At 35.3% G+C, this 144179-nt stretch overlaps 3 protein-coding genes across 5 annotated transcripts; all 3 read left to right on the forward strand.

The window, feature by feature from the left end:
* Positions 1 to 53267: 53267 nt before the first annotated feature.
* LOC131874862 (replication protein A 70 kDa DNA-binding subunit A-like) lies at positions 53268 to 54689 on the forward strand. The gene has a single exon (XM_059218790.1). It carries the CDS (start codon positions 53268 to 53270, stop codon positions 54687 to 54689), a length of 1422 nt encoding a protein of 473 aa, XP_059074773.1.
* Positions 54690 to 96980: 42291 nt separating this feature from the next.
* LOC131079263 (disease resistance protein Roq1) lies at positions 96981 to 110576 on the forward strand. Of its 3 annotated transcripts, XM_058017166.2 has the most exons (5): positions 96982 to 97623; positions 106884 to 107967; positions 108065 to 108364; positions 108470 to 109765; positions 109841 to 110576. In XM_058017166.2, the coding sequence occupies exons 2-5, from the start codon at positions 107191 to 107193 to the stop codon at positions 110375 to 110377; spliced, it is 2910 nt and encodes a 969-aa protein (XP_057873149.2). In that variant the 5' UTR covers positions 96982 to 97623; positions 106884 to 107190; the 3' UTR covers positions 110378 to 110576. The 3 variants fall into 3 exon arrangements, with proteins under 3 accessions (XP_057873147.2, XP_059075521.1, XP_057873149.2); XM_058017164.2 differs by having other exon boundaries at positions 96981 to 97623; positions 108470 to 110576; XM_059219538.1 differs by having other exon boundaries at positions 96981 to 97619; positions 108470 to 110576.
* LOC131079249 (probable 2' cyclic ADP-D-ribose synthase BdTIR) lies at positions 97094 to 97681 on the forward strand. Its single transcript, XM_058017150.2, has one exon. The coding sequence runs from the start codon at positions 97094 to 97096 to the stop codon at positions 97679 to 97681; it is 588 nt and encodes a 195-aa protein (XP_057873133.2).
* Positions 110577 to 144179: the final 33603 nt, after the last annotated feature.

Genomic DNA, 144179 nt, shown 5'->3' on the forward strand with positions numbered 1-144179 from the left:
AATACCTATGAAGACTGAGACCCCTAAGGAAAATGCAAAGAAGAGGGTGGAAGAGGAGAAGGTTGAAGCTAAGGCACCTCTTTTGGAAGCAACAGACATTGCAGGAGTAGTGAAGGAGTTCTTGGAGAAATACTAGAAAGAAGCATTTGATTTGGAACTAGTCCAAGGGCCTATAAACTTAGCCTCTCTATCCCCCATTCAAAAATTGCAACTAGCATCATTTTCTCAGGTGCAAGCTAGGGAGGAGATGTTGAAGTCTCACATTGAGGATAATTAATTGCTCACTCTAGCATCTGGTGTGTTAGAGAAAATCATGCCTACACATACCAAAGACACATCCAATACTCCATCCGGCCAGCTGAATAATCTTATCAATTCGGTAAGTACTCATTTTGAGTCACTTGAGAAGTCAGTTGAGGTCAAAGTCAAGGAAGAATTTGATACATATAAACTCAGTAATGTGAAGGGTATGATTGCTAGTGATAGAGTTTTGTTGGGCACATGTATTAAAAGAATTCAAGATGCACTATTTGAAGGTGGAAGTGTATACAAAGTGTGTTTATCATTGTCTAAATTCACCAAGGACATAGGGAAGCAGATTGAGGAGCATGAGAAGAATTTAGCAGACATCTCAATCCTTTGATCCTTTGACTATCTCAATGAGTAGTCAAGAAGGTCAAGTCATTACTTTGATTAACAAGATTAAAAAATTGATACATGATAAGGATAGGATTATAAGGAGAGTTGGTGAGCTCGAAGGTCTAATTGGTCTGAAGATGGAGACAATTCTTAGTGCTTTGAATGAAGCACAAGTTGCTATTGGTACAAGCAATCCAACATGTCTTGTGACAACAGAGATGTAGGCCTATCTTTTTAGTGGAAATATTTATATTTTGGAGATTTTCAAGAAAGGTTGGGACAGTCATCTGAACTCCTTGAAGAACATTTTTGCAGACATTTTAAAGTTTATGTAAAATAGTAAGGTGTCTATAGAATTTTGTGTGAATTTTCGCACATGAAACCCCATCTTTTCCATTGATGTCAAAGGCGGAGTGTAGGGCAATTGAAAATATCATAATCATCTCAGGGGGAGCTTTAATCATCTCATGGGGATCTTTGATAATTTTACGATCTTGTATTTTTGGATTTTTGCAGTGTTATGTTCTTACTTGGTCTGACACTTAGCCATTTTTCACTAAGTGTTGCCATCAATGCCAAAGGGGGAGATTCTTGGCAAGAGACACTGCACTGGTGGTCAGATTTTTATTATGGATGGAAACATATGTTAGTTATCCTATCTGAAGTGTGTCATTTCATCCTACTGGAAGTCTAAATATAGATTGGTTAAGTATGGTGAGTTAGAACAGAGTGTAGACGTATAAAAATGACCACATTCCCAAATGAATATTTTATGTTCATTTTTCTATTTGATTAAATCCAATTTAATTAAATTATCCACATTCTTCTATTTTATTAAATAAATTACTCAATTTATTTAAATAAAATTCACTATATCCATTTAATGAATAAATCATTTTATTCAATTAAGTCCCCCCTATCCACTTTTAATTAAATCCAAATTTAAATAAGTTATCCCAAATTGAATAAATCTAATTTATTTAATTTCTCCAAATTGTAACCAAATTGAATGAAAATCATTTAATTCAATTAAATCCTATTATCCCTCCATCCACTTGCAAAATCCCAAACCCCTTCCTAATCCCTTCTAGAATCTTCTAATCGCTTCTAATTAACCTAACCCTCCTCTAAATTTTGTCACATCCCTAAGCAAAGGGAAGTCACTTCTCAAAAACCTTAAAGTCTTTGATAACCATTGAAGGTTTTCAACCTTCAACCACTAAAACCCTTAAAGTCTTTGAAAACTGTTAAAGGCTTCCAACCTTCAACCACTTAATCCCTAAAGTCTCCAATAACCATTAATGGTTAATTCAAACCTTCCCACATGGTTAAAACATTTGTTTTGACTCAACCTCTATCCAACCCAAGGGTCTCATCGGGCCTTTAATGCTTTGACCATGATTATCTCTTAATCATTTGCACAAAGGTTTATCCTTGGATTAACTCTTGATCTAGTGGGTAAACCTAACTTAGACTTGACCCTTAGCCTTTAGATAACCATGAGGTCTTCTCAGGCCTTTAATGCCTCCAACCTCTTTTCTCAACCTAATCCTATGTTGACACTTGTCACCATTTTATTGGTGCCAATTGTGCACATGGATCCCCAACTTTCAAACCTGGCCCTTGATTAAACCATTCAATCTTGACCATCCATTGCCCTGTTTGTGCTATAAATAGAGCCCTCATTCCTCCATTCTTATCAATCATCTTTCAAATTTGAAGCATTACACTTATGCTCAAATTCTTTCAAGCTTTCATTTCATATATGCTCATCATTTAGCCTCTTTTAGATCAGGAATTAGACTAATATGCATGTTTAGAATAATTTCTTTATCATTTTAGTTCAATCATAGACTAAATATAGTATGCTAGGATAGTTTGTTTACTAACCTTGTCATCTTATAGTTAGTTTATTGCATTTTAACATCATACATAGCTTACAACACATCTCATACTAAAATCAATCAAAAGCATCTCTCGTTCTCATATTTGCCATCCCTAAACCATTTTGCTCAGTGATCTGAGAGCAAAAACGTTGGTTTGAGGGACATTGTGAGATAGAGAACCATGGGACCCTCCTTGGGAAGCTGAGTAACACTACGTTACTCCATAGCTTGCATCAAGAAGTCCTGTGTGTGTGTGTGGACTAGTATTCTAATAAATTTTCACATATTTAGTTTTATTCGCCCACTTTTCCTGCATACATTTCTGGCGCCCACCGTGGGGCCCGACCCCAAATAACAAATCGGTTTTTGAAATTAACCTCTTTTGCAGACACGTGGGAAAATTGAAGTAGCGCTTTCAGGTCACTGTTTAGCGCATCCAATCAACAGAGTAGCGCATCCAACTCACTATTTAGCGCGTCGGCTCTATTATTTAGCGCGTGAAGACATTATCTTAGCGCATGACTCTTTCTAACATTTTCCTGTAGGTCTCGACGCGGGCAAATCATAGAATAGCTTAGCCAATCACCAGAATAGCGCATAAGATTCATAGTTCAACGCTTATAGTCTATCATCCAGCACTTGCGATTCAAACATTAGCGCATAAAATTCAAAAATTTTCTTGCAGGTCTTAGCAAAACCATAGAACAACGCTTAGAACTTACAGAATAGCGCATTTATTGAACAGTATAGCGCATCGGATAATAGTTGTAGCGCATCCAATTTCTATTGTAGCACATCAAAGCCATTCTGTAGCGCATAACAAACAGAGGGAAATTTTAACATTGTAACCGAAAAAGAAATTTTAGACTTGGAGAAGTCCACCAAATCAGCTAACAAATTTTTTGTTTGCTTGCAGGATTCTGATAATTTCTTGCAGGTGGAGCGGGGACGCTTTTCGTTTGTAAAATCGATTTCTTTTGTTGACCTCAAAATCGAACATTTGCTTTGTTGACCATTTCCCTTTCATAAATTAGAAAATCATTGATTTGCCCGGATAAAAATGAACATCATGTTTTGTGGAGCAACATCTCCACATAGATTTTAGCAAAATCACTGATTTGCAAGGATAAAATACAATTGATTGCTCTGTCTCGAAAGTGGTAGGAATATGCTCTCCCCTTAACTGGGTGATCAAAAATCCAAACCATTCTTACAGCTTTATTTCATTCAAGCAATAAATCCTTTAGCAGGCCTGCCTTCCCGAGGAGTTGCAATCAACTCTTAAAGTCATTTATGGTCGGTGTGAAGGGAACGACCTAAGTGGGGAACGACTTTGACGCCAAGAATTCCAACCCACTATAATCAAATGTGGAAAGTGATGAAAGTCCTTTTCAACGGTTGCGCGCAGTGATTAGCCTTCCCCCAGTATCCTCGAGATACGTAAAGCCTTTGTTCTAAAGGTTGGTAAGCCTCCTGAGGGAGTTTATCACTGACGGCCGAACGGGAAGCCTAATTACGAACCATAGAATTAGAAGCTTTGAACCGAGTCAGTAACCAAACATTTGTAACATCATAGTGCAAGGGTGGGCAAGAATCCGCCCCCAAGATTACTCACCATATATCTCCCAAGATAACTACTCAACTGTGAAGCGATTTATTTTGGGTTAACTTTTGGCAAAAGACAAAAAAACGAACGCCCCCTAGGGGGTGACACGGCTATTTGAGCTGACGGAGTATCGAGACTAGTGGGCTATGATGTTATTTATGACCCTTGAATAAAGAGTCTTTCTGAAGTGTATTACTTGTATCCAAACCTGTTAAAACATTGGGGATTTGAATACATCCTCACAGAACATACACTTTTTGTTAAATTAGGCAAAATGGTTGTCTTTTTTGTGCCGTGCTTGCATTTATTACTTCAGAAAATCATCCATCACACTTAAAAAATTGTCAACAAAAATCAAAAATCTCAAGAAAACACCCAAACCAAAAAATCAGAGCAGTCTAGCGCATCAGAACAGAATCTTAGCGCATAGAAGACTTTTGCTAGCGCATCCAAGCATCAAATTAGCGCGTGGAATTAAAACAAAAGAGTTTTATCACTAAGCAAACCAGTATACAATCCTTTAGCGCATACACAACACAGTCTAGCGTGTCTCAGTGACCTCCTAGCACGTAGGTATCAAAGATTAGCGCATAAAGAAAAATAGTTAGCGCTTCACAAGCCCAGTGTAGCGCGTAACTTTTCCGAAAAATTCAATAGCCATTTTCAACAATCCTACTTTTAGCGCGTGGCAGCCACATCCTAGCGCTTAGCATACATAAATTAGCGCATCTACTCAAAAAGCTAGCACGTATCAGGCCCAGTGTAGCGCGTAACTTTTTTAAAAAATTCAACAACAAATTTCAACAAGTCTAACTTTAGCGCGTGGAAGAAACAGCTTAGTGTGTAGAAACCATATTGTAGCGCATATACTCCAACAGTTAGCGCATTTGAAGCACAGTCTAGCGCATGGATTTTTCACCAGTTAAAACAAAATTTTTCCAAAATCCAAATTTTAGCATGTATCTTGTGGCAGATTAGCGCGTGTGATCATTCCTTTAGCGCATCAGGTAAATTTAGTAGTGCATGTAAACTCTGTTTTAGCACGTGACTAAGGCCGAAAAACAGAGAAGTCCAAAACTGAAAATTTTGAAAATTTCAAAAACATTTTAAAGACTTTTTTTTTTTCATCAAAAAATCATCTTTTATCAAACCAGAGAGACAAAAACAAACTATTAAAAACTTTTCTCAAGCTAAATTTGTGTTAAACAAAGTTGTCCGAATCCGAAACAAATCGAACAATAGAGGATGTCTCTCCTATCATAATCCGGAAAATTTTCATCATCAGTGTCATCAAAATCCTTTACTATCTTACGGATTTCTATCTCAAAACACTTGTTTAAAATTCTCAAATCGTCAAATCTAGTTTCCAGATCGGGAAGCTTTTATCCATATCATTTGACACACTTTATCGTGAAGGGGCAGCCTTCACTCTGATAAAGTAAGATTTGAAATTTCCAAAACAAGAATCAACTGAATCCAAACCAATCAAAGGAAATCATTGATCACTCTTGCATGAATAATCCCCTTATTCTGAGAAGAAAGAACCTCTATCGTAACATCACGTTGAAGAAACAACAACCTAGTTTTTTCAAATTCATCAAGCGAAATAAGTTTTTATACATCAATCGTCAACTCTTCAAATCTCATCGGGTATTCCTTCATCACGTCAAATGTTATATCCAAAACAAATCTAGCGAATTTGACAAGGAACCCTTGAAGACAAGAGCATACTGTCAAAAGTCTGCTTTTAATCAAACTATAAACCGCGGCGGAAAAATCAATCCAGCATTCTTGCCCGACGAGTGCATCACATATAACACATCTCAACCAGAACCACCAACACCCGCGCAACACGTTGAGGAGGCTTTTGTACCTTTCATCACTGAAAACTTCTATTAAAATGCCTGTTACTCGCTCTCAACGAGACAAACAAAGCGAGGCACACGCAGAATCAAGTATGAATCGCAGATTATCAAATCCTTTTGAAGTTCCGCCTGTAGAAGAACCTGAAATTACTGAAGCCCTTCTTCGAGAATGTCAAGTAAATCCCTCCTTCCAAAAACTTGTCGAAAAGCTCATGGAAAATGACAAGGAAAAATATCTGTTGATGCTCACAAGCAAGGGCGTTAAACTTCTTGAAGATTTCGACCCAAATCTTTTTCAAACCGGATCTCGGCAATATACATCTCAAGAACAAAATCGAGAAGAAGAAACTCACATACCTGAACAACATAACTTTGAACAACACATTCCAGAACAACGTATACCAGAAATATGTATACCTGAACTAGACACACCAGAGCAACATATACCATTTACCACTCCTTTTCAGCTGAGAACCAATACAAGGCAAGAACTTTTTCCTCGGCAAGATAATGCACCCTTAATTGCTCTTACTCAACAAATGCAAATGTTGCAAAGGCAATACAGGATATGCAACAAGGGACAACAGTGCGGTACTCTTTAAATGAAATATGTCCTTATCCATTTGACAGAAGCTTGAACATGGTGCGGTATGTTCCCAAATTTGATAAATATGATGGGAAAAGTGATCCCAGAGATCATGTCCAAGAATTTTGCACACTGAGCCTGGAATTTGCTCATGATGACACCTATTTGATGAGGTTATTCCCTAGAAGCTTGGGAGGGCAAACTATGGAATGGTTATCCAAAATTTCGCTGCCTGTTAGATCATTTGATGAATTGGTTAACAAATTCATTACCCACTATTCCTACAACATCCAACATGCCATAACCATGCTAGATGTTTGCAACACCAAACAAAAGAACAATGAAACATTTATGGCATTTCTTCAACGCTGGAGATGCATGGTCTCCAGATATCCTCGAGATATTCCTGAAAAGGAGAAAATGGAAATCTTCATTGATAACTTGAATGGCGAAATGAGTTATAGACTAAAACTTCAATGCATACCATCTTTCGCTAAATTGATTGAAAATGGCATTTAAGTGGAGGAAGCATGTGTCAAAAAGGGAACACTCAAATTCTACAAGGAAGGAACAAATTCATCAAACTACAATAACCAAAACAACACCAACTTTGACAAATCTCGATTTTGGACTCGAAACAAAAACGAAGGCAACAACGAACCACATGATCCTAAATCGAAACAACCAGTGCTTGCATTATCTGGAAATCCTCAGAACACGAAAAATGCTAAAAATGCTATTCCCAGTGCTAACACATATGCGCAAAACACTGATCAAGGACAATTCAACACAAACAACACCAACGATAATCAAGGCAAAAACATGAATCCAGGACCTAACAACAATCCACGCAACAACACGAACAATTTCCAAAAGCGTATCTTCACACCACTGGGACAATCACTAGAATCTGCATTCAGAGAACTTTTGGCAAACAAGGTTCTTTCTTTACCACCACTCAATAATTATGAACCCCCAATCAAACCACCTTGGTGGAATGATTCACACTATTGTGATTTCCATCGCAACAAGGGTCATAGAACAAACGAATGCATGAGATTGAAACATATAATACAGGACATGATTGATCGAGGTGACTTAACAGTCAATGGTCTCAAAACAAATGGTGATCATGGAGCCTTTAAAAATCCTCTCCCAAATTACAACAAAGATGGAGCATCTACTTCAGATGATACATGCGGAGCTCGTATTAATCACATCTACAATAACACTATCAATCATATATCAACTAAAGATCATCAAGTAAATGTCATCACCATCCGAGATCAACATGATCATGAATCTGTCAATGTAACAACCCGCACTCAGAAATACGTCTTGAAGGGACATACTGCACCTGCAACTACCACACCTAAAATCCAATATGACTTGGTTAACCAACTACGCAAGACTCCAACTCAGATATCTATCCTGGAATTATTAAAACTATCACCCAAGCACAAAGACATATTGGAGCAAGCATTATTGGAAACAAATGTACCTCAAAATCTGGATACAGATAGATTTCAAGCCATGGTCGCCCATATGACAGGACCTCATAACCTCACCTTCTCAGAGCATGACAATACCTCATTGAGTCATCCGCATAATACCCCTCTCCATATTAAAGTCATTGTTTGCAAACACCGAGTCAAGAGAGTCCTAATAGATGGAGGAGCCAGCCTTAATATCTGTACTTTAAAGCTTATCCGTGCATTAGGCTTCTCAGCAGAATCTATTGATCCTTGCAAAAAGATTACCATAAAAGCATATGATGATGAAGAGAGGTCCTCTAAAGGCACAGTAATATTACCTATTCAAGTAGGCCCAGTACAAAAGGATACTATTTGTCAAGTCTTAGATATTGATCTAACCTACAATATTTTGTTAGGACGACCCTGGATACATGAAATGCAAGCAGTCCCTTCTACATATCACCAGTGTGTCAAGTTTCCTTATGATGGACAAGAAATCTCCATATCTGCTGATCATAATCCATTTCAACATTGCAATGCAATGGGGGTAGCCCAGGACAGTTTGATTCCTCATAATAGAGAAAAGCAACAATCTTCAACATCAGATCCATATACAGCAAAATCCAACTCCTTATGGGGAGACTTCAAGCAGAAAATGCAAATCAAAGACCAAGGCATGGGAGAATACTCTTTGGAGCCTTTATGTTTGGCAAAATTGCCAACCTCACCTAGATCGCATGGTTTGCCTACTACATCAACACAACTGGCTACTAAGCCCATCACTAAATTTGATGGTACCTTCATCCAATTGGGTACTCTAGCACATGAATCAGAAGACAAAGATATTCTTAGCTGGTTATACAAAGATGAAGAAGAAAATCATAGAGCAGCTGCTCTGGACATTGTTCTACCAACACACATGTATGGAAAGGGCTACTTAATCATGAAGCAAATGGGATATGACGGTAAAGGACCCTTTGGCAAACACAAAGAAGGAGTCACTGAACCTATAAATCTTCCTTCACAACCTAGCAGAAACAAAGCAGGATTGGGTTCTAAACTCACATTCCTATTGAAGCGACCGCCTCACCTACCTATCAAACCTCAATGGAAAGTAAAGGCACCATACAAAGAAGAATCCTGGCAGGAAGCACTTTTTGAATCAGCAGAAACAAACCGCAAGGCACGAGAACGTCAAGATCAGAAGTTACATCAGGAAAAACTTCTAAGTCACAAAAGGGCCCTATCCGCAGCAGTAGCTCATATTCAAACACCAATATCTCAAGAACAAATCAGGACATCTTCAAATACCATTATTCCTCCCCGAAGAAGCACAGTCTATGAACAAATCCAGCAAGTAGAAGACGGATCTGATACAGAATCTACAAAAACCATCAAAATGGTATCTATCATCAAAGATTTGTTTTCACCGTACAACACACCTGTTTACAGCACATATAGAATCTGGGATGATGCCTATGAGACAGATTCCAATGAATATGAATGGGGTACCTACTCCAATGCTACTACTGATATCCTAGATGATACTAATTCTATATCCCTTTCTCAGGAAGAACATAACGCAGAGGATAGACCTCTTGAATTTGGACCGCAACATATCTATGACGCTCAGGAAAGTGAACAGAAACATTATGAACAAGTCTATGTGGAAGATGATACCATCGAGGACCTCGATGAAATCCTAAATTTCTTTAAACCCAAAACCCAGCACGATGAAAACTCTATCCTAACACTTATGGTAGCCGAACTTGATCCACCCAACGATTCCTTACCACTTGTCTTTCCTGACCTCATCGATTGGGACGAACCTGAAACAAATGATATACCAATTTTTTCAGATGATGCATCTATTGTCCATTACCTATGTACCGTAAATCCGAAAACAGACTCTACCAGTGAACGAAATAATGATATCTATCAATCAGGGAGTGCCAAGTCTCTCAGTCACAAAAATGCATCAAATAACGAATCTAATGCTGAAAACCAGTCAATGGCAGCTCTAGATCATAAAAAAGTAAAAATAAAGGATGCATCGGAGGGTGAAAACCTTTTTAAGGCACCTAACGATGGGAGACTTGACACTCTTCCTGACCACTTTCATGAGCGATCGCCCATATTGATTGAGCCTACTCAATCAATCAACATTGGTACCACAGAAGCAGCCAGAAATATACATCTCGCAGAATCTCTGACAGAGGAAGAAAGATCGGCATTCATCATCTTCTTTAAAGAGCAGCAAATCAACTTTGCTTGGTCATATGCTGATACGCCCGGAGTAGATCCACACTTAATCATGCATCACTTGTCCATCTCTACAAGAGTTAAGCCAGTCAAGCAAAAGCTACGAAAGCTGAATCCACAGGTGGCACTCATGGTCAAAACTGAACTAAAAAAATTATTAGACGTCGGATTCATCCGACCCATTGACTATGCAGAGTGGATATCCAATATCGTTCCAGTATCAAAACCGGATGGTAGTATCAGAATATGCACTGACTTCAGAGATGTCAACAAAGCTTGTCCCAAAGATGACTTTCCTCTGCCAAGTATCGACATAATTGTAGATCTCACAGCAGGCCATGCAATGCTCTCACTAATGGATGGTTTCTCAGGCTATAACCAAATCAAGATAGCTCCTGAAGATCAAGATAAAACAACATTCACTTGTCCTTGGGGGACATACTGTTGGAATGTCATGCCTTTTGGCTTAAAAAATGCAGGGGCCACTTATCAAAGAGCAATGGCCACAATATTCCATGACATGATGCACACATTTATGGAATTATGTAGATGACTTACTAGCTAAGTCCTTCACCAGAGCAAAACATCTTGGTATCCTAACAAAAATCTTTGATCGATTGGAGAAATTCCAAGTCAGACTTAACCCTAAGAAGTGTGTCTTCGGGGTTACATCAGGCAAGTTACTAGGCTACATAGTCTCAACTAAGGGTATTGAAGTTGATCCAGCAAAATTGCAAGCCATTATGGAAATGCCACCACCACGGAATATCAGTCAACTCAGATCTCTACAAGGACGACTCCAATCAATCCGGCGATTCATCACTCAACTAGTAGATAAAAGTCTACCATTTAACCATTTGCTACACAAAAATGTACCATTCAAATGGGAGGCTAAGTGTGCAGAATCTTTTTATCAAATCAAACAGTACCTGATGAATCCACCAGTTCTAGTACCACCAGTCGCCAAAAAGCCACTTATTCTATATATCTCAACAACAGATATTTCACTGCGGGCATTATTGGCACAAGAAGATCAACAAGGAAAGGAACGTGCCATATACTACATCAGTAGAACATTGAATGGCTATGAGCTCAACTATACATTCATTGAAAAAGATTTCCTAACAGTGGTCTTTGCATCTTAGAAGTTTCGATATTACATGTTAGCACACACCATCAAGCTAGTTGCAAAAATTGATCCTCTCAAATATCTACTCAGCAAAGCTGCTCTTACAGGCCGATTAGCTAAATGGGTCATGATTCTCAGTGAATTCGACATCCAATACATAGAAAGATGAGCCATCAAAGGACAAGCAATTGCAGATCAGTTGGCCGAAGCACCGCTATGAGGCAAACAAACCATGGAGGTTGAATTTCTAGATAGGGATGTACTCGCTCTTTCTACTAAACAATGGACCCTATACTTTGACGGATCCTATTCTCAACATGGTTCAGGTGCCAGAATTCTGTTCATCACTCCTGAAGGACACACTATGCCAAAATCATACAGACTTATGTTTCCATGCACAAATAATGTGGCTGAATATGAAGCACTGGTCATAGGCATCAAAATGGTCGTAGAATGGAAAATCACAGAGTTAAAAGTCTATGGCGACTCACAACTGGTCATTAATCAAATCAATAACAACTATTAGACAAAGGACGATAAGCTACTACCTTACAAACGAATGGTAGATGACTTCAAACAGTATTTTGTACACATCACCTTCGAACAAATACCAAGGTTGAACAACAAAGCAGCCGATGCAATGGCTACAATTGCTTCACTACTACAAATTCCTGAGCAACAGAGTCATTATGAGTTCCTGGTAGAGCAACTGTTCTCCCCCGCCTATGACCACTCTGAATCCCATGTTATCTATGCCTTGACTGGTTCAGATTCTCCGCTATATGGACCAATATACGACTACCTCAAGCATAATATTTTACCCATTGACCAATCCCGTAACCAAAAACGTAACTTTATCCGACAAGCTGCCCGTTACACCCTTACCGCTGATACTTTGTATCGTCGAGGTCTCGATGGTACTCTTCTTTGTTGTCTTGATCGTAATGATTCCAATTTGGCTTTACACGAGCTTCATGAAGGTATTTGTGGCACACATTCAAGCGGCACTACTCTTGCTAAAAAGCATCTAAGGATGGGATACTACTGGCCTACAATGGAGAAAGATTTATATCACTTTGCCAAGAAATGTCCTAAATGCCAAATCCATGGTAATCTAATACATGCACCAGCACAGGAACTGCAACCCTTTACAACATCATGGCCCTTTTGTCAGTGGGGACTGGACCTAGTTGGCAAAATTCATCCGTCCTCTTCAAATGGACACAAGTTCATTATAACAGCAACAGAATACTTTACCAAATGGATAGAAGCAGTTCCCATGACCACGGTGACCGGGAAACAAATTGCCTCTTTTATCCTCAATTATCTGATCTGCAGATATGGTATTCCAAGTTCAATCATCACAGATAATGGACGGCCCTTCAAAAATCAAGATGTCCAAGAACTATGTGAAAAATTCAAAATCCAACATAGGTTCTTTACACCATATTACCCACAGGGAAATGGTCAAGCAGAAGCATCTAACAAGACAATACTGAAAATCCTCAAGAAAACAGTGAATGATGCAGGCAAAGATTGGCATGTACAACTCAATCCAGCGCTTTAGGCATACAGGACTAGCATCCGTACACCTACAGGAGCAACACCATATTCATTGGTATATGGATCCAAGACTATTTTACCCCTGGAGGTAGAGATCCCATCTCTCAGAGTCTCTTTAAAAGGCTTAATCCCAGATGAAGAATATCGAATTAACCGCCTACAAGAACTTGAGCTATTAGATGAAAGACGCCAACATTCTTATACTCATCTCAAAGCATATTAGCAACGTATGTGCAGGAGCTACAATCACAAAGTCATTCCTCGCAACTTCAAGGTTGGTGACCTAGTCCTTAAAGAAAATCCAAGAAATCAGCAAGATCGAGAAAAGAAAGGAAAATTTGAACCTAACTGGTTGGGTCCCTATGTTATCATATCCGTTTATGGATCAAGTGCTTATCAGCTAATAAATTCTGAAGGAGATGTGCTCGACAACCCAACTAACAGCATCCATCTGAAAAGGTACTATACTTAAAAGTAGCCTAGTGCACAGAAAAAGCCCAAAACAAACAAAATAAAAAAAAATAAAAAATCCAGAAAAAGCAAAAAAGGCAAAGTATAATAAAAACCAAGGGTGAAAATCTAGTAAACAGGCGCCCTTGTGAAAGAACGGCTCCTCTATCTATTTCCATACCATGTTGTCCATACAAACACTATTAGCCATCGCCTGACACTTAGCAAATATCCATTCAGGACATACTTAGCGTAGTCAATATCCTGATTTATCTATAAATATCCTCCTACCACTAAAACACCATGGCTTGGAATCACTGTATGTATTCACATCAAGAGGCACACTCAGCAAGGGGCATGTAAATCATATCCATATTACAAACACTCAAGACATCAAGACTAAATGCAAAACTCACCAGCATGACATCCAACAAACAACTACGCTTTATCGCAAAAACCAACACATAAACAAAACATGAAAATATCAAGGATGGATGATTTTTTGAAGTACTGAATGTTGCACTATAGCATAAAATCTTAACTAGGTTTGCATTTTGAACTTTGTGCATTATTGGATTCTCTTCCTTGTCTCACTAAATGCTTCACAGCTAGAGATCGTGGGGAACTTCCAATATTTTCTTAGTCTTCTGTCTAGGAGGCGATCACTTGTACTATGTGAATACATGCCTCAAGACGTGATACGTCCAATATCACTGAAGGCTTGATTCCACTTCATGCATACAAATGATCAAATCTTGTCTGTTTACGCAATACGCACTCAGGTCGTCCTGGTTCAATTATACCTTGACACTTGTGCTATCTTGCAAAATCAAATATCATGTAAATTTTTCTCAGGTCATTATGGTTCAAAATTTACCATTATGCTTGTATAAATTTTCAACATATCCTAAACAAATCAATACTCCGTGATGATATTTACAAAGAAAGCAAAACAATGGTTATATCAGATGGCAAATATGAGAACGAGCGACGCTCTAAAAACAATTAGTTGCATATCATTTTACAATTAGTTGCATATCATTTTCCAATTAGTTGCACATCATCATTCACAACATGTTTGCGTATCATTTAAACATCATTTACATATCATGATACATTTAGCAGCATAAATAAAACATCCATCTCATTTTCAAGATACATCTCACAGCATCTAAAAAGCATACATCCTACATCATAACATTACATCATATATTTAAAACATTGCATCATCGCATAAAATAAATGCATCCATATCAACACATCACATGATCAAAAATGGTGCCATATATATATATATATATATCTCAAAACTGATCAAAATGTACAAAATGTGTCCACGCACTGTGTCCAATACAACAAATAACAAACTGCTCAAAAATACAACAGAGACCCTGTCTCTCAAGTATGACTATCTCCTGACGGAGATGGTCTCACTCCAGCTGCACCTGCCCCTGGATCTCCAGGAGGGTCCTGTCTCGCTCCAGATACACTCGCCCCTGGATCTCCAAGAGGGTCCTGTCTCACCGGCCCCGTCACACCTTGGCTCTCCGATCGTGTCCTAGCAGTTTGAGATCGACTCGATCTCGACTGTGCAAAGCTCTCCACTCATCGATCTCGAGGTACTGCAGCCTCATAATGCCGCTTATAATACTCAACCTCCTGTACTCTCCGTGTCAGCTCTCTCAGGGTGTCTCTCAATGGACCACCCACCGCTACTCTCTGTACACTCACCAAGGCCTCCTCCGCTCGTCCTCGCCGCTCTATCTCAGTATCTCTCTCAGTGGTCAACTGAGAAATCTACCGCTGATAGGTCAAAATCTGCGCCTGCAGCTGCTGAACGGTAATCTGCAGGGTCCGGATCTGTGCATCCTCCACATGACCTGGCACTCGAACCCGCAGTGGTCCCTATGCTGAGGAACCCCTCCCACTCGCCCTGTCCTCGGTACTGGAGGTGGGAGTATATCTACCCTCCTCCTCTGAGCTGGTCTCACCATCTCCTCCTCACCCCCCACTGCTGCCAGCACCTCCGTCACTCTCCCCTCTCTCCTGGCTCCGATAGCCAATCCTCCTCTCCCCCTCTCAATCCTCCCCTCCCGTACCGCTCTCTCCACACCTCTACCTCCCCACCTCCCTCTAGCTCCTCTACCTCCTCCATCCTCTCCATCATCTCCATCATCTCCCCCGTCTCCCTCCTCCCCATCCGAATCAAACGCTGGCCTCATCTCCTCTGGATCTGAGATCCTCGCCACTGCTCGCACAGCAAACAAACAGGCAAACTCCTCTGTCATCCCGGCGTCCTGAATCTCTGGGGCATAGTCCAAGACCTGCCTAGCTATCCCCACAAACTCCTCCATGACCACCGCACTATCAATAGTCAGCCCCCAATTGGCCACATCCTGCTACCTCCGTGCATAAAGACACGCTCCCTGAGGAATCCCTTGCTGGTGTCTGAATTGTCGCAAAACTCGGGTCACCAAAAACCGCTCAATAACGAATGGGGTCCTCCCAATCAGATATCGGCTCATAAAAACAAAGGGCATCTCCAGCCCATCCTCAGCCCATACTTCGCAACCTGTATACGGTCTCCAGGTGACCGTATCTATATCATCGAACACCCTCCTCCAATGCTCTAGCTTGCCCAGCTTATGCTAGACAACTAGGCCTCTGTATCCGTAGGCATATGCTGCACCTACGGGCCTGTCTCTATCTGCCAGTGGCCTAGCTACTGGAATGTGCTCCCAGCACCATACCTGTAATAGGGTCACTCCTGCTGACAAGCTACTATAACCGAGGTATACTACCTAGTGTAAACTCCTGTATAAATGAGCCAGCATCGCTGACCCCCATGCAAACCTCCTCCCCTGTGTAACCATCTCCTCCAAAACCAATCCCCATCCCACCGAGAATCCCTTTGACCTGCGATCAGGACAAAGGAATCCCCCAATGAATCCTGCCAGTACAGATGGCAGCGGTGCATACCCCAAATCCAAAAACTCCTGCCAGGGGATCTCATATCCACAAACTGTGTCATCCTGAAAAATGCGGCGCAGTGCCTTTGTGCCGCCCTCCTCTGACTTCTCATAGGGAAGTAGTGCCCCTACTACAGGAATCCGCAAAATCCGGTAGCAATCCTCCGGTGTCATTGTCATCTCCCCTGTGGTAAAATGAAAGGTGTTTGTATCACTGTGCCACCTCTCTGCCAACGCTGTCAAAAGCCCCCGGTTCACAGTGAACCGAGGCATATCCAGAAGCGAGGTCAATCCACATCTCTCTATGATATCCAAATCTGCCTGTGACAGTCTCGGTATCAACGTCCATGGTCTCGGGAATCTCTCCCTCGACTGAACAACCCCCAATCGCTCCTGTCAAAACAAACAAAAACATATCCAATATCAGTTTCCACATCAACACAAAGATATCAAAATCAAACTTACATCAACAACATGAAACAATTTGTTCATCTGCAATCAAAGTTCAAAATCCTATCATTTCATATCAACTTGTAACACAACTCAAGTTCTCCAAAAACCATATCAAAACTTGTAAAACAACTCAAGTACCAAAATCACATAAACTTGTAAAACAACTCAAGTTTCCCACCCATATCAGCTTGTAAAACAACTCAAGTTTCCAACCCATATCGGCTTGTAACACAACTCAGGTTTTCACATATATTGAACTTAAAACAGAACACGCAACTACATCATTTTTGATCAACACAATAGATTGATATCTATACATAACTTGGAAAATTGCACATCAAAACAAGTTATACATATACTCATCTTGGGTAATTTCATTAAAACACGACAGACAAACAAAACAAATTTTCAACTCGGGCAAAACTGCAAAATTTTTCAGATGCGCTAAAACAGAACTTTAATGCGCTAAATCACCCCCCCGTGCTAGGCTGTCTTTCCTAAGCGTTAATCTACCTGTTCTATGCGCTAGACTCTGTCTACGTGCTACTCTTTTCTTTCATTGCACTAATCTACCTATTCTATGCGCTAGACTCTATCTACGCGCTACTCTTTTCCTTTATTGCGCTACCTAACCCCTCCTATGCGCTAGACTTTGTCCACGCGCTAATCTATCCCTCCTAAGTGCTACCCGTTTAGCCCTATGCGCTAGGTTAGTCCTACGCGCTAAAACACCTTTCCTATGCGACCCTCTGTAGTCCCTATGCGCTAGGTTAGTCCTACGCGCTAAACCCCCTTCCCTATGCGAACCCCGGCGGCTCCTATGCGCTAGGTCACACCTACGCGCTACCCTGTTGACGCGAAGCGCTGCCTAATACCTCACATGTGCTATTTTCCTTACACGCGCTAACCTAAAAGTTTCATGCGCTAACCTACGACTTTCAGATGCAACTCCTAAATTTAAACTTGATGCGCTACTTCACACTTCGCATGCGCTACTGTGGACCTTAGACGCGCTAAAACGAAATACCCGAACTTTGAAATTCAAAAAATGACCAAAAACGACAAAACAAAAAATCAAAAAGGGGTCAAAAACATTGACTTACTGGTGGTCCACGCGCTACAGGCCTCCGATACCTCCGAACGCGCTCAAAACGATGTCTGTGATAAGGAATCAACATTTTCTCTCCAGAGAAAATTCTCTTTCTTCACAATCAATAAAGCACAAATGAACCTAAATCAACCCCTAAATCCCTTTTATAGGAGGAAAATGAAATTAGGGTTAGCCGACTAGCCCTGTAATATGGTCGCGGTCTCCCCTATACCAAAACAGCTATAACTTATCGGGAGATGAATCAATTTGCACACTTTTTATATGCACGACATCCTACACATCATACGAACTTCATCAAATTAAATCAAAAATTTTCAAAATTGATTCATCTCCCGAGGGGGCATCACACATCGAATCTGGGGCACAACTTGCGAATCAAAAGAGCGACACAACAAAAACTGCATTTGATCATAAAATCACAAAAACACATCATTTTCTTTGAAATAACATGTGCATACACGTCACTTCAAAGAGGGGCAAAATGTAGACGTATAAAAATGACCACATTCCTAAATGAATATTTTATGTTCATTTTTCTATTTGATTAAATCCAATTTAATTAAATTATCCACATTCTTCTATTTTATTAAATAAATTACTCAATTTATTTAAATAAAATTCACTATATCCATTTAATGAATAAATCATTTTATTCAATTAACTCCCCCCTATCCACTTTTAATTAAATCCAAATTTAAATAAGTTATCCCAAATTGAATAAATCTAATTTATTTAATTTCTCCAAATTGTAACCAAATTGAATGAAAATCATTTAATTCAATTAAATCCTATTATCCCTCCATCCACTTGCAAAATCCCAAACCCCTTCCTAATCCCTTCTAGAATCTTCTAATCGCTTCTAATTAACCTAACCCTCCTCTAAATTTTGTCACATCCCTGAGCAAAGGGAAGTCACTTCTCAAAAACCTTAAAGTCTTTGATAACCATTGAAGGTTTTCAACCTTCAACCACTAAAATCCTTAAAGTCTTTGAAAACCATTAAAGGCTTCCGACCTTCAACCACTTAATCCCTAAAGTCTCCAATAACCATTAATGGTTAATTCAAACCTTCCCACATGGTTAAAACATTTGTTTTGACTCAACCTCTATCCAACCCAAGGGTCTCATCAGGCCTTTAATGCTTTGACCATGATTATCTCTTAATCATTTGCACAAAGGTTTATCCTTGGATTAACTCTTGATCTAGTGGGTAAACCTAACTTAGACTTGACCCTTAGCCTTTAGATAACCATGCGGTCTTCTCAGGCCTTTAATGCCTCCAACCTCTTTTCTCAACCCAATCCTATGTTGACACTTGTCACCATTTTATTGGTGCCAATTGTGCACATGGATCCCCAACTTTCAAACCTGGCCCTTGATTAAACCATTCAATCTTGACCATCCATTGCCCTGTTTGTGCTATAAATAGAGCCCTCATTCCTCCATTCTTATCAATCATCTTTCAAATTTGAAGCATTACACTTATGCTCAAATTCTTTCAAGCTTTTATTTCATATATGCTCATCATTTAGCCTCTTTTAGATCAGGAATTAGACTAATATGCATGTTTAGAATAATTTCTTTATCATTTTAGTTCAATCATAGACTAAATATAGTATGCTAGGATAGTTTGTTTACTAACCTTGTCATCTTATAGTTAGTTTATTGCATTTTAACATCATACATAGCTTACAACACATCTCATACTAAAATCAATCAAAAGCATCTCTCGTTCTCATATTTGCCATCCCTAAACCATTTTGCTCATTGATTTGAGAGCAAAAACGTTGGTTTGAGGGACATTGTGAGATAGAGAACCATGGGACCCTCCTTGGGAAGCTGAGTAACACTACGTTACTCCATAGCTTGCATCAAGAAGTCCTGTGTGTGTGTGTGGACTAGTATTCTAATAAATTTTCACATATTTAGTTTTATTCGCCCACTTTTCCCGCATACACAGAGTATCCGACAATTTTTAGTATCACTTTAGTTGAATATCTTGTGTTGTAGAGATAAGGGAAGGTAGTTGGATGCATGAAGTATCTTATTCCATGATTTTATCCTCCAGTGTTGAATAGATTGTCAATTAGGTGCTCTGATATATCAGTTTTCAAGCAGTTGGTGCAGAATAGTAGTCTTGTGTGAATAATCATTGTGTGGATTCATTGGAACCATTTTGGTAATTATTTTGGTGTTTGAGGATGTTTAACCAACATCTGGGAAGCATGTGGACAATTCCTTTTGGTTCTCATTGGTATTTTTGTTCGAATTAAGCCGACAGTGTGTACACATTTCATTGTATATTGAGTTGACATGCAATTGAGTTAATTTATTATTGTGGATATATAAGATCAATTGATATGATCATTTTGGATATCGGTAGGTATGCAAGAGTTGTTCATGACTGATTGATACAGGAGCACTAGAGTAGTTCAAACCAGTTGGAGCAGCTAGCAACAAAGTTTCTTGAATATTGTTGCATTTCTTCATGTTTGAGAATTTAGCATTGTGGATTTGGGTTTATCACCTTGAGTTCATTGTCTTAATCATATTAAAGATTAATGACATTTGAATTTGATTCTAGTGAGATACCAAATCCAGTATTGATCTGGTGTTGGTGTGTTCTTATTGATTGGTCTTGCAGTGTGTGGAGCGAAGCTGAATTGGGTTGCAGATGGTTTCCGTAATTTGTGGATCATTGGGTGATGTTGTTTTGGGTTTCGACCGATGTTCTTGGAGGTCCACATGAAGTCCTAAGCGTTATTGGAATTGTTCTTGGTGATTTGGGCTGGCCTATTGTTATTTGCACGTTTCATCATGAACTGATTGGTGTTGGCTGACTTGTTTGAGTTGTTGTTGCTTGTGGATGATATAAAGGGGAAGTTTAGAGATTCATTTGAGGGGACAGAGGTTCGAGGAATAAGAGATCCTGAGGAGATGTAGTTTCCGGAGAGATTCTGGTCTAGGGGGACTGAATCACAGAGGGGCTGAGGTTTGGATCAATGCAGAACAGTGTTGACTGTTCCTAGAGGCCAAATTGCTGAGTAGATGATCTGTGGATCATGGATTTGCGTTGTAAGCATTGTTTTGTAATCCTAGGCTACAGTCCAACTTGTGTAAATCTTGCGGGCTCATGTAATTCATCAAATATGATAAGGATTGCTTTTGTTTCTATTTTCACTGGTTATATCTTGTGTTGTGTGAGCTAGTTACCGATATCTTGCATGGTGTTTCATGTTATAGGCTGCAAGGCGGGCTATCCTTCATTGGATATCCCTACCTTGGCTGCATCAATTGGTATCAGAGCTGGTTATAAACCCATTGTTGGAGGAGCTGGTTGTGAACCGGTTGGTTGAAAAGAACTTGGGGCAGCTTGTGGACTTGTTCAGATCGTCGAACATTGAGGCAGTACAAGGCTTGCAAGTAGACCATCGAACCTAGGAGCTTAAACTTGAGGTAGTTGGTAGGTGGAGACTTGAACAGATCATTGAATTGAGGCAGGCTGCAGGGTGTTTTAGGAGATTCGTCGAGGAGAGGCAACATGAACCTATAGTCAGACCGTCGAACCCCTGGAGCAGTTGCAAGTACCTACTAACAGATCATCGAACAAGATCAAGTGATGGGACTCACTTTCAATTAACTCCAAGAGTCAAACGCAGGAGCACCAAAGTAGTTCAAACCGGTTGGAGCAGTTAGCAGTGGAGTTGCTTGGAGATTTTTGCATTTCTTCATGTTTAAGAATTTAGCATTGTGGATTTGGGTTTATCACCTTGAGTTCGTTTTCTTAATCATATTTGAGATTCATGGCATTTGGATTTGATTCTGGTGAGATACCAATTTTGGTATTGGTCCAGTGTTGGTATGTTCTTACCGGTTCATCTTGCAGTGTGTGGAGTGAAGTTGAACTGGGTTGCAGATGGTTTTCATAACTTGTGGATCGTTGGGTGATGTTGTTTTGGGCTTGAGCGATGTTCTTGGAGGTCTACATGAAGTCCTAAGTGTTTAATGGAGATGTTCTTGGTGATTTGGGCTGACCTATTATTGTTTGCATGTTTCATCATGAACCGATTGGTCTTTGACCGACTTGATCGAGTCGTTGTTGCTTGCAGATGGTATAAAGAGGACATTTGGAGATTCATTTGAGGGGACAGAGGTCTGAGGGATAAGAGATCTTGAGGAGATGTAGTTTTCAGAGAGATTCTGGTCTGGGGGGACTAAAGTACGGAGGGGCTAAGGTCCGGATCAATGCAGAATAGTGCAGATTGTTACTAGAGGCTGAATTGCTCAGTAGATAATCTACGGATCATAGATTTGTGTTGTAAGCATTGTTTTGTAATCCTAGGCTGTGGTCTAGCTTGTGTAAAGCCTGAAGGCTCATGTAATTCATCAAATATAATAAGGATTGCTTTTGTTTCTATTTTCTCTAGTTATATCTTGTGTTGTGTGAAACAGTTACTAGTATCTTGCATGGTGTTTTGTGTTATAGGTTGCAAGGTGGGGTTGTCCTTCGTTGGATCTCCCTACCTTGGTTGCATCATTGATGGTGCATAGTTTCTCATTCTCAAGTAGAATATTTATGCTCTAGATTATTGCAGAGTAGTGGAATAGAGCAGTGTAAGACAAAATGAAAATATTAGTGAAATATGCTTAACCGAAACTATACTCGAGCATTTGTAGATGTTGTCTAATAGTTCAAACTCTTTTGTGATCATTTTTAACTCATTTGTAAGGTAGTGATCCTTCCCCATGGTTGTATCTCTTCTTGGTTTTGAGTAGTGAGCTCTAGGAAGTGTGCCTGAATGCATGTGCATTCCCTTGTAAACTTCATATTTGAGTATACTCATTTTATGGGTCTCGTCCCTGTTGACTATTTTTGACTTCAAGTTAAAAAAAAAGGCTACATGCTTTGCTGAAAAGAGCCTATAGTTTCTAAAGGGAGAGATTTCATGGTTATTAACGAGTATATATTTTCAAGTGTAAGGGAAAAATGCCAATTTCCTTTCTTGTATTTAAGTTACAAGAAGGAAAAAAGGAAATATATATAATTGTGGCTAAAAAGATCTCAAAATATCTAAAAGGCTTCCTTAAAGAAACTTTCCATGTGGAAAAGAGAGGTCAAACCTTTCTTGTTAATTATTTTGGAGGAAAACCGAGATTGCATTGCATGATTTTAGGTTTCTCTTTGAGTTTACATGGAGCTTTCTCCTTCTAATCTTCTGTTCTCATTGAAGAGATCAGGTCTTTTGTTAAAAGCTTCATGTAGAAATTTCTTCGAGCTTATCACACCATTAAACCATCAAGTGTTAGTCTTCAGATCCATGTAGAGTTTAGCAATCACACAGAGCATCATGCAAGGGTTTATACGTGAGAAGGGCAGTTTGAATGGGGTTTACTGTAGTTATCACTCAGCTAAACAGTTGTTTTTCAAAGCCTTTGGGTATTAGTTATGTATCTAAAATGAAAGGATAAGACATGAAGAATGCAGAATACACCCTAAATACACTTACAACTCAGCCACACCGTGAAGCAAGTATTGAGGGTTTATTTTCAAAAGGCATGCACATATATATGTTGAGGTAAGATTTTCAAAAAAAGCTTCATTCTGTAATGAATAAGTTTTACATCTAATTCATGAGATATTACTGTTAACATGCATTAGAGAAGCAAGAAGATCATTTAAGTTTAAGTTGTCAAAGGATTTTATTTATGGTTAAGTGGCTGATACCCTAATGTAGATTAGATTGTTAACAATCTAGAGTTTTGAATCTGCATGATGTTTATGATCAAAGAACCATAGACGAGAAAGAGTGTTATTACACGCACCATGCCAAAGATTGTATACAGTATAGCAACCTCTGAGACCATAAAACCCACAATTACAGTACCAAGAAGGCAGGTTCATAGCAGAAGTGATGATAAAAGATGCAATCCCACATATCTCCAAGACAATCATCAAGCATTTTGCAGTCAAGAGTAGTGAAAAAGATATATAGATAGCCATGGAAACAATGAAGAAAAGGGTTTTACCAGTGGGTTTGCAGTCATTAAGAAACCTTATAGCATCTCAAAGGCCTATGTGATAGTGAAGGTTCTAAGACGGAGAATAAGGTGTCAAACCATCAAAGAACCATAATGCCCCAACAATCTTTTGAGGGTCAAGAATCACATGTCTCAACAAAGTTGACAAAGATGTCAATATTAACAGTCCAAAGCAACCATTGGTAGCAACAGGTCAATGAATGAAAGGAAATAATAGAGTCAAGCTAAGGGCAGTGATAAAGATTATTGACAGTTACATAAATGTAATCGTTAGACTGTCTAGAGTAAACAAACTCAGAGTTGCATCAAGGGCTATGAAAGAATAAACCCCAGGACTGAGATGGCAGTCATAGCAACCTTTTCAAAGAAAGAGGAAATAAAGATTGAGATAGTTGTAGAACAGTAATTAATACACAATAAGAAAAGGCTAAAAGCATAGTATTTTCTTATAGCAGGGCAAGCAGCGGTAACCACAGAGCAAAGAGTTCAGTCAAAAGGGTTTTGGGGCAGTGTCAAGAGTACAATGGTTAACATCTAGCATGGACAGAGAATCATAGGACTGAAAATGATCAAAGGGAATAGCATAGAACACATAGTCACAACCTGAGTCATAACCAATAGCAAAGTTGTAAGATATATGAGCATCCCCAAAGATCAGAGAGACAATATGAAGGATACTCATTAAAGATAGTGGCAGGCAGCAACATTGAGGTTTAGAGTAACCGTGAGGCCCAAGACAACAGCATATTTGGTGACAGTGTCAAGCCTTTTATACAAATCTGAGAAAAGAATTTGTGATGCATATAACAGCCAAAGGACTTAATGCAAAGGTACAATTAGTGATAAAGACTCATATCAGTCATGAGAACACAAAGTCAGAAGTAAAGGAGAAGAGTCATAATAGTTTGATAGAAGCCTGTCTTGTCATTTCTACATCCTGTAGGTGGTGTTCACAAGGATAACAACATTTTTATGACAATGAAGTCTCTCAAAAGAATATAGACAGTAGAAGCATTTAGGTCCAATGGTCTCAGACCATGAACTAGAATAGGGTAGTGACATCTAGAGCATAACAATCTATTCATCTTCATCAAGTTTCAGTGTTGTGGGATATATAGAAAGTACAGTCATGACTGGGCATCCATGTAAAGCATGGATAAAGCTATTTCATCTGTCTTAAGGCAGTGATATAGTTTAAGGACAGTTCAAGAATAAGTGCAACTACTGCAAGGTCACAGTCTTGCAGCCAAAGAAGAATATAGTGAAAACAAAAATGAGTTCCTTGATAAAACATCATAGCCATAAAGGACAGTCATATGAGTGCATACAAGATAGTCATTACAATACTACAAATTCTGTCAAAGCAAAATCCCTATCAAAAGGAAGACACGAAGAACCTGAGATGAAAGAGGTAGGGGTTGCTTTTATGTATTTGACTGCACATACTGAAGAAATAACCATATCAATCATGATGCCAAGGTATTAGAAGAGGTAGCTAAATATAGTGACCTTCATAATAGCAGAGTATGGCATTAAAGAACAGCCAAATGACAAAGCAAAGACCAACTAGGATTTGGTGAATGGTTACGTCAACTTGATAATACATTCAAAAGATCCAAGGACAACAGCTGATAAGATGAAAGGTAGACAGTGAAATCTCAAATCAGAGCATCATAGGTGGCAGGGTCACATTCCAATATCCATTCATGACCATGAGCAAAGTGTTGAAGGACCAAGTCACATGACACAGTAAGAGAATCAAGCCATCATTCAACTCCTTGGAGATACAAAGCAGCAATAGCCCTTTAGAGGAGGTTAATCTTCATTTTTAAGGATGAAGGAGCAGTCAATGTAAAGAAGAGCAGTAAATATGGAGTTCACTGTCTAATTTATGTAATCTTACAACCATGACACGGTGACCAAACCACAGGCATCATTGAGAAATGTACAGAATCAGAGCAGGTTTTGATAATGCATGTTGAGTTTGTGATAATTAATAAATAGAATGCATGACCCCTTTCCAAAATTCTCAAAGCTCATTCATGAGCACTCCTAGATATAGCAGTCTCTTCAATAGCAGCCCCTATAAAGGATGCATAGGGATTACATAATAAAGATTGAATGCAACAATAAGGCATGGCAGTCCATTTTTCGGTGAGATTCTAAATAAAAGCTGAGTTGACTGGTAAAATATGAGATTTATTGTAACAGAGATAATAACAACAAAAGGGGATAAATACTGTGCATAGGCATCACTGTCAAGGTCTCTACAAAAGGCAGTGTAACCAGGGGTTTAAAGAATTATCACAGTGCTATCAAAGAAAGCATTCATAAAATCAGTCATTCACCGTAGAAATCACACAATCATTGGACCAAGATCAAGAGTCAAGGTCAAACCTAAGATAGAGAGATGCATCTCAATCATGAGAACCAGATCACAGTAGATCGCAACATTTTAAAAAAAGGTGCAATAACAGTAAAAAAGAGTAGCTACAATGCAAAAATCATGAAGATAACAGAAGGATCAAAGGAACATTGACAACTCATTCAAAAGGACTGTCACAAGGACAGTGAATATGCCCAAAAAAGCTACGTAGACAAAGGGAGAAGTTAAGTTTCAATTCTAAATGCATTTCCTTTTATGTTTTGACCTTTAAGAAATCAGTGTGAATGACTTATATGACAGTTCAAGGGTCACTTAAGGTGAGTTACAGAGGCATGAGGTGGACCTCTAAGTCTACACTAGTTTAAGGCCTGAAAAGAAGGATTTCAGCAGCATATGCATGAGTTATGGATCAGTTAGAATCCCCTCATGGGTCATACATCAGTTGAGTAACACTTTGAGCTCACAAGCACTCAGTTAGCAATCAATTCAAAGCCCTTTACGCATGTTCTTTCACCAATTTCAACCCAATATGAGTTAATCATGCAAAAGGGAGCTAAGATCAAGGAATGAAGACCAAGTTGACATCTCTACTTCAAGCTCAGTTCAAGGAGTTCATCTCAATCCTTTCTTTTAGTTCTAGCTCAACCTTCTCTTCTATAAGATCTTTTTCTTTTCTCTCTTTAAATTTAGTTGCTTTTTCTCTACCCTTTGCTTTTCAGCTGGGCATGAAGGTTGTAGCTCAAAGAAGCATTTTTAGTTGTAATATTCCTTTATATTTCAGTTATAGCAAGAAGTTTTCCTTCTCAATACTTTGTGTATTATGTTGAACAATTGATTTGATGATTTTTTTGTGATTTTTTCTTTTGAATCCTTTGATATTGTCTCTTTTTAACAGCATTAATGCAATAAGATGCATAGTAATACAGGCTATCGATTGTGTTCAGCTAGTATTGGTAGTTTGAAGTTGTGAGAATACTTTATTTTCCTTCAGGCAAGCTCTAATATTAGCACTTTTCTATGAAATATTGATGTGTTTCATTCTTAGTTGAGCTATGATGAACAAGATTTATTTTGTTGAGAGGTATTGTGAGTCAATATAGCTGATTAAGCTTCTAAATAATTTGGTGTATCACCTCTTAGGATAGGCTTCAATTCAAGTTTTCTTCTTATCCCTTTTCCCATCAAGTCAAGTTTGCAGGAGGTTTCATCAAGAGAGCCAACTCACTCTGGAGGTTGATTTTCACCATAGGCAATCCATAGGCCTGGAAACGATCCCATGTTTCACGATATTTCTGAGCTTTCAACTTGAGAATTCGAGTGTAATCTCAGTGACAACAATCCCCACCATGGTTTTCCCTTAACTGGTTTTCCACGTATAAAATCTTGGTGCTATGGTGTTGTGGTTGATTGTCTCATGTTCTTCTTGCATCTTTCTATTGTTTATATGTGTTAAATGGTTGAAGGAACAATCTAATAAAGTTAAAGATTGTGGAACACTGATTCACTCCGCCCAACCCGCTCCCTTCTTAGTATTCCTTGATCCCAACAGATTTTGATATCCCTACAGAAAAGCTAAAGTGACAAGATCTCAACTATTGAAGAAACTTATGATCCAAAGAAGTTTACCAGGGAGCAACTTATGGTACTCTTTTAGAATTTGAGATAAGGAAGTTTGGAAAAGACAAAGCTAAGACTAAGTTGTTAAAGCCTCTAAGGAAGATCTGGAAGATGAAAGTTCAGATGAGATGGAAGTGAGCTTTGTAAGGAAACTGAAGAAAGGCACCGACAAATATAAAGGTATGTTATCTCTTAAATTGTTTGGACGTGGGAAGATTAGTCATATAGCTACTAGATATTTGGAAAAAGGATCAAGACACAAGTTTAGAGAAGGTAAAGGAAAATTTAATAAGAGAGCCTACTATGTTAAAGATGATGCTAGCATTTCAAATGATGAATCAAACTATGAAGATGGTGATTTTTTGTTTGTAGTAGAAAGGGATGTACCTAAGGTTGAAATTCCTAAGATTGTTGCTATTACCTTACATTCTAGGAGAGATATAAATGAATGGCTAATTGATAGTGGATGTTCAAATCATATGATTAGTGATAAAATTAATTTTCTAAAACTTCAAAATTATGATGGAGATTTTGTTAGGTTCGGAGATGACCAGACAACACAAATTATGGGAATTGGTTCTATTTCTTTCGATGAAAAACATAATACTGACAATGTTTACTATGTGAAGGTTTTGCATCATAATATTTTGAATGTTGGACATATGTGAGAAAATGGCTAAAATGTTGTTTTTCAAGATGATGGTTGTAAGATCCGGAAGGGATCCAGAATTTTTATTGCAATAGGGAAAAGAACTAGTGGAAACATGTATTTACTATAAGGAGCTACAAAGCATTGTTTGTTATCTCAGATCCATGATAGTTGGCTTTGGTACCAGAGGATGTGTCATATCAACTTTGACAACTTGGTGAAGATTAGTTCATCAAGTGCAGTAAAAGATTTACCAAGGTTGACCAAACCAAATAACAACATTTGCAAAGAATTTCAAGTTGGAAAGCGGATGAAAAGAACATATAGAGGAAAGAAGTATTTATCCATTAGATTGTTGGATTTAGTGCACACTGACTTATGTAGTCCTACCAGAACAAGGAGTATACAAGGTGAGAAGTATTTCATGTTACTGATTGATGATTATTTTAGAATGTCATGGGTTGAATTTTCAAGAGAGAAGTTAGAAGCATTAGAAAAAATCAAGACATTCAAGGCTAAATTTGAAAATGAAGTTGATAGAAAGATTAAGTGTTCAAGGTCTAACAAGCGAGGAGAATTTACTTCTGATGAGTTTAATAACTTTTTTGGGAAACATGGTATTAGAAGATAGTTGTTTTCCACTGGGACACCTCAGTAGAATGGTGTAGTGGAAAGTATGAACTAAATAATTCAAGAGGTAGGAAGAAGTATGATCCAAGGAGCAGAACTCCCAGAATTCTATTGGAGAGAAGAAATTCACACTATAGTTTACACTCTTAACAAAATTCTATACCAAAACAGACATGGATAGACATCATATGAGCTATGGCATGGTAGAACTTTGATAGTGAAATATTTCAAGGCATTTGGAGGCAAGTGCTATATCCAAAGAGATGAAGATAATCTTAGAAAATTTGACAAGAGAGAAGAGGAAGGCATATTCCTAAGATATTTTACAAGGAGCTAGGCATACCGGTTTTACAACAAAAGGCTAAACAAGATTGTTGAAAGTGCAAATGTGAAGGTTGATGAAGGTCATGCTAAAGAGTCTAACAAATTGGCAGAATATGAGTCTGATGAACCAAATGACAAAAAAAGGGAAGATAAAATCAGAGAAGCAAAAGAAGAAAAAGAATCTCGGGAAGCTCTAAAATCTACATGGGTCAGTGCAAGAAGTTGAGTCCACTTTTTGGCCAAAAAGTGGAAGTGTTTTCCCTAATTTTTCAGGTTTTGTCTCATTTGAGCTTAAATTTTGAAACACCTGGAGATTGAATCTTGGATAAAGTCAGTAATATAAAAGATAGCTCTCTGAGTCTAATTTCCAAATATGTAATTTATTTTAATATCCACATAATAAAAAATAACTTTTTGAATGGAGTTCTAAAAACTATGTTTTAAAAAAGTTTGTTTCAGGACCATACCATGCATGTGTACGACCCACACTTTTTGACACAAAATTATTTTCTCAAACCATTTTGGGAAATGGTTTGTAACACATTGAAGATTGATGAACATATTTTTCTGTATTTTTTTTAAAAATATATATTTTTAATTAATTTTTTAATGACCATAATTATCTTTTTAAAAATTTGACGTGTACGGCCCACATAATTTGATGTAAACTTAACATTTTTTGATTTTTTTTAAAAATAGAAACAAGTTTTTTGTAGATTGTTTATTAAATTAACAAAATTAGTTAATATTTCAAGTTTATGGACCCGATTTAGTATAAATTAAATGAAAAATAGTTAAAATAATCAATTTTTAAACAAATTTACATATTTAGAATCTAGACAGTATAATCTGAAATGGGTTTAAATTTCGTAAAATAATTCTCTAATTAGAGGCACGTAAACTATTTTAGAAGTTCATATTTGTACTTTCATTCATGGAGATTTGAATTTGCAGGTCTATGTCTCAGGTGTGGCCATCCCAGGCCTATCCCAAACCCAATCTCGAGGCAAGTGGCGGGTTGTCGAATCAACTTCCACAAAATAGGCCCCTATTTTGAAAATGTGGGCCCGTTTACGAAACAGGGGCCCAATCCTTTTTTAACCATTTTCAAGCGGGCCCCCGTTTGATTTAGTCTCGCCTTGGGGGCCCGAAGCAAAAACGGGCCCTTGTTTCTAAGAGTGCGTTTTCCAATGCACAAACTTCCACCAATTTGTGACCCATTACCTTGCACTTACCCACATCTAAGACTTGAAGATATGTTCAAAAGAATCATTTAGTGGACCAAATTATTGGAGATAAGAATAAAGGAATTATCACAAGAAGCAAAGTAGCTCAAGAACAAGTTCTGTTATTTTTACTATTAGAGATTGAATCGAAAATAGGAGAAGAAACTTACAATGATCAGAATTGGATAAAGGCAATGAAAGAAAAGACAGATCAGATTGAGAAGAATCTGACATGGGAATTAGTTCACAGACCAGTAGATAATAATATGATTGGAACAAAATGGGTATTTTAGAACAAGCTAGATGAAGATGGAAAGGTTGTAAGAAATAAAGCAAGGCCGGTTTGTAAAGGATATACTCAAATTGAAGGCATTGACTTTGAAGAGACATATGCGTCAATTGCTCGAATGGAGGTGATCAAAATATTTCTTTCTTTTGAAGCTTATAAGAATTTCAAGTTTATCAAATGGATGTGAAATTAGCATTTTTGAATGGAGAGCCGAAAGAAGAAGTGTACATTGAACAACCAGAAGGATATAAGTTCAAAGATGATCCGAACATTGTTTGTAGATTGAAGAAGGCCATGTATGGATTGAAACAAGCTCCTAGGGCTTGCTATGGAAAGCTATATAAGTATTTGATTGATCAAGGTTTTCAAAAGGGATCAACTAAGAACTATTTATATTTTGAAACCGATTCAGGTTAAACTTTAATTATTGTATTGTATGTTGATGACATACTATTTGGAGGAAATGAAGGTATGTGCAGAAAGTTTGCTAATGAGATGCATAAAAAAATTGAGATGTCCATGATTGGTGAGTTAAATTTCTTTCTTGATTTGCAAGTAAATCAGAATGACAAAGGAATTTTCATTTCTTAGTCTAAATACATTAAGGAATTGTTGAAGAAATTTCGGTTGAAGAATTACAAACTAGTGTGTACACATATGACCATCGGATGCAAGTTGACAAAAGATGATAAGTACCCTAAACTAGATGCAAGTTAGTACTGATCAATGATTGGAGTTGTTATATTTGACTACTACCAAACCAAATATCATGTATGTAGTTTTTTTGGCAACTAAATTTCAACAAGAACCAAAAGAATCACATGTTGTTGCTAGTAAAAAAATAATTTAGAAATCTAAAAGGAACATAAGAGTTTGGTTTGTGGTATCCTAGAAATTCAAAATTTACTCTGATAGTTTATACTGATGCAGATTGGGCTAGAAGTGTTAATGAGAGGAAACGTACAAGTGGCGGAGCATTCTTTTTTGACTCTTGGTTAGTTTCTTGGTCAACTAAGAAGCAAGATTCAGTCTCTTTATCTATAGCTGAAACAAAATATATTGCAACATCTTCATGTTGCACACAGATTCTACGGATGAAGTAGAATTTGAAAGATATTCATGTAACATTCAATGAACCAATCTTAATTATGTGCGATAACACTAGTGCAATAAAAATTTCTTAGAAATTGGTATAACATTCCAGAACAAAGCATATATCCATTTGGTATCACTTCTTAAGGTAAAACATATTGGATAATAAAGTAAATTTTGAGTATGTACCTACAAAAGAGAAGATTGCAAATATCTTTAGAAAGACATTGTGTAAAGATACATTGAGTATGTCTGGCATAATATAGGGGTTTTACCCCTTCCTAGTTTGAATTGATGTACATTTGGATGAACATTGGTCTAGTGAATAACCTGCATATTTTTATCTGGACTAATGCTTGGGTACTTCCTCTTAGGGGGAGCAGGAGTGAGTTTCATGCGGGATTTATGCCCACCTTTGTCCTCGATTTCAAAGGGGGAGAGATGTGCTTAAATGATGATTTGATGATGCAAAGAGAGTTTTGTTTTGTTTTATTGGTTTTTATTGATGGATAGTGCCATCAATGACAAAGCGGGACATTGCTCCAAATATGATGTTATTGATTATGATTGGTTGTCATTAATGTCAGCATAATGGTTGTCATTAACGTCAACACATAATTATAGTGTTGGTGATTTGGAAGATGTGTTCTCGAAATATTTGGTGCTCCATATGGTGTGTTTCAGTTGATATTCAATGTGGATTGGTTGAGTTGATGGTGATATGGATTTATCTATTTATAGGATATGGTGTTGATTTATTGTATTCATAATTATCTCGGTTCCATTCTTATTTTTGTTGTATTGGACAATGATTTTTGCGTTCAGATTAAGTCCATAACATGAGGATGTGTAGCGACATTGGTGTAGCATGTGAGTCATGGTATGGGTCTATAATTTGTAATCCACGTAATGTGTTGATCTAACTGTTGATGTGTGTTGTGGTATGGTCTACTTGTCATTCCTTCCCACCATCGGAATGTGTAGTATTGACCTATTTTAGATCTCTATCTTGGCTGACTTAGAAGATTATGTTTCCCAGAGATAGCATATATAAGGATGATTTGGATGAGCTAAAATAAGAAAAACGTGGCATTGTTATGGAAGATATGCGAGATTGAAAAGGAAAGATCTGTTTGCTGATGACGTGTGAAGTGTGTAGGTGTTGAGGCACGGGAAAGTAGTTCCGATTTTGTAGATTGTGTTGCAGTGGTGGATTACCTTTCTTTCTTCCTACGACAATGAGCCTTTTGTAGGTAGTAAGCCCTCTTGTAGTGAGCATTTTGGAAGTGAGCCAGCCTTTGTAAAAATCACCTTAATCGGTGTCACCTTAACTGATGTTTTATATTGAGAAGTAACACTCTCCGTGGTTTTTCCCTCCTTCAGTTTTCCACGTCATATCTGGTGTTCTTTGTGTGATCTGTTGTATGTTTATGTTTTCTTTCTATATCTATTTTAATTAATTTTGTTGGTTACTCTTGATGTGTAAAAGAAGAGAAGAAATTAATTTAAGTTGTCAATTGATTCACCCCCCCCCCCCCCCCTCGCAATTGCCTGGATATTCAACAATGATGTAATAAACCAATCAATTAGGGATAAATTTCCCTTTTTCTCCAAGGTGTGCATTTAAATTTCATTGATTCTCATAGAGAACCATACCATATACTTTGAAATATTGAGAGTGAAAATTTTGTTTGTATTAACAAGATATAGATTTTTGATATGCTTGTAGTTGTTTTAGAGAATTTTGTTGATGTTGATTGAGTGATTTAATTTGATGTAGATATTGGTTATTATAAATACGATCAACACCATACACAAGAATATATGGAGTAGTAATTGTAGCCATTTGAATACTCATGTCATAGGAATATAATAAATATACTAACTTACCATACCAATGTTTTGCATACTTGTTGATAATTTTATGAAGAATTTGTTCTCAAGTTTTATTAGATTCCTTAACCTAACCATTAGACTAGGAAAAATAAGGTGTAGAAAACCATGTTGAATGTGATTTTTTTGTAGGCAATTATTTACTTCCTTGTTCTTAAAGGATGTACAATTGCGCAAAACAAAAGTGAAAGACAATAAAAATAAGAAATTATATTTTCTAAGAGGAATTTATAGTTTTCCTAAGTGATAGTATATATAAAAGGATGATCGGATATAGTTGGTGCATCTAATAACTTTTTAGCTATAATTTGTAATTTGATTTATTTTCTATATACATACTTAATGTTGAACTAATTAAGAATTATAACCATTTAGCTTGTTTACCAATAAGTGCTTCTTTGTTCAATAAATACTTTAGGGGATCAGTCTTGGCAATAAGCTTAGTTTGGTGTCTCAACATATAATGTCATTGAAATTTTTGAGAATAAATGATAACAAACAAGGCATGGACTCTCAATAGGTGTTTATTTAAGCTCATATCCCACAAAGGTATGGTTGATGTAGTAAATAGCTCTTTCCTGAAAAATACCACATAATTTATTCAGCATACCACAACACATTGAAAATAAATATTATAATAATTTTTAAAATTATGAATGTATTATCTATAATAAAAGTTAAATAATAATTAGAATGTAGCTAACTTTGAATGTAGTCTTAAATGAGGAATCATGGTTATGGTATATGAGATATGAACATGTACACTTCTAGGGGTAAAAAGTACTTCATCAAAAGAAAATGGTAAAAGAATTACCCATTATTAAAAGATATGGTCAATTTTTTTAAGGTTGTATTATCAGTAAATAAAACGAAGACTCTTTTCTACTTGGAGAATATTGAAGAGAAAAAGAAGCTCTTGAATTAATGCATGTTCATATTTGTCGTTCAATGTAGACTCTATCACATATAAACATAAGTACTTATTGAGCACAATAAAATAACTTGAGTATACTTTATTAAAGAACAATAATATGCCTTTCATATATTTCAATGTTTTAAAGCTTATATACAAAAATAAAGGGGTTTATTCATGAAGACTCTACATATAGATAGAGGGGGAGAATATAATTCAAATAAATTTTAAGGTTTTTTGTAAAAAAATAAATAATTAAATGAAATTGACTACAAGTTATAAACCTCAAACAACATGGGTAGAACTTGAATGTAAGAACCATATGATAATGGAGATGGTTATAAGAATGTTAAAGGATACTGATGTTCTAAAATTTATAGTGAATTAGTAGCTATAATTTTTTACATGCTAAATATTTGTGCAACAAAATTCGTAAAAAATATGAATTCGTATGGGGTATGGAGACCAAGAAAACCTAGTGTGGCTAATCTCAAGGTATTTGGTTGCATTTCTTAGTTTAATATTAAATCCAATAGGTAAGATAAATATTTGAAATGATAAAACTGAGAAATATATTTTTATTAGGTATAGTGAGGAAGACTATTGCAAGGTATGCACCCTTAGTCTCCTTGTGTTGTGCAAAGCAATGCTAGGGTTTGCAACATGGCTTAACCACCTCTTGTGGATTCTATAAGTCTAGTGGTTGTATTAAACATTAATAGGTCTATCTCTTGGTGCAATGACAACCATGCTTCTAACAAGTGGTATCACAACCTAGATCATAGGTTCAAAGCCCTTCACTTGCATTGGGGGAGGACCGCTGCAAGGTGTGAGCCCTTGGTCTCCTTGTATTGTGAAGAATAATGCTAGGGTTTGTGACATGGCTTAATTGCCTCTTGTGGATTCTATAAGTCTAGTGGTTGTATCAAGCATTAACAGGTCAATCTTCATTCTTCTGACAAAGACAAGGGTTACAAGTTATATAATCTAGTAATGGAAATCCTGATAGTTAGCTTTGATGTAAGTTTTACTGAAAAGTACTCATGATGATGGAATGAGAAACGTGAATGACTAGTAATTATACAAGTAGAATAGGATGCTCCATCTTATTCTTCTAGATCAAGTAATAGATTAAATTCTATCAAATCATGGCAATCATCAATGCCTCCTTTGAGCTCAAGTTTCCTTCAAAGGAAAGTAAAAAATATCAAGTAAATTTAAGAAAGAACTACTTTGATTCATTTAATTTTTTTCTTTATCTCATCTTCAAGTAGGACAAGGACAATTTAAATATGTAAATAATGAAGTTTGAATTAAGGCCATGAATTAGGATATTGAACCTCTTTAAATAAATAGAACATAGAAGTTAGTAGCTCTTCTACTAGAAAGGAATACTATTGGACTAAAATGGATCTAGAAAAAAAAATATAAGGATGGTGAATAAATCATTAAAATACACTATTAAAAGTCACAAAGAAATATTGGTAGCAAAAATATTCTCACAATATCCAAATATAGATTATAATAACTCATATGCCCGTGCAATGAGATTGGTTATTATAAGATCTATTTTGCCGTTAGAAACATAATGTAAGTGGTTAGTATATCAATTTCATGTTAAATCAATGTCTCTAAATGGCTTTTTAAATGAAAAAGTATTGTAGAAGAAGAACAAGGATATGTGGTTATAGGACAAAAATAAAAAGCTTATGTATTTAAAAAGTCTATTTATGTTCTCAAGCAGGTATCAAGAGCTTGGCAGAAAGGGATTGATGATTATTTTTATAACCACTTTATGAGGAGTGAAAGTGAACCTATAATCCATATCAAGTCTAAGAGTATTAATGGCTTACATAGTGTCTATTTATATGTGTATATTTTGATTGAAACTAGAAATAGTGAAATATTAATAGAGGAATTCAACAAAAGTATTAAGAGTGAGTTTGATATTATAGATTTGGGTTTGACGCATTACTTTGATGAAATAGAATTCAAAAAATTGAATAATGATATTTTTATCTCATAAGAAAAGTATTTATAAATTTAGAATAAAAAGTTGCGAACTAATGACACACAATTGAATGTAAATATAAATTTTGTCAAAGATAATGATAATTACAACATAGATATAACACTATATAGAGGTTTAGATGGTAGTCTTATGCATTTAACTACAACTAGACTTAACATCATGTATGTAGGTAGCCTAGTATTAAGATTTATGCAAAATCAAAATAAGATTTACTTTTAGATAGTAAAACGAATACTCATGTATGTTGATAGTACAAACAATTTTTGGTGTTTCATAAACAATAACAAATAGTTTTAAATTGGTTGAATAGACAAATAATTTTAAATTTATGAATATTTTTCTTATGAAATAAAAATTTGTCAAAGATAATGATAATGAAAACATAGATATGATACTATATAGAAGTTTAGTTGGTAGTCTTATCCATTTAACTACAACTAGACCTAACATCATGTATATAATTACCCTAGTATTAAGATTTATGCAAAATCAAATTAAGATTTACTTCTACACAGTAAAAAGAATACTCATGTATGTTGATAGTACAAATAATTTTTGATATTGCATATACAATAACAAATAATTTTAAATTAGTTGAATATAAATATAATGATTAACAAAGATCTACTGATGATAGGAAAAGTACAACAAATTATCTATTCAATTTTGGATTTAGTAGAATTTCTTGTTATTTAAAGAAACAATCAACAAAAACAAACAAAAGTTAGAGACCTTATTCTTAAAGTTACAAAAGAAGAAATATAAAAAGCAACAAAATCGAATTATTGGAAACTCTGTATTCATCCAGGCCTATACCACTTTAATTAGATGTCGATGATTTCAACATATGTTATTCTATTATGACCTTCGGATTACATTGATTTCAACTATTGGATCCTGAAGTGAAATACATTACTTAAACTAGCTGCCAAATGACCATTGCCAAAGAAAAGGTAAACACATGTTGGCATTGTGTTGTCATTGATGTCAATTGGTATGAGATGTCTACCGGTAGAAGAGATGTATGTGCAACACTGTTATAAAGGAGTACAAGATGTAATGTCTTGGATATCACCTTGTGTTGTTGAACACCGGTAAAGGTAAAGAAGATGACCTCAGTACACAAGCTAGTGTCTGACATGTGTGATGAGATGGAGAAGTGTTGTGAGTGACTTCTTGTGATGAAGAGGCAGAGTGTTATCTGGATCACTTCACACTGAAAGAGAACAATGAACTGATGCATTGTGAGGTTGCAGAATAGAAAGACCCCACCGGAAGAAGATGCAGTCATCTTGAAGGAATAGTCAGAGGAAGTCTGAAGCGGTTGTCTCTCTGACAATCTGGTAGAGGAAGGAACATCCTTGATTAGGAAGAAAGAATGCATAGATGTAAACAGAGGAATCTGACCTGACTGAATCAAGAGTGAGCCTTGAGAAGAATGATGACGGAATGACATCAAGAGTGGTAACCGGTATGAAAGTCTATTGGTTATATAAGCAAGATGCAGTTGTAGAAGGCCTCTCCGCTTTGGAAATGAGCATACTAAAGTCTTACCGGTCGGGAAACCGGTTTGAGTTCCATCGATAGATCGGATGGAAACAGATATGACATGACAACCAGTAAAATGGTTGAGCCCGGAAAAGTTAGCAAACAGGCTGAGGTGAGGAACTGATAAAGTGGGTTGGTCGGTGACTATCCCTTGATTGACTGGTAGTGACAACTGGCAGTTCGTTGACCTAGAATCAACATGACAAACCCGTAGTTGGATAAGGATAGAATGTACAACGAAGGGGTTGTTGTAGGGGTTGGTCAGCTTTAATGAAAAGACACTCAAATCATGGGACATGTTGCAGAAGGATTTCAGAGGGTTGAGGCTCGAGGTCTGTGTGACAACTACAAGCCAGTTAAGAGATTGAGAAGATCGAGGTAATGAAGGAAACAACCCGATGGATCTTTGTGTCTTACCAAAGGATTTGTTGAGAAAATCACCAGGGTTAAAGGGCCTGATAAAGGAAGTACGACTATGACGGAGAAATGCACACAGATGTCAGAAGGATCAGATCTTGTAAGATCTGATTTGGTTTGTCTCAAAGAAGGAGAAGAAACCCTAGCCGCCTAAGTTTTGAATGTGCGTTTGGCGGGAAATCTGGGCTATAAGAAAAACGGTCTAAGAGATTGTTTGCTACTGCTGAATAGAGGGAATATTGAGTCTTTGCAAAGTTGTAGTCTTCTGCAAGAAGAGACAAGATCAGCTGAGTTCTCAATGAGCAAGAAAGGGAGAGTGAATCTGGTTGAATCTTTCAACCGGTTGGAGAGAAGAACCAGTAGCGACTACACCAACAAAGTGTGAAACCGGTGATGTGTAGAGAGTGAGGTGAAAATCCAGTCGATGAGCACTAGGTGGAGAGAAGAGAGAAGAGTGAGTCGATAGATGGGAAGGATATACCACCGACAGAGTTAGATGCATGTTAAGGTTGCAAGATTCACTTGTAACATGACAATAACTTATGTATTTGAAGTTTGCATTGTGGACACTGAGTTGGAGCTCCTTGGGTTGGTGCCCTAAAGTCTGACTTGTGTGATGAGATGGAGAAGTGTTGTGAGTGACTACTTGTGATGAAGAGGCAGAGTGTTATCTGGATCACTTCACACTGAAAGAGAACAATGAACTGGTTTGCTATGAGGTTGCAGAACAGAGAGACCCCACCGGAATAAGATGCAGTCATCTTGAAGGAAAAGTCAGAGGAAGTCTGAAGTGGTTGTCTCTCTAACAATCTAGTAGAGGAAGGAACATCCTTGATCAAGAAGAAAGAATGCATAGATGTAAGCAGAGGAATCTGACTTGACTAAATCAAGAGTGAGCCTTGAGAAGAATGATGATAGAATGACATCAAGAGCAGTAACCGGTATGAAAGTCTACTGGTTATATAAGCAAGATGCAGTTGTAGAAGGCCTCTCTACTATGGAAATGAGCATACTAAACTCTTCCCAGTCAGGAAACCAGTTTGAGTTCCATCGATAGATCAGATGGAAATGGATATGACATGACAACGAGTAGAATGTTTGAGACCCAAAAAGTTGGCAAACAGGCTGAGGTGAGGAACCAGTAAAGTGGGCTGGTCGGTGACTATCCCTTGACTGACTGGTAGTGATAGCTGGTAGTTTGTTGACCTGGACTCAACATGACAACCCCATAGTTGGATAAGGATAGAATGTACAATGAAGGGGTTGTTGCAGGGGTTGGTCAGCTTTAATGAAAAGACACTCAAATCATGGGACGTGTTGTAGAAGGATTTCAGAGGGTTGAGGCTCGAGGTCTATGTGACAACTACGAGCCAGCTAAGAGATTGAGAAGATCGAGGTAATGAAGGAAACAACTCGATGGATCTTTGTGTCTTACCAAAGGATTTGTAGAGAAAATCACCAGGGTTAAAGGGCGTGATCAAGGAAGAATGACTATGATGGAGAAATGCACACAGATATCAGAAGGATCAGATCTTGTAAGATCAGATTTGGTTTGTCTCGAAGAAGGAGAAGAAACCCTAGGCACCTAAGTTTTGAATGTGCGTTTGGCAGGAAATATGGGCTATAAGAAAAATGGTCTAAGAGATTGTTTGCTGTTGCTAAATAGAGGGAATATTGAGTCTTTGCGAAGTTGTAGTCTTCTGCAAGAAGAGACAAGATCAACTGAGTGCTCAATGAGCAAGAAAGGGAGAGTGAATCTGGTTGAAGCTTTCAACCGGTTGGAGAGAAGAACTGGTTACGACTACACCAACAAAGTGTGAAACTGGTGATGTGCAGAGAGTGAGGTACAAATCCAGTCGATGAGAAGCAAGTGGAGAGTAGAGAGGAGAGTGAGTCGGTAGATGGGAAGGATATACCACCGACAGAATTAGATGCATGTTAAGGTTGCAAGATTCACTTGTAACATGACAATAACTTATGTATTTGAAGTTTTCATTATGGACACTGAGTTGTAGCTTGGTGCAGGGGCTGTTGCTCCTTGGGTTGGTGCCCTAAAGTCAGGGGTTGTAGCTCCTTGGGTTGGTTCCCTAAAGTCAAGGGTTGTAGCTCCTTGGTTTGGTGCCCTAAACTGTGTAACCATGTTTTATTGTGAGGTTGGATTGGAGCAGTAGACTCCATTAACATTGATCACCGAGGTTTTTCCCACATTAGGTTTTCCTCATATATATTGGTGTTATGTGATGTTTTCTTGTGTGTGTGTGTTTGAGTTCATTTTCAGCACTAACCGGTAAGTCTTCTTTGTGCTTGATTTATGCACTGGTGTCACCCACAGAAGAAAGCCTAAAGCAGAAGTTTTGAGAACCACTGATTCACCCCCTCCCCCTCTCAGTGGTGCATTGTGTCTAACAAAACATGCTTAACTTTTATCTGAACCTAATGTTTAAAGACTTCAATTAGCGCATAAAATGGTGGCAATCTTATGATGCTGTACCTTTTAAATCTTGATTTCGCAAATAAAGATTTAAACTCTTCTTCTATCCTCTCTCTTCCGCCACTGGTATAGCCCATCATTAACATGTCATACATTATCCCAAATTGTCTTGTAGCCCCTTCCTTTTCCTCAACAACTATCTCAATAATTAACAACTTTCCATTCTCTAGAATTGCCTCATAGCTCTTTTTCAACAGTTTCACACACTGCTCATCATCCAAGTCATGTAAAATACACTGCAAACACAACAATAATCTTTACAATAATTTATAATGATAAATGTATTAAATTGTGTGAAATTTTTCATGAATGTTTCAGATCACATTTCGTAAGTTATGATTGGAATGTTAAAAAACATAAAAAGATTGAAAATAAGTTGTTTGCAGATTTAAATAGACTAATTGTCATCTGAATCAATTCTACCACTTATATTAAACCTGTACTGTGTGCACCATCTTCCTTCACTCTTCTCATCCTTTTTAGTCTATTTAAGTTTGTGACCAACCCACTTTTAATCTTCTTATGCTCTCTAACATCCTGATCATAGATCATAGAATTTGATCGCAATGTTGATGAAAAAAATCACACAATCTAATCTAAAAGCAACTATAGAAATTTCAAGTATATTAGACTCATGAGTTCATCAGGATTTACCTTCATGAAAAGTCTATCCGCATAGGGAATTTGATCGAACATATTACCACCCATATGCTCTATCCTTGCAATATTACAGACCAATCAAAAACTTGTTACGTTACAAAGAGTGTTAAGGTATGCTATAAATTATGGAGATAGAGAAGGATGATTGTGGACCATATATAGGTGGAGTTGTTTTTATGACGAGGGAGATCAAAATTAATCCCATGGATATGTGGGTATTCTTCGATGATTATGGACAATGAAGCACCTATTCCTCCTACAACATCCACCAAAGTCTTCACACTCTTAAATCCATCGTATATCCTAAGCAGTGAAGGCAAGATATCATGGGTCTGACTTGCCAAGCCCTCATTGGAAACCCTGTTGGCCTCAAGATAATTGTACCCGTAATTCCAGAGATCCATTCCATGGGCTTTGTTGAATGCATAGCAGCTTTCTACGATTGATTCGTGAAGATGCTGATAAGCATAAAGCACTATCTTGTTATTTAACACAAATAGTAATGGTGACAAGGAATGATGGTTGTCTTTCTTTATTAACAACCTTGATATGCTGGTTAGACCATATTTGAATTGCCTAGACCCACCATCAACCACCATGGTCTCTTCTGTGAAGACACCAATGCAAGCCAAAATTCTCATAATTCTAGCCAAATAACCTTTTTGGGTAGGTTTTCTGTTGGAGGCAAAAATATAGGAAGCAATGTCCTCCACAGAAAGAGGATTTTCATTGCCATGGATGGCAATAATATTGGGGATGTTGAGTAAAACAATAGCTTGAAGAACCATGGGCTTGGTAGGTGCAAGCATTATTTCATAGAGCTAGAGATGTGCTTCCATTGAATTGTTTGCAGAAGCCTTGTTTGTGTTTGTCCATTAGATGTTTAGTTAATTTATAGGGAAAAAAGATATTTGTCTCCCATAATCACACTGTTGTCATAGGTACCATATAGGAGAGCATCCTATTTTTACTATAGTAATCAAGGTTCTTTACTCTCCTATGGATAGCCATCATTATGGTATCTGGCATTTAATCCTGTTCAAAGCCAACGTGACAAGTTAAGCATAAGTGTAGATGAAGGAAGACCCCACACAGTTTTCTATTGTTGAAAGTTAATTAAGCCAATAGGCTTTTAGTGGGAGAAACCTGCCTGCAAAGTGCAAGACATTTCAGTGACCGCCAAAATGTCTTGCCACCGACGTTTTCCCTCGCGTGCTGACGTGTCCATTACCTAACATTTTACCCCACGTGGTGACGTGTCCCTGCATTTTCTTCATCTGTCCACTTCTGGTGTCGTCCGTGCATGCGCTTTGTTTTCGAAGTGACGTTGTCTTTAATGTTTTCATCCCCGAGGGTGTGCACAAATGTCGACGTTCTTTATGGCCGCTTGGAACCCTAAAATCTAATTTGTTTTGTTGTTCTCGACAATATTTGGCTCTGCAAATTTTTGCATAACATTGGATATAGTCGTTGAGTTAGGTTTTCTTCTGGTTGTGATTGTTTTATTGGGCTTCTTTGTGAGCTTCATGCCGTGAATGTTTTCCCTTTGCAAGGTAAGTTTTCCTTTTATTTTAATTTTGTTTTGTTTTGTAATGCATTCTTTTACACTGTGCTTATTTTTCCCGTTCGTGTGCTTGCAGGGTTGTTACTTTATTTATGTTGTTTAACTGTTTGTGGACGTGACTACTTTCAGTCTGCAAGGCACAGGTATAGTCATCGAGTTTTCGCATAACATTGGATATAGTCATCGAGTTAGGTTTTCTTCTGGCTCTGAGTGTTTTGTTGGGCTTGTTTCTGAGCTTCATGTTGTGAATGGTTTTACCTTGCAAGGTAAGTGCTTATTTTATTTTAAAGTTTTTTTAATTTGTAATTCATTGTTTTATGGAGTGCTTATTTTTTCTCGTGTTGTGCTTGCAGGGTTGGTACTTTGTTTATGTTATTTAACTGTTTCTGGATGTGACTACTTTTAGTCTGCAAGCCACATGTATTTATATTTTCGCCATTGTGTTGTAGGGTAAAAGAATTTTTTTGTAGGTTAATATTGAGTTGGGTTTGAGCAATGGTTTATGAAACACTTTTGCTTTGTGTGCATTTTGTTGTAGGTTAAAAGGGTTTTAGTTGGGTTTTGCAGTTTGCAGATATTTATTGATTTAAGTTTTAATCACCATCAATAGTCGAATAGGATATTTCTTACCTTGTTTTAATGTTTTCATCCCCGCCAGTGTGCACGAATGTGGACTATTTTGTTGGGCTTGTTTCTGAGCTTCTCACCATGAATGATTTTACTTTGCGAGGTACCTGTTTAGTTTATTTTTAAGTTCTCAAAATTCGTAATGCATTATTTGATAGCATCCTTATTTTTTGCCATGGTGTGCTTGCAGGGTTATTACTTTGGTTATGTTGTTTAACTGTTTGTGGACGTGGCTACTTTCAGTGTGCAAGGCACTTGTTCACTTTGACAGGTATTTAGGTTTTGGGCATTCTGTTGCCGATTAAATCCTAGTGTAGGTTAAAAGAATTTTAGTTTGGTTTTGGATTTTGCAGATATTTTTATTGATTTAAGTTTTAATCAGCATCAATAGTTTAAGGTTTTATTTGGAACACGATATTTGTTAATTTACTTTAATGTTTTTGTTTCCAACCATCTACATGAATGCCGATGTTCTTTATGGCCGCTTGGAACCCTAAAATGTAATTTGTTTTGCTGTTCTTGAAAATATTTTGTTGTGAAAATTTTCATGAAACATTGAGTGTTTATTTTGAAGTTTTTTAAGTTTGTAGTGCATTATTTTATAGTGTGCTTATTTTTTTTGCGTGGTGTGCTTGGAGGGTTGTTACTTTGTTTATGTTATTTAACTGTTTGTGGACTTGACTACTTTCATTTTGCATGTGTACATATATGTATATACATGTATGTATAGGCATGTATACATTTATATAAATACACACATGTATGCATATATAAGTAGTTGTGGGCAAATTGTTCTTAAATCTGCATCGATTTCAAAATTGCAGAGCACCACACAGAAAGTCTGATTTAGCGAATCATAATGAATTTCAGTTCTTTTAGTTGAACCCTACCGTGTTTTCACATTTTCTGAGTGTACTACAATGGTAATGGTGATTAATATAGAAGCTTCACTATATATAAAACATTCTTGGCAAAAGAAGAAAAATGAACTTGATTAAATGGGCATGAAAATGAGAAGGGAAAATCTAACTAACCTTATTTTCCTTAAGCCGATCAATTCCAGCTTCTGGATCCATGCTCAGAAAGATCAATGCCCAGGAGTTTTGCAGACCACATATAAGAAGCCAAGACAATGTACATTTATAGTGCAAAAAGACCTAAACCCAATGAGCCATTACAAAAAAACTCTGATATTCATGGTAGAGCAACAAGAATGAACAAAATGGAATTGATATGAACAAAATGGAGCATATAAGTTTATTCAAATACATTCCACATTTCCCAACACATTCTTTCTTTGATGTTGATAGCTTCCCATGTCAAATGGTCCCATCACTCCTAACCCACAACTGTAAATACTGTTTGCAGTCCAAAATAATAAAGTAATCATAAAATTATTAAATATTACATTTGCACAACTTTAAATACGCTGCTTTCTGGGTGATGACCAGAAGCATCTTATTGTGGGGAAGAAGCGTGCAAAAAGTTCAGTTGATTAGTTAACAGTAAATAAACTTGTTAGTTTTATGACCGTATTTAAGGTTGTTTTGTAGAGCTTTTGGATAATATTTCATTTATTCTCATTGTAAACAATTGCTAAGTTAACTACAGAACAACAATTTTTGAAGTTCAATTAAGTCATCACTTGATTAATAGTTTTTTGTGATAGTAGTCTTTGTAATTGACGGATTCCTTTCAATGAAGCTTTTTCTTTATCTTGGGCAGAGTCTCGACCTCTACTGTCAAACTTCTTGATATCAAAATAATGCAATTTTGAGGAAATTTTTTAATAAATATAACAAATTAGCAACTATAATAAACATAAAATTATAATTAATACATTGGGTTTATATTAGATTTTACAATGAATTGTGTATTCAAACTTCCAAAACCTAAATTTTTGCCTGGAACAATCTGTTCCTTATGATTATAGATTGTCTGTTGATAGAGTATGACTTTGGAAACTTAATTTTATTGTGAAAAAATTGTTGGAAAGGTCTAATTCTCGCTTTTTTGCAACCATATTTAATAAGTAACATTTAGTTTGCCTTTGCACAATGTTGTTTTGTTTTAGATGTTTGAATTGTTAATCATAGTTGTGGTTCAATGAAAATATCAGAATGTTCTTAATGTGATTACGTTGTAAGAATCTCTGCATAGACTTGCTTTTGAAAGTTTGTTTGTTGATGCTTTTAGTCTGCAAGGTAAGTGTTTAATTTTATAGATTTTTTTTGTTTGTAAACATTTAGAACGTCAATACTTTCACTCTGCAAGGTAAATGATCTTTGTTTGGATTTTAATTTCTCGGTGTCTGTCGTTTATTGTAGAGAACTTTGGTTATAATTTTTCCTCGGTCTGAATCCTTTTAGTCTGCAAGGCAAGTGTCCTTTTTGCGATTTCTAATTTATCGGTCTCTGTTTTTTATTTGTCGGTCTTTCTTGGTTATTGCTCTTTTCTAATCCTCCTAATTTGCAGGGTTATTGCTGTTGTTTTATTCTTTGTGGTTGTGAATCCTTTTTCTCTGCAAGGCAAGTACAAACTTCTTAATTCCTTCTTTTGCAAGTATGTTTCATTTATAGGTTTTGCATGTTTAATGTTTTCTTCATTGTTGCTGGCAAGTTCTTAGTGGTGTTACATTTTAGGGCTCTGATTTCTTCAACAAGGTGGTTCTCTATTAAAATTTAATCTGTGGAAGGTAAGATTCTTTCCAAAGCTACGTACCTAATCAAATCTAAAATTTGTACATTAATTACTATACAAAAATATATGTTAGGTCTGTACATTTATTTGATGTTTTCACAAAATTTTATATCTATCAGTTTCTTAAAAAAGTTTGTAGATGTTACGATGCTGAGCATTTGTCATTGACATATATATACACATGATGTACATATATATATATATATAATTGTTTTTCTTAGAGTAGACTGTAGTGCTAATATATGTATATGTACATATATATATATATATATATATATATATATATATATATATATATATATATATATATATATATATATATATATATATATATATATATATATATATATATATATATATATATATATATATATATACATGCACATGTATGTATGTATATATATAGTTTTATCAAATGTGTGTTTTAATAACTCCATTCTGAAGTCTGTAGCATTTATAGATAGAAGTGTGGGTTGCAATCTAAAAGTAGTCATGTCCATAAATAGTGAAACAACACACACACACACACACACACATATAGTAAGAACCCTGCAAGGATAAACAAATTTTTAGAGTGCCACACACACACACACACACACACACACACACACACACACACACACACACACACACACACACACACACACATATATATGCATATACACATGTACATATATATATACATGTACATATATATACACATGATGTACATATATATATAATTATTTTTCTTAGAATGCTTTATAGTGCTGATATATGTATATGTACACACACACACACACACACACACACACACACACACACACACACATATATATATGTATAGCCATGTATACATCTATATAAACACACACACACACACACACACACACACACACACACACACACACACACACACACATACACACACACTCACACACATGTACGTATGTATATATATAGGGTTTTATCAAATCTCTGTTTTAATAACTCCATTGTAAAGTGTGTAGGATTTATTGATACAAGTCTGCATTGTAGTATGAAAGTAGTCACGTCCACAAATAGTTAAATAACATAAACAAAGTAGGAAGCCTGCAAGGATAAAGAAATTTTTAGAGTGCCAATACATCTATATAAATCTATATATATATATATATATATATACATGTATATATATATATATATATATACACATGTGCATATATATACACATGATGTACATATATATCTATTTATCTTACAAAATAAAAGCCTTCATGTGCACAGAGTAGTAATCACATAAATACCACTGTAAATTAACAGCAATGCAATACAAAAGTTAGTAAATAGTTACCTTGCAGAGTAAAATCCTTGTGAAAGAGAACACGAAACATTAAACATACAAGACTTGCGCACTACAAATATATTTAACTTTATCATGAATTACCAATAACCAAGAAAAATTAACCAAACATATTCACAAACCCTAATGCCTATGAAAGTGAGCAAGTGCCTTGCACTCTGAAAGTAGTGACGCCCACAAATAGTTAAATAACATAAAGCAAGTAAGAACCCTGCAAACTAATGAAACAAACTTTAAAATAAACTCCTAACTTGGAGATTAAAACCGTTTGCAGTGAGAAGCTCAGAAACCCCATCAAGAAAACACTCACAAGTAAAAGAAAACCTAACTCGACAACTAAATCCAATGTTACAAGAAAATTTACAGAGCAAAATACTTACAACAACAACAAAACAAATTACATTTTATAGTTTTAAGTGCCCATAACAAAGTAAGAACCTTGTAAGCACACCATGGAAAAACATAAGCACACTATAAAAAAATGCATTACAAATGCAACAAACTTGAAAATAAACATTTGTCTTGCAGAGTGAAAGTAGTCACATCCACAAACAGTTAAACAACATAAACAAAATAACAACCCTGCAAGTACAACACATGAAAAAAAACACACATTATAAAACAATGCATTACAAATTCAAAAAACGTTAAAATAAACACTTACCTTGTAGAGTAAAACCATTCACGGCTAGAAGCTTACAAACAAGCCCAACAAAACACTCACAGGCAGAATAAAACCTAACTCGACAACTACATCCAATGTTATGTGAAAATTTGCAGACCAAAATATTTTCGAGAACAACAAAACAAATTACATTTTACGGTTCGAAGCGACCATAAAGAACATCGACATTCGTGCACACCGTCAGAGATGAAAACATTAAAGAAAATTAAGAAATATCATAGTCAAAATATAACCTTAAACTATTAATACTGGTTAAAACTTAAATCAATGAATATCTCCAAACTGCAAAACCCAACTAAAACCCTTTTAACCTACAACAAAATGCACACAAACCAAAAGTGTTTTGTAAAGCATTGCTTAAAACCCAATTCAATATTAATCTATAAACTCAAAAAAATGCAACTCGATAAATTTCACTTGATAATGGTTAACCTTGGTTGATACTATTGATGAATACTATAGGTTATTGCCTGATATTTAAAGGATGTCATTAACTCCTTGTTATAAGATTACTTTGTATTTCATTGACTTCTTCATATGATTAAAGAATTTATTTCCATGAATAGGTGACTAGAGTAATGTATGTACTACCTTTTATCTTTCATCATGACACTATCTTCCTTGAATTTACTTCACATGCCTAATATCTTCACTATCCAATCACTCTTATCACTATCATGTAAATATCTTTTGGATTCTGTATTACAATATCACTAATGCTTTTTCGCTTCACATCATGTTATTCTTCTTCATTGTGATATTTTCCTTGTTCAAGATCTATAAGATACTCTCATGACTGTGCTTTTTTAAGTTCATTATCACTTGATGTAGGTAACCACTATCTTCTTTATTTTACCTCCAAGTTATCTAAGGTCTAAATTTTCCCTTTCTTTTTAAAGTTCTTTGTCATTTTATGTAGGAAACCCCTTAAGGTTTATATAATCTTATTATGAAAATCCTTGTGATTTCTCTAATAATTCACTATCTTCTTTATTTTTCCTCCATGTTATCTAAGATCTAATTTTTTTCAAAAAATGTCTTCCTTGAGGACTATCATTGTTCACTTTCTATTGTCATGTAAACCTCATCACATATAACTACCTACACATTTATCAAGTCTAAGGATACATTATATGAAATTCCCATTATTATGCCATGACTCCTTGCATTTGTTTTGATCCTACCATGATTATCCCTATGATTTCTCCCTATTAAACTATCATGGTGAGTCTTTCTCAACATTCACATATATATCTTGAGGATTTATACATGAAAAGGACACTTCTCGATATATTTTCCCAAGCTTGACAATGACAAGGCTTGATAGCGGGATTCTACATCTCGCACAGGAAAACATTAAACAAAACGTTGCTTCACAAAATGTGTGCTCAGACTGACACAAGTTAGATAACTGACTTTGTGCACATGAAGGCCTTTAATCTCCAAGATAAATAACCACTAACAAATGATCCACATTTACAACAATAATATATTGCAATTGATGTGTATAATTTTGATTTTGTGACTAGCTTATTATATAAGATAGATACGTTCTTTCCTTTACTAATTATAAATTCTGCAAAATTTGTATCCTTTTTAGTGAGAGAATCACCTATAAATCTTCCTGCAATGGTGAGTTGTATGTTGGGTTTCTTTTTGTGTCATGACCTTTCCACTTAGGGTGTCATCAGTGCGTGCGCTCATTTTTTGAAGCGGTGCTGTCTTTAATGTTTTCCTCCCCAGCCAAACGCACAAGTGTATTTGATTTCATTGTTGTATTCATTTCAAAGACCCTTCAAACTATAAAACTAAATACTTACCTTGCAGAGTGAAAGCATTCATGCCCATACTTAAATATATATCCATGTATATATATAGATATAGATGTATATATATCAAATGTATATGTATACGTGTATGTACATCTATATAGACATGTATACTTGTATATATACACATGGATATACATATGCATAGATCCTAAAATAAATCAAACTAAGCACTTGTCTTACAGAGTGAAAGCATTGCCTACATGTAAATTCATTCTGAAATTTATATATCCACAAAAAAGTAATCATTAACAACATTATGAAAGAGCAAAAACCAAGAGATTGTAACAAGAAATTGGATAGTTTTCTTCTAGGGTGCAAGTTTTTTTACATTTTAGAGATCTAATTCTCTTACCAAGAACTCTGTAATGCCATTGATGGCTATGTTCTATTGCAGTATGCTATATACAACATGATGTGCTAAAAGAAAATGTCATGTAGTGATTTTTTGATAATTATTTTTTTGTAGGCTCTATTGTTCCCAACAAAAAGTATTTATTATAGCCATCAAATTCTTATTATCCACCCTGCATTGCCCATGCTGCCAACATCAACATCTTACATAGCCTTTTGTTGAAATCCACCTGATTTATCACATGTCGAAGTTGGCTCATTTGTCAATTTATAAAGCTTAAAGTATTCAACTAATTATTACAAGTTTTTATAATCAGTCAATACTAAATTTGTTATGATTTACAAAAAAAAAAATGATCTACTTAAAGATATGTTGTATTATTCTTCTATTTTCACTTTTTTTAGTAATGCATTTCCATTCTGTCATTCCAACAGAAACAACCACACTAACACAATCAAATTTCAACAATGGATAGAAGATTGAAAGAAACAGAGGACATTAACAATGTCATTGAAAGGATGTTGCAAGAAAGCAACAAGTTAAAGAGCAACCTCAGAAACATAATTCAGCACTATGAACATAAATCACCAAACCAAATAACGGTGAACCTCTCTACATCTTGTAGTGCTATAACAACCATACATAGTATCAAATTAGCGCCTTTACCAATACCAAGTACTAAACAATTAATTGATCCAATGGTTATTTTCACATTGGGAGACAAAGTATTTAAATGGACTGATACCGAGCTTGGATGGGTTGCTTGGGTGGATCCTGTGTTTTTGTAATTATTGATTCTTTGAAAAGTTACATTCATATTTTGATTAATATTCGAAACAAACAGATGCATCTCATATTTTGAATGATCTTTGATGAGATGAACTCATATTTTGTTAACATGCTCTCAAATATGTAAATTATAAAGTGATACTTTATGTTTTTTAAGCTTATCAGCATATGAACAATTGTCCTTTTGAATACGTTTCAATCACATTATGATCAATTCATTACCATTTGAAACAAAATTTAAACTCTAATAGTGTTACTCTATGCTCAGTTAATTTTGCTGTTCTTGTGCATATATACCTTTGATCAGCTTAAATCGTGTTGTGATTGTATTCTGATATAAGAACTACAAATCACCATGCTTATAATTTATTTTTAATTGTCAAAAGGTATGTATGTACAATGGCATCTTCAGCACCCACCTCTGAACCGATAGAGAACTCCACAATTGATAGTTTGGTAAGCTAAATTATCAAAGCTTTTCGAAATAGAAATCTTTTATGCTCTTTTTTTTGACAATACATCTCTCTTTTCCATACCATCCTTTTCATTACCACATGCATCCTTTTTTCATAGCATAGTGCTAAAGTAGATGAATACTCTATAGATAACATAGCTTGATTACATACTTTACTAACACATGCTTTACATTAACAAGTAAGCAGATATATGACCTGCTTAACATTAGAATTAAATCCTCCATATTCATATTATTTTTTGTAGGCAAAAACCCAAGAGTATGCCCCTACCCCTTTTGCAATTCAATCTATCAATGCTGGGGATGAGCTTTCTTCAGCATTGCTACAAGTTTTGTCATTTTAGAAAATGCAGAACAACACAGATGATACTGACATACATAAATTAGTGTTATATGATGGCACATACATGCAGCTCGCAATCTTGCCTTCTAAATATGCTACTCTGATAGATTCAGATATTCTAAAAATAGGTACAATAGTCCAGTTATCAAGTTATACATGCCAATACATATGGAACACAAGGTAGGAAACAAATTATGGTTATTAAATACAATATGTTTCATCTCTATTTAATTTTGCTTAAGTATAATTAATAGTAATTTAAAAAGAAGTCTTCTGTTTTCACAGGACTATTGTAATACTTAGTCTGGAAGTGAAACAAAGTGATTTCCCATTCTTTGGTAAACCAATATACCTGTTCAAAGAACAACAACCAAAAATAATGTCTAAGGATAGACCATCAACATCTAAACGATCTCTTCAGTTTGCTACTGAATTGCCATCCCCGCAAACAATGACTTCTGAAAATATAAGGCCTATCAAAAATTTGAATCCATACCAGAATAAATGGACAATCAAAGGCAGAGTTACTCATAAATGCCCTATTAAGGTATATAGCAGAACCACAAAAAATGGCCATGTGTTTAGCTTTGACATTGTTGACTATGAGGGGTGTGAAGTTAGAGTCACATGTTTTGATGAAATAGCTCAGTTACACTCTAACCGTGTGGACGTAGGTTCACATTATATTATTTCAAAGGGATCCATTAAGGAAGCAAATGCGAGGTACAACAAACTAAAAAGTCATTTAGAAATCATCTTGTTTGATGCATCCATACTGAAACGCTGCACCAACGAAGAACAAGCAGATCAACAACATCCTCTTTTCATGCCCATTAGTGAATTGTTTCATCTAACAAATAACACATTGGTTGACATAATTCGCCTTGTTTTATACATTGGAGATATCATTCCAATACACAGGAAAGATGGCAGTCAAACACAAAAGCGTGTTGTGAAAATTAATGATCTATCTAGTTCAACTTTTGACATCAACCTATGGGGTCCAATGGCAGAACAAAAAGGCCTCGAATTGAAAAATATGTTAACCAATGATAGTGTGGTTATCCTTGCTTTGCGTAATCCTCGTGTTGGCTATTTTAATGGGAAGCTTATAAATATAACAGCTGCGACCACATTACATATCAACCCACCTTTTACAGAAGAAGAACCTCTAACATTAAGAGGAAAGGACCCTTTTCTTGTTATACCCTTGGTTCAAGAAACTATCCACATAGATGAGAAATATACTGGAATGACTATTTCTTCAATCCATGAGAGGATGAGTGTCAAACCAGAAACAATTCAGACTACTTTGCTAGTTGTTCTGCATTTTGTAAACTTAACTGATCAAAGTTTCTGTTACGGAGCTTGTCCACTGATAGTCAATGGAAGGCATTGCAAAAAGAAATGTACACAACAACTTGATGATTCTTGGTTCTGCCCTAGATGTGAAATGACTATGCAAGATTGTAATTATAGTTACCTCTTGCCAGTAAAGTTACAAGATGCCACAAGTACTCTTTGGGCCACTGCATTTGATGAGGATGTCATTCATTTGCTACACAAAACTGCAAAAGAGCTTTGTGCACTACAAAATGATGCAACAACAACAGAAACACCTTGTTCAGTGATTAAAAGACTACTGTCACATCACTATTCATTCACACTACTGGTATGCATTGACACATACAATTCAGAATCAAAGATGAAAGTCACAGTCAATAAAGTCTCTCCTGTTGACTTCAAAGCTGAGTGTGATACACTACTTGCAGAAATTGGTCGCCTAAGTACACAGGCTTAGAGTTATAACGCATCTTTCCTGATTATTAAACTTTTAGTTTACAATACAATTATTACATTAGATAATTTACATATTTAATAGTTTTACAAATACAAACAATTACCTTTTACGAACACATGGCTGCTTCTATAAATATCTATATGTACATTTCTTACATCTATTTCTTATCTCTTTGAAAGTCTTTCCTCGTGACATAAGTTATTTTCACTCATGCTTATTACTTTTAAATCTACTGAGCTCTATGTTATTTGTAGAAAATTTATACATATATGCACATAAATCTTGTTTTTTTTTTTAATATCTATTTGTATAACTATACAACACCAGAATTATTCATAGTTATAGAATTCTGCAGATATACAAGTATACTTATATATGTACATATCTATATATAATTATTCATAGTTTTAGTCTTTTTGATATATACATGTGTAGTTATATATGTGCATATGTTCATATACAGAACTTTGAATTTTTAAATGATACATATATATACATGTGTATATGTATACAAACATCTGTATGTATCAGAAATTACTATATCTATGCATACCTATATTAGAATCATGCTTTTAAAAACAACAAGCAACTAACAAGAACAAATAATTATACACACACACACACACACAGATATATATATATATACTATAATTATTCATAGTCTTAGTTTTTTTGATATATTCATGTGTAGTTATATATGTGCATATGTTTGTATACAACACTTTGAATATTTAATTCATATGTATATATACATGTGTATATGTATACATACATCTGTATGTATCGGAAATTACTATATCTATGCATACTTATATTACAATGATGCTTTTGAAAAGCCAAGTTACTAACAACAACAAGTGTAGGCAGAAAAACACTACAAAGTCAATTTACGACTTTGCAAAACCCATACATTTCAAGTAAAGCACTTTATAAAACCCATACATTTCAAGCAAGATCTCAACCTCACATATATACAGTAAACAACACAAGATTTTAACATTTCACATAGATGCACCTGTATTTATATATGTACATAACTACGTGTAGAAGTATTTGTATACTTCATTTACATGTATATAAATATGTGTACATATAAGTTGAGTAAATCACAACAACAAAACAATAGAACAGGTCACTACACATACAAATAAACATCACAAAACCACTTTACATACAAAACTAATCCTCTAAAACCACATAATCATAGATCAAGCAATTTTCAATTCTCAGACATTCTTAATACATATTTCAAAGTTAGCTATCTTCAATTATGAAAATTCTGACATACCTCTACTCTCTTTGAAATCTTAGATATCTATCTAGCCTTGCCCTCAAGAAATTGATGCTATCAAATTGAAGAGAAGCCAGACCAATATAAATTACTATGCAAAGTACAGAGCCAATATCTCCAAGAAACGACAATTGAGACGTCATGCACTACAGAGAGCTGGCAATAACTCAGGAAATTTATTACAAATAGAAAACAATGATCTTGAGCAAATTAATGTCAATCAAACACATTCTACTGCTCCTGAACTTTCTCTGAAGACTCCTTCATTTCAACATGCATTGTCTAATTTCTAGAAAAGGATTGATATGTTGGAGGTCACAGAGCCATGTTCTGTTTGTAAAGAAATGTATGTGGGCATGAATATTAAAAAAGTCAATCACATACTTATGTGCATGAGATGTTGTGGTGAAAAAGGCCTCCACTGTTTCTCATTATCAAACAATATGGACCCAAGTGAGCAACCTTCTGTTTTAAAGTCTCTCTCTCAAGTAGAAGAAATGCTCATATCAAGAATTGCCCCTATTTTGCAAGTAACGCATGCAAGGGGAGGCCAATACAAATATTCTGGCCATACAATTAACTTCCCACAAGATATTTCTGAAATTGAAATAACATTACCCCGTCATATTAAGCAATTAGAAATTCTTATTGTCAGTAGAACCAATTTGCATGGATTAACTTATGATTGTTACGTGAATAGATTTCACGTCATGGATGCATTGGCTTATAAAATGAAACATGATCAATACTACAAGGATGTAGTCATTGATCTAGATGTAGTGCATCTATTGTCACACCAAACCACTAACATTACAGAGCTACTACATTCAGTGCATTCACTGCAAGACGAAATTGTTCAAGATAATTCAACTCTGCCGAATATTAACAATGAAGAACAAATAAGGGAGAATACTTCCTCATTTATCCCACAACTACCATCATCAATACCAGAACTTGATACCATAAAAACCATCCTACATCTAGATAATAGCAACAACAATGTTGTTGCTTGGCCACAAATTAGTACATCACCTATCAATGAGTACAATAAAGAGGGCCTCCTTTCCATGGCATTCCCAACACTTTTCCCTTCTGGAATGGCTTTACCACTACAACAAAGAACAAGGCATGTACATTTACATGAATATGCTTTGCACTTGATCAAATATTATGATCAAAGATTTGGGCAACATGTTCTCTTTAGATATTATATCTACAATCTTATGATGAGACATCGATCCCAACAATCAGCTGCTGTGTTCATTAAGACTAATCTAGAAGATAGTCTTCCACACAATCTTCATGGTCTAGAAGAATACTTACAAAATACACCCTCAAATGAATTACCAAATCATATCATGCGATATGCAGCCTCATTGTGTGGTACACGAGCATTTTGGAGCAAATCCCGATGAGACCTTACATCAATGATAGAACAGTTAGGTGCACCTACACTATTCTTTACCTTAAGCTCAGTTGATACAAAATGGCCAGACTTGCATAAGTTATTGCCAAAAACAAAGTCAACTACTGTACCCAACAATAGAAGACAATTTATTGAAAATTTAGTCAACAATTCACACATTACAACTTTATACTTGCACTTAAGATTTCAAATCTTTCGTGATGAAGTCATTGTCAAACAACTGAAAGCCATTAGCCACTGGTACAAATATGAATGGCAACACTGAGGATCTGCACATATACATGGCTTTCTTTGGTTACTAGAAGCACCAAATATTGATAACCTTGATTCGTCAGATCATGCAAGTATCCAATCAGTTAAACACTTCTTTGACCAATACATCACAACATGGAATCCACGTACTGAAGAAGCTCACTTGAATAGGCAATATATGCCCGCAATTTCAGATCCATGTCTAGCAGATACAAAGATCATATCCAGGTCTGATCCTTGTAGTGATTATACTAAGTTTCTCAATGTTGTCCTATGACATACAAAGTGTTTAGAGTATACCTGCTTGAGGAAAAAAAACTCAACCTTTCAATGTCAGTACAAAGCTCCTTGGCCTGAACAACATGAATCCTCATTGATATTAGACCACAACAATAACCCATCATACAAGCCAACAAGGAATGACAATCATCTAAATGTACACAACCCAACAATGCTCACCATATGGAGGGCTAATGTTGACTGTCAACCTGTCTGCTCCAAAAAAGCAGTTCTGCAATATATCTCAAAGTACACATCCAAAACTGAACAGAAGTCAGAAAGTTATAATGATATCCTGAAACACAAAGTTGGATCAACAAATTCAGATGATATAATTCTCTTAGCATACCAAAGATTGCTGATGGGAATTGTTGCTGATAGGGACATTAGCGCACAAGAAACTTGTCACATGCTACTTAAACTCCTATTGATATCTTGTACATGCCAATTTCTAATGCTCAATGTTGGTAAAAGAATCTTCCAACACATAGCTAATTGTGATGAAGGATCTCAAACCTCAATATCTTACATCTCAAACTACATGAAACAACCATCAGAATTAGCAAACCTAACTCTGCTTCGTTCAACCCAGCTATATACATACTCTGACCAACGTAAATCATGTAAATGGATGAAAAGAAAGCTACCAGCAATTGTAAATGTCTACCCACAACACAACTATTTACCTTTAGAAGATGAAAATAGTTTTGAAAGTTTATGTTGGAGTGAATTGCTTCTTTACAAGCCATTTCAAATCATTCCTCTACATATAGGGAACTCAGCTAAAGAAATTATAATAAATTGGAAACATCTTCAAAGTACAAATTACATCCGCTAGCATGTAAATGGTTTTGAAGAACACATTACAACAGAAAATGGTGAAGAGCTACAACCAGAAGACATTCAACAATCTACTCATGAAGATCTATACGAATGGGAGTTCTTGTCACAAATGGGAGCATCAAACAACTTTGACGTTGCTACTCTTCAAATGCTTGGTAGACGTGATTTTGATCTACACTTTGATTGGACTGCTTCTATACCTGATGAAGCACTGCATTCAAAAGCATCTCAATTTATTTTAATAGAGAAAAGCCAAGCACCCCGCAGCCTTGCCAACCCACATTTAAATGCACCTACAAACTATGAGCTTGCAAGAAACCAAATTATTGCACTTGATATCATTAAATCTCATGCTGAACAGAACTTGCATTCTTCACCATTACGGTTAATTATTCAAGGCACAATAGGCACTAGAAAATCACTTCTTATTGACTGCATACGCAGATAGTTAAATTAAAATTTAGAACATGCACAATACCCTTTGCTTGTACTAGCACCAATAGGTGTTTCCGCATATAATATCCAAGCAACAACAAGCCATGCTACCCTCTGTATACCTATTCAAGAATACAAACCCTTAACAGACCATTCCCTATTAATGTTTCAAGAGCAATGCAAACATTTACGTTACATTTTAATAGATGAAATGAGCTTTGTTGGCCCTCAACTACTCATTAAGATTGATAAAAGATTGCGAGAAGCTTTTCCCAGTAGACAACATGACTCATTTGCAGCTATCTCAGTCATTTTGGTTGGTGATCTTGCACAACTTCCCCCAGTTATAGATAGGCCATTATACGCATCTCACTCAATGGCACTGGCTCTATGGCACACATTCAATACTGTTGTGACCTTGGATATTCTATTTCATCAACAAGGTACAAGTTCTTCATAGATAAGTTTCGTGAAATGTTGCTTAATATCTGTAGCACAACACCATTGCAAACAAATTAGGAATCCCTCCAATTGTGGTCAACCCATGCTTTGACACTTGATCAGAATAACCACTTCAACCAACAAAAGCATTTGTTTACAACAAATGCAGCTTCAAGTGCACACAACATAAAAATGTTAACACAATTGCACTCACCCATTGCCCGTGCAACAACAATCATTACCCATCAAAGAGATAAGCAAGCACACCAAGAAGAACAACTAGCATTTGAAATTCTTTTTTCTGTAGACCAGGAAATTATGCTTATTACAAATTTATGGATAGAAGTTGGCCTTGTAAATGGTGCTTTGGGTCAAATCAAACAAATTGTCTATGATGCAGCTTCTAAACCACCTAATTTGCCAAAATATGTGGCCATTCTTTTCAAACATTATACTGGGCCTTCATGGGATCCACAAAATGCAAAACATGTGCCTATTCCACCAATTACTAGAGGAAACCGCACACAAATTCCACTAGCAATGGCATGGGGCATTACTATTCACAAATCACAAGGGCTAACATTAGACTTTGCCATAGTTGACATTAGCAAAACAAAGAAACAAGGCCTCACATTCATAGCACTTTCAAGAGTAAAAGCAATTGAACACCTATGCATACAACTAGCCTTCACCTACCAAAGGTACTCATGGTTGAAAGGTGCAACATCAACAATTCTACGAAAGACCAAGGAAGCCCGCTTGCTGGAGCTTTCACGCACAATAGAAGAAACATACCTACAAAACAAATAGAATCAGGTATGCAAATCACCTCTTCATTACATTTTCACATGTTGTATATCTTCTATTCAATGTATAAAAAAAAAACAATATTTATACTTTTCAGGATCAACAACACAACTAACGTCTATAAATTTGAAGAGCCCTTTTATATGTCCCAACTCTGTAACAAAAGGTACACATCTAGCACCCATTTCCTGTTCAACTATTTTATTGCTTTCAATAATTTTTCTTCCTGCTATTTGCCAAAATTACTTTCTCATACATTGTTATTTATCATAGGTTCCAAATGCAACCCAACAAAGAAAGCTACAAAATATATGAATATAACAATTACAAATATTAGCCACTTGTTCAATACATTTAATATCCACTAATGATGCTCTAATACAGGGTTCTTACTTTGTTTATGTTCTTTAACTGTTTGTGGATGTGACCACTTTCAGTCTGCAAGGCACCTCTTCCCTTTCACAGGTATTATGGTTTGTGAAGGTTAGCTTTCAATAGAGAACAACATCCAATACACCAAGCTCATTACTTTCAAGGTATGTAAACCTTACCCACTTGTTCAATAGATTTAATATCCACTACTAATGTTCTAATACATATTATTTGTAACACTTCAGATTTTCTGTGGTGTACTTCTAGGCTTCTTGCTTTGTTTATGTTCTTTAACTATTTGTGGATTTGACCACTTTCAATCTGCAATGCACCTGTTCACTTTTACACGTATAATGGTTTTTGATGGTATTTGTTCACTGTGTCTCTCTTTACAGTTGGTAAGTATTATACTATTTATCATTAGCTACCTTTTCTCATTAACATCCCTTTACACCTTTAGGTTCTTTTGATTGAATAATTGAGCTTTTAGTAAAGAACAACATCGAATGCAGCAAGGTCATTACTTTCACGGTGTGTAAACCTTACTCACTTGTTCAATATATTTAATATCATCTTATAATGCAAAAAAAATGTATTATTTGCAATAGCCTTAAGATTTTCCATCCTGTGCTTGCAAGATTCTTACTTTGTTTACGTTGTTCAACTATCTCTGGACATGTTCACTTTTACACGTATTATGGTTTGTGAAGGTTTTCAATTGGTAACTATTATTCTATTCAACATTAACTACCTTCTCTCTTTAACGCCCCTTCACACTTTCAGGTTCTCTTCACTCAAGAATTCATCTTTCCATAAAGAACAACACCCAATACACCAAGCTCATTACTATCAAGGTATGTAAATCTTTTCAGAATACAAAATACTGTTAGGTAGATAACTATATCATAACCACTTAGAAAAATTAACTTGCTTTCACTTCTTAAACCAAATTTAATTATTGATTTCAAAAAATTCTCTACAGAAAAGGTCTCTCACAACAAACAAATACTAACATGAATGATAGGTGAGATTCCCATTGTGCCATTTCACATTCCATGAGGTATTATATTACTAAAAATTACTACTTTTCAAATTTTCAAGGTTTTAAAAGTATTTAACTTCACCAATTTTACATGTTTTCCAAATCTAACTTATATAAAAAATCAATGATGCAGGTCTTTCATCATATAAATCACATGAAATTCAACAAAAGGCTATATAACATGCTGCTCTTACTAGCATGGGGGATGGAGGGTGGATAACAACAATACTCTAGGTCCAACAAAAACATTTGGTTGGGAATAATATAGCCTACAAAAAAAAATGTAAATCAAATATTCATGACATTTTCTTCAAGTACATCGTGCTGCATACACCAACATGGGGGATGGTGGGTGGAAAATTTTCAACTTTGGGAACAACCATTGGTTGGGTTATGTACACCAAAACTTTCTTACTGTACAATTATCTGTTTAACTTTAATAGAATTTTGTTATTCAGTTATACAATACTTCTATGGCGTGAATGTAAATCAATATACCTCTGAATATTACAACTCTAATACATCTACTAATATATTGCCTTTACAATCAGACCTGTCGGCCTCCTGTTGCAGGCACTCCCCCTACAACTGCTAGTTTATGGAAGTGGTAAACACCTTTTCCACTTCTCATTGATGACAAGGGATAAAGATAACATGTTTGTCCCTTTTAAGACATTTTCTTCTTGTGTGTTCAAATTGAGAAAAGGAAAGGAAAATAGCCACACTTAATGATATTGGAAATGTCATATTAAAATTACTATAGGTGCTACTAGTGGGTAAACAAGACATTCAACTATAATCATATTGGAAAGGAGGCTTCACAGACTAACTCGGCTTCTATGGTCTCAACTCCATTCCACCTTCTAAAACTTCACAAAGAAAAAAGAGTGCCAAGGGAAATGAAGAAGAGGATATGATAACTACTAAAAGGAGAATAAACAAGGCATTATAAAGGGAAAAAAAAAAAAAAAATTCTTCATTAAGCCTTACCTATTGGGAGTACTTTGCCTTTTTGAGGATTTTTCCTGAATCATTTCCTTTAAGGTCTCATAAGTTGTTCTTAGTTTTATGTTAAGAAGTTAGAGTGTTAGTGAGATTTCCACTTTTCAAGAGTAGATCATATGAAAGACCTCATGGAGTGTATCCATGTGTATAAGTGAATCCTACTTCTAGTGAGAATTAAGGCAAGGTAGTTATTCTTGTAGCCTCTAACTATTGGATTTCCTAAAAACCTAAATCTTAGTGTTATGTGTTGGACCATTAGTCTTAGAGAGGGCCATACATGGTGTACCCTTGTGTTTGGAAATCCTTTTGAGAATGGCCATTTTAGTGTTGTGATTTTACCTTTTGCTTAACAATGAGCTTGATCAATAATATTAAAGGGTGGTCATTTTCTTGTAGAAATTTTATTTAATTATGAAGTCTTCTCCTTATTTGTAGTGACAATTAGATAATAGAGTGTCGCAATCTATAAGGGATATTGGGTGTACTGGTTGGTTTTACCTAAACCATACACCCATAGAAGATTTGTTTTGTTGATTTGAGACCAAGACCTAGTGTTGGTGAAGTGATTTTTTTTTGGAAATCTCTATTTGTGAACAATTATGTTCCATGGGTACCTTTTTCCTTATGAATTTTTAATTTTCCAAGATTAATGCTAATATTATTGGGGAGGAGGTAAGAGATATATAATTTGGTATTTTTTCACACCTCATTATGTGAGATTATTCATATGGTTGTATAGCTTAAATATTGATAATTGTGCAAGGTTGCATTTAATTATTAAATATTATAATCATGCTAATAGATTTATATATTTGTATATGTTTTTCATTATCATGTTTGATTTGGCCCACCTTAGCTTTTGTGTTGAATGATAATGGATTTAAATTATTTTAATTTTCTCATGATTTTATATTTAGTTTCTTTCCCTTGTATTATGGAGCTAGTGTGGTATTTTATATCATTACTTGGTAATTGTGTCTTTTGAGAGAATCTCATGTGGCCTATATGGTTCCTATGAAGCCTAGAACATTTTCCTTGGACCATTTTAAAATTGGTCATAAGTAAAAGAAGTTACGCATCATTGAGTTATAAACTTTAGCTTGCTAATTTTGTGTGTCTTTGTGCATTACTAAGATTGCCTATGTTAGAATATCCAACTTAGGAGAAGTATGATGATAGAGTATGTTTTTTTATTCAACATGTAAATAGGTCGGCCCCAAGAATGAAAGGAAATTCCCCTTGAAAAGAACAACCAAGGAGTGCAAATCAATAGGAAGGTCGACCAAGAGCCTATGAACATCGAGTGTGGTGCCAAATTGATCCACAATCCAAGAAACCGCTCTGAAAAAGAAGAAATATCCAACTTAGCTGATAAGCCCAAAACTGTTCTGGAACCCAGAAACAACCAAACTAGAAGAAACGTCTCACCGAAAAGGAATCCAAATGGACCGATAATATGGAATCAAGCAAAAGACCTAGAAATTGAGAATATGATCTACAATGAAAAACAAGCAACTACCGAAACACATAAAATTGCACACTGGAGTGAACAAGAACTAAACTAAAAGGAAATATTTTTGGTTGATGCAGGATTGCTAATAGACGGGATGCTCTTGCACAATATATATATGTATGTATGTATGTATTTATATGTATATGAATATATAGTCCATATATATCATATACATGAGTATATATGTATATAAATATGTAATAGAATATTTAATATCCAAATAGTACTTATATCCATAGATATATTAATAAATACACAAACATAGACACACATAGATGTGTGTGTGTGTGTGTGTTTATTAATATATAGATAGATATGAAAGCACAAAGATCTAAACCTATCATAGAGATTCAATTCAACATTCCAAACAAGTGTATTCAAAACAAAACATTATGAAACATAGCTAATCAATAGAAGGTAACTTACCACTATACCCACTAATTTAACTCAAGTCGACCAAGTAAGATGCAAGTGTGTGATATCTCAATAGACACATATATAAGATTACCGAACTAAGTTCTTTTTCCTGAATGGTACTCTTCCTCCCTTCTGAAGGCTTGTTCATTTTCTACATCCAACTTAGTACATCACAACAATAGTCAAATGTTATTCACACACACACACACACACACACACAGTTCATCTTTAAATATTCAAAATATGACATTGATTCCTGTAACGTCATAAATTGTATGCACTTGCTAAAGCAGTACAATTTCACACCTAGTTTAGCACCCGCCTTGGCGCATTTTGCATTTGCATTGTATTTCACCTTTAGCACTTAATTAATCAAATTAATTAGGTCTAAGGTTCTATTTCATCATCTTCCACATCATAAAGTTGGGCCCTTTCATTAAAGTGTGCCCCTTTCATTTTATTCCTCCTGTAGCGTCCTAAAATTGCAACACTTGCAATTTCGACTGCATTTCGGTCTTCACGATGGCGACGCAACACACAACCTGAATGGAGACCCCGAAACTTGATTATGACACCAAAAACTGCATTTTCTTGCACCCTGCTGTCCCGGGAGGTGGGACCAGAGCGCCCAGCGCCCTGGTCCTTCAGGACCAGGGCGCCCAGCGCCCTGGTCCCTGGGTCCTATTTTGGGCCCGGTCTCTTTTGGACTTCGGGTCTTTATGTTTGCAAATTGGAAAATTATCTTTCCTGGTCGGCCTAAGGTCGGGAAAATCAGTCTATCAGCCCTAATTGACAAGTATATAAACTACATTTTCCTCTTTCATTCGATATGATGGAAAAGGCGTGGAAATTATACTCAAGCATTCAAGCATTCAAGCATTCCTTCAAGCAATTGATCATTCTAAGTCTCCATTCAAGGCTAAGTGTTGCATTCAAGACAAGGATTCAACCATTGAAGAGGAGATCACATAATACATGCTACATACAACATACAACAATACAACAAACAACAACATCTATACCTTCGTACATAAGGATACAAACATCCTTACAACAAGGTATTAGTACTTGTTTTACATTACATTTACAGCAAATTTCTCATTTCTTGGTTAATTCCAAAACTGGGGTTTGACCTAAAGGCAAACCCCTAATCCCTAACCCCCTAATCGTCTTCACTTTTCTGTGTGTAGGTTGCAGGTACGCGGCCGAAATTGAAGATCTGGAATCCTTGTGCAGAGACGAACAGATCCCCCTTCGTTTCGTGGATTTTTCGGAGGACCGTGGCGCTCGGGCGCCATCGTCCCAACAACTTTTGCTCAAATTTGCAGGACAACGCCGTATCGACATTTTACTGCTAATTCCAGGTCCGCAGCTTCATACTATATCCCTAACTCAGTTTATAAGCGAATCTTTATCACTTTCTATGCATTCCTAGCTTAATTCCCTTATCAACATTCTTTACAAAAGAGGGTAGCCTTGCTGTCTTAACCCTTGAAACGCATTTAGCATCCAATCTTGCCTTGTGTGGGATTGGATCTTGTGGGTTTCAACCCCTCTTTTGAATGTAAAGTCTCTCCCCTAAGTGAAAACCATCAACCCTAGCGAACCTCCCTTCTCTCTCCTCGGAGTTGGAAGAGGGGAGGGCAACTAGGGTTCGATAGCGATTTTCCGCTTTACATTTTGGTGAACCCGACGTGAACATCCTTTCTGATTATTCATGCTTAGATCTGAAAATTGGATTCCTTGATTACATTTCCATGTTTGATCTTTTGCAAAATTTTAGAGGTTAATTGCATAAAAACCCTAAATTTTCTTTTTAGTAATTAAGCTTGTGAAATGTCTAAATGTTAATGCTTGTTTCAGATCTGCCCTTCTATTACAAATTATCAATTCATATTTGTGCTTTAATTCTGAAAATTAAGTGGTTAAGTGTCAAAACCCTAATTTTTGAAACCCTCTTGATTCAACCTTTGTTCGACAATTTCACTGATCAAAACATCTCCAAATCAGCTGTAACTTTGGATTCCGCAATAAAATCACAATATCTTTCATCCCTGAAAATTTGGAAAAAAGTTGCGAGGACCGTGTGCACTCCGAGTGCCATCGTCCCCGACATTTTTTCCGAAATTTCGGGAGTGAGATCTTACTGTATTTTCCTGCTAAAATCCAGAATTTTGGCTGATTTTATCAATTTTAACACCTTCAAAATTAAAGTCAAAGTTGGTCTAGGGATTGCTTGGATTAACACTTCTAATCATTCAAAAAATCATTGAAATTGAAATTTTGTGTCAAAATTGTGTTCTTACTGTCCTAAATCTGAAAAGTGTGTTAACATTCATTCGAAATTTCAGTGCTTTATTCAAATTCTTACAATTTGTGACTTTTGAAATTAAGTGCTTAATTACAACAACTTTAATTTCCGCTTTCAAAATTGAATTTTGCGTGAAATTGAGTCAACTTTTGAATTTCAAAACTTGCATTGCTTTCGGTATTCCCTCTAAAATCATAAAATTCAAAATTTCAGTTTCCCTCTCTTTTTCAAAATTCAAATTTTTGCATTTTTCGACAATCTTGGTAGGGTTCAAATTTCGAGATTGCAACTTTAATTTGGCCTATCTACAGATTGTAAAATCACTCAATTTTTTTAGATTAGCTCTAAAATCATCATAACTTTCATCCCTGCGAATTTCGAAAAAAGTTGCTGGGACCGTGTGCACTCCGAAGCGCCACGGTCCCTGACATTTTTTCTGAAATTTCGGGAGATTGTCCTGATTGTATTTAACAGCTTAAATCTGGAAGATTGGCTGATTTTACTGAAAATTGCTACCTCTAAATTCAAAATTTTCTCTCTCTCTCTAGTGCATGAGTTTTACAACAATAAGCCCTACTTACACTATTCCCGTTAGACGAAGCCGTAGAATTAAGTCTTTCCGAGGTTTAACTACTGAGGAGATGGAACCTAATTTGAATAGCCTTTTTAATGAGGACATGGGTAATTCCTCTGATCCTCTTAATGATGAAGAAGCTCTCCATGAGGTTTCTGAAGAACAACTTTCAAAATTGGATAACCAATTTGATGATTTTCGACAATGGATGTCTCAAGAATACCCTGATAGTCAAGCTCTTCCTTTAATTGAGGGTCTAAAACGTATGCTTCAAAGTGATAAGAATGGAATTGATATTTTGCGTGGTATTTCACACATTGTGAATTTGAATGTGATGCCTATGAAGAGTTGTGCTGAAAATTTGGGTTATACACAACCTCCTACTCAAGTCAATCATTCTATTCCTTTGATGACTTCTATTGCTAGCGTACCTACCTTTACATCAAACATAATGGCTACTTCTACACAAGACATTCCTCCTGTGATCACTAGTCATGGGGGCAACCCTTCTTCTTCAATTAACCCTCTTCCTTCATTTAATCCGACTTCTTCATTCATTCCTTCAATGAGTGTCCCTATTATATCTCCACAAATGAACATGACGCAAGGGGGCAATTCGTTTAACCATTCCATTCCTCCTTGTAGTGTTCCTCCTGTCCAATCATCTCCTATGACTAATTATCATAGAGTCCCACCACCTTACTCTTTACCTTCTTTCAATAACATAACACCTCCATCTCAATCTAACACATCTAATATGAATTCTTTGACTGAAGCGACCATTAACAATCTTGCAACAACTGTCTCTTCTTTACAGCAACAAATTGCCTCTATGAATCAATCTAAGTTTAGTGTGCCCACATTTGATGTTGCGAGCCCACTTTCTCTTGACATTGTTCGAGCTATCCCTCCTAAACATGTTGAAATCCCGCATTTGGAGCTTTATAGTGGTAAAGGTGATCCTCTAACACATGTTAAGACTTTTCAAACAATATGTACTGATTTTGCTTATGACCAAAGGTTGCTTGCAAAACTGTTCACTAGAACATTAAGAGACAAAGCCCTACAATGGTATTGCTCGTTGCCTTCTTATTCTATTACTTCTTTCAAACAACTTGCAAATGCTTTCATTCAACAATTTCAAAACAATATAAGTCCTAAAGTTACTTTGATTGATTTAATGCATTGTAAACAAGGTGTTAAGGAAAAAGTGACTGATTTCATTGGTAGATATAAGCATTTGTATGCTCAAATTTCCTTTCCAGTGCCTGACAATGATATTCAAAGAATCTTTATTTCTAATTTACAAAAAGATATTCGAGACAAACTTCTGTTTTCTGAGTTTACTTCTTTCCAACAGTTGTGTGCAACTCTTCACAATTATCAACTGACTGTGAGTCAAATGGAACAATCACATCCTATGGCTCCGAGTGATAAGGGTGATAGTAGTCAACAACCATTTGGGAAGTTTAAACCAAACAGAGAGTCCATTAAATTCAATGAAAACATCATCAACAACAATGTGAATGCAGCATCAGGTGTGTCTCCTATTTCTAAGTTTTTCAAGAGAGAAAGAAAGTTTACTCCTTTGAATGAATCATTGCATAGTATTATGAATAAGTTATTGGAACAAAATGTGCTTACTCTTCCTCCTATAAGGCAAATTGATCCTGCAAAGATTAATTCACCCTATTTTGATAACAAATCTTTTTGTCAATTTCATCGTCAACCTGGGCATGATACTGAAAAATGTTTTGCTTTAAAGGGGAAAATTCAAGATTTGATTGATAATAATACTATCTCTGTTTCTGGTGTGAATGATAAAGGCAATACATCTGTAGCTCCTCCTAACCAAAATATTCAGATTTTCACTGATCCATTGCCTTCTCATACTTCTAATGCGATTGATACTACTGATTCCTCTGTCTCATCTGATGGTCTTGTGTCTATGACTCCAAATGTGATTAACTTTGTAGAGCAGCAGAAAATCCCTAAAGAACTTTCCATCACCTTTGATTCTAGCGAAACTATCAGGGCACCTGATGGTCCTTTATATATAGTTGCAAAAGTCAAGAACACACCTTGCCGTGGAGTGCTTATTGATCCTTCTTGTATGGTTAATGTCATTACTGAAGAATTTCTTTTTACTTTGCAATTGAATCAAGTTATCTATGACAAAACAGATGTGGTTGTGAAACTATTTGATGCATTTTCTTCTCCTGCAATTGGTTCTATTACATTACCTATTGAGGTCCATAACAAATCCCTTGATGTGGACTTTGCTATTATTCCATCTTCCGAACAATTTCATGTGAAGCTAGGCTATCCTTGGCTATCTTCCATGAAAGCTATTGCTTCTCCTATTCACAAGTGTTTGAAATTTCCCCATAATGGTGAAGTTGTTACTGTCAATCATAGTCTCTTTAAACCAGCTGAAAGAACCTGTAGTGTTCCTATTGATTATTTTTGGCCTAAACAATTCCAATCTCTTCCTCCATGAAGTGATCATCTTTTCAAATCTTATCAAAAGTGGAAAACAGATATGATCCTATCTCTAAGTGAACCTAGAACACCCAAACTTGACATTCCTATCATTTTTGAGAAGGAAGTTCTTCCTTTGAAAGATAAAACTAATGTCTTTCCTCAAGAAGATTCCCAACGCATTCCTATGGATGTGACTATGCCTATGATTAATAAACTTCCTAAAAGTAGACCTATACCTCCTCGTCATGATGGACTTGGTCTCCTTCCTAAACCAAATATTCCCCTTATATGGAGCAGTTCCTCCTCCTTCCTCTTATGGAGAGAAGAGACCTTCCTCTTCTCCTATTATTCAACCTAAGAGACCACAACCTAAACACCCAAGTGATAAGGATGAGAACATTCCTCCTCCTCAATCTCCTAATCTTCCTACTAAGACTAGACGAAATCATTCTGCACGTGAACGCCGACGAAAGCGTCGTCTTAGAGCTCAAACTTTGCAATCCCCAAAAACACCTTCAACAAGCATTATTCCATTTTCTCCTCAGCCGACGATTGAGCCGAAATCTCCTGAACATAAGATGCATGATGGTCTTGATCCTGTGTGAGTTAAAGATCCTATTTTTATAAATCTTGATGATGATATGGATGAAAATGTTATTCATGATGAAAATATTACTCCTGTTGATTCTGATAGTGAATATGAACTTGTTGATATTGATAACCATTTATCTAATGAATTTTCTAAAGCACTTATCCTAGCTCCTAGACAAGAACAACGTGGCTTGGAACATGAACATAGCCCTTGTTTGGATCTTGTGATAGCTCCATCTGCTGTGTCGAATGTTCCTCCTCTAGCGTGTTCCCTGCCTTCCCGAAACATTGATCAGCAAGATCGGGGGGTAGATGACATGCTAGACTAGTTCATTAGCATAGCAGATTCTCTCCTCCTCTCTTTTGTTACTTCTTCTATATGTTATTCTCATTCTTCTTTTTGTTGTCCTTAGTGTTGTCTACTTGAGGACGATGCAAAGCATTGAGATCTCTCGATCTCTTTCATGTTGACTCAAAAGACACATGTGTTCCCTTCTTCTAGGTGACCTTCCTTGATTGGGAAATGAAGAACAATTATGCATACATACATATGATATACATGAATTATCATACAGCATACTGACCCTGAGGAAAGCGAAGTCACCTCATGCTTTGTGTTTTGTGTCTATTATCCTTGGGTTTATCTCACACTTGGGGGCTAAATCCTTGCGATAACGTGCTCCTTTCCTTTCTCATTTCTTATGTGTATCACTACGTTAAAACAATCACCCCCGTTGAGGCGTGTGTGATCGCTTTAACGTAGGGGGGCATACACCCTGTCTATCTCTTCAGGATACTTGAAAATTTCTTGGCGAACTTAGCTTTGCCTTGAAAATTTTTGGTATTTCTTTTACATGACTCATAGTGAGGGAACCTTACTACTGACAGTCATGGTTATCCCTCGTGATCTTCCCTTTTACTGTGTCAATCGAAGTCACAAGATCCTTAGTCCACTGGGGGCTTGGTGTATCTTGCCTCCTTGACGTGGTGAAAGTCTTTCAATGTTGTTTCCTTGTACTTTACCAGAAGTATGAGCGTACGCTTATACTCCCGCTAAAGTGGGGGCTAAATGTAGCATCCTAAAATTGCGACACTTGCAATTTCGACTGCATTTCGGTCTTCATGATGGCGACGCAACACGCAACCTGAATGGAGACCCCAAAACCTGATTATGACACCAAAAACTGCATTTTCTTGCACCCTGGCCTGAACCTCCTTTGCACCCTGCTGTCCCGGGAGGTGGGACCAGAGCGCCCAACGCCCTGGTCCTTCAGGACCAGGGCGCCCAGCGCTCTGGTCCCCCAGGACCATGGCGCCCAGCGCCCTAGTCCCTGGGTCCTATTTTGGGCCTGGTCTCTTTTGGACTTCGGGTCTTTATGTTTGCAAATTGGAAAATTATCTTTCCTGGTCGGCCTAAGGTCGGGAAAATCAGTCTATCAGCCCTAATTGACAAGTATATAAACTACATTTTCCTCTTTCATTCGATATGATGGAAAAGGCGTGGAAATTATACTCAAGCATTCAAGCATTCAAGCATTCCTTCAAGCAATTGATCATTCTAAGTTTCCATTCAAGGCTAAGTGTTGCATTCAAGACAAGGATTCAACCATTGAAGAGGAGATCACATACTACATGCTACATACAACATACAACAATACAACAAACAACAACATCTATACCTTCGCACATAAGGATACAAACATCCTTACAACAAGGTATTAGTACTTGTTTTACATTACATTTACAGCAAATTTCTCATTTCTTGGTTAATTCCAAAACCGGGGTTTGACCTAAAGGCAAACCCCTAATCCCTAACCCCCCAATCATCTTCGCTTTTCTGTGTGTAGGTTGTAGGTACGCGGCTGAAATTGAAGATCTGGAATCCTTGTGCAGAGACGAACAGATCCCCCTTCGTTTCGCGGATTTTTCGGAGGACCGTGGCGCTCGGGCGCCATCATCCCGACAACTTTTGCTCAAATTTGCAGGACAGCGTCGTATCAACATTTTACTGCTAATTCCAGGTCCGCAGCTTCATACTATATCCCTAACTCAGTTTATAAGCGAATCTTTATCACTTTCTATGCATTCCTAGCTTAATTCCCTTATCAACATTCTTTACAAAAGAGGGTAGCCTTGCTGTCTTAACCCTTGAAACGCATTTAGCATCCAATCTTGCCTTGTGTGGGATTGGATCTTGTGGGTTTCAACCCCTCTTTTGAATGTAAAGTCTCTCCCCTAAGTGAAAACCATCAACCCTAGCGAACCTCCCTTCTCTCTCCTCGGAGTTGGAAGAGGGGAGGGCAACTAGGGTTCGATCGCGATTTTCCGCTTTACACCTCCAATGCATCATTTAATCAAAAACCCTAATTAGGTCCTGTTTTAAACATGGGGGCTTGATTTCGGGGTCAAAACATCTCGAAATCACCTGTAACTTTGGGATTCTCTCTAAAATCATCATATCCGACGGCCCTGAAAATTTGGTGAAAAGTTGTCAGGACCATGGCGCCCGGAGTGCACATGGTCCCGGATTTTTTTCCCGAAATTTTAGGAGCGCGATCCAATCATAAAATAAAGCTTAACCCCAAGAAATTGGTGGGAGATTCAATCTCTAGGTTGGCCAAAAGTTGAATTTAAGACCTAGGGTTCCATATATAAGAGCTCTCTTTCTTCATTTGAAAGGATCCGAATTTTGTTTTCAGGAACCTTCTATGTAGCGAAAGAGTAGATCTTTGAAGACTTCAACAACATTAAACATCCATCCATCAAGCATCCATCAATTTCATTTCATCCATTTAGGGCTTTGAAGGCATTGAAGAGCAATAAGGGATCACCGACTGATTGGCTTGTACCCCTCCCTTGGGGTTGGGTATGATTTCATGTTGTTTTCATGTCCTTGCATAAGCTTCATTACATCATTTGTATTCATGCTTTAGATCACTTTACATCTTGATTTGGAGCATTTACATTGTCATTTGCAAGTAATTAGGGTTTACTTTCTAGGTTGCTCTAGTTTGCTTACTTGCATTTTAGGTCTTGCATACACACAAGGTCTGCACACACGCTACTGTTATACAACTTGGCTATTCATGGAGGTGGAAATCACCGAAGCGGGGGTTTGACTAAGGAAAAACCCTATATAGCCGCCCACCACACCTTTCAGATATAAGTGCAGGTTTCGGGATTCGGACGACGCCGCAAGTTGCAGATCCGACGGAAGCAGATCGAGACAGAACCTCACACCAAAATCCAGAGAAAAAGACCAGGACAGGGGCGTGGGACACCCTGGTCCTGCCAGGACAGGGGCGCTAGGCACCCTGGTCCCTGGGACAGGGATGCTGGGTGCCCTGGTCCTTCTAACAGACAGCATCTCCGACAGTTTCCCAGGTTGCAAAATAGCAGTTTCAGGTGCAGAATCAGGACAGTGGTGCCCGCGCCCCCGTCTCGAACATTTTCACTCAGATTTTAACTCTGGGTATGCATCTGCATTCTTGTCTTGCCCTTGTGTTTTCAGCTTTCCATTGTTTAAGTTCAATTCTGCAATCTTGTTATTAATTCATACTTGCATTTTAGGGTTAGGAATTGAACTTGCATACTTTTACCTTTCAATTACAACAAAGGAATAGAAATCCTAATAGGTAGCCCGTGGCTCTCTCTTTCACCAAAAAGAAGTAGCCAATTGTGTGATACCTCTAGGCTCTTTCGTATTCCCTAATGTGTGTCAAAAGGTAGGATTAGGGCATGTTAACCTAGTCTCCCTTTTTCCCCTACACATTTTGGTGAACCCGACGTGAATCCTTATTATTGCTTTCTCTTGCATTGCATTTGCTAGATCTAGATCTAGATTTAGTGTGTTTCATTTTCATTTTCAAAAAAAAAAAAGAAAAAAAAAAAAGAGTCTGTTTCTTTGTTTCTTTGCATTGTGTGTTTAAATTTTATGCAACTTTTATTTCAAAATGTCGGATTTTTATTTGCAAGATGTTCATATTTATGATGATGTATGCAATTATGCCGATTATGAGTATAGCCAAGATGAATTAGATGAAGCTTTAGATGAGTTTTTGAATCCTAAAGATGCCAAACCTTCATTTTACCAAAAACTCATAAACCTTGTTACTATGCCATTTCGTTGTGATGAGAAAGATAAGTCGAATGATTCCTCTCAAGGATACATTCCTATCAACTCTTCCACTAAATCTAGTAACATGGTTGTTTTCAATAATCCCCTCTATGAGGAGATGTCTCCTTTTGAATCAAAAGATAAACCTTTTAATGGATATGATCATGCTTTGTTTGATGATGCTCTTGATGATTTTGTGGCTTTATCGAAACCTTTAAACAAGAACAAAACCTCTAAATTAGTTAACATGATAAACCTAAAAGAGCATAATAAGCCTCTCCTTACTGTCCAAGGAGGGTATGGTCATGATTCCTTTCTTACTCCGAATAAACCTATCATCACCGTGCAAGGAAGAAAACCTATGAGTCCTTATAGTTATGCCAAGCAATTAACTAGAGAGAGTTATCATGCGGTTGCCCATACTTATCATACCAGAAATAATAGGCAGCCTAATCCTCCTCCTATTATTCCAGTTTCTCTTCCTAATCCTCAACCAATTCTTCTGCAAGCTCCACGTATTTCACAAATTCTTAGTAAGGAATATGATCTCATAGAACAACTTAAAGCTACACCTGCTAAGATATCCCTTTGGGATTTGATCTAAACTTCTTCTACTCATCATGGAATGTTACAAGATGCCTTGAAAGATTTGAATGTTCCTCCACCTAATACATTTAGTAATATAGTGTCTTTGGTTAACTCTGTGATGAATCCTAAAGCTCATATTATGTTTACTCAAGATGAGTTTCCTACTAGTGAAATTCAACATCAATATGATCCCTTGATGATTGTGGTTATCATAAATGACACTGCTATAAGACGAACGCTAGTAGATAATGGCTTTGGCCTTAATGTGTGTAGCATTAATCTGTTGCATAAGATGAATGTGGATACATCCCTTATTGAGCCTGACTCTCGTCCTATTCGAGGCTTTGATAATCTGGCTAAGTCTTCACTAGGTACTATCACCTTACCCATCACAGTGGGGCCTGTTACTTTGCCTACTCCTATCCATGTTATGTCGGGAAATTTAACATGCAACTTGTTATTAGGGAGACCTTGGATTCATAGTATGCAAGCTATCCCCTCTACATTGCATAGACAAGTTAAATTCATTTATAACAATAAGACATATACCTTGATAGGCGATACTAATTCCCAAGCTTGTTTGCAAACATCTACTTCCAAAGGGAGTTCTTCTAAGCCTTCCTCTTCTAGTGATGACTCTTTAAACAAGATACCTACGGATGAATCCTCACTCTCTGATGATCAAAATTCTTTGGATGAGTCTAAAGCTCCTGAAGAAGATCCTTCTCGACTTGAATCTACACATGAGAAGGCCTTTGATCTTGAGAAGGTCCTCGCAGAAGACGATTGGGGATCTCTTGATTTCAATCCTACCTTTGTAGGTGAATATAGGGTTCCTCCTAGAGAGCTTAAAGTTGAAAAGAAGGAAGAAGCTAAAAATCAATCAACATTACCTAAGCCTATGAGCAATAACTTTGTGGCTGCTTCTCAAACTTCTTCCCCTCGCACCTCTAATTCTGAAGAGTTTGATTCTTCATCTTATGAAAAACCACCTTCTCTTTCTGAAATGGTTGATCGTTATGGCTGTGGTTTTCACATTTTAGCTAAGCATGGGTATCATGGGAATGGTTGTGGCGCTCACGAACAAGGGATAAAAGTTCCTCTAGAGAATAATCTTTATGATTATGCCTTTGGACTTGGTTATAATCCTTGCAAGCACACTAAAGCTTCTAAGAGACCATGTATTAGTGTTAATGTTATTTCTACATCTCTACCAATGAAACATCCTGAGTATATTGATGGGGATCATTCGTGTGCTTTCCCTTTGGATGTTTTTCCTACTGATGATGCTTTAGCTGAGTTTTTAGGAGCCTATGATACTCTTCCTCGTTATCATCACAATAGGGGATTTCCTTATTGTTTGAACACTGAAGCTTATTTTGGAAAAGAGATTGATAATGATAAGATTGTGGAAGAATTCCCCCAGTTAAAGGATACTCCTCAACAAAGTAATCTTCTTATAAGCGACACCATTGATGTTAAAATGGATCCTGGCAATGAAGAAAAAATTATTAAAATTGGAAAATGTCTGGACGAAGAAGAACAAAAACAATATGCAGATTTATTGCATGAATTCCCTAAGATCTTTGCTTGGACATATTTTGACATGCCTGGTATAGATCCTAAGATTGTCAGTCATAATATTGTCTTAGTTCCTGATGCTAAGCCTGTGAAACAAAAGATTCAAAAAATGAATCCTAAGGTAGCCTTGCTTGTTAAGGCTGAGATTGAAAAGTTATTGGAGGCTGGATTTATCCGCCCTATTGACTATTCCCCATGGATTTCAAACATTGTCGCTGTGGCTAAATCAGATAATAAAATAAGAATGTGTACCGACTTTTGAGATTTAAATAAGGCTTCCTTGAAAGATGATTTCCCTCTCCCAAACATTGACATGATAGTTGATTCTACAGCAGGACATGCTTTGTTATCCTTCATGGATGGTTTTTCAGGATACAATCAAATCTTCATTAATCCTCAAGATCAATTCAAAACTGCTTTCACCACTCCTTGGGGTACGTTCTGTTGGGTGATGATGCCTTTTGGACTTAAAAATGCCGGCACAACTTATCAACGAGCGATGACCCTTATCTTTTATGATTACATGCATAAGATTTTAGAAGATTATGTTGATGATATTTTAGCCAAATCCATTCTTCGTATAGATCATATTAAGATCCTTCGTTAAATCTTCAAAAGAATTCATAAATATCACATGCGCTTGAATCCCCGAAAATGTGTTTTTGGTGTGGATAGTGGAAAACTATTAGGATTCATAGTTTTACATCGTGGGATTGAGGTGGACACTAAGAAAATAGATGCTATTGTCAACATGCCACCTCCTAAAAATGTGTCTCAACTCAAAAGCTTACAAGGAAAGGTCCAAGCAATTCGTAGGTTCGTATCTCAACTTGCGGATCGTACTTTTCCTTTTACTCAACTTCTCAAAAAGAATATCACTTTTCAATGGAACGAAGATTGTCAGCAAGCATTTGAAGATTTAAAAGTATATTTGGCTAGTCCTCCTATCCTTCAACCTGCCGAACCTTCTAAACCCTTTCTTCTTTATACAGCTGCTTCCTCTCATGCTCTCGCAGCATTATTGGCACAGCATGATAAAGATGGTAAGGAGTGTCTGGTTTATTATATAAGTCGTACCTTACTCGATTATGAGACCCAATATTCTGTGATAGAAAGACAATGCTTGGCCTTGGTGTTTGCAACTCAGAAATTGAGACATTATCTTTTAAATTCAGAAGTCCACGTCATGGTAAAGTTTGATCCTTTGAAGCATCTTTTCTCTAAAACCGATTTATCAGGACGCCTAGCTAAGTGGGTTATGATGTTAACTGAATTTGACCTTAAATTTGTTTCACAAAGAGAAATTAAAGGGCAAGTGTTGACCGATCACTTAGTTGAGGCCCCTTCACCTTTCTCTTTCCCTAACCCTGAGTCTTTTCCCGATGATTTCATTCTTTGTACAGAAAAAGATGAAACTTGGGAATTGTACTTTGATGGCTCTAAATGCCGTACGGGATTGAGGGCAGGTGTTGTTCTGATTTCTCCTACAAAGAAATCCATTCCCTTATCTTATCATCTCAATTTCTTATGTACCAATAACATTGCTGAGTATGAGGCTCTTATAGCAGGAATAAAGGCAGCCTTGGCTCTGAATGTAAAACACATACATATTTATGGAGATTCTCAATTGATTATAAGACAAGTAACAGGACTGTATCAAGCAAAACAAGACAAATTATCAAAATATAGAGACCTTGCTGTCTCTTTGTTACAAAAATTTGATTCATATACCCTAGAACCTGTTCCTCGAAAAGATAATCGACATGCGGATGCAATGGCATGTGTGGCTTCTCTTGTATCTTTAGAGGACCCTGTGGTTGATCTTAAATTTGTTATTCACAACCTTATCTCTCCAGCTATTGTAGATGATTCTAGCTTGGTGACATGTTGTGACTTTATAGACTCAGATGAATGGTACTCGCATATTGTAAGATACTTGACCGATGGTACCTTTCCTGATTCCACTAATAGGAACACTAGGGCTAGAATTCGCAAGCTGTCCGCTAGACATATCATTCTTTCTAATGTTCTTTACCGAAGGGGTTATAACGGTCTTCTCCTTCGCTGTCTCAACAAATCAGAAATCCCTATTGCTCTTGAAGAGGCGCATTCAGGTGCCTGCGGGGGGCATTTTGGAGGCAGATCCTTGGTTCAAAGATTGCTTCATATGGGATACTATTGGCAAACTATGCAGAGGGATTCTTTTTCATTTGTTAAGAAATGTCATCAATGTCAACAACACAATAATCTGATTCATGCTCCTGCCCAAGAACTTCGTTCTCATGTAGCTTCTTGGCCTTTCTCTGCATGGGGGTTGGATCTCATCGGTAAAATCTCTCCTCCTTCATCTCAAGGACATACTTTCATTATAACCGCAACAGATTACTTTACAAAGTGGGTAGAAGTTGTTCCCCTTCGCTCTACTACTGCTGAAGTGATTTGTCGATTTCTTCTAGAAAACATTATTTCTCGATTCGGGATACCTTCCACTATAATCTCCGATAATGGGACATCATTTAAGAACAAGGACGTGAAGAAATTCCTCGAGAAATATCATATTAAACATCGATTTTCTACACCATACTATCCTCAATCACATGGAAATTAAATTAAGAACATACATGTACATCTACCAAATGTATTAACTTTAATCTACATTGTTTTAGGCATTAAAGATAACACATTTGAGACAAAGAGAAGCATGCATATATATATCATACAAAAGTAGGTCACTATACATCCAAAATGTGACCTATCCTACATCATGAGATCATCTCCTATCCCTAGGGCTGGTGGCTGGAGAGTGACGACTAGATGCTCCCTCCTGATCCAGCCGTGCAGGTGGACCCATAGGTGTATAGCGTGATATAGACCGTGAATGGCTCCGAGAGGAACTCCTATGATCCCTATCCATAAGGATCGCGCGATACGAGGTAGCCTCAGCCTGAGCTGCTGCTAGATCACATTGTGCCCACTGAAGGTTCTCTGATAGAACTCTCTCTCTCTCTCTCCATATCTCCACCTGTACTTGAAATGGGGAAAACAAGTCATCATGCCGACCCGCGTTCCCTTGAGGCCTATAAGCAACCTGTGAGGAACTAGGGATCTGTGCCATCATGGAGATATCTGTCACTACTTGCTAGATCAAGGAACGCCACTCCTGCACATTAGCTGTAGCAGTAGAATAGATTCTGTATTAGTACCATTTTATATCATCAAAACATTAAATCAACCAATATAAACCTACTATACCTGGATCTCCCTCATGCCAGTAGGGATCGTGATATGGTAGCATCTGTGATTGGGAACTACTAGGCTCCCCTCGCTCGAACGATCTGTGCACGATGGGTACAGATCTCCGTATCGCCTTGGGTCCCCCCTTTTGGGGAATAAGAGGAGGATCCAAGGCTATGGTATCATCTCCTGAATGGTGGGGAGCTGCATCTGACTCCTCCTCATCATCTCCATCCTCTTCCTCCTCCTCCTCGTCATCCTCATCCTCATCCGCATCCTCGTTCTCCTCATTATCATTTCTATCTGTGTCATCCTCCTCTCCTTCCTCCTCCTCCTCGGCACTAGGCTGATCTCCTATGGGTGGATCAGGATCTCCTGCCTCCTCATGACTGTCTCCCTCCTCTGGCTCCTCCGATCTGGATCCCTAATCCTCATCTCAGTCCCCATGTCTCCATGGACCTGGATGGCCTGTCGGGTGATCTAGTGGAAAGATAGGCCCTGCGTATGTCCTCACAAACCATGAGAGATACCTGCGCTGTGCCCTGAGATCTGCGGCATAATCAGTGACCACATCCTGATCGGACCCCTCTATATCTGTGATCTCGATATCATCTATCGTAGGTCTCGCTACTGCTCTGGGTCTGGGAAGGACTCGTGAGTGTCGAGTATAGATGGGTACATCAGCTGGAACACACTGCTCTAGCCCAAACTGCCTCCGTACTCGGTCAAAGTAGAATGGGACTATGATATGTGGGTATCATCCTCTCAATAGGCGGTTCCTCTGTAAGCATGCTAGCTGCCTCTCCATTCCATCCCATCTGTGCATCCACAGGTATGGTCTCCACACTGTCACCTCAGCTGTCAATCTGTCGAATGTCACTCTCCAATATAACAGATCCCCAAATCTCCACTCGCTGGTAAGTGGATAAGCAAACACCCTAGGCCACTCGCTAGCCGCACTCATCGGATAATCGACAAGCCTGGTGCATGAAAAGTGCTCAAATATCCACACCTGCAGAAGTGTGCATGTCATCAAGCTGCAACCCTGTCCAAAAACATACTCCTCGAGGTCGTGATAGAGATGTGCAAGCATACTCCGACCCCAGGCGTATACTCTCCTATGTCTCTCCATAGCCCTGATGCACCATGTGAGACCCCCATGCATGTGCGTACCTCACCCATTAGGGCAGACAGCTAGTGCAATGATGGCAATCATAAGACGTCTCATGAGGGGCACCTCTCCTGTAGGATGTAAGAGCCAACTAACCATGATGCGACCTCTCATCTCACCGGGCATGACTCTCCCTATGCAGTATACCTGCTCCCTCTGATGGTCCTTCGCTGACCGATCGGTCGCGTATGTCACGGTAGCTCCTCTGATAGGTAGGCGCAGTATGCAGTACACATCCTCAAGTGTGATCGTCATCTCTCCTACTGGGAGCCGGAATGTACATGTATCGAGATCCCATCGCTCCATAAGTGCCATCAGCATCGCAGGATGGAATCAGATGGCCGGCATAAGAATCATATACCACAAACCTACTATAGATAATGTGTCTCTCTCTGCCTGAGTCAGCCGGGGAATCTGATCTCACAAACTACGAAGAATCTGCCCCGCTGTGTGCTCTCTCATGTACAGGAGACCCTGCAATACAAAAACATCAGTGCAATCAGTACTCAATCATCAAAATCATCTATGCGAAAAATAAAAACTGTCGAACATCGAAAGCTAACACTGGCCAAGTCCTGATTGGGACCATGGCACCCTGAGAGGACCATGGCGCCCTTTGAGGACCATGGCGCCCTAAGAGGACCATGGCGCCCTTCAGAGACCATGGCGCTCTGATAGGACTATGGCGCCCTGGGTGGGACCCAGGGTCAGATTCCAGGGCCCACATTCGATCACAGAAATTCAAAGTCAACAGAAATGCAAAAAGTCAAAGTCAAAGTTCAGTCAACTCACCTAGTCCAATGGCTCGTCGCCGATCACGACCTCTCACATGAAATCCATCCTCGTGGGATGCTCTGGTCGTCGTGAAGGCATGATGATGGCTATGTGGGCTCTGCTGTAATGGACAATGCTCAGAAATCAACAAAGTGACAAATGCAATAGTCACTTTCAAGGTATATCTTTTTCATTTTGGTTTCAAAACTCTAATTTTCCTCTATCACTCATTTCATCATAACTTGAGTTTGGGAGATGCGATTTTCGAACCATTTGTTGCGTAGGAATCGTATTTTCGTTCCCTTACTCCCTAGATGTTCCAAAATGTGCTCTGATGAAGCCTCTTTAGTGAACATCTCTCATCAATAATTTCTCACATAATTTGTCGTAAGTAAACATGCTTTCCTATTTCACCTCCCTAATTAGCAAGCCGAAATAGGGGGGCATATAGCTACTCACAAATTTCATCACCTTCTTTAGTAAGCATTAGGTGATTTTGTGATCTAACGTGTGTTTTGTAGGGTGCGGTTCCTAACTGTGTACTGCAGATACCGCTGGGGGCTTCATTTGACGGACTTATGGATATATCCTTTTTCAAATAATGTTTACTTTCCTGTACTTTAGCTTGCATATGCACATAGTACTCATATGACCGCTAAAGTGGGGGCTAAATGTAATGTCATAAATTGTACGCACTTGCTAAAGCAGTACAATTTCACACCTAGTTTAGCACCTGCCTTGGCGCATTTTGCATTTGCATTGCATTTCCCCTTTAGCACTTAATTAATCAAATTAATTAGGTCTAAGGTTCTATTTCATCATCTTCCACATCATAAAGTTGGGCCCTTTCATTAAAGTGTGCCCCTTTCATTTTATTCCTCCAATGCATCATTTAATCAAAAACCCTAATTAGGTCCTATTTTAAACTTGGGGGCTTGATTTTGGGATCAAAACATCTCGAAATCACCTGTAACTTCGGGCTTCTCTCTAAAATCATCATATCCGACGGCCCTGAAAATTTGGTGAAAAGTTGTCGGGACCATGGCGCCCGAAGTGCACATGGTCCTGGATATTTTTCTTGAAATTTTAGGAGCACGATCCAATCATAAAATAAAGCTTAACCCCAAGAAATTGGCAGGAGATTCAATCTCTAGGTCGGCCAAAAGTTGAAATTAAGACCTAGGGTTCCATATATAAGAGCTCTCTTTCTTCATTTGAAAGGATCCGAATTTTGTTTTCAGGAACCTTCTATGTAGCGAAAGAGCAGATCTTTGAAGACTTCAACAACATTCAACATCCATCCATCAAGCATCCATCAATTTCATTTCATCCATTTAGGGCTTTGAAGGCATTGAAGAGCAATAAGGGATCACCGACTGAAGATTGGCTTGTACCCCTCCCTTGGGGTTGGGTATGATTTCATGTCTTTGCATAAGCTTCATTACATCATTTGTATTCATGGTTTAGATCACTTTACATCTTATTTGGAGCATTTACATTGTCATTTACAAGCAATTAGGGTTTACTTTCTAGGTTGCTCTAGTTTGCTTACTTGCATTTTAGGTCTTGCATACACATAAGGTCTGCACACACACTACTGTTATACAACTTGGCTATTCGTGGAGGTGGAAATCACCGAAGCGGGGGTTTGACTAAGGCAAAACCCTATATAGCTGCCCACCACACCTTTCAGATATAAGTGCAGGTTTCGGGATTCGGACGACGCCGCAAGTTGCAGATCCGACGGAAGCAGACCGAGACAGAACCTCACACCAAAATTCAGAGCAAAAGACCAGGACAGGGGCATGGGGCACCCTGGTCCTGCCAGGACAGGGGCGCTAGGCGCCCTAGTCCCTGGGACAGGGGCGTTGGGCGCCCTGGTCCTTCTGACAGACAGCATCTCCGGCAGTTTCCCAGGTTGCAAAACAGCAGTTTCAGGTGCAGAATCAAGACAGTGGCGCCCGTGCCCCCGTCCCAAACATTTTCACTCAGATTTTAACTCTGGGTACGCATCTGCATTCTTGTCTTGCCCTTGTGATTTCAGCTTTCCATTGTTTAAGTTCAATTCTACAATCTTGTTATTAATTCATACTTGCATTTTAGGGTTAGGAATTGAACTTGCATACTTTTACCTTTCAATTACAACAAAGGAATAGAAATCCTAATAGGTAGCCAGTGGCTCTCTCTTTCACCAAAAAGATGTAGCCAATTGTGTGATACCTCTAGGCTCTTTCGTATTCCCTAATGTGTGTCAAAAGGTAGGATTAGGGCATGTTAACCTAGTCTCGCTTTTTCCCCTACACAATTCCATTTTCATTCATTAGATTTCCAATCAAGATAAATATATTCAAAGAATATTCATGTGCTAGAGTATTTTTAACAAAACCAAGTACAACAATAAACAGTAATATCACAATGGGGTGTAAAAAATATTTTCCACTATTTGGGAGAATGCTAAAGATGAAATGGCATGAAGTTTGATGAAGACATTGCATTCTCCAAATTGATATTGGGCGATGTGAAATTGATGAACCATAGAAAATTTATATATGACGATAAAGTATTGAAATTATCAAAGCACTACAGTTTTATGACCCATTGAAGTGCAAGTTGAGAATGCTTGATTTTCATTCCATAGCACCAGACACTCATGATATTTTGATGTAGCAAGGTACTACATAATGTAAAGTATAACTCAAGATGCATTTGTCTTTTCCTTTCTCAATTGTATTGAAGTCCCTATGACAATTTTTTTATAGGAATAATATCCAATCAATCAATTGGAGGACAAAAGATTTCCTGCCATTACATATATGTGTACTCATGTGGTCGTTTGATCAACTTCGATAAGAATATGGAGATCAACATAAATGTGAGCAACTAGACAATCAAATGTACCAATCTATTTATCTAATTCACAACCACAAGTTCATGAGCTATAACTAGGAACTCATCCTCTAATACTCTCTAAGTTGTTCCCTTAGAACCAAATAATCTCCCCTAAAATGTTAAGTTTTTTCCTAGAAGTTCAATTTTGTTAAATATTACTATAAATATATATCCTTACCTTTAATTTAAAGGTGTTTGATACTTGAATATGGAGAGATATCAACACAGCCACAAGATTATATAACCATGAAATCATCCTCAAATAATCTCTAAATTCTCCTCTCCAAAATTGAGTCATCTTCCTTAAAATGTTTGTTAAACGTCTCTTATAACTTAAATTTTAAAAAGATGCCTACAAAGAGAGATCCCTATACTCATTCTAGATGAATTTGATAAGAATATGGGTGAGCATTAACACAAATGCAAGTACCTACAAAATTAATTAAGAAATTGTTATTATTGAATAATTATATTTTCTATTTGTAGTTTTTGGAGGAAAGGGGAATAAGGAAATAAGTTTAACATAATATCTTGATATCTCATTAAAGTTTAGAAGTGAACAACACAAAATAAAAAAATTGTGGGTTCAAAATTTATGGTTTTTCGTTTGAATACCCATGAAATGACACAAATGAATTGATTTGGTTAAAGTTAATGAAGGTGCATTGGAATGTTAAGGTTTATAATAATAAAGTCACTTTAATAATTTGTAGTTTATTCTTGTTATAAATAATTAGTTATACTCCAATACAATGATAGTTCATAAAATTATTTAAGAGACTCTCTAAAAATCATGTTGTACAATACATTGAACATCGATTTTCAATATTGTTATTATTCTGTGTTTAATACTAACCTTCGCTTCTGATTTCTAGCTCTTATCACTTAGTCTTTCCTTATTTTTAGTTGCTTAATAACATATTTAATATATGCAGATTATCATCTATATAACATTAATCTGCTGATAAAATTAAAAGGTTCTTCATGAATCTCACATAAGAAAACAAATTTGTACATAAAACTCATAAAATAATAATAATTCAAATTTCCAACGATATCTATATGGTATCTTCGTTTCTCTCTTGACAGCCTGTGTACTACACTTAGTTTCTTTTCTCTTTACTGCATATGTACTACCTATCTTCCTTTATTGTAATTTTTTATTTTTCCATCGATTCAATACCAAAAGAAAAAGAATTGTGAAGTAAAAGTACTCGAGTTTTGTTTTTGAACGAAGTAAATCTCTAAAGATAACAGCTACTACTCAGCTTGTCCTTTCCTTTCTTAAATAGATTCCATCCCACTATAAAAACAATGTAGATGTGACACCACTGTGCACTATTGCAAAAGTAGATTCGTCACGGAATTGCCTCTCTGCATAATTGCTGTAACATTCAGTGGGGGACCATGAAAAACTACTAGTCTTTCAGTTCTATGGCTGAATTGGCTCAAATTTCTTGTCAGTTCTTTTGTACGATAGGGTGTACAAGAAGTGGGATTCGATATGTTGGGAAAGAGGGTCGTCTGCTGCATTGTTAGGAGAGAATGGAGGCCCTTCCGACCACAGTGGAGTATATGGAAGTGTGCAATAAAGTATGGAGACTCAACTGTAACCTACGTGATGTTGCAGTGACATGTTACTTAAATGGCACAAACTATCACATTCCTTCCAGTGACATGTTACGAGTATTTAGGAATTGACTTCCATGATAGGTTCAATTGGGAGACATGTAGATAAAAAAGGATCCAAGGGGGTTGGAGAGCTTTATACCTTCTTCAAAACAAATATAGGAAAGCAGAGCTGTGGGATTGGAAGACTAAGAAAACTGGTTTTGGTTTGTTGGTGGTGCCGGTTATTCTTTATGGATGTGAAGTTTGGAGGAATAGCATGTCTAATCTCAAATGGAGGCAAATTGAAAGAATTCAAAAGCATCTTATCACCAGCTATCTCAAAGTCAGATCAACGACACCTTACGAAGTTCTTTTAGTGGAAGCGGGTATGTTTCCAATTGAGGCTTCGGCAATCATTCTACTATTATGCTACTTAAAAAAGGTAGAAAATATGGATAAACATTGGTGGACCAATTTGGTTGTTGAAGAGGACCTAAACCGTAGGAAAAAGATTTGGAAGAAACAAAATAGCAAGTGGATGAACAAATGGGATATAAATTTACATGACTGTCCTAGCAGCAAGGAGGAGATAAAAAAGTGGGTGCTAGAGAAATTTAGGAGTGCCATGTGGACAAGACAACTAGGGAGAAAAAAAGCATACTATATTAAAGAATTAAATCCTACTTGGGAACATAGGGAATAAGTTTACTTGAGAGCTACGATTAATACAAAGGCCAAAATTCTAATTGCACAAGTAAGGACAGGATCTCACCATTTGAGATGCGAAACATGTAGATGGAAGGTGCCCAAAGAAAATTGGGAAGAAAGAACATGCATTTTTTGCAAGAAGAGGATAGTAGAGACTGAATGACATTTTATTAAAGAATGTGCAACATATGAAGATATTCACAGTCAATTTGATAATGAATTAAAGGTGGACAATTTGAATGAGCTTTTTGAAGAGGCAAGGCTTCACAAAATAGCGAGTTTATTACTCAAGATTCAGAAGAGAAGAACCAACATGGAAAAGAATCTGAAAGTGGGCTAGCTCCATACATCTTGGTCCCTTAGACCATTGGGTCTCGTGGATGTCATTAAAATTCCTTCCTTCATTAATTCATTCATTCCTTTTCTCAAAAGGTTACAATTACTATGAAAGTGGAAAGAGCTATAGACCATTGGCACTATAATAGCTTCCAATAAAATACTTCCATAGCAATCTGCATCTTATCGGTAAGACTAAACTATTTTAATAATATTTTATTTTAGTTTCTTTCTAATTATTTCCATGGAATCTTTGTTATGGATCAAACTTAAACCTTACGCCACACCACTACTGACTTGCCTTTGAAGATTAAGTTATTTGCAAAGACTGCCTACGCCTTAGTACCACAAAAATCAAAGCTAACACTATTATTTTTTTATTGATGAAAGTTAAAAGATTATAATGAAAACACATTTGTTGTTAAGTCTTGGATTTAATTTCATTGTTGGGAGAAGCTAATGATAAATCTTCTTGAAATGAAAACACATAAACATATATTTATCAGGCCACAACGAATCCTTGAAGAAGTTACATTGTAAAGGTGTGAAAATTTTGATAACGAGTTCCATGGGAACCAATTATTTGACAAAAAAATAAAACCCCTCAAACCTATTATTTAAATTAGAAAAAAATGAAACTTTGCCAATTTATCCAATCAAGAGACTTTATTTATATTCAGAGATATAATGTACAATACTTATTCATTTGGTCAAATTTAGGAAATAGTTAAATTACTTTAAAATAGGACTTTGTTTTAAGTTGGGTTTCATTGGTAGTGCTGAATACAATCCTACAAGAGCATATTACTCCCCAAGAAACTCCTCTACTTTCCATGTAATAGTTTTTAATCCAAGAATAGAACTTTTCCTTCAGACTAAATCAATTCCTTCAAAGATAACTAGATTATATCTTCACAACATTTTCTTCTATAATGTAACTTTCTCAAGTGCAACTCATTTTATTTTTCAAGCTCTAATGCTAATCATCAATATTGAACTTGTCTTTTCCTTATGTGGGCTTGGAAAATTCTTATTCACACTTTGTAGTTTTTCCAAGCCCCAATATTGATCTATCAATTCAACATGAACATTTGAATTGGACAACTCTTATAGTAGCTTACCTTTACTACTAATCCCAAATATTCAATGCAATACAAAACATTCATTGTAGTATCATTGTAACAATATAGATAATTTGAATCCTTCTTATTTTAATGCATGAGTCAATCTCACAACCAAAACATTAAATATACTCCTTTTCAAGTGGTTCTAAGAATCCATGCCATCTTTTTTAGTTTCTCTACCAAATTTGTATCAAATTCCAGTACAACTTATTTTAAGACTCAAATCCATCTTAGGTCCATCAAATTTTCTTATGCAACATGTCAAAACTCTCATCATGACATTTTTGAATGCATAGGAACTCAACTTCATGGCCTATAAAATTACACTCCTTTTATCTTTCTCCACACACAATAGATGACACCCTAGATTGTGGTATATTGCCTAAACTATACACATATGTTTTCTCTTAAGTAAATCTCAAGTTTAGACACTGGAGTTCATTTGAAGGAACTCCAAGACCTTGTCATTATATTTCCAAAGACCCGCCATTAACTCCCAACTCATTGTGTTGAGTTTAACTTTACCATACCACAAAGAACTCTTTTTACTTTGCATTTCCATATTTGTTCCCTTTCATCAAACACACCTCTATAATTCAATAATCTATCTTTTACATAATATTGACTATTCCTTTGTTTGATATATTCTTATTCAGGTCCTCTCTATATTCATAGAGAGGGTGAAATTTTCTAACATATATCAAAGAGAAAAAAATCATGTGAAGGGGAAAATTTAACCTATATGTGACCTTTCCTTCTTGAGCAACAATATCAATTTTTTCAGTAATCTTCCAAATATGGTTTTGTGCTCTCTCCTAAAGTCAAAAACTATTTTTTCATTTGGCTTCTCTGGTTGCAACAAATCCACTTCTTGCAACTTGGTTGTTGACATCCTAGTTTTTGATATCAATGGGCTCTTTCCTAATGCATCTTTGTAGTCCAAATTTGTCAAGTTTGTGGCTCTTAGGGTTGTTGTGCCTAGGCTAGATACCTCTTCTCTTCTTAAAGGTTCTTTTGCAGACCTAATGCATAAGCCCTAAGGTTATTCTCCTCTTATTTTTTTAGTACAACCAAAAAATGCCTCCCTTTCTCCTCCACAACCTCTTTGGTGGTTATATGTCTTGAGGTGGTTGACGATATTTTTTGTTCTTTAAGAGAAACAACTTGTAGGTTTAGCCATTAGACTCTCAGTTGTTAGACCTACATATATGGATTTATGAGCATTTGAATCATGTGGTAGAAGGTAAGATCAATATGTTTCCTTGTCCTTGTGGGGTCTTTGTTGTATGTTTTTCTTGCTCTTAAGACTATTATGCGATTTTTATTTTAGGTGATTGGAAATGGAGTCCCCACCAACTCTTTCTTTGTCCTTGAACACCCTTCTTCAACTCAAAGGAATTTCTTGACGTTCCCCTTATTTGGGTTAGAATACCTTATCTTCCCCTACAATTATGGTGTAAATCTACTTATAAATTTTTTGGTAATTCATTGGCTCATTTCCTTAAGGTGGACCCAAACACAATAATTTCTCCCGTGCTCCCTATGCATGTATCCTAGTGGATATTGCTTTATCAAAGCCATTGTTGGGTCAGATTGATCTATAGGTGAATGAGCTTCCTTGGACTCAAATGATTCAATATGAGGGCATTCCTTTCCACTCTAGATATTATTTTTCTAGGAGACATTTGGCCTATGTATGTCCCTATGCTTTCATCTCAATTCTTTCTCTACTTAGTAGGAGAATGCTCTTTTGATGCACCTCACTATATTCTTGGACATCTAAGATGATGATTTAAATGATTCTACTAACTCAAAGCCTTCTTCTCTTCATATTTCAACTAGTTTGGCTACCTTGGATGTTGTTTCTTCTTGAGCTACACCTGTTTCTAGTGAAATAAGAATCTCCCCTTTTCCTTCAATTGTTCTAGGGACACATTCTTCCCTACAAAAAGTTATTTTCTCTTTTTTATTTGGAGCTTCTTACATTTTCCCTACTTCTTTTGTAGTTAGGTCATCTAGGGTGTTGCTTCTTCTTCCCTTATTTATGGTAACTTGGGAATCTCTCCTTCTCCATAGAAGGTTCCTAACTCTCAATCTTTGCTATGTAAAGTTTCTCCTCCAAGCCTCACTCTCATTTGGGTGGAGCTTCTTATTTTTGTTTTGATGGAGCCTCCTCCCCTACTCCTAATTTTTTTACTCATGGTGACGCTTCTTCTTGAACACTTGTTCATCGCAAGAAAAAAAATCATTTCCTTGTTTGTCCCTCCCTCTCAAGCATCTCCTTTAATGGTGAATTTGGACCTCAAATCTTATTTAGATGATTTTTCTAGCTAATGTTATTTAGATTCACTACAAGTATATTTTCCTATTATTAGTTTTTTTGTTGTTTTTGGATTCTCTCATTCTATTGATGGTTACCCATTTGATGTTCCTCCTTGTTGTGTACCATGGTTTGGCCCTATAAAAAACTGACATCTCCTTACTAAAAAACAATACAAAATATCCATTGAATCACCTTATAAATATAAAACTTATTCTTTTCAATATTGGTTATCCCATAATAGTCCGTCTTTATTTTTGGTCAAAGGGGCACATTAAAATTAGTATTTTTAATTGAACTTTATAACACTTGTTAATCTTTTAAGAATTTGAAGATGATGCTCATTCTATTGATGGTTACCCCTTTGGCGTTCTTCCTTGTTGTGTACCATGGTTTGGGCCCTATTAAAACTCACATCTCCTTACTTAAAAACTATACAAAATATCTATTGAATCACCTTATAAATGTAAAACTTATTCTTTTCAAAATTGGTTATCCCATAATATTGTGCCTTGATTTCTGGTTAAAGGGGCACATTAAAATTAGTAATTTTAATTGAACTTTCTAACACTTGTTAATCTTTTAAGAATTTAAAGATGATGTGAACTAGTGGCTCTCTCTCTCTCTCTCTCTCTCTCTCTCTCTCTCTCTCTCTCTCTCTCTCTCTCTCTCTCTCTCTCTCTCTCTCTCTCTCTCTCTCTCTCTCTCTCTCTCTCTCTCTTTATATATATATAGTGTTTGTTTACATATCTTTTAATAATTATATTACAATAAACAATATTTTCATAACGTGACATTCTTACATACAATATAACTATTTTTTATATAAAGGATAAAATTATAAATTGTTGAACAAGTTTTCATAACAACAATAGATCACATGATGAAAAGTTAAGATGACTATAAATAGAGTAAAGAGTAGTAATTATGAGGTAGCTAACAATAATAAAGGGGGATACACATGCAAATAGAGGTTAGTATATAAGATGAACTTATAGGAATATATGTAGATAAAATAGACATAGAATATGAGTAAGAACAATTTTTAAGTGTCATTTTCCTTGGAATTTTTTGTGTGAGATATTAAAATAATATCAGTAATTGTTCAAAGGATAATATATTTTGTTATAAAGATAGTTAATGATTAATATAATTAGAAACTTTTTTTCTCTTTGTGTTTCTTATGATGTAGATGCATTAGTATTTTAAAATTTAGTTTATATTTTTTGTGGAATCTATGACAAATATGTTATGTTATGAAATTTGCCTCTACTTCTATTGATCTCAATGATAAATTAGGCTAGATTCTTTATGAATTCTATTTTTATAGGACCCAATTATAGGCTTTGTATGATGAAGCCATTGTAAGCATATTGATAATAGTTCTAAGATGATGTCAAGATTAAAATTATTTGACCAAAATATCTATTTTTAATATTATAATGAAGATTATTTTTAAAAAAATTAGAAGTACAATAATGAACAAGAATTTCTCATGCTCTTTTAAAAGATTTCCTTTTATATTAACTCTTTTTTAAATCTAAACAAAAATTATGAATATATACTTGATTTTATTTTACTTTTTTCTAAACATAATATATGAATCTTTGGCATGATAAACACAAATAAATTTCTATTATATAGGTGACATCCACAACTATTAACAATTTTGTATTGTCTAATAATTAATATGTTACTAAAATATTACTTTTGTCAAAGGTAAGTGCCAAGTTAAATTATCTCTATTTGTGCGGTACCCCAATAGAAGACTTAATGACAAGTGTCTTAATAGTTTCCATAGAGAACAAGATTTACTACCATGTTGAACAAAATTGGTTTCCAAAACAAGTGAAATTTTTCGTGATGGATGGTCAAATTTGATTATAGTTATATAGTTTATGTGGTTAGCTTCAAGGGGAACTAATGTGGTATGCACTAATTATTTACGAGTTATTATAGTCCTAAATTCTTATTGTTTTTCTTGTTCTCCACATGTTAAAAGAACTCACAAACCCAAGCATGCAAATAGTCTATGTGTCATTTATATGTTCCCATATTCTTGCATACATGTCAAGAAAGGGAATGACAATAAAAAAAAATTTAATGCATCTAGTATTTTCATAAAAATCATCAAAAAGCTCAAGAATCTAGTAGCTCTATAGCCTAAATATTTTAAGACCCACTTTTTCATTTATTGAGACTAGATCGAAGCAATAGATGTAGAGAGATTATTTTTGGTTTATCTCCTTTTAAAAATAAAAATACTTTGTCAAGGTTGTGTAATATTTTTCTTATAAACCATATTTTTTATTTCCATTGACATTGTTGATAGCATCAATCAATTTGTTCACAATCTTGGGATAAATCATTTGCCCTGGTTTCAACAAGTTCTATTTTTGTTTGGAATCTATACATTACTAGATAATTTTTGGTTGTATTTTATTTCATTATAAAATAATTATTTTGTTATTTGTTAAATGAAGGTATTGATATTTTAGTTTTATCTATGGTTATTTCTTGTATTTGATATTGTTGTAATATATAGTATTAAATTCCTATTTGTTTTTTCATGTGGAGATATTTTGAAATTGTGAAAAAATCAATCATAGTTGTTGAAATTGATATTGCTTATTTTCTAATTGCATTTAGAAGCTTGACACAAGTTGTAGGAATTTTTTTTTCTATCATAGCTCTAGACTATTGAAGAATACTTCACTTTGTAAACAATGCAAATGCTTACGAGGAATTCACTCTAAAAAATGATTAGAAAATAAGAGATATAATCTAAAAAAGGTTTTTATAAATTTAATCAATAAAACCCTAATCCAATGGAATACAAGAGCCATGGAATCCCAACCAATAAAATAGAATGAGAAAATTTAGACATCTCACACTTCTACTTCTTATATATTAGTTATATAAATTCTATATGTTTTATCAATATAAATATAATAATGTGCACTTATATATTGTAAACTACCAAATAAGAGTTGTTGGTAAGTATCTATAGCTAAATTGCATATGGAGGAAGTGCCTACTTTATCTCTACAAAATTGAAGCAATAATAACATTCAGTATAAAAATTATAAGATGGGAATTTTTTATGTGATTAAATCCAACTATATAATTGTTGTATCATTGTATTTGGAATCACTATCAATATCGAGTTTGAGATAGAGGTCAAATTTTGAACACTTAAGTTTACATGTGTTATATTATAAAATATTTGACTAAAGTAATATAAAATTATGGCTTGCATTTGTAGCTAATCATGTCTAAAGATACATTTTAATAAAAATTATCATGCATAGCTAGAAGGTATCTAGAAGTCACTTAATAGATTAAATGCATTAGTACATAACACTAGATTTAATATGGCTCCATGATCTTAATTTTTCCTTTAATCTAGTAGTGTTGTGAAGGGTAGGGAGACTTCCGAATGGATTATGTGTGGGACAACACTGGTCCATGGTTTGAGGAAAAGCAATGGTGATGTGCTCCCTCTTAGAGCTAATTGTTAAAGACATATATCATTGAGATAGCTTTCATTATTATTTTGTCATTGTATTGTTGATGTATTATTGTCATCCAGATATGATGACGTATGTAATTATAATTAATTATTGTGATATTGAATTCTTATGATGCAACCATAACTATTGCATAATTGAAAATTGTTTATAGTCATATATAATATAATGAACATAATGATCAATAAAAATTGTTATTTTAGTAAATACTATATTTATGTATATTGTTATGAATTTTTTTGGTACAAATCAGTTATTTTCACAATTAAAAAAAAAATGGTGTTTTGATTAATTAAGAACTAGTTGGGTTTGCCATATTGTTCTTACAAAGAATAAAACATACATGAGCTACCCAATTTTATAACTTGACCCTTAACTATCTATAATCTATTTATAAGGTTTCCTTAGTATCCTAGGTCAACATGCATTCCCAAATCTATGTTTTAAGCTTAATTTCTTTTTTTTTTCCTTTTAGTTTTAATCAACAACATGACCAACTTTAGACTATTTGTGGTATTTAGCCTTAGTTCTAATTGTTGTTTGGAATCAAATTTTGTATGTCTAACTTTGAGGTTTTATCATTCATGGCTTAAAAATATAAACAAGGTTTTGTCTTGCAAATCATATACACATTTCCATGTCTAATTGAAAATTTAGGGGATTATGTGTATTTTTTTGGGGGTCATAATTGTTGAATTTTAATTATTAATTACTTGGTTTTTATTGCATCTTTGAAAGTTTCTTCATGTATTTCTAAAGAACATTTAACAATAACATATAATATTTTTTAGTGGCTATAGATTATTAAAGGAGATCTAGTTATGTGATGCTTCTTATGTCTTTGATTTATATATATGATTTTATATACATTTATTGTTTTCTATTTTAGTTTCGCACAATGTTTACATATTTTTTTAGACTATTAAGTTTTTTTGACGAACTAAGGTACTAGTTCTGTTTGGTCAAATCATTAAAATTAATACTTAAATATTTTCCTAGATGCTTATAGAATTAGTATAGATTGTGCTTGGCCAACTTGTGTGATTTTGTGAAATAATCTTATAAGAGCTTATTTCTATAAATGTTGATAGAGTTATGCCTATTTAAATTTTCGGGTTACATGTTCAAAATAAAAAATGTAAGGAGATCTTTAGGGATATGTAATAGAATCATATCTTTTACTTCACGTTAAACTTATTATCAATTTTCTATAGACTTGGTTTTTAGTTTTACAAAACTAGTAAGCTACTTCAAGGGGTACTTAGTTACATAATTCTGATATTGGTTGCATACAAGGTATAACTAAGTGTGTGATCTACTCTAAACTCATTTCCCTACAATTTTCTCATATTAGATCTTTGTGGACACCCTCCTTGCCCATGCAAAAATAAAAAGTGTAGAGGAGCTACCTACTCTTGTTAATAGACCCATAACTAGTTGTATCATCATAATAGCGTTACTCTTTAAGCATAAATTGACCAATGTTCCTTAAGTTTGAATTATAAGTGATCTATCTATAATTAAATAAGATAATAGTTTGGAAAATAAAATGTGCAGAAGAGCTACCTACTCTTGTCAATAGACCCATAACTAATATCCTCATGATGAATATTACCCTTTAAATACAAATCAACAATTATTTCCTATGTTTGAATTGTAAGTGCTCTATCTATGATTATAAAATAATAGTTTGGACCCTACTAATCCCTACATAATGTAAACAATTTCTATTAATTCCATGGTGAATGTCTATCTACAATATCCTATTCCGAATCTAAAGCATATAAGATCTAATTTCTATATCAATCTTTTGAACCTTCTTTTATATTTACACTCAAATTTATTTGAAATAATCAAATCAAAGTTCTCGAATAATTAGTCTAGATTCACATGTGTTAGTGTACAGGTACATGCATCTTATTAGATTAATGTAGGCTTGACTAAAGAAAGATTATTTTCCTTTGAAAACTTTATATCTTACACATGTACTTTGTCACTCCATCATCCCACATAGATAAATTAGAATGAAATCATCTCCACAATTTGTTTAATGAATTATAATTCTCGTTTTTAACCCATATACCATAAATAAATTGATACGGATACTTTAAACATTCACTTTTCTTTTTGCAGTGGCTAATTAATTTTTGTGGGGTCCAATTACTCCATCTTTGTACTGATCAACTTTATTTCTACCACTTCTCTGTTTCCTAACCGCCTTACCTTGTGATATAGCAGGCCTCCCCTGCATCTCTCCGTGTTAAGTATCCTCTGCTCTTATCAATCACTCTAAGATCTCTCCATTCATTCAGTTCTTCTTCAATCCACTTCTATGGCGATGGCCAATCAGGCAAGCCATGCCTTTGAGGAAATTCTGCCGCCATCTGCATCTGCATCGTCTTCTACACCAACCAAAAAGGTAAGCTACGATGTATTCATAAATCATCGTGGCCCTGACGCCAAAGAAACCCTGGCCGCTTCTATCTATGATACCCTCCATGGAATGGGACTTCAGGTTTTCTTAGATAAACCAGAGCTTGAGCTTGGAGATTCTATCCCATCTGAAACAGAGAGAGCCATGACTACGTCTTTCCTTCATATTGCTATCCTTTCAACCAAGTATGCAGAATCTCCTTGGTGTTTGGCCGAGCTATCGTTTATGCTCAAAACTGGCAAGAAAATCATTCCCGTCTTCTACAATGTTGACCCCAAGGATATCCACTGGATTTGTCAGGGAAAAGGAATCTACGCTGATGCATTTTCTAATCCTAAAATCAAAGCCAGATATACTTCAGAAACGCTTCAGGAATGGAAAAGGGCGCTGCAAAAGGTTTCATATCTTTCTGGCTACATCGTGAAGAATGGTGAGTTCGTATCAAATAATCTGTTTTCAGTAAATGTCATGATATATGATATCTCATTATAAAATAGCTGTTTTACAATGGAATCTCTGTCTCTTTGAAAGATTAGACTGGAACGACTTGCTATGGAGTCTGAATTCATTATAAGATTTTCCTCTCTAGTTTACTGTTGATCTTTATTATTGCAGCATTTCTTTTAAATTTTTTTTATCGATAAAAGGCATAGTCAGATTAATATATTGATTCAAATGAAAATTTACAGGATGAAATCCCAGATTTATGAAAAAGTCCAGAAGACCTAAAGACTGAAAATATAAAATTATGTCCCTGAATATACACAGAAAAAGAAAACCAACTCCAAAATCCCAAAAAAATTTCTGAACTCGGAGTGGATATAGAGTTTTCCTTCAATTTATTTTATTCATAAGTTTGAAGTTGTTATTTTTAGTTCTGTTGATAACTTAATAATTTCATATGCTATTGTTCAAATAGTATATAGAGTCTTATCTTACTTTCATTTACTGTTGATTTTAAAAATTACTTTATTTTCATAGTTTATTAGTTGTAAACCGCGTAGAGAAATGAGTGGGAGTCCTTCACCCATGTGCTTGTCCCCATCATTCACTGCAACCTATGCTGCTCCACACATTATCTCTATCACTTTTCTCTTTGCATGCTACCTTTTGTCTTTTGAAAAAGCTATTCGATTTGATGAGCCCTCATTTTCTAGGTATTATAAAAAAGTCTGATTTCTGGTGTATGCAACCAATGAATTCAGATCAAGTAGAAAACGGAAAATTGAATTATCTCAACTCAACTGGGTTTTTGGAGAACAGTTAGATTGACTGATTTTGTATGTAAATCCATATTTCATTGCTGAAGACATGCTTTATTTTTCTGAGTATGGTATTTGCATGTTTATGGTCATTTAGATTTACATGAAAATTATTTTAGTTGTAATTTGTAAATGGGTTATTTTCTGTTTTCTTTTCTTTTAGAATGGCAGATCAATTCAAATAATCTCCAAAGGAGGTCCATATTTTCACAATTATGTTGGTTTATTTTATAGACCCTAGTATGGCGATTTTGATTTAAAGGAGGAGCTTCCTTCTAATATATTAGTTTGGGTTTGTCTATTCAACTTCCTATGTAGTTGTAGGGACCTAATACCCTACTTTGAGTCCTCATTTTCTAGGTATGATAAAGAAGTCTGATTTCTGGTGTATACAGTCAATGAATTCAGATCACAGTAGAAAATGGAAAATCAAATAAACTCAACTGGGTGTTTGGAGAAAATAAGGATTGACTGATTTTGCATGTAAATCCATATTTGGTTGCTGATGACATGCTTTATTTTCCTGTGTATGATATTTTCAAGTTTATCGGCATTTAGATTTACATGGAAAATTATATTAGTTGCAAATGGGTTTTTCGTTTTCTGTTTTTAGAATGGCAGATCAGAATATGCTTTCGAAAGGAGGTTCATGTTTTCATAATTAGGTTGGTTTATTTTTTAGACCCTGGCATATGTATTTTGATTCAAAGAAAGAGCTTCCTTCTAATATATCAGTTTAGGTTTGTGGTGTCTAGTTCTGAGTGTTTTCTGGGTTCTATTTTTTTTTTTTTTTTTGGCAATTAGCACTCTTGTTTTGGGCTCTCAATCCTCACGAGTCTCTGGTTTTTTTTTCAATATGGTTTGGGCCTCTCCTAATTTAAAATAATCAGAATTTCTTATGCAATTGTAGAGACCTAATGCCTTAGTTTGGAAGCCATTGAAGCTTTCTCACCAAATATTTGAAAGAAAGGTGACATTATGTTCATATCCTTGTAAAAATTCATTTGAATAATCCTTTGCATAATTCTTCAGAGTTAATCTTATGTAATATGCAATGGTCCTAACAAATAGATCATGAAATTAACATTTTTTAGATGTTGTGGATGTCATGCTCGTGAGGCATTTGCCTTTGGAATTTTTCTACAAAGGCTCAAGAGGTGCTATAGGTTTCTTGAAAAGTTATTACAACCCAAGTCAAAGCTAAAGGAAAAGACCCAAGCCACATTAAAAAAATAAAAATTGAATAGATTTATTCCTATGAAATCTCAAAAAGGGGAAGTATGTGAAATGTTAGTGAAATGAACCCTCAAAAGTTAAGTTTAATAATAGATCTGATGGCCTTGATTATTTTAACCATCCAAAACATAATGTGTATAAAGAGACCCATTCTTGCTAGAGTATGGATGTCTATGATTTGAGTATTTCACCAAACCCAAATGAAATTAAGGATTCTACAAGTACACACATGTCATCTAAATAGATGTTTTTCCTTCCTTGTAGTCATATTGAAGGAATTTCCTAGAATTTGGAAATCGGTAATGTTGTTTTCAGATTGGATACACTAAATTACCTTTATAGAAATAAAACTCTTTTTGTTGACCTTGTTCATAATGTCATCCTAGAGGCTCCTTCCATCCTAGGAACAATTTTAATAGATCGAAGTTGAGGACACTCGTCTACATATCTACAAATGGCCGATAATACCTCATACATGTGTAGTGATATAATTTACTATAAAACTCCAAATTGAAACCCCTCAAACAAGAGAGAACCTTTTAAATTTATGAAAAAGTGTGACAAAATGACATAAGGGGTATTAGTCACACCTATTCAAAGCAACTATTATAATTTATAAAATAAAATTTTATAATCTTATATTATAACTATATAAAATATTATAAGGACATGACCACTAGAAATATTAGGTTCTTATGTAATGGTTAAGAAATGCCTCCTCTATTTTTTAACTAGTGCTTGATTGTGAGGTTCTGGACAACATCTCCAACTTTTAAAGTAAGGGCTTAATTTGCAAGTTCAATCACTTATGGCCAATGCTTGCTCCTTGGATTTTGGAGCACTAGAACTCGATGGTCTTAGATAAGGTTGAAATTTACCCTTGTGCTTATGGGTTCTTCATTATTTGTTTTGATTCTATAGAGAATTGTGACATTCTTCTATCCTTGGGTGTTTGGAAATCCAGAGCTTTAATGCTGTTTTCCTTTAGCCCTCATCACCCTCTTTCAAGCCCCTAGTTGAATCTAATATTGTTTCCCTTGTTTAGGTAAGTTTTCCTTGCCTTACCCTCTATTTCTAGTGCAACTCTACCTATTAAGCTATTGGTAATACATTGGGCTGATTTCTAAATGTGGAACCCAGTACTAGACATTTCTCCCATATTTCCTATGCTTGAATTCTAGTGGACATGAGCCTTTTGAAGGCATTTTTTGCTAGGATCTCTATGATGGTGGGTGCATTGTTGAGACAATAGTTTCTAGACCATGAAGGGATCCGTTTTTGGTGTAGATTCTATTTTTCTATGGGCCATTTGGCTTCCTTTTCTCCTCATGGTTCTTTTGGACATTATTCTTTCACCTAGTGGAAGGATGTTGACCATTGGTATCTGATCACTACTGCTTTAGATCCTAGTTAAAGGTCTTAGGTGGATTTGGCTCCTCCTTCTCTTGATGAGTTCATTTTTTTAGTTGCTATGGTTCCTGTTCCTTCTCATGTAGCTCTTGATATATATCCTTCTATGGATCTCTCAAGTTTTGGCCTCATCTCATCTCTGGTTCCCAACTCTTTGTCCCTCGACTATAGGGTTCCCTCTCTAAATTTGGCGGCCTCTCTAGGTGATTTGTCTTCTCCCTCTAGCCCTATTCTATTAAGTTCTCTTGGCAAAGATGTTTCATCTTTGAATATTATTTTCCATAAGAGAGAAAGCCAATCTTTTATAGTTCTAAATACATAGATTGTCCAATTGGAGTCATAGGTAGGTCCCAACTCATACTTTTAGTAAGGACTATGTTTTTTGTTTTGTCCTATTGTGCATATAGTTTTAGTTTGGTGTAGCTCTGCTATCTACCATAGTTTTTGGTTGCAAGTCTTTTAAGGTTTTGTAGTGTTGTAAATTATACACCCTTGCTAGGGTGGTACAATTTCACACTTACGTTAGCACCAACCTTAGTGTGTCTTGCATCTTGTATTTCTCATTCTTCTTTAAGAATTTGATTAATTAATTTAATTAAATCTAAGGTCATGTCTCATCACTTTTCACATTACAAAGTTGGGCCCTTTACCCGAAGTGTGCCCCTTTTTGTTTTATTCCTCCAATGAATCATTTAATCATAAACCCTAATTATGTCTTATTTTGACCATTTAGGTCCGATTTCGCATATCAAAACATCTTGAAAGTAGTTGTAACTTTGGTATGTTCTCTAATATCATCATATCTAATGGCCCCAAAAATTTGGTGAAAAGTTGGTTGGACCATGGCAGGAATGCACATGGTCCATGGCTTTTTTCTTGAAATTTCAGGAGCACAATCCTATGATATGATAATGCTTAACCCCAAAATATCAGCGGGAAATTCAAATCCTTGGCCAACCTAAACATGAAATTAAGATTTAGGGTTTCATAATTAAGAGCTCTCTTTCTTCATTTGAAGGGGGATTTTCTAAGAATCTAAGAGTAGGTTTTTGGAGTATTAGAGCCTTCTTTGTAGCGAAAGAGTAGATCTTTGAATTCTTCAACAAAATTCATCATTCATCCATCAAACATTCATCAAGAATCATTAATCAATTGGGGGCTTTTGAAGAGGTAGAAGAACAATAGGAGATCACCGATTGATGATTTGCTTGTACCTCTTCCTTGGGGTTGGGTATGAATTCATGTTGTTTAGATGTCTTTGCATAAGCTTCATTTTGATTCATATTCAAGCTTTAGATCACTTTGAATTGTGTATTTAGAGAAATTACTTTTTCAATTATAAGCAATAGGGTTTACTCTTTAGGGTTGCTCTAGGTTGTTTACTTTCATTCTTAGGGTTTGCATATACACAAAGTTCTTGCACACACATTTTTAGTACATTATCGGGTATTCGTGGAGGTGGAAATCAACAACATGGGGGTTTGACTAAGGAAAAACCCTATATAGCCACCCCAAACCTTCCCTTTTCAATTGCAGGTGTAGAAACAGGAATCTGGAAGCAGTTATAGATCTAGAACAGGCATCTACACCACCTAGAAATCTTGGAAGTGCAGAAATCTGTCAAGGACAGGGGCGTGGCACCCTATTCTTGCCCAAGATAGTGGCATGGCACTCTAGTCCTTCCCTCTAGTAGTAGGACTTGGTAGAACAACACCTTACAGATCTCAGAATCCCTCCTGTTAGTTGAAACTCTAGAATTGCAGAATCAGGATAGTGGCATGGCACTCTGGTCCCAGACATTTCAGCTTAGATATCAAACACAGGTGCACCTCTAATTTTGCCTTCTGATTTGTACTTTTCAGCAGTGTATCAGTTGTCCTTTGATCTGCATTCTTAGATTAGGATTTTCTTGTTTACTTGCTTTCTAGGTTAGATTGCATTTTGCATCATTCCTCTCTCTCATTTATAGCAAAGGAATAGAAAACCTAAGAGGTAATCCATGACTCTCTCTTTCTCATAGGAATTAGTCGACGTTCGTTACCTCCCTAGCCTCTTTCGTATTCCATCAGTGTGTATAGGAGTGGGATTAGGGTTTCCATACTTAGTCTCATTTTTCCCCCTACACAAGTTTGTTGGGTTTTTTTCATTTTGTGTAGTCTTTCATTTGGTTACCATTTGAGTGAAATTGTTAATTTGTCTTTGTTGTATCCTTTTTTTTATGGTTATTGTTTGATCTATAATGGTTTGGGGGTCCTTCCTCCACTTATTTTAATTAAAAACAATATTATGGTCTAACACTTCACCTTAAAATTAAAAGTGGCATCACATGCCAATTTCTATATAAAATTGCACCCTAGTAACATATAGTTTGATAGTGATAAACATGGACATAAATATATGGTGAAATGAAAACCATGTATTTGTAGACTACATGAGAGTCATCTTATCATTAGTTATAGTCTAAGTGTTTTAGAAAATGATGTTTTATATGAGGAATTATAATATTTTTTATTAGAGCTTGGGACTCCTTAAACTAGACTCCCCCAGGTTCATTACTTCACACTTATAGGTATTATATAACACATGAAAAGGAAAATGTTTGAAGATCATATCATGGTTATTATAAAACCGTAAATTTGGAAGGTGGATATTTTGATTTATTGATTTATTCAATCAACAAGGAACAATAGAAAGAAAGAAAAAGGACAATTATAAATTATATAACTATTGTAATAGGATAGTGTAATATAATGCTACATTAATATTTCTCCCTATTACATTGTTACCGAAAAATGTATCTCCCCCTCAAGGTTTATATTTGACACACCAAAAAATGTTGGTTACACAAAATTACATATTCTTGAGAAATTATTATTTTCAAAAAATAAATCTTGAATTAGTTGGAACTGTATCAAGCCACCTCATGACTCTTGGAAGGGTGTAGCTCTAAGCTGATTTCTTGAGTTTTTGGTTGACCAAACTCTTGAATAATAGATTCCCAGATTATTGGGCAACAATCCATATTGAGCTACACTTAGAGTTTCATCAAGTTATCTCATGACCCTCAAAATGGTACAATTCTCCATCACAACCTTATTAACTTGCTGGACAACAATACATGTTGTAAATTTGCTTTTCTTTAAAAAAAAAATTAGAATATATCCATTCTTTAAATTCATCAGCATAAAAAATATTATCCTTGGGGTGGCTTGAGGAAAAATATTCATTATTATAAATAGTGGAAAGTAGAGAAATCATCTTATGAAACCTCTTTTTTAGTAATTTTTTATATGCGATGAGATCTATTGAGACTAAAACATCCAAGGGCTTGTGATCATAAGGTGTTACATTTACCATTAGTTATGAATTTAATCTATAGTTTAGAAAATTTCCATAAGAAAAAATGAAGAATGCAAATCCATAGTACTTCTAACATAATGCCACAACCATATAGGAGTAGGAAACAAATTTCAACTTTCAATGTAGGCCTCCATAAACATGTACGCATTTTTAAAGTTTTCTTTATAAGGTGAATTTATTCCATTGACATCTATTACTTCAAATCCTGAATAGGGGTGAAAAAATAAGTCTAATTCTTGGAAAATATTGGGTCAATAATATTATGACTACTATTTGAACAAATGATAATTATTTGGTAATGTTTCTTTAAAAGGCCTTTGATGTTTATTTTTATCATGGAATAGATATCCTAGGTAATATATGCATTTAGATTTTAGGAACAAGCTTAAATTTGAATTCTCAATAGGTGATGGCTCATATTCCTTTACTTATTTAATGTCTTCCCATTTACTAGCCTTTTGTGAAAATTCTACATCTAAAGGTTTTAACTTATATTGTATATGGTGATGCTTTGTTGTATGTTTTTTATGACAATTATTACACAACCCTTATCCTAACAATTTTCATCTCTACTTCAATAATAAATTTGATGAGTTTGGAGTGATCATTGGGAGTACATATGCTATGATTCACCAAAACGTTCTTATGTGTGGTAAAATTAGAAAATCAATGCTTTATGTGACCTTATTTGTTATGATTTCTTCGAAATTAGTCGTCACTTTTGAATATCTTTGAGTTTGACCATTTTGATATCAACCCAAATTTACTTCTCGAGTCCACTTATAAAATGAATAACAAACAAAATATTTGTTGATCCTTTGTTTGGTAATTTTATTAAATTTAGTTTGAATATTCATGAATAGAACCAAAATACCTTAGTTTGGTGGAGGATTAAATAAGGTCTTCAAATAAAATGGGAGTTAATGAAACCAAGATAAGGTATATAGACTTAGTTGAACTAGGTTTAAGATTGGCCATCATATATGATTTCAATCACTAAATTTATTTCTTTTTTAAGTTTGATAAGGGAAATAGGGATCATGCATTGCCATTAAGTATTGTGCAAAAGTAAAATATTATTTAACATGGTAGGTCATCTAGCAAGGTACACCAATTTGCCAAAAATAGAATGCAAAATTTAAATACCAAAGTGATCAACTTGTAAGGAGGATTGTAATAATACAATCAATTGGAGATTTTTTTATATTTAATTTAGTTTGTTTAATATTGGACCACTTTGGAGAAAAACGTTTGTTAGAAATTGGACCAAATATATAGTTTATGAATTAATACTATTCCTACCTATTTTTAAACAACCCAATAAAATCTTGTGCCTTTGTAATCTGTATTGTTTTAATATAAAAATAATACTCATGGTAGTTTTATTCTCTAGCTATCAAATAGGCAAGGTTAGGGAAGAGACAAAGATCATAAAAAAGTGGATTTTTTATAGTGATTTATTTTGTGACACAATACACATAGATAAGGACATATCTATTTTGATGTTTGTAACTTCATGTACTATATCCTCATTAGTGCACCACAACTGATAGGGGTGGATGATTTCTTAGGTCCAAGTTTTGAGAAATCCTATGAGTCTTCCAATTTGTCTAAAAACATGTGAATCATACTACACTAAAATAATAGATTTAGATTACATTGTTTCATGGTCCACTTGAACTGGACAACCTTATAGAATAATATTCAATACAATATATCTCATGGATGATCCATTCGTCTATTTACACAAATAGAAGCGGTACTTTTCTAGCATGTGAAATAAACTAATTTAGTAAGGGATACCTTATAAACCATATGTGTCTTTAATACATTGATTAATTCTACTTCAATACAAACGTAGCTAATTAGTAAAAATAATTATAATAAAAGGCACCGACAATATATTATTCCATCAAATGCTACAATAACTATAATTCTCTCATCTTACTTCTTTTCTTAAATTATTTATTTTAGAAAATATTGATTGTTTTATTCACTAGAAAGATTAGAGAAAAATGTCCTATAAACAATTCAAATTATTTTACAAATGCATTTGCTTATCCAAGAATAAATATAATATTTTTTAGAAGTAAAACAAACAAGAGTAATAGATCGAAAGTAGATACTAATAATTATATAAAAACTATTGCTACACAATAAATAATTAGAAAAATAGATTTAAAATTTAATGTTTTTTTTCTTTAATAATTTCTTTTCATATTTTGCAATTCAATGCAAATATATATATTTTAAAACCAGTTTTGTTTTTGTAAAGTTTCTTTTTCTCCTTAGCATATAAAAGATTTTTATATCCTTACCTTGTCTTTTCCAATTTTAATTTAGAGAAAACAGGAAAATATCTCATTGTTTATGTATTTTAATAATAAGTTAATTTGGATAATCATTTTTTATGTTTTTTCAACTAGTGACAAAGCGAAAGGAGAGTTGTTGAAGACTATCACAGATTATATAAAGAAGCACTCTGAAAAGATTTCATTAGTTGTGGCTAGTCATCCTGTAGGTATTGATGGCATAGTACAAGACTTTGAAAGAAGTGCATTTGACTTCTCTAAGAAAGTAAAAATTGTTGGGATTGTTGGAATGGGTGGGTGTGGTAAAACCACACTTGCAAAAGCATACTACAACAAAACAAGATTCTCCATTTATAAATGCAGCTTTATTTACAATGTGCGGGATGTGCTAAAAAAAGATTTGCATAACACATAGAAAAGGATGTTACAACAACTTGGTTTCAATGATTTACCATTTGATAATGTAGAAGAGGGAAAATATATCTTATTAGAGAAGTTGAGTTATGCTCAGGTGTTCATTGTTTTGGATGACATAGATCATCAAGATCATTTGGAATCTCTATTACCAATGAAAGACAGTCTTGAAGAAGGTAGCGTGATTATTGTCACAAGTCGAAAATCTGACATTCTTATTTCATGGGGAATCCCCTCTACCTCTATTTACAAAATAAAAGAATTAAATCCTGAACATACCATGGAACTCTTTTGCTGGCATGCATTCCAACAACCATCTCCAATGATTGGATTTGAGAGCCTTGTTAATAAATTTTCAACAGTGTGCAAGGGATTGCCCTTGTCCCTTAAGGTATTAGGAGGCCTAGTTCGTGAAAAGTCCGTGGAATATTGGGATGCTCAATTAGATAAGGTCTCAAGAGTTTTGCACAAAGACATTAAAGACACACTAAAAGTAAGCTTTGATGCACTAGATGAGGAAGAACGAGAGATATTTTTGGATATATCTTGTTTCTTAATTGGAGAAGAAAAACAATTGGCCGTGACAGTGTGGGATGGGTTCGGATGGAGTGGGCTGCATAGCTTGGAAACACTTGAGAGTAAGTGTCTGGTTGAGGTAGATGAAAGAAGCCCCATAAGAATGCATGATCATCTGAGGGATTTGGGGAAAGAAATTGCAAGGAAAAAGTCTCCCTACCGTCTTTGTTCACCACAGCATATTAGAGACATCGAAATAGAGGTCCAGGTGAGCTTAATATCATGTTTTATATACCATGCAGTATTTTGACAAGGAAATGTTGATGCTATACTAATTGTTTAACAAGCTCTGTTTTTCCATTTAGGAAAACATGCTTTGCAGAGGGATTAGGGGGATCAGAGCGGAAACAGATGAGTTTTATGAAGAGTGCATGGAGCTTGTGAGAGTTTCAGGTACAAGGTTTAAGCGGCGACTAGAAATCATGATTGTCAAAAACAATTATTTTACAGAAGAATTAGCAGCACTATCAGCAGGCCCTGTCTGGCTGAGATGGGTCAACTTTCCGCAGACAGCTCTTCAGCCATGGCTATCTTTGAAGAAGTTGAGAATTTTAGAGCTTCATGATGCTGACAAATTAGAACAATTGTGGAACGAGACTACCGATGTAAGCATCTTCCTTTTCATTACTGTTATTTACGCACAGCCATACCTTAAATGTCTTATACTTGTTGTATGGTCTCGTCTTAATAAAAAACAAACCTGGCTGCAGCCTCCTGTCCAGTTAAGAGAGCTGATAATCTCTAATGCCCCAAGATTCCTGAGATTTCCCAGCTCGATCGGATGTCTACAGCACTTGACAAAGATATTCTTCAGCTCCAAAGGTTATGATGAAGAAGTTCCTATTGAAGGTCTACCTGATGAGTTTTGCCGTCTCCGATCGCTTGAGCACATCAAGTTAAGATCTAAGAAGCTAAAATCGCTGCCTTTCAAGCTCGGCGATTTGAGAAACCTGCGGCATCTAGATTTGAGTGGATGCAGTGGGTTGACGATTTTGCCAGCTTCATTTAAGCACCTCATACATCTTCAACACATTAATTTAAGTGGTTGCTCCGAGCTCAGCTTCAGGTCGGACATTCTAGAAAATATGACAAAGCTGGAGACTTTGAATTTCAGTGGATGTCTGAAATTGCAGAAGTTGCCTCCTCATACTACAAATCAGGGATCACTCAAAGTGCTTGATGTGGGCTTCGGCAGATTGAGGAAATTACCAAATAGCATTGGCCAACTGACCAAATTGGAAAAGCTGACAATAGGAGGCATTTTGAGAACTTTGCCACCTTCTATCGAGAGTTTGTCCTCCTTGACTGTTCTTACTATCACAAGGTGTGATGAATTGGAATATTTGCCCGAGTCTTTGGGAAAATTGTTCTCCTTGTCTCGTCTTCGAATTTCTCGGTGTGCAAAGTTGACATCCTTGCCATATTCACTTGTTCTGCTTATTAGCCTTCAGAGTCTGCATATTCAGGAATGCCCCATCATGAGTTTGGATATTTTGTCGGGATGGTTGCCTTCTTTATTGTATAACCTCAAAGATATATCTGTACGAGAGACTTTTGTGTCGAGGATATCAATCTCGCATCAATGTTGCCCCAGCCTGGAAACTCTAGAGCTTCGCGAAAACTACCAGTTAGTAGAGATCGATAGCTTGCCAGCATCAATCAAGACCATAAATTTGAATGCATGTTCAATGCTGAAAAGTGTAGGCCGTAATTGTGTTCTGCAACACCTGAAGAGCCTGGTTATACAGGATTGCGGTCAGAGATTACATGAGCTTCCAAATTTCTCTCTGTCCGTTTCATTGGAAGAATTTCAAATCATACGATCTGCTAGGCAGCTGAAGAAAATACAAGGCTTAGAATATTGCAGGTCATTGAAGACATTGAAGGTACACACATGTTGGAAGATGCCAGCTATACAAAGTCTGGAGAATATGGACAGTTTGAGAAGACTAGAGCTCTCAGGATGGAAACTATCAGCACTTGAACCTTGTCTTCGAACTATAAAGGTGACAATAGTTTGTAGATACATAAAATTATTATATGTAACAAGTGCTTACTGGTTTTTTCTTTCTTTATTGCAGAAATGGCCATCCGAATGCATAATATGTACAAGGACAGCTCCTGGCGTGGACGCGGTTCTGAAGTCTTTGACCTTCCCTGGTCTCACTTTAGTTAACTCGTGCGTACGGAGAAGAGGCCTTCATTATACCGCAGAAAATTTGACGGTAAAATGCGGGAAGTGGCATTCTTCCAATGAGGCAATGATGATGTGCTTTGTTATAAATTCAGATAGCGAGTTCACCGATGTTCATATGCTCATACCTCCTCTCCTAACCGAGAAATTGATTTTGAGCAAAGGGACATGGGTATGGTTAGGTGTTTACACACATTCTTCCCGCTTTGCAGGGAGAGAGGAATACATGCTAAGTAAACATTCCTACAGCTTGAGCTACAGGACACCTCCACCAGCTATCACTGGAGAATACCTCGGACGCCTCATACTTGACATGGTGTACCCACCAGATCATGAAGGCCTGGGAATGTTAGTCATGGGTGAGGAAAAAAGAGTTGTGGAAGCTTTTTACCAGTTACTGCAACATTTTGGGGGAAGTATGTAACAGTGGCAGGAACCAATTGTAGTTTATATAAGTTCAACTACTTTAAATGTATGTAAACTGAAATTGAAATGTTTAAGTGGATATATATATATATATATATATATATATATAATTGCAGGTCATTTAATTAAGTTAAGGGCATATGAGTATATGGTTATATATATGCAGTTTACTTAATCAAGTAAATGTCATATGGCTATATGGTTATATATCTATAAAAAATTCTTACAATAATAATATTTTCAACAACAATATGATTAATCATTCTAAAGTTTTTATGGTTTCATTGTTACAAATAACTAAGAATATGAGGAGTGCCATGGATGTTATCTAAGGATTGGGTTCTTCAATATCAATAATATTTGCAAAACAATTAAGAAACTTTAGAAATTAATTTTGAAATACCTTGTGTCATAACACCTATGTCACCAATGCATGGTGAGTAACTTCTCCTATTTCATACTAATGTCAACCCATAATTCTATTTAAAACAGCATGTTTCAATCCTATGTTATTTTAATTTATTTCAAAGATTTTATTATCTAATAATTATTTATTTGTTTTAGATTCGCATTGGTATAAATATTTTTATAAAACATACCAATGCGAATCTAAAACAAATAAATAATACCTAAGAAAAATCTTTGTATAAATATTTTTCATCAAGACATCTCATTTCAATAAATAATTTTTTTCTCCTATATTGTTATAGAAATTAAAATCAATACTGTATGATATGTCATTATTGTTATTATTGTAAGAATGAATTTTGTACCATTAGGATGATGAGCAGTGTGTGAAGGTTCTAAAGAAGAATTATTGAGAAATACTAGAGAAGACAAGCTATTAATAGTTAATCTTGTTATTAATTATGAATGAAGGGAGAAAGAAGAGGATTAACTTATTGTTTAATATGATTATGATGGCTAGTTCTTAGATGAAGGGAGATAACATAAATAAAAAATTTAGCTATATTGGAAAAAAATTGGTTTGAAGAACTAAACTATTTTAAATCTATTGTACCTTTTAACATTGATAGAAGATTACAAATAATAAATAATGACACACCTTTGCATCTCTATCTTTAAAGTGTGTGTCTTTAATATTGAGGACTAATGAAATTTTGGTAGTAGTATACATAAAACCATTGACACCAAATAAGTTTGAAAGACCTAAATCACCAACACATTTTGGAAAATGGCACTTGTTTATGGTGGACAAAATGAGCCAAAATATAATTTAATGGTCCTACATATTGAAACTTTGGAGTTACACATTATCTAATAATTTTGACTTCATACACCTTATGAATGATGAAAAATCAAAGTATGTTACATACTCCAAAACTAGTTAAAATCATATAGTTTTTACCTAATTAATATATTCTTAGAAGTTGTAGATACTAATAATGCTACTAAATACTTGTAATGGTGTAACTAGCATATGATCCATGTCATTTTTAATAAATTTATATGTCTATTTTTAAACAATATTAATACATTTTATATAATGATAAATGATAAAATATTTTGTGAATTTAGACTCATTTTTCTAGCCTTTACTTACCCTCTTACATCATATTTCTAATTATTGCATGAATGTGTAAAAAACCTTCTCTAAAACTATCATAACCCTTCCCACTTAAAAATTGAGGCTTAAGCCTTAATTCCTTATCCTTTTATCAATTCTTATTATTGATTATTGTTGTCTCCTAATAAATGTATCACTATGATAACCATCCTTGCACTAGCATCAATAGTGCACACTAAGTCCCTATAAATTCTATAAACGGTACCTAATTTATCCAATGGAATTAAAGTTTAAATTTCCCACGAAAAACTATGGTGTCTCCATCTTATCAAATTAATCATAGAGTGAATCAAAATGTGACACATGTTGTCTTGCTAAGATAAAAAGTTGAATAATTTGTATGTTGAAGAGTTGGCTTTGCCTTTTTTCTACTTGGAATTTGTGTGTAATCATGTATGTGCCTCTTTACTATATTATTATGTAGGTATAATGTCACCCCTCCGAGGTGCACCAAACAATAGAAAAATGATAAAAAATAATGTAGTCATTCAATTGAAGAATAGGTATTTTCTATGTCATGTTTATGGAAAAGAGATCACTTTATTTATAGCATATTATAAGAACAAAAATAATGTTTACCTATAGTTGTAATAGGAAATCTGAACATTTTGAATTAATGTTCTTTTGTTGAAATGGATTTTAGATGGTAAAGTGTGTTTAAGATCTATGTTTAATTATAGGAAAATGATGATTTTCAAAAATAAAAATTTATTATGCAATGATAAACCAATGTAATAAGCTATTGTATTGGTCGAAAATTAGGGTTTCCACCATTATAGGGATGAAAACTGCTAATTTACCATTACATTCAAAAGGAGGAGGAATCCAATAGATTCAATCCCAAATCAATAATGATAAGGAGTGAATACTGAATGAATTTAAGGAGTGTGTGAATAAATTGACCCTCTTTTGTGTGAGTTGAAATACTGAATTAAGATAAAATGCTGAAAAATATAGATAAAAATACGGATTCTCTAAGATGTCATCTCTTTCAAATGCATTTAGTCAAACAATTCAAGTACTTAGATCTGTCCTTCCACATTTTGCATACATTTGTTATAACCATCATATTTCATTAGACGATATTTCTTTGAGGTTTTGGGTTAAACAGTTAGCATGCCACCTATGTCTTTACATTTCGTAGGAAAAATGCATTGAGGATGCTGGCGAATGGTGTTGAATCTGGCTTTACACTTTCCACTGCCAATCTTTTTCGACGTTCTTAACTTCACACTTGCCAATTGCACTTGCTTGAAAGTCTCAGAACTTCAAGGGAGTACGACATGCCATGGAACCATATTTCTTTATAGCATTTTGTCAAACAGTTCATGTGCGATGTCATACATTTGGTTGATCAATTTACATTCCTTGAAACCACATTGCACATTTCTTTAAGTTAGCCTGTCAAAAACTTCAAGCGCCTTGTTTTATGCTTCCACGTTCTGCATATAAGTCTACCAGAGAAATCATAATATATGAAGAAATTTTCATATTTCATTTCAAAACTCCCGCATTGGCACGCAGGTAGGGATACATTGCAGCCAAAGGTTGTACAATTCAGCTTTAAGCCAGACAATTGCATTTGTTTCAAAGTTTCTAAAAGACAGTTATGAATAAATCCCGAAACAAGGTAGTTAATAGGTTATAAAAAATGAGCAAGAAAGGACAAGGCGATTAAATGTTCAACGAGTTGAGCAATTTGAACAAGTGAGCAAAAAGAAGTTGAGAGATTAATCTTTATGATGATCAAAGGAGGTTAAGTATTTGAGCAAAAGGGGGTTGAGAGATTAACTTTTAAAATGGCTTAAGCATTGTGAGCTATTGGGGTAAAATGGGATGAGGTATTACTCTTTGAAATTGGTTAAGATGTTAAATCTGTTTTAATTTTAGAGCAATAATAGGAAGCAAATATTATAATTTAAGGTGTTTTAAATTTTTTTTTAGTTATTAAAATGTAAAATAAGTTAAATTAATTAAAAATAAAAATTTATTTTGGCAAATAATTTTTTTTTATTTTGGTAAATAATTTATTTTTTTAATTTAAAAAACTAGTATTTTGGTTTAGAAAAGTTATACATATCTTTACATTCAAAAGAAATTTTGTTCATAAACTTTAACTAAACATTAATGGAGGGGAGGTGAGCATCACCCCAAGAGCCTTCTTCATGATGAGGTCTTAAGGGTGAAATTTAAATTCTTTCTGAATAGAGGATGACAATAATTAAAGTATTAAAATATCATAAACGGTGAACTGGTTTTTCATGAAAATTTCACATCGTTCAAAATGGTGCCAAGTACATGCTCATGTGACATTTTCCTTCAATGATTTACAATTCTCAAGATATAATTGTTTTTTTTCATTTTGGCTAATGCAGAAAATCAACTCAATGCATACTCACAAAGCAATTCATGACCCAAGCCCTAAAATTGAACTTTAAATTGTGCATAGACTTTCTAGACTCAAATGCTCACAATGAATTTGATAATATAAAAAATAGGACACATGTTCACCACCTTATGACAAGACTAAAAAATGACAGTTTTAGATTGCATTCACATAGTTGCACATTTGGAAAGTTCTTAAAAGCACACACTAAGGATTTGTCCAACATTAGCTTCAATGAAAAAGTTGTAATTTGGATGTCTTAAAATTAGGGAAACATATTTTTAATTCTTTTTTTTAATAAATATATTTTTTTTTTTTTTTTGTTTATTATATTTTTTTTAAATATTAAAAATATCTTTCCTTTTTTAATTTTTCTTTATTAAATTTAATAAAGTTTTTTAATGCTTTAATAAATCATTTTAAGTAAACTTTTTAATTAAATCAAATTTTCAAATAAATATGCAAATATGGAAAACCTTTTCTTTTTACTCCACCTATTGAGCTAGTGATCATTCATCCTCTAACCAATAGCTAGTGGGAGGCCAGTTGTCCCTTTTTTCTTGGTATTATCCCAATGAGAGGCAATTTCAGCAGTATTCTTTAGGGAAATTCTTTGGCAACATTATCTTCATGTTTTCAAATTTACATCATTGTTGTAATCTCTTGTATGAGTTATGTTGTAAAAATAATAAAATAAAGTGCAATCACTTCTTTGTACTTTGTCATTGATGCTTCATTGATATAGTCCTCCTGTCAATATGTTAAGACCTATCTTGTGAGATTTCATACATGTGTCCAATTAAGATTGTATGTAGTTTGAGTATCTATTTGATTCTCGTACATGTGTCTCCATGCCTAATATTGAATATGTTGTAGTGAGAGATTCATCATCAGTTTTTTATCAATACGGGTACCTAGTTTTGTCACACTTTGATATTCCCAGTAGAACATCAACTCGATTTCTTCCTAAGGGGAGGAATGTTAATTGACATTGTTAGACCATATTTTTTTGAGATTCTACATTGTGTGAGGGGTTCACTAGACTTCTCCATTCTCTCTTATGGGGAGAGTTTTTCCTCACACAAAGTTGTTTTCATCTCATACATCATTGAGAGCATATTCTATTCATATCTCTATTTTTGGGCGAAGGGTTTCCCACTTATTTTTCTACCTTTCTCCATTTGTGAGAGATTTCATTTGATTTGTACATGGGTACCTACCATGTCCTTGTAGCTAGGACCCATCTTACATTGTTATCTTTTGTGTACATTCTCCCTAAATTGCACCTAAGGGAGGTGGTGTTGTACAATTAACATGTTGTAGCTAAGTTGTTATTCACCTAGGTCCTAATTACACATAATTTAAGATTACTTATGGATCACATAGGAGATTTTATGAGCATTTTCCCTTTAGGTGGTGTTATCATGTTATCATTCTCCACTTTATGTGGTGTCTCCACCTTTAGTGATTTTATCACATTGACCTTTTGTGGTTTCAATTTTCCAGCTTAGGTGGGTGGTCCACCTTTAGTGGCGTTATCACACTATTAGTTTTCCACTTTAGGTGGGATGATTCACTTTAGTTACCATGTCATAAGATTAAGACACCTGTCATAATCTTATGCACTCCTGTATTTTCACCTTGGTCTCTATAACCAAGGGCTAACATATGTACATATGATGGATTCAAGTTGATTGTATTTTATTATTGATGGGAGTACAATTTATTCTTTCCACATTCTTTCTCTCTTGTTATTATGTTTTCCACTAGGCCTTAGTATCTTCGGTGGCTACCTTCATAGCCAAATCTTACACCTTGAAAACTAGAAATGATAGAACTCATGCTCATAAAACAAAAAAACACAAAGCTTAAGTGAGTCATGTACAATAATTATCATTAATTATCATTCATGAGAATTGAGGACAAAACCCAAGGCTAGTCCATGAAGATCACATATGTCATCATATCAAATTAGAACATGCCTTATTTGCATGAATACCTTGAAAATACATTATAGAGCAATATTTTACAACAACGAGAAACTACCACTTAGAATATGGTAGCCCCATGGGGAAAGATATCAACATCGATAATCAAGAAGGAAGACATGTTATGATCATCTAGATTCTAAACTAATGGCACAACTTTGAAAAATAAATAATTTTAAGTTTTAATATCACACAATGTGCTTCAATAACTATTTTCACTATAATAAAATGACGAGAACGAGAGATTGAAAAAAAACATGAGAGGGAACGGGAGTGGAGTGAGGGTTTCGGTTGAGGAGGAGCATGATTCTACAGATGATGATGGCGATGGGGAGGATGATCTCTTCCCCTTGTGGGTTGGTTTCCTTCTTTGTCGCCCTTCAGAGTGTTGTCTTGCTGCAGTCCTGGATGGCCTTGCCTACAGCGGAGGAGATGTGAGGGATCCTCTGTTTGGGGTTCGGTTTCTCCTTTTTGATCCTCGATTCTGGAGTGTTGCATCCCTTGTTCTTACAGATGGAGCTTCCTGTGGCTAGCTTGTAGAGACTTCTTCTTACATGGAAGGTCTTTGGAGGGGGTCTAGCCCTTATGGCTCATTTGTTGTTCTGCAGGCTCCTGGTCCTCTGTTTTGCTATCGACGGAGTCTTTTTTTTGCCGATGCTTGCCTTCTTTCCTCCTAGCGTTGGTTCTTGTCATAGTACGAGGTGGTGTTTGGAATCCTTTGGTAGTGTGGGAGGGTCTCCATGCTTTCTATGATGGGTGTTGTACCTATCTATGCTCTGATCATTGGGGTTGAGGCTTTTGTTGATGCCTTTCTTTCTTTCCCTTGGTTTGCGGTGGTGGTTCCTCTTATCTGGGACCTTGGCAATATATTTGAAGTCTTCCCTTTGGGATGTCTTGTGCCTTGGGTTTTGGATCTGGCTCTTCTGAAGGGGGTTTTATGCCCTATTGTGGGTCTTTCTGTATCTGTCCCCTTGGTCTAGCTTCTATCTCTCATATCTCACCCTGCTAGGTTGTTTCCTTCTAGTCCTTTTGAGGTGGCCACATCTTTTATTGAGGTTGAGATGGCGGGGTTTGATAACAATTGTTATCCTATTGAGGTGGATTTGGTGGTTGTGATGTTTGTTGGCAGGAGTAAGGGGAAGACTTTGGATTACCCTGATTGCTGGTGGTCTATTTCTGGGTTTGACCATTGGATGCCTTCGGGGTCTATTGCTGGTTTGTTGCTAGTGGTCCTGGAGGTTCATTTTCTGATTGCTGAATCCTTGCTTTTAAGCTCCTTTCTATCTTTCCCTATTGAGGTGGGGATTTTGGGGATGCTTGTTAGCTTGAATGTTGTTATTCTTTGGCCTCGGTTTCAACTCATTGTGGTTAAGGGAGCCACATCAAAACCCTTTTTTGTGGTTCTGGGAGTTTGTTCAAAACCCAGGGATGAGGATAGGGAAGCCTTCCAAAATCCCCATGTTTTTAGTGGTTGTGGGAGCCCTATAAAACCCACTTTTAAGGTTGAGGGAGATTGGAAAAACCCCACTTATTATTTTTTCTTCAGGGCTAGGCTGGATTCTAGTAATTTTCAAGGGCCCAGTCTACCCAGTCTTTGTTTTTGGTTAGGATATGGTTTTGCTGATGATTTGCTGATGATTTTGCTTCAGGTTAAGGGTTCCTGGGAAACCCTGCTTGTTGGCTAAGGGTGCCAGACAAACCCTTGTTCTCTATCTTCATGATCTACTAGGTGTTTTAGATCCGTTGGATTTGTCAACTTGGTAATCTTGTTGGCTAAGGGTGCCAGACAAACCCTTGTTCTCTATCTTCATGATCTACTAGGTGTTTTAGATCCGTTGGATTTGTCAACTTGGTAATCTTGTTGGCTTTTGTTTAGTGTTGGTTGTTGGGTGTTTTTGATCTAATTGCTTGCAACACATCCTGTTGTTGGGTCTAGATCTCTGTATTATCCAAAGGTTTTAGGTCCCTTCAAACCTATTGTATGGGGTTTCTTGTCCCCTCAAAAACTGTTTATCCTAATCAAAAACTATAATAAAATGACTTCAACTATTAAATTTTATTTTTGAGGAAAATAAATTTAATATAGAAATTTTTTGATATGTAAGTTGCAGCATTTCACTTCTATATATTAATTAGAACAAATTTTTCATGTTTTACAAAAGTAGGCCATATGTACCTATGAAATTCATAGGTTTATCCCTTCTATAATAACTAATACATTATAATAACAAAATTCTAATAATGTTCACTTTTACTAAACTATAGTCTATGTAGTAATATTATAATACACTTCATTAATATTTATGTCACCATTTCAATGTGCATCTTCAACAACTACCCTCCCTACCAACTAGGTCTATTAACTCATCCATAAATTGGTAGACATCATACATTGGCTTTCTGTTGGTTATATTTTTTAGGAATGTGCAACCTTTTCTCCCCTTGATCCTATATTGCATAAGTGTTGCCAGTGAAATTTAATAATAAAGGGTTCCACAAAGAGCTACCACAAACTCTAAGAACATTGAATTTCCCTTGTGCTAGGAATAGCAATACAAATTCTTACTATCACTATGACATCTTCAATCCCCCGAGAAAATTCAACTTAATTAGACTTTGTGCTAGGACCCGTAGAACTACTATTTTTGGCTCCTCTAGGTCTAATAAAGAAGTTAGGAACCTAGAAGAAATTTTTGTAATCTCTTGATACCTATCCTCTACTACCAAGAAATCCTCCGCCAACATCATCTTGATTACTTCTTGCATCAACCTATTTGGGAGGAAAAAAACATATTCAAACAATGGTCTAAAACCATTCCTAGAAAAGCTATTTTCCATTGAGAGCAAACCAATCTAATAGGGGTGGTCATCACAACCTCTCCCACCAACTCAATTTTTAGAAAGTTTTGTTGGTTCTCATGGCTAGGTTGTGCAGTTTTTAAAGGAATTTTCATCCCCTTTTGTCATGGGAAAAAGATTCATGATTAAATAATAGTATTGATCTACTAGGATAAATGAATTCTATAGTCAGTTGCAATTTTAAATAAATTGTTCTTAATTTTGATGAAAATAGAAGAATAAATTATTTCTTTTTAAATATTTTCGACCGATAGATTAAATTAGTACCATCAAGTTAGCAGGTACCAACATCAATGCATAGCCCTTAAGTAACTAAATTATCACAAGCTAATAAATTGGTTGATAGTGGACACCTACCTCTATTCTAGAGACCTCACATATGAATTTGGCTATTACAACCTTTTCTTGAAATTTAACTTATATAAATGATATTGGATAATATAATGATGCATTTTGCATATACAGACCAATATTAAATATTATTTACTTTCTAACTTCAAAATTATAGGTTTGATGCATTTCCTAGATACTTGTTGATAGTTGTCTTAATTACGAACAATTTATGTAGGAAATTAGCTATGTCAAATCTGCAACTTGAAACAGAACCCTATTTTATTGATATTTGATCATTTGAAAATACATATGTAAATATCAATATTAATTATTAATTAAATTCTAACCTAAAACGTTAAGGCGAGTGAGGTCACTCCTTAAATTCTAAACAAAGAGGTACCTAAGTTCACTCCTAACAAAAGTGACACTTGTTACTTTTTAATGAGCTCGCAACTTTATAAATTTTGACAATAGGTAAAGTGCTATAGACTAAAAGGATGTGATACAATAACATAACGAAATGTGGACATAAGGCTTCAAATCATGAAGTCTTAGGAAAAAGTAAAGCATTCGGGTTGGGAAATGAAAAGGGAGCCTAGGCAAAAGGGGGCGATAACAAGCCAATAATGTGATAAATTTTATGTATCACATTATGTATGTATGAATTTTTCTATGTGATAAATTCAAATTGAAATAGAACCTATGTTTTTGACCATTGATTGTCCAACGATGTATATGTGGACCTATTTAAACTTAAAAATTTCCAAACTAAATTACTATTATTTAGTATTTGATATTTTCACCACCAAAATTATAAGTTTTCAAACACTTAACAACACATTTTCCAAATAATTAAATTTATAGTTTTGGATATTCGGATGAATTACTAGTAAAATTACTTTAATTTTTTAAATCAAACATAATTCACTAATGAAAGTAATTTTTTTAGTTTCAATATAAACTTGAGTTGCTGGCAACATTATGTTATTTTTTCAAATACAAGAAAGTATTTTTTATATTTTTAGAGAAGAGGAACATTTGCGAATATTTTCTACAAATTTGAACCAATTTAAAAAAATTGCCAATAGAATTAATATGTTTCAAAAAAATTAAAATTTTACCAATACAAATATGTTTTATGCAAATAATTCTAATTTTTTCAAGATTTAATATCTATTTCAAGTCAAGTTTCTTAAATTTTTTCTTGCTCTCCTCCTTTTTAGAGACAGGGGAGAGATCAACAAGAATGGTCTCAACCTGCAAATGATTAGTCTAACCCTTCACCACCTACTTATGATGGTTCTTTAGGATAGCTAGACTAAAAAAAAAACCATCACTTGGATCTTTCCATCTCTCTTGTTTAGGTGTGTAATGAAGAAATATATCAAATAAATTCCCAAAATTGATATTGGATGGAACCTTCCTGTGGGTACCCCAAACCTCAATGATATATCAGATAAATTGAATGATCTAGATCCTCCTCCTCCTAATCATGTTTGAGCTACTTAGTAGCTTTCTTTATGTCTTATACTATTATTCTTTGGGTTTAAGTTTCGTATGAACCTTAAGAGTCTAATTTCTTACACCCAACTCTTTTTTTATTATGTATAACACCACTTTGTATATGGTTATATAAACACTATTCATAAAAAAATCTAGAAGCAACAACATGTTTATCATTTGGATGTTATGATTAGATATATCAATGATTTGACACTATGTAGAAGACTTTATATTTTCAAGTTGTGTTACTCCATTATACTTGTTGCATTTGATGTATCATGCCAATGTTTGAATATTTAAGAACTCTATTTTTGCCTTAGGCCTTATATACTATATAAATTTACTTGACTATAATAGAAATGATTTGAGGAACCACCTTGGAAATTTATTTTACTTTAAAATAGGTAGTTTTGTCACAAAAGCAATTTGGAAATAAAGAGAGCTTTTAGAACTTTTTTAGAAATACTTTTCTAAAGAAGAATGGTTCCTGGTTTTCCTAAATATGTATTCACCTTTTTATATTGTCAGCCAGGTATTAGTATGAGAAAAAAAGTCCTTGTGTGACTAGCTAGAAACTTTGATCTTTCATTCATCCTACCTTCTAATTGTATGACTAGCTAGAAAAAAAGTCCTTGTGCCACTCATGATGAAAAGAAAAAGAGTAAGCGTAAACAAAAAATAGAAAGAGGAGAGCTCGGATAAAAAAGACTAAAGCCAAAATGAGCTACTATCAAATCTTTTGTTTTTTCTAGGAAATCTCACTAAAAAGTCTATGCAAATGGAGATTCCAGTAATGTACAAATGAGATGTGGATTTGATCTTCATCCTTTAGTTTAAAATATTGTCATTTATTAATTTGTTTATTCTTGTAAAAGAGGCTTTAACTTTTAGCTAATTGATTATGTAAATTTGGTATAAAATTTATCAATTGATAAATGGAAGGTACAATTTAAAAATATTTGAATAAGACTTCCATTCATATGATAATTTAAAAATATTTGAATAAGACTTCCATTCATATGATAATTTAAAAAGATTTGAAGAGGACTTCCATTCATATGAGAGAAAATCATATGTAGTGGAAAACGAAAGTAAAGTTAGAATGATTTGATTAATTAGGGAAGGGATGTGCTTTCTAGATAGGGAATTTTTTTGTTTGCTTGTTAGGAATAGGGAAGGATTTTGTTTTTTTGTTTGTTGTTTAGTCACAAATATATAGGTAGGAACTATAATATGTTGTCGTTTACTAATTATTTCTAGATTTATAGAAAAAATGGGTTTTAACTTATGATTTTTTTCGAGCATGGAAAATAGTTAAAATGATTTTGTAAATTTGATACAAAGTCTACTAATTAAAAAATGAGATGTACAAATTGGAAAGATTTGAAAAGGACTTCCATTGATACTATGGAGAGCATCACATGTCGTGGAAAATGAAAGAAAAGTTAGAATAATTATCTTTAAATTATTGCCTAATTAATTATAGGAGGGCTATGCTTTCTACATAAGAATTGTATTTTATCTATGCTTTTTGAGATACAGACAATGTTTAGTAAAATACAGAATCAAATCTCTATTGGGTGAGGATCTCATAATGGTAGATCATAGGTATTAGGTTAATACAAATATTAAATCTATGTTCTTGGCTTTAGCATTAGATAGGGGGTTAGGCAAAGAAATGACTAGAAACCTACACAAAGAAATATTTAAAGCTCAGGTTCTAGGTGGCTTGGATGTTATGTCAAGAAATTATGAGCAACTTTGGATTCTGCTGCCTAAGGATTTTGACAGATAGAGTGAGGAAGTCATGAAGCTGTTGATAATCCTTTTGGATGATGAAATGGAATATCAATATGATCAATCATTTTAAAGTTTTTATGGTTTCATTGTTACAAATAAATAAGAACATGAGGAATACCATGCATGCTATCTACGAATTGCATTCTTCAATATCAATGATATTTGCAAAACAATTAAAAAACTCAAGGAATTAATTTTGAAATGCCTTGTCTCATAACATCTACATCACTAATGCATGGTGAGTAACTTCTCCTATTTCATACTAATGTCGACCCATAATTCTATTTAAAACATCATATTTCAATCCTATTTTATTTTAATTTATTTCCAATATTTTTTAATCAAATAATTATTTATTTATTCTAGATTTTCATTGGTATGTTTTTTAAAGGAGTAGGATAGTTGGAAGGTAATGTACCTAAACAAATTCTTTGTATAAATATTTTTCATCAAGGCATCTAATTTCAAAAAATATTTTTTTCCTCCTATATTATTATAGAAATTAAAATCAATACTCTATGATATGTCATTATTGTTATTATTGTAACAATGAATTTTGTTGTATTATGATTATGAGTAGTGCATGAAGATTCTAAAGAAGAATATTGATAAATACTAGAGAAGAGAAGCTATTAATAGTTAATCTTGTTATTAATTATGAATGAAGGGAGAAAGAGGAGGGTTAGCTTATTATTTTATATGATTATGACAGATAGTATCTTAGATGAAGGGAGATAACATAAATAAAAAAATTAGTTATAGTGGGAAAAAATTGGTTTCAAGAACTAAACTATTTTAAACCCATTGTACCTTTTAACATTGATAGAAGATTATGAATAATAAGTAATGACACACCTTTGTATCTTATCTTTAAAGCGTATGTCTTTAATATTGAAGACTAGTGAACTTTTGGTAGTAGTATACATTGAAACATTGACAACAAATAAATCTGAAAGACCTAAATCACCAACACATTTTGGAAAATGTTTAACATGGCACTTGTTTATGGTGGACAAAATGAGCCAAAATATAATTTAATGTTACTACATATTGAAACTTTGGAGTTACACATTATGTAATAATTTTGACTTCACACACCTTATGAATGATAAAAAATCAAAGTATATTATATACTCCAAAACTTCTTAAAATTGTATAGTTTTTACCTATTTGATATATTCTTAGTAAGTTGTAGATACTAACAATGCTACTAAATACTCGTAATGGTAGAACTAGCATATGATCCATGTCATTTGTCATAAATTTATATGTCTATTTTTAAATAATATTAATGCATTTAATATAATGATAAATGATTAAATATTTTGTGAATTTAGGCCCATATTTCTAGCCTTTACTTACCCCCTTACGACAAAGTGCTAGTTATTGCATGAGTGTGTGCAAAACCTTGTCTAAAACTATCATAACCCTTCCCACATAAAAATTGAAGCTTAAGTAAATGTATGCAGTTTTAATAGATGCTTTCTTATTACAAGCTTAAAAAAGAAGTACTTTTACAATTGAGAGATAATATATATATCAGGTCTGAAAATAATAAAATAAAGTGCAATCACTTCTTTGTAATTTGTCATTGATGTTTCATTGATAGAGTCTTCTTGTATTCAGTGTGTTAAGACCTATCTTGTGAGATTTCGTACATGCTTCGAATTGAGATTGTATGTAGTTTAAGTATATATTTTATTCGCATACATGTGTCTCCATGCCTAATATATAATATGTTGTACCGAGAGATTCGTCATTGATTTTTAAACAATACTGGTACCTAGTTTTGCCACACTTTGACATTCCTGGTAGAACATCGATTTAATTTCTTCCTAAGGGGAGGAAATTTATTTGACATCATTAGACCATATTTTTTTGAGATTATACATTGTGTGGGGGGTCACTTGACTTCTTAATCCTCTATTATGTGGGGAATTTTTCTTGACACAAGGTTTTGTTCTTCTCACATGTCATTGAGAGCATATTCTATTCATCTCTCTTTTTTTTGTGGGGGGGGTTTCCCACTCAATTTTCTCACTTTCTACATTTGTGAGAGATTTCATTTTATTTGTACATGGGCACCTACCATGGCCTTGTAGATGGGAGCCATCCTACATTGTTATCTTTTATGCACATTCTCCCTAAATTGCACTTAAGCGGGGTGTTGTTGTAATTAAGGCATTGTAACTTGGTTTTTATTCACCTAGGTCCTAATTAAACATAATTTAAGCTTACTTAGGGACCACATAGAAGATTTTATGAGCATCTCCACTTTAGGTGGGGTATTATGTTATCAGTCTCCACTTTATGTGGTCTCTCCACCTTTAGTGATTTTATCACATCGACCTTTTGTGGTTTCAATTTTCGCGCTTAGGTGGATGGTCCACCTTTAGTGGCATTATCACACTATTAATTTCCCACTTTAGGAGGGATGATTCACTTTAGTTCTCATTTCATAAGATTACAACACCTTTCATAATCTTATGCACTCCTATATTTTCATCTTGGCTTATCTAACCAAGGGGTTACATATGTACATATGATGGATTCAAGTTGATTGCATTGTATTATTGATGAGAATGCAATTCATTCTCACCACACCATTTCTCTCTTGTTCTTGTGTTTTCCATTAGGCCTTGATATCTTGCATGGCTACCTTCATAGACAAATCTTACACCTTGAAAACTAGAAATGATAACACTCATGCTCTAAAAAAAAACACAAAGCTTAAGTGAAACATGTAAAACTATTATCATTAATTATCATTAATGATAATTGAGAAAACACCCAGGGCTAGTCCGTGAAGATGAAATATGTCATCATGTCAAATTAGAAAAGGCCTTATTTGCATGAATACCTTGAAAATACATTACAGAGCAATATTTTATAGCAACAAGAAAATGCCACTTAGAATATGGTAGCCCAATGGGGAAAGATATCAACATGGATAATGAAGAAGGCAGACAAGTTATGATCATCTAGATTCTAAACTAGTGGCACAACTTTGAAAAATAAATAATTTTAATTTTAAATATCACACAATATGGTTCAATAACTATTTTAACTATAATAAAATGAATTTAACTATTAAATTTTGTTTTTAAGGCAAATAAATTTAATATGGATTTTTTTTTTATATGTAAGTTGCAACATTTCACTTCTATATATTAATTTGATGAAAGTTTGTATGTTGTACAAAAGTAGGCCATATGTATCTATGAAATTCATAGGTTTATCCCCTCTGTAATAACTAATAAATTATAATAACAAAATTCTAATAATATCCATTTTTACTAAACTATAGTCTATATAGTAATATTATAGTATACTACATTAATATTTATGTCACCATTTCAATTCCCGTCGTCAACAACTACCCTCCCCACCAACTAGGTCTATTAACTCATCTATCAATTAATAGACATCATATAATGGTTTTATGCTAGTTATATTTTTGAGGATTGTGCAACCCTTTTTCCCCTGGATCCTATATTGCATAAGTGTTGGTGGTGATAGTAGATAAGAAGGGTTTCCACAAAGAGATACCTCAAACTTTAAGAACATTAAAATTTCCCTTGTGCTAGAAATAGCAATATAAATTCTCACTATTAATACCACACCTTCAACCCCCGCTAGAAAATTCAACTTAATCAGCACCACTATTTTTTGCTCCTCCAAGTCCAATAAAGAAGAAATTTTTGTGCTCACTTGATACCTATCCTCTACTACCAACAAATCCTTTGCCAACATCATCTTGATTGCTTCTTGCATTAGCCTATTTCGGAGAAAAAACCATATTTCGAAAATGGTCAAAAACCATTCCTAGAAAAACCATTTTCCATTGAGAGCAAACCGATTAATCTAATAGGCGTTTCCATTACAAGCTCTCCCACCAATTCAATTTGTAGAAAATTTTGTTTGTTCTCATGGCTAGGTTGTGTGGTTTTTAAAGGTATTTTCATCCATGTTTGTCATGGGTAAAAGATTAATGATGAAAAAATAGTACTGATCTACTAGGATAAATGAATTCAATGGCCAGTTGCAATTTTAAATAAATTTCTCTTAATTTTGATGAAAATAGAAGATTAAATTATTTCTTTTTAAATATTTTCGATTGATAGATTAAATTGATACGTTCAACTTAGCAAGTACTAACCTCAATGCATAGACCTTCAGTAATTAAATTATCACAAGATAATAAATCGGTTGATAGTGGATAGCTACCTCCATTCTAGAGACCTCACATAGGAATTTGGCTTTTAGAACCTTCAATTGAAATTAGATTTATATCAATAATTTTTTATAATATAATGAGGCATATTGCATATACAAATCACTATTAAATATTATTTCTTTTCTAACTTCAAAATTATAGGTTTGATGCATTTCCTAGATACTTGTTGATAGTTGTTTTAATTATAAATAATTTATGTAGGAAATTAGCTGTCAAATCTTCAGCCTAAAATAGAACCTATGTCATTGATATTTGATCATTTGAAAATGCATATGGAAATATCAATATAAATTATTAATTATTTTTTAACCAAAATTTTTAAGGTGAGTGATGTCACTCCTTCAGGTGGACTTGAACAATGAGATACCTATGTTCACTCCTAACAAAAGTGGCACTTGTTACATTTTAATGAGCTCGCAACTTTATAAATATTGACAATAGGTAAAGTGATATAGACTAAAAGGATGTGATACAATAATATACCAAAACATGGAGAGGATGATGAAGGATTGTATTATTAATAGCTATAGGGTCTACTAACAAGTTTGATACATGGAATTGTTGGCAACAATGCAGAAAACTAAGAGTGGGGGATTGAATTAGTCTGCTCTCAAACTATACACAAATCAAACAAAATTTCAGATTTGATAATAAACAGTAAAAGCATAAAACAAAACCACTTCAATAACACATTTAACACCAAGATTTTTTATTTGTAAAACTCAGTTAAGGGAAAAATCATGGTGGGAACCTACCCACAATGAGATAATACCCTGTTACGAGTTGATGCAAATGTTACAATGGGGAATGTGCATGCATTCAGGAACACTGCCTAGAGCTCACTACTCAAATTACAAAACAAGAAGGGCTAAAACCCTTGGGAAGGATCACTTCTTTACAAAAACATTTGAATTACATCCAGAGGATCATGAACTAATATAATAGCATCTTCTCATGTCTGGTTATAGTTCCGGTTAAGCACATATACTCAAACTCTTCTCTTTTGCACGTCCTCAAAATTATTCACACTTCTCTTCTGCTACTGAAAGATCAAATCGAGTTTCACACACATTGATACCCAACAGATACATCCACAACATATATTTATACAAATCATCAACCTATATTTCAAGGTCGGCTAAACCCTTAACACAAATTACAAAACAATAACCTCACATGCTATAACAAGACATGTGGACCAAAACAATGTTGGCTAAGACATAGTCTGAACGTAAACCAACAGCACAAAGACGTAACACCTCCAACAATTATGCCCTGAGCATTTGCAATATGCTACAATCATCATGAGTGTCGCATAACATTAAAAACACCACCGGATCAAGAAAATGATCAATAATGAGCACAATGGTCAATGCAGACATTAACACAGATAATTTTTTTTTAGAAACATCCACAAGCAACATGAATCACCATAACAATAATCACAACATCACCACTTACTAGAATCTTCATCATTATTATACTGAACGTCAAGAACATACGTTGAACTAATTGTGAAACTAAAAGATTCACTTGTAGACCTCCAAATCATAAATCACCTAAATTCAGGATACATATGAATGTCCCAAACACTCTAGAAAATCCCCAGACTAAGATATTGCAATTCCAAAGTAATGTGGAGCACAATCCAGAATAATAGATAACACGAACAACTGACTAAACAACCTCAATATCAGATCTCACAAATCAATCAAATAACAATGCAAACCTCTGAAACTTTTGATGAATCAACTAGAGATAAGTATCTCTAAACCCATTAAACCACAACAACTCAACTGCAACACACTGACTAAACCAACTCATCCAATCTGACTGCAACACTGGAATATACAAAAGAATATGTTGACAGCAATGAAAAGACATTATTCTAGCAAACTTTTCAACAATATCCAACAATCTTTCGCTTTGGCATTATGGAAACATATGGATGTGAAAAACAATTAATGCAAAGAAAGAAATCAACAACCAACAATCTCCCATAACTCTCAACAATATCCCCCTAAGATCAACACATGATATAGCAGTTTTTCACATGCTTCTCTCCCCCTTTGACATCAATGCAAAAGGCACATACAACACAAATCTTGATTCTTTCACTCTTTACCAGAACATCTCTCCCCCTTTGATAGACACTAACAATTTTGAACATCTGAACCACATATTGACTACTGCCCCTAAGTAGAAGCCTCACTCATAAATTGGGATCACAAGATATCTCCTTCAAGTCCATTGGATTGATACAACTCCATGCATCTTAGTTCTCATCAAGAGGGTAAATCACCCCTACCTTTTCTCTGAGATACTCAAATGTATCTTTAGGAAAAAGCTTTGTGAAGATATCTACAATCTGTTCCTTTGTAGATATATACTCCAACTTGACTTCCTTCGCATTCACCTTCTCTCTCAGGAAATGAAACTTGATTAATATATGATTAGTCTTTGAATGCAACATCGAATTATTAGAAATATTTATGACACTTGAAAATTATCACAGTATATAGTAGTAAGCTCATATATTACCTGAGTACAATTTCTAGTAGCACCAATGTATTCAACTTTTGCAGTAGACAAAGCTATAGCATTTTGCTTCCTACTTATCCATGAAATCAATCTCTTTCCCAAGAAAAATGCACCACCACTAGTACTCTTTATATGATCAACATCACCCACCCAATCAACATCTATAAAATCATTCAAAGTGAAATCATTATCTCTAGGATACCACAAACCAAAATCAATTGTCCCTTTCAAATATCTAAAAATTCTTTTCACAGCAGCCGCATGAGATTCCTTAGGATCAACTTGAAATCTAGCAACAAGACATACAACATACATAATATCTAGTCTAGTTTGAGTCAAATACGACAAACCACCAATCATAGATTTTTATCTAGTCTAATATGATATCAGAGAGTCATCATCCTTTGTCAACTTACATCTGGTCACCATAGGTTTACCAACTAGCTTTGCATCATCCAAACCAAAATTCTTCAATATTTTTTTCACATACTTAGACTGAGATATGAATATACCTTTATCCAACTAAGTAATTTGCAATCCCAAAAATAATTTCATTTCACCAATCATAGACATCTCAAACTCATTCTACATATCATCAGCAAACTTCTTGCACAAACCATCATTTCTATCAAAAATAATGTCATCAACAAAAACTTTAACAATCAAGATGTTATCATTAACAATCTTGAAGTACATATTACTATCAACAATACCTTTATTAAATTCATGCTTCATCAAATACTTATCCAATCTGGCATACCAAGCTCTTGGAGCTTGATTCAATCCATACAATGCTTTCTTCAATCTGCAAACCATATCTTTCTTATTTGTTAACTAAAAAGCATCTAGTTGCTCAATGTAGACCTCTTCTTCCAGCTCACCCATTAAGAAAGGTTGATTTGACATCCATCTAATAAACTTTGAAATCTTTGTAAGCAGCATAAGAAAGAAATAATCTAACAAATTCAATTCTAGCTACTAGAGAAAAGGTCTCCTCAAAATCAATACCTTCCATCTGAGAATAACTCATACAAACAAGTCTTTCTTTATTCTTAACAACTTCATCTTGTTCATTTAATTTATTTCAAAATACCCATTTAGTTCCCATTACATTCTTATCCTTAGATTTGGGAACAAGAATCCATGTATTATTATTTTCAATCTAATTCAATTCTTCTTCCATTGGTTTAACCTAGTTTTCATCTTTACAATCTTCACTAACATCCTTAGGTTCAATCTTAGAGATCAAGCAATACTCTTTAGAAATTTTTCTCCTACTCATGAAACCATTAATCTTATCACCCATAATCTAAGTATGTATATGATTCAACCTTACATACCTCAGAGTTTTAGGATTTTCATGATTTTTAAGACTTTAGACCTCCTTCTTCTGCACTAGCACTTACACCTTCTTCATTCTCAAGTTTTTTCGGAGCAATCTGAATTTGATTCTGGGTATGCACTTGCTTTCCTTTATCTGCACTGACATCCTGATCATCTGAATCATATTTGCAAGATCTAATTTGTCTCACATTTCCTTCATCAACCTTCACATTTTCACTTACAACTATCTTCCTCAATCTCTTATTGTAACACCGGTAGGCCTTACTCTTAGTAGAATAACCAAGAAATATTCCTTCTTACTTCTAGCATCAAACTTCCCTAGATCTTCACCTATTTTGATATAACATTTACTACCAATTTTTTTGAAATATCTAACTATAGGATCATGACCAAACCATAACTCATAGGGATTCTTACTGGTATCACCTTTGATATGCACATGGTTAAACATATACACTACAATACTTGCAGCTTCTCTCTAATAGATATGTGAAACATTTCCTTTAATCATCATCATTCTAGGAACTTCCTAAATTGTCCTATTCTTCCTCTCCACAATGCCATTTTGTTGAGGTGTCCGCAGAGTAGATAACTTTCTCTTCACCCCATGCTCTTCACAAAAGGAATTGAACTCACTAGAAGTAAATTCACCACCTCTGTCAAATCTTAAACACTTCAGCTTTAGACTAGTCTCCGTCTCAGCCATAGATTTGAAAATCTTGAATTTCTCCAAAACTTCAGACTTCTCCCTTAAGAAAGTAACCCACATCTGTTGGCATATGTGCAGAGTATGTGGACATGATGATATTGTGTTGTCATTGATGTCAATATGCTAAAGAGTGAACCGGTAATATGCTAAAGAGTGAACCAGTAATATGTTAAAGGGTGAACAGGTATACTGTTGTGAACCGGTGTATGTGAAACAGTGAAGCGGTATGCTTGTTTAAGAGAATTCATATATTGAAAGATGAACCAACATATGGAATGTTTTTATCAAATCTTAATATGGTATGACTACCGGTTGAAGTGTTTCAAGCCTATGTTATTCAACCGATGGTATTGTGTGATGTGTTAGCACTGTATTGGAGATCTAATGGAGACTAGATCGTGTTGCCATGTCAGCCTCATGAACATAAAGGATCTTGCATGAAGGAGATTGATCTTATCTGCCTTGAGAATGTGTGAAGTCTCTACAAATGGTGGAGAATGCGTTATGGGTTATCGCCTCCATGAAGCAGTGAAAAATGAACGATGGAGAATGTCTTAAGAACTACTAAAGACCATTGTATTCAAATGCATAGTGTTCAATGGTCAAGATTGAACCGATTGAATTGCTCAACCTAAGGGTTTAGGGTTTATGTTGCTAACCTATCTGTTTCCTATAAGGTCGATGTTGTGTTTCATGTTGATGTTGTTGGCAAATATTGTGTGTGTATCTAAGAGCAGAGATACGTGATTCTTGTCAGACCAGATAGGAGGAGTGATACCTACATAGTGTGTGTGGAGAAAGGAAGGAACCAAAGCGGATCTGCATTGGCATTGAGTGCTACTACCAGATCATTGTAATACCTATTGATGTCTAACCACTTCAACAGTTGGAAAATCCCTTAACAGGGTAGCTTTAATCAGCTTACTGTAAATCCTTTAATAGGGTGACTCAAAGCCATTGAGCTCATAAAATCCTCTGACAAGGTAACCTCTAAGAGGGTTAAACCCTTAACCGTGTATTTTAGCCATCCCTTAACTGAGTGATCCCTAATAGGATCAGTTCTTAACAGAACCTGTTGTAACAGTCTTTAACCGGACTAGGCTCCTAATAGAGCAGACTTCTAAAGAGTTCAAAAATAGCTTGTGGGCATTCATCCCCACCGTGGTTTTTCCCAGTTGGGTTTCCACATGAAAAATATGTGTGTCATGTGTGATGTATCTTCCATGTGATGTTTTGTTATTTCTTGTTTAGTGGTAAATCATTGTATCTCTAATGATAGGTTATCTGTTTATGCATAAGGACAAAGTGGAAATGAGGGAGTAGGTTGTATGGAAAGATAAGAAGATTGACCGGTTCATGCCTTTCATAGTTGCAGTGTGTTTAACCAGTAATAATCTGGTTAGGACCGGTGTTAGGGATTGCCAGTAGTTTATAGTTTGCAATAAAATCAGTTTAGGAAACGTTTTTGTGCCTGTACTGATTCACCCCCCCTCTCAGTACCAGTTTGGTACTCACTGTTCATCATTGAGTTATCATCATCATTCTAGGAACTTCCAAAATAGAGGGGTTTTTAATTCCTAAAAATGAGGGTGTAATATATTGCCTATTGTACAAAATAGGGGGGTTTTTAATTCCAGCTATGTAAAAAGATAATATTTGGTGAAATAGGGGTGCTTTTAATTCGAGCTTTGTATTGGAAGGGGGTGACAAAAAAGAAGTTTAGGGAAATTTTTTTTGAAAATAGGGGGGCTCTTTAGTATTCCATGAACACACGTGCTATAACCCAGGCTCACTAAGTGAAGGCTCCGTGCTCTAGAGGGACCAGTACACAAATTATTATGCACAAGATTCAATATCACATTAGAAGTATATTGTTTTCTTTTGAAAGAAACTATTGCCTACTTCCCTAACTGACATTCCTTACATATCGGATTAGTAGGCTTTACAATGTTGGGAAGATATCTCCAGAGAGTTTTTTATTGGTGAATCTTCACCAACTAGCGAATTCCACATTTTTTTTTGAGGAAATGGCAAATAGTCTGGGGCAACATGGTGGTCAAATCGTCTGAAATTTTGGGGTTAACGGTACACTGTATTCTATCTTCGCCATTGTCCACACACCATTCAATGTGCATGCCCATAATATTCTCTTGGAATCACTTGTACGTGGGTATTAGATCACCTCCGTTAATCGCCATAAATAGTAAAATGACCACGTACCCAAGACCTAATTCACCAACGGTAAATTAAATGTTCATTGCATGCATCCGCCAAATTCGCCAATATCAATTAAAACATTATAAGCATTCGAGGACCCATTTCACCCTGCTTAAATCAAGATGCTTTTTGAAATGCCCGTGCAATTCACCAAAAATGCAATCATGGATTGATATAAATACACTCTTTCCTACAATTTGTTTGTGTTTGATTAGTAAATTTGGGAGCTCTTGATTCGCATTTTGTAATTTGAGTTGGAACGTCGAAGTTAATTGTAGGGAGGAGGGCCAGAGTTGCAATCCTGCAACACAAGCCCAAACATTCCCAATTCCTAATTTAGAGAATTGAGAAGGCATAAAGGTGAGTAATAATTTCTTCATACTTGATAGTATTAGTTTTAACTTTTAATTCATAGTGAGAGGTCAAGACTCAAGATGTCATAGTCAGACATGAGTGAGACTCCTCAGGGTGGTGAAGGGATTGAGATGTTAGACAAGGGTGAGACTAAGACTCCTCAAGGCAGTGAAGGGATTGGGATGTTAGAAAAGGGTAAGAATCCTCAGGGCGGTGAAACTGAAGGGATTGAGAGGCCATCAAAATGCCCAAAACTTAAACTTAAAGATAGTACCATAAAGTCTTACTTTGGAATTGGCAAAGTTTCTGGTCCATCAACTTCTGCAGTTGCAGAAGCCATTCACAGTAGCTCACCACCACCACAAGGTGGGATTGTCATTGAGTTAAATTCATCAAATGAGGATGACAATACCGACATGGCAGAAGATGTTCTAAGGGATACACACAATGATATAATTCACTCGGATGCAAATGCTAGTACTGAAGATGATGTTGGTAGGAAGAAAAGAAAAAAGGAAAGTAAAACTGGGGTGAGAGTGAGAGATGACAAGGAGTTTTAAGATTGATTGGGTAGAAAAGTACCCATTCATTGAACTAGTCCCAAACAATGATGAACAACCAATAGAATGCAAGTGTAATATTTGTAGCTAGAAAACTAAAAGAGAGATGAAGATGCAGCTAAAGCTTGTTACCATAGAAAATCATATTGGTAAGGTTTATGAAAAACAGGTCATAGACGGAAATGAAACACTAGTAGTAAGATGGAAATCAAATGAAGAATGTCTTCATGGTAAGTATGTCATGGAATATGAAGAGCATAACTACAAAATGACACTGATTAGTAATAGTGAATTTGGAAATACAATCAAGGTTGGGCTTGAACATGCAGCGAAAGATGTAAACCTGGCAAAAACTGTTCAGATGAGTGTTATTTTTCATATTCTATCGAGAGGGCGTCCTATGAAAGATTTCCCAGAATATAGTAATTTATTATCTTTTTTGAATATTCCTCACTCTATGTCACATTGGTCAATAAACGCTGGATGGGAAATGGAAAACTATCTCAATGAGGTGGAAAAGAAAAATTACAAGAGTGTAAAAGAGTCAAATTTCATTTCATTATCCATAGATGAAGTTACTATGGTAGATAACATTGCTTGGGTTTGTATGCATGTGTATACCATAAAAGGACACGTCCGCCGAGCTCATCTACTCTGTGTTCATAAAATGAGGGGCAATTAACAACATAAAATTTATATTTGGAAGTTAAGAAAGATTTGAATGAAATTGCTGGTATGGGTGACTTGACAATTGCCAAGAAGTTGGTGTGTGTTGGAGTTGATGGAGCTATAGTAATGCAAGGTCAAAGGATCGGTCTTTGCTCAAGATTACAAACTAGTATTGCGCCATACATGGTTGGCATTCACTGCATGGCCCATCAAATGAATTTAGCATATAGAATTGTAAGAAATTTCCCTACAGTGTCAAAAGTTGAAGATCTGGTCAACGAGCTCCACTCATACTTCTACCCAAGTCCTAAACGTTTTGCAGAATTTCAAATTTTTGCTAAGGGAGTAATAGCAGGAAACAAGCTTCTCAGGGATGTTGAGACTAGATGGATCTCCTTGCATGGACCGGTGGAATGAGTTCTAACAAAATATCAATCCTTGATCGGACTAATGTATGAGCAACACCTCATATTAGACAAAGCTCTTGATCTATTACATAAGTTAAGTGATATAGAGACTCTGTTAACTTTAGCTAGTCTTCTCCCCATATTAGATTCAATGAAAAAACTTGTTAAGAAAGCCCAAGAAAAAACTATGTATATCAATGAGTATAACACTCTACATAAAATGGCGTGCTTGGGCTTGGATGGTGTATATTTAGATCTAACAGGGTGAAGCCCAATTTTGTTTTAGGTGGCAGATAATTACAGCTTTGAATCATGCTGAAATTTTTTTACATTTCAATACAAAAAATGACTTACGTGTCTTTGTAAAAGGATTTCTAATACCAATGCACCAATCTAAGAGGGGAAAGAGAGGAAGAGCACTACCAGTGAAAAAGGAAGATTTTGACAAGATTGTTAACTCTGTTAGTGATAATTTGAAGTCTATTGCATATGAACTTTCAATTGAGATTTGTGAAAGATTAGCCTCAAGAAAAAATACTTGAAGCCATGGGTTGTGTGTATCCTCAATTTTGGCATTCAATTGGAGATAATCCAAATGACGCAAAGGTGTTTCATAAAAAACTAGAGGAATTTATATTGACATTTTCAAAAGATGCATATTGCAATGGACAATCAATAGACATAATTTTAAATTCAAATCATCTTAAAAAACAATGTAAACACTTTGCATTGTCTATGAAGCAACAATTGGTTGACTTGGAGAATCCATTTGAACCTGGATCAATCACATGGCTTTAGAAAAGGATAGATCAAAGTGAAGTATTGCGTATTGCAATACCATAATAATTGAAACTTGCTGATTTATGTCAAACAATGATATTGGGGTCGGTGGAAGATGAGAGAGTTTTCAGTACATTAGGGCTTTTGAAATCAAAGATCGGAAACAAATTAGACAAAAATTTGGAAACTTGCTTGAGGATATTTGTAACTCAGTATAATGTTAGAGATTTTCCATATGATAGGGCACTGGAAATAGGGAATTCCATGCGTGAAAGATGAGGGTTGTGCAACACTTTATAAGTTGGTGGTGCTACTGTTAGTGTTGAGACAAGTGATGGATTGCAAACTCAGAGTCAACATGAAGACGAAGAAATTTTTGAATACCCGACTCAGAATGAAGATGAACCTATTAGTACTAGTCAGTTTCTGGATCTTGAGTCCATTTCGGATATAGAAGCCTCGGGCTGAGTCACTGAAGTGAATTAGTAGTCAGTTTATAGGTATTTATACTACAATTCTTGAGTCATATTACAATTTGCAATACTGTAGTTGTCATTGATGATTTTTGATATTGTATTCCTTGAATTTGTCAACAGAGTGGATACTTATTTCATATTTTTAATTGTGAATTTGAATTATTAGTAAACGATTAGAATTTATTTTCTGAATTATTAGTAAACAATTGAATTATTAGTAAATTGGTTCCACATTATGTTGAACATGAAATGCAACAATTTGTGTCACAAGATCCATAAAATTATTCATATTGCATAATTGTTACAACCTTTCTATTGTTCTACATTAAATGCTTAACATTATGTTCATGACGATTAGGGTTTTGTGTTTGTTTTTTTGTCTTAGTTGGCTAGTAAACCGAAGTTGTCATTCATTGAAAATCTGAGTTGTCCTCTCTTTATTTGTCCATGTCAACGTCAAGTGTGGTCAAATGGTTGCTCAGACAATGAGACATGTTTAATGTTTCATCTCTAACTCATAGATAAATCTCATGTTTAACAATTTAAGTAGCGAGTTAGTGAGTGTTAATTTGGGTTTAAATCACGAGGTCTCTAGTTTTTTGGGTGTTAGCATTTTATGTTAGCGAGTTGGAGATTGTTGATGAAATTTCTTTGGTCATGAGGTCTCGAATTGGTTTGATGTCATGCATTATAGGCACGAGAGTTAGCGAGTAAGTCATTAGTGATCTCTATGCCACTGCTCGCGCCTGTTTATGAAGGTAATTAACATAAAACATCATTTTTTGTTGGTACTCGCTGGGTCGCTGCGGTCAAGATATAAATAGTTTTGAGATTTTATGGTTATTGCTAGCTTGCATGTCCTTTATCATCAAGTCAGCTTAAGTCGTGAGCTTGCGAGTAATGGGAGATTTTAGTTGTCGCTACCTCGCAAGATGTTTTGCACTTGACCATTTTATGTTGTGAGGTTGCGACTGGGTGTGATTTTATGTTATCTCAAGGTCGTGAGGTGTTCACAGTTAAGTCATTTTAATTTGTGATCATGCGATGTGGTTGGTGTCGCAACTTAGTTGGTTTCGTCACTTGCTCGCAGGTTTTGAAGTTATTTAGCATTTTATGTTGCGATCCTGGCGACAGGTAAGTTTTGGTCTGAATTTGTGGTCATCACATGCTCACGGGTTTGTAAGTCTTAAGTCAAAAAGTGTTGCGAGCATGCGATGGTGGTTAAGTGTCTTGTTGTCACGGGATCACAAGGGTTTAAGTCAAGTTAAGTTTTGAGTTGCGAGCTTGCGATGAAATAAGTTGTTTTGTTAGATTTGCAGTGATCGCCAGCTCATAGGTAAAGAAAGAATATTACAAATGTTATTGTGAGGTTGCGACTGAAGGGTTTGATGAAGGTCAATGACTGTCACTCACTCGTGAGATTCTTTGAGGATTCGTAAAAGGGGTAGCGAGCTTGCGATTAAGAGGATTTGGTAACATTGTCGCTAACTCATTGGTTACTTTCCAAATTGTTATAGTCGGTTGCGAGTGTGCGATTAAAGATGGGGATTGACACGGGGACTTGTTTGTCAAGTTCTGTAAAAGTTTTGAATGGAAATCGCCAATCAAATAGAAGGGCGCGAATTCAAATTTCACTCAAGTACTTCAATTTTGAATTAATGCCACAGTAGCTAGTTCATGCAAGTGTGGCAATTAATGAGACTTGAGAGAAGTGATGACACCCAAATACCATAAATTGCATGATCGAGCCAAGATTTTGTATAATTGCATTAATGCATTCTATCTTCGAGGTAATCCAGTGAAATGAGCTTTGCAACAACGTTGGAGAATTCAGAGTGTTGGGCGTGGGAAAATTTCAGAAAATTGGTTAAGTTTTTCTCCTACAGCTAATATAAGAAAGGCGATGAGTGGAACTTGAGGTTCCAAGCACAAGGCCATAACAAGTGGAGGACCTGGAGGTTCCAAGCCCAAGGTCATTGAGGAAAAGAAGGATAAGAAATACAAAGAAGAATATGTAGATTTCCTGCCAGGGACTTCTGTTGCTTTGAATATAAATGATTTGGCATGGAAAGTTTTATGGAGCCAATGCAGAAACCCGACCATGCTTCATATGACTAGTTTAGCTTTGTTTCATTATTTCTAGAATAATAGGGTTAAGTGTGTCTCGATGTCAAACCTTGGGATTTAAATATGGCAAAGTTAATTGTGCCAGATGTGTATGTTGATGTGGATTTGATCAAAGAGTTGGCCAAATGCTATTGCCCAGTATCTAGGGCAATCAGAAGAAAGAACCAGTCTGCCCTAGTTTCAATTAATAGAGCTAGCTTTGTTTGAGCTTTGCAGATTACTGGTGCTGCATGTACAAATATAGATTTGGAATGGATTGTAGAGGATTATGACAAATGCAAAGGTGTTATCAAGAAGCATGCAATGCTCGGATACATGCCTAGGGTGAATACGAAACCAGTTATAATTAAGATTATGTAGAGTGTTTGGTTTTGATGGAGATTCCATAGTGTCAGCTGAATTACTGATGATGGCTATGGACATTCAACACCTAGATGTTAACAAAGGTTACGATTATGTGGGCTATGTGGTTGAACACATTCATAATGCTCTATTTTAAATTCAGAGTGGTGCACCCAACCCTACAATCAAGCATTATTCATTGTTGATGCATTTAATCTTGTTCTATAATGTTGAGTTCATGGATAAAGACTTGGAGCTTTTCAAAGAAGAATTGGGTGTCTTAAAGCCAATACAAAGATGGACCCAGATTTGAGACAATAGTTCTCCCCATTCTTCTTTCCTTTTCTTTGAAAATTGGATTGTTTTTCCAATTATGGAAAAGCAAGGAATAAATCAGGAAAGATTGTCAATTAATATTAGGAGAGTTTTGAGACCTTACCAGTATGTTCCAAACTGGTCTATTTCACATAACTGGGGGGACTTTTTCTTTTTTGATAACTTTACTATGATCAAAGTCTATTGGTGTCCTCAGCCTCCCCATATTTTACAAAAAAATGTTCCAATTAGGATTGCTTTTATGGAGTTTATTTGGCAATTGACTCTAGTTTAAAAATAATACCTTGATAGCAACATGAAGGGTTCTTTTCTTCTTAGGCTTTAGGTTGTGTCTGATTTTACCACTGGTAGGAATTCCTTTGATGAAGTAAACAATTTCCTTAAACAATATAGGTTGGTTAATATTTTATCTAGATTTTGTGATCCTAAACAATTTATTAAATGTGCATTGCCAAAAATGACACCTTGGGCCACAATAAAAGACCATGAACCATTGGATGATGAAGATGTGGTTAGAAATTTACTGAGAAAAGAGGAAGTACAAGAAAGGAGAAGAAAATGAAAAAAATTGATGAGAGTTGAAGGAGATTTGAAGTTTGTTGACCCTAGTTTCTCAAGTTTTTGCCCTGATAACTTGTACCTAGAGAGGATTAACAAAATGCCAAGTTTATATGAAATTCTGATGGAACAAGTGCCTTAAATTCCCAAAGTGTTTGCTCAGCAGCGAGACCCCCAAGGTGGACAATATTCACATGGCAAGAGGCCACTTAGTGTGTCTGCTGATGATGTAGAGATTGGGGATGAAGTTCAATCTACCCGAGTGCCACCTACAAAGAAACAAAAAACCAAAGAGGTTGGTACAATTGTGAGGAGAGACCCTGCTAAAGAAATTGTTAGAGAACAAGATCCCAGAGAAGCAGGGTAGAATGAAGAACAGGGAGAAACAAACAAAGCCCTTACTGAAGGCTTTGATGAGTGTGTGATGTTGTCAAATGAGTTCATGAAAGATGATGACTTTATTAATTCAAATGAATTTAAAAGTTTTTTGACAAGGTTGAATCAAAATCAATTAAGACAAAATCTGATCATAGAGGAAGGAAATGTAGAAAAGAAAGAGGAGATCATCAAGGCATTGCATGAATATGATCTTGATTGGGAGCAAATATCTATGAAACAAGCAAGACAATTGATTAAGAGTACTGGTATGATTATGATGACTGACAGGGATATCCAGTCTATTTTTATTATTGATCAAATTAGGAAGCAAGAGGACCCAATGTTTAAAATTGAATTTGAAATTGGAGATGTAATAAGAGGATCAGGATTTAATCCTAAGTCAAAGACACTTGTTGCTTGGTCTTTGGCCTCTTCCACTCAAAAGCCCCACCCTCAAAATATCCAAGTAGAAAAGAAAGCTGATTGAATGATCTAGAATTTGCAGAACACAACTGACACAGAGATTGCCTCATTTTTTACTCAAGTTTCTTTCATGAATTTATTGAAAACAGAGGATTTGTCAAGAAGATACACAGAAACATATAGCCAATTGATTGCATTATCTAAAAAATATGAAGAGACATTGATGAAGAAGGGCGCTCTGGAGGAAGAGTCAGTGGAGTTGAAAGAAAAAATTGCAAATGAGCTCCCTCCAATACAAATTATAGAACAAGTACAAGAAATACCAACTGATGTGACAACAAAAAAGGAGGAATACATAGAGAAAATTGAAAATATTTAAAAGGAACAAAATGCCAAGGCTATCTCTATTGTGTCAGGATATCTGAAACACTATTGAAAGGAAAATTGATGGTAGTGCATGATTTGCACATTTCTTTGAAAGAGGCAAGTAAAACATCCTCTGAGGCTGTCGCTTTTCTTGGACCTTTGTTCAATGTTTGGTCAAGAAGAATCAGATTAATGGATAAGATAGATACTGCAATGATGTATAGTGATGAGTTCCCTCCCAAGATCACTGACACTAAAGACATGGTAGAGGTAATGAATGCAACTTATGCATTTTTCAGAGGGAAGGATGTGCTTATAAATGAAAAATTGCAGACATTTGGGGAAGGCTATAGTAAATTGGTGCCTTCAATTATGATAATAATGGAGATTTGAAATTAGTTTCTGATTGGACCAGCGAATTTGATTTGATTTTGGAGGAAGAAGAAATAATGAAGCATATAGATGAACAAGTTGATGCTGATTTCCTTAACGGTATGCTTGATTCATTGTTCAAGGTTGAGGTTGACCATGCAAAGTTTATTCTTGAGGCCAGGGTAGTTACAGATGCCAAATGGACAAATTCAATTGCAAAGTTGGAAGAGTCAAAGGCATTCAGTTGGCCAATAGACAAAGAGGTGGATAGGTGGCAAGCCATGCTAAAGCAAAAGAAGAAATATCAGGTTGCTACCCAATATTCCTCAAAGTAATTGTAAGCTTGTTTAATCCTTATCTTATAAAAGGATTCCAAGATTAATTTGAGAGGGATGGCCACTTTTTTTTTTAACTGGTAGAGAGGGATGGCCAGTTAGCCACTTTTGTCGATGTTAAAATCTCTGATATAGTTATAATAGTTCAACTATTCAAGAATTTGAATCTTGATAAGTGCATAGCTGAATTGCATTTTGAATTTACTTTTTGATATCATTATGAATATAATATCAATATCATTTGCCGTTTGAGATCTTCACATAATTGTCTTTGTGTTGAATTTATGTTTTCACAATGAATTGAATGGTCAAGGGTTTTTCAGTTTATGTATGATTCTGGGTTGTGTATGTAATGGCATATTCCTTCCTATTTATTTGCAAATGAATCTTATTGAAGTTTATTATTAGGTTATCTTTGAATTTTGAGTGACTCTATGCCCTAGGATAAGGCACTGGTCAGTTGTCTTGATGTTGACTTGGTGAAGTGACCTTCCAATTATAATAGTTGATTCATTGTGGGTGAATATGTTTTCTTGTTTGCCTTTGATTATGAAAGTGTGATTTTTCTATAACATCTATCATGGAATTGGATCCTCAAAAGATATTCCCTTTAATTGAGTTGCATGCATGTTTGACTAATTATTATTCATATCTATTGTGGTGTTTGATACTTTCATTCTTAATACTCTTATGATTTTATATGCTATGGATGTTTATGTAATATATATGGAGGTATTTTATGACTATCATGTACATGTTTTCCCTCCTCCATAAAGTTGGCATTTACTCATACCTATAATCCACCCACCAATTACAATGAGGTGAATCCTTAATATGATTCTAGATTAACAAAAATTTTGCATTCCTGGGCACAATAGGAAGCATTAAATGAAAAATTACATACACCATAAAAATGCAACAAATGAAAAAAGTTAAAACTCATGATTCTGATCATTTGAAAGAGATAGAATTATACACCAGAGAGAAATAGATCAAAATTTAATTTCTATTGAATAAAATTACTACTTATGTCAACCGTCACAAAATAAATTTATATATCACTCCTTCAAGAACCTGCACAAAGCTTGACACTAAATGCTTTTCATTTCATTTGTAAATGACTATACAACTTTCTCCCTTCACCTAGAGTCTAGAATCACTATCGGAACAAAAAAAGGAACCCCAATGATTATATAACTTGCAAAACTACTTGAACCATGCCATTATCACCCTGATGCATTCAGATGGAATGTGAGATGTTACGTTCTGTGCAACAGATCGTTTCCCTTCTTGGAAGGGATACTAGGAACTGACAAGAAGTAACTTAGTAAAGTCACCCTTGAAAATTAAAATAGAGGAAGCCTTTATGCCCAGGAATAGAGAAAATGGAAAGAGGAGCTAGAGCCTTCATCCCTACGATCAGGGAAAGAGGAAAGAGGAGCTTTAGGGTAAATGTAATATGTTGGGGAGGGGTTGCAACTTCCATGTTGTCACAAAGATGACTGGCTGTCACTCCCCACCAAAGCAAATCCTTCTTTCATTCCTCTATGGGTTCCTTCTTCAAACCCCTTGCCATCCTGTGGTAGAGTAGAAGTAGAGGTTGTGCCATGCTTGGCTTTTCTTGATAAGAAAAGGATTTCACACCCCCTTTGGCAATCCTTCTCACTTTCACAACTCCTCTGACAATAAACAAACTCACATAGGAGAAAACAAAAAAACACCCATCCCATATCACAGAGCACACAACAACTCCATGCACGATCCTGCTCAAACATCATCTTCCTTTTTGAGGAAAAAACCACTCTCAGAAAA

This window comes from Cryptomeria japonica, chromosome 4, assembly GCF_030272615.1.
Source record: "Cryptomeria japonica chromosome 4, Sugi_1.0, whole genome shotgun sequence".
NCBI classification, from domain to species: domain Eukaryota; kingdom Viridiplantae; phylum Streptophyta; class Pinopsida; order Cupressales; family Cupressaceae; genus Cryptomeria; species Cryptomeria japonica.

Excerpts from the sequence above, each read along its gene's own strand:
- LOC131874862 (XM_059218790.1), top strand. The coding sequence starts at position 53,268 with ATGTCTAAGGATAGACCATCAACATCTAAACGATCTCTTCAGTTTGCT.
- LOC131079249 (XM_058017150.2), top strand. The coding sequence starts at position 97,094 with ATGGCCAATCAGGCAAGCCATGCCTTTGAGGAAATTCTGCCGCCATCT.
- LOC131079263 (XM_058017164.2), top strand. The coding sequence starts at position 107,191 with ATGTTACAACAACTTGGTTTCAATGATTTACCATTTGATAATGTAGAA. Across the intron at positions 107,968-108,064 it reads ACATCGAAATAGAGGTCCAG|GAAAACATGCTTTGCAGAGG; the intron begins GTGAGCTTAATA and ends TTTTCCATTTAG. Across the intron at positions 108,365-108,469 it reads TGTGGAACGAGACTACCGAT|CCTCCTGTCCAGTTAAGAGA; the intron begins GTAAGCATCTTC and ends ACCTGGCTGCAG.